Here is a 144179-nt window from a genome sequence, read left to right on the forward strand (position 1 = left end):
CTGAAGCTTCCACTAAGAAAAATTGAGAAACTCTCCCTTAGGTATCAAAGCAAGTTTTATTTAAAGAAAAGAAGCACAAACTATATCCTAGAAAAGGGAAATTATAGTAATTTGCCGTTCCATAATGCCTTTCTCTCTGATATAGAGGGTGTCCCACAAGTATTCCCCATAACCACTTCATGTGGTTTTTCCTAACTTTTAAAAAAATGTTAAAGCCATTAGCTTCCCAGCTGTACAAAAATAGGTATTGGGCCAGATTTGGATATAATTTGCTGACCTTTGATCAGGTTAATGGATCAGGATAAAAAAAAAAAAAACAACTAATTTGTTCTTATGTGACAGTGGATGGGGCACTAGACTTGGAGTTGGGAGGATATGCATCCCAGTTCTGCTTCAGACACTTACTAGCTATGTGACCAAATCGCTTAACCCTTCTGTCCTTCAATTTTCTCGTATGTAAAATAAGGGGTTTGGACTTGGTGGCCTCTAAGGTACCTTTCAGGAATAAATCTATGTTTCTGAGTTGCTCCCATGAATCTACTTCACTGTCCTGCTGAAATTATGTACCATCTTTCTCTCTAATGTTGTTCTCATTTTTTGTGTCCATCCAAATCTTCTAGTTACTCAGAATGTGAGCCACTCCAGATTTCACACCCTTTGTAAGCCATGAATGAGTCACTCCAGATTTTTCACCTTTTATAATCTCTTTTCCCTCTAGATTATTTTGCTTGGTGATCTCATCACCTCCCATAGGTCAACTATCATCTCTGTGCAAATGATTTCCAGATCTTTCTACTGAGCTCCAATCACCAAATGGTGTACCTCAAACTCAGAATGTTCAAAACACAACTCATTATCTTTCCCCCCAGAACTCTCCCTTTTCCCAAATTTTCCTATTACTATTTAGGGAATCACCATCTTCCCATGTACTCACGCTCACATCACTGTTTTCACCCTTGCCTTCTCATTCACAGTCACCCTACATATCCGATCTGCTGTCAAATCATGTCATTTTTTTTTACCTTCACAATATATCTTCTATAATTCCTCTCCTTATATAATCACTACCCTTATCCAGGCCCTCATCATCTCTCACTTAGACTAATGCAATAGCCTATCCATTGGTCTCACTGACTCCAAGCCATTCTCCACTAAGCTGCCAAAATGACATTCCTAAAGTGCAGGGCTGACCATGTGCCTCATCCCCTCACTTCAGCTCAATAAACTCTAGTGGCTTCCAGTTACCTGCAGGATCTAATATAAAGTCCATTATTATTTAAAGGTCTTCATGTAGCCTTTCTGATCTTCTTACATCTTTTTTTGTTTTTGTTTGTTTGTATTGTTTTGGTGGGGCAATGAGAGTTAAGTGACTTGCCCAAGGTCATACAGCTAGTAAGTGTCAAGTATCTGAGGCTGGATTTGAACTCAGGTCCTCCTGAATCCAGGGCCAGTGCTCTATCCACTGCACCACCTAGCTGCCCCTGATCTTCTTATATCTTACTTCCCTCTGTGAATGCTACAGTCCAGTTATACTGGCCTACTTCCTATTCCTCACACGGAACCCTGTCTCTATTCCTTTGTATAGCCTGTGCATATTACCTGAAATTATTTCTCCCTCCTCACTGCTATAGGGTAGCTTCCCTGATTTCCTTTAAAAAAGTTAACTCAGGGGCAGCTAGTTATGCAGTAGATAGAGCATAGACCCTGGATTCAGGAGGACCTGAATTCAAATCCAGCCTCAGATACTTGACACTTACTAGCTGTGTGACCCTGGACAAGTCACTTAACCCTCATTGCCCTGCAAAAAAAAAAAAAAGAGTCCACTCAGATCTTCCCTTCTGCAAGTACATTGTTATTTGTATATTGTCCCTTTCCTCCAAACTATTAGAATGAGTTATTTGAGAGCAAGGACAGTATTTTTGCCTTTCTTTGCATCCCCAGCTCTTAGTACAGTACATGGTGAATGTTTAATAAGTACTTGTTGGCTTCCTGCCTGCCTGACAATCAATGTGGCTTGTGGTAACTTAATTTGTTGGGGTTCCCTGATCACCCTCCTGTAATGATTGGAATGATGACACCTGCTGGAGACTTCCTGTAGCAAAGCTCCACCATGAGGAAAAGGCATCTGAGGGCAAGACATCCAGCTCTTTGGCGTCAGGAAGTGACATTTGCTTGTGGGAGGAAGAAGGGGGAGGCTGGCTCTCTTGCTCTCTTTCCTCAGGACTCAGGTGGAGAAGGGAGCCAGAAATGTGCTCTCTCTTTAATAGATAGAAGAATCTAGGCCTTTCTCTTTCTTTTCACCAAATTCTTATTCTCCTTAATAAATGCTTAAAAGTCTAACTCTTGCTAAAGATTATAATTTATTGGCGACCACTCAGATATTTTAGATGTACTAGCTAGAATTCCCTTACACTCCCCAAAGAATAGAAAGAAAGAAATGAAGGAAAAAGAAAAAAGGACAAAGACAAGAAAAATAGGCTATTCAACTGAGGTCCTTTTTTTTGTGCCTAAACAATTTTCTTATATGAGAAATGAATTGATTTGATTAGAGGTTCTATAAGGTTCCAGATTTAACATTTTATGAATGCTAAGTTTGCTAGAGTTTATAATGAAAAACCTTTTAAAAATCTTTCTAATTTTTGCTGTTTGCACCTAGAGCACTGGACCAAGAGTCAGAAAGTTCTGAGTTCAAATTTATCCTCAGACACTGACTAGCTATGTGACCATTTGCAACCTCTGCCTGACTCAGTTTCCTTACCTGTAAAATGGGGATGATAACCACATAGGTTTGTTGTAAGGATAAAAATGAGGTAATATTTGTAAAGTGCTTAGCATTGTGTTTGGCCCCTGGCCTTTGGGCATCTAGTTGGTACAGTGGATAGAGTGCCAGGCCTAGATTCAGGAAGACTTTAAATCTTGCCTCAGACACACTAGCTGTGTGACCATGGGTAAGTCACAACCCTTTTTGCCTCAGTTTTTTAATCTATAAAATGAGCTAGAGAAGGAAAATGCAAACCACTGCAGTATTGTTGGAAAAAAACCTACCCAAATGAGGTCATGGAGAGTCAGAAATGATTGAAACAAGTCAACAACAAAAGTGCTAAATATATGTTCATTTCTTCTTTCCTTTGATATTTACTGAGTGACTGGGGTGTATGGGGCATTCAGGGAGGATAAACCATTTTCAGGACTGCTTATCCATCCTTGGTGTCCACTTTCACATAACTCTCAGCTGGGGGTCCAAGAAGCTGTAGTGTGTGCAGTGGCTACAACCTGGTAAATTGCATGAGGTAACTGAGAGGACTCAAACCTACTGAGTAAGGGGAATGTTTACACCAAGCATGTGAAAACTTTCCCAGGCAGAAAGGTGGATCAAAACAATTTGTTCCATCAGCCAAGAAGGCAGCTGAAGCAGGAACTGTGGATACTTAGAGCTTGGTCAAGCATCAAAGATGCCAAGTTCATCCACTGCATCCTGGGCATCAATAGTATCTTGACTTTTGTCCTGTTATTGAACTTCAAGAAATCAGGAAGAGAGAGTGAGGCTGATGACTTTGCACAACTATATCTCATTTTAATTCCAATCAAGACATCACCCTGTGATGTCATTGGCCCTCAGAAAATGACGATGAACAACATTGAGTGACTAGACTACTCAGTGATTTCTTTACATCAATGTTCTCCAGGTGCCAGTGTGTTGACCCATACCAGTCTAGGACATTTAAAAAACATCCTGAAACTCATGATTCTTACTTCTTAAAACACCATAAACTTAAACTGACTCTTCTGCCTTCTTCTCCCTTGGTCCTATTTCTCCCACTCTTCTCTCCTTGGCTTTCTTTTTTTCATGCTCTGAATCTTCAAGACTCACTATATTTAGATCATACATAAAAATATACTAGTCCATGGCATAGTTTGTTTTGAGCTCCCTATAAACTAATACGATAGACTTTGTCCTTGAAAAGCTTGAAGTAATCTAACTCTCTCTCTCTCTCTCTCCATATATATATATATATATATATATATATATATATATATATATATAAATTTGGCAAGGCAATGAGGGTTAAGTGACTTGCCCAGAGTCACACAACTAGTAAGTGTCAGGTGTCTGAGGCTGGATTTGAACTCAGGTCCTCCTGAATCCAGGGCTGGTGTTTTATCCACTGCGTCACTTAGCTGTTCTCGTAATCTAATAATATTAATAAGCTATTCCTCATGTATAGAGATGATATAACTAAAGGTATTTTCTACTGACTGTAGAATATTGGTTTTGAGTTTGTACTTAACCAATGTTATTATTATATTGCCTAGTTCCTTATTTTGACTCATGGAATGGCAGACTAGGATTAAAGGACAGGGGGGAAGAGAAGAAACCTTTATAAAGCACCGACTATGTGCCACATACTGTGCTAAATGCTTTACAAATATTATCTCATTTGATCCTCACAACAAACTTGCGAACTGTTATTATTATCCCCATTTTACAGATGAGGAAACTGGGGCAAACAGAGGTTACCTGACTTGTCTAGGATTGTACACCTAATGAATGGTTTTGAGTCTGAAGCTTTATTTGAACTTAGGTCTTCCCGACTCCAGACCCAGTGCTCTATCCACTGTGCCACCTAGGTGCTACTACCTAGAGTCATTGAGAGTTTAAGTGACTTTTACAGGGTCGCAAAAAATTTAAATGTGCTCTCCAAAGTCACACAATTAATAAATGGCAGGCCAAGGATTCTTGAACTCAGACCTTCTGACTCCAAATCCAGTGGTCTTTTCCTACATATTTCCTCTCAAATATAAACATCTGCTATGTCTTGATATTAAATCACAGGCTCTAGAAATGAAAGGGATTTTAGAAATTGATTCTAGCCTACCTTCTTTTTTTGATGGATAAGGAAACTGAGGACCAGAGGGCTTAATTTGCTCATCCAAGGTTATAAAGATAGTGACAGTGCTGAAATTTGAACCCAGGTCCTCATATTTGACATTCTTTCCATTATAATAATAACTAGTATTCATAGAATGCTTTGAATTTTTCAGAGTACTGTGCATGTTATTTCATTTGATCCTCATGAGAACCCTATGAAGGAGGTTAAGAAACTATGGCTGGGAGAAATTAAAGTGACTTGTCCAGGGTCACACAGTTAATAAGTGCTTGAGGCAAGATTTGAACTCAGAATTTCTGAGCTCCAGTTCTACTTTACTTGTCCATTACATCACTTGGATGCTCATAACATATATGACTTCAGCATTCTTTCCACATTGGACAATATCCTCATATTCATATATTATTTATTTATTTTTTTTAGTGAAGCAATTGGGGTTAAGTGACTTGCCCAGGGTCACACAGCTAGTAAGTGTTAAGTGTCTGAGGCCAGATTTGAACTCAGGTACTCCTGACTCCAGGGCCGGTGCTCTATCCACTGCGCCACCTAGCTGCCCCTTCATATATTATTTTTGACATCTACAAGGTTCACTATACATTTTGTCTGTAGGAATAAAATTCTGACTTATTGTTGCCTGAACACAAATAAAGACTTCACTTAAATATCTTATTAAATATTTTTTATTTAAAAATCATATTGTGGATAGTCTTCATCATGGGAAGAATACAGATATTCAAATATAAAAATTGGCATAGTCATGACACATATAGATATGGCATGGTCCTATGAAGAAGAATTTTTAGAAATTTGGAATGAGCTAAGGCTGTAAGGAAGCTAAGGACAGCAAAACCACTTTAAAAATATCTCAGAAAGAGGAGAATAACAATACATATATAAGTAAAAATAGCACAAATATAAGGATAATAAATACAAGATTGTAAATTCAAGATAGTTTGAGAGGGAGGGGATCAGGAAAAGTTTCCTGTAGGAGTGATTTATATTTGAGCTGTGTTTTGAGGGAAGAAAGGGATTCTAGAAGGCAAAGGTGAGGAGGGTGTACAAACCAGCTATGGGAGATAGTCATTGGAAAAATACAGAGAAGGGAAATTGAGTATTGTATGGGAGGAAGAGAGAGAAAGACAGTTTGGTTAGACAGAAGAGGGGAAGTAATGTACAATGAAGCTGGAAAGATAGATTGGGGCCAGGTTGTGAAGGACTTTAAAAGCTAATCAGAGAAATTTATATTTGATCCTAGAGATAAAAGGGAGCTTATGGAATATGATGGTGACATGATAAGATTTCTACTTAAGGAAAATCACTTTGGCAACAATACAGAGAATGGACTAGAGTGAGGTGAACCTTGAGGCAGGGGGACCAATTAGAAGGCTGTTGCTATAATTAAGGGGTTATGAGGACCTGAATTAAATTAATGGTTTTATGGTGAGAAGGTGCAGTTACTCATTTTTAAAATTTGAGTTTGGTTTTCTTTCCTGAGAAGAATGGTTTTTGAAATGGAAAAGATAAAATAAAAATTGCTAACAGAGATATGAATCCCTAGAAAATAAAGGAGGAAAGGGATAAGAGAGCAGCATGTTATAAATTCAAGTTTGCAAAGTCAGATAAAATACATTCCATGATACTAAAAGACTTGGCAGATATGATTGCTTAGCCACTCTCAGTAACCTTGGAACAATCTTGGAGAAAGCTATAGTTGTTAAAAAAGAAGGATAGAGGACTGGAAAAAGACATTGCCCAATCTTCAAAAAGAGGAAGACCATGGAATCCACAAACAAGAAGCCAGTGAGCTTAACTTGATTTTAGGAAACATTGTAAGAACACATTATCAAAAGAATAGTTAGTTAAAACCAGTAAGAGAAGGATGGGCATGAAGAGTGAGAGCACAGTTTCACCAAAAGTAGGTTGGAACTGACTAGCCTCATTTTCTTTTTGATAGATTACTAGACTAGTAGATAAAGGTATTGTTTGACCCACCCATTCTTTAGGATTAGATTATTTGGTTTCCAATTAATTTTTAATCTACCTTTTCATGGCCCTTTATTAAATATAATTTTATTGCATCATGACCTAAAAAAGATACATTTAATATTTCTTGGAAGATGACTTGACTTTTAACTCCCCACTGTGGGGCCCTGCTTCTAGGCTACGCTACTGTCTCCAGCTTCAGAGGCTCCCAGGTGTTTTGGTTTGAGGGAGGGCTGTTTTTTCTCTTGCCTGGCCTGTTCCCTGATCTGAAGATAACCTCAAGCCTACTTACTAAACAACCAACCAGTGAAGCTTTCTGTGGTGTGGTTCTTAGCTTCAACAAGCCTGTGTCCCTCCCCCACCTGGGGTTCTCTCTGTTCAGGATTTCTTCCTGGTTCCCTGCTGGGGAGGGACAGCCGAATTCCTCCCTAGGTCCCGCTAACACCCCTGCACTCCTCCCCCCCCCCCCTCCCGCCAGCTGTTCTGCCCTCTCACCTGATTGCAAGCTCAGTTCCAGAAGATGCTGGTGCTGCATCTGATTTGGAGGCTTGGGGCTTAAGTTCCTCTTGTGCTGCGTGCCTGGGGTCTCTGTTGGCCAGATCACAGATTTGGACTTTACTGGTAGCTCAGCATGGCCCTCTTTAATCTGTCTATGGTTGGAAAAGAATGTCAGCCCATATTTTTGTGGGTTTTACTGCTCCAGGGGTTCTTTTATTGCTGTTCTGGGGGTAATTGTATCAGGAGCTCTGTGTGTTTAATGTCCTTCCTTTGCCATCTTGGCTCTGCCCCTATCTCTTTTAATTAAATCTAGTTTTGATTTTGCTTTGTCTGAGATCAAGATTGCTTCCCTTGCTTTTTTTTTTTTTTACTTCAGCTAAAGCATAATCTGCTCTAGTCTTTTACCTTTACTTTTTGTGTGTGTCTCTGCTTCATATGTGTTTCTTGTAAACAGCAAACTGTAGGACTCTGGTTTTTAATACACTCTGCTTAGATAATGGTGTTATTGAAAATATAGTTTACTTTAATTGAAATAAAACATTTTTTAAAAAGGGCTTTAATGTGATTCTTGTGGAAAAGATAGAGAAATGTGGACTAGATGAATGAACAGATAGGTAGATTTAGAACTGCTCCAATAACTAGACTCAAAGAATAGTCATTAATGCTTCAGTGTCTGCTTTGGAATATGTGGTTAGTAGAGGGCCACAGTGATTTGTGCTATTTAGCATTTTTGTCCATAACTTGGATAAAACTATAATAGAGAGTGTGCTTATCTAATTTGTAGATAAACTCAAAACTAGGAAGGAGAGTTAACAAGTTGGATAAAAGCTAAAGACCTGAATAGACTATAATGTTGCCTAAATCAAGTAAAATAATTTTGTCTAAGTCTAACAAACTGAGATTTAATAGTTTAATATGAATTTTTAAATTTATCTTAAATAAACTTCACTAAAACAAGATAGGATTTAAGGAGTGAGATAACAGTTCATTTAAAGAAAATTAGGGGCTTCATATTTCGAGAACTGAGATAACCAGGAGAATGACTAAAGTAGGATGAAAAAAATGGTGTAGAACCATATAAGGACAGTTTGGAGGACAAAAGGATATTTAATCCATTAGAGAGGAGAAGACTAAGGGGAAAATGATAGTTGCCTTCAATTGTTAGAAGGGCTATTATATGGAAAGAGGGATTAAATTTGTTATGCTTAGTTTTAGAGATTAGAGCCCAAAGCAATCGGCAGAAATTATAGAGGTGGATTTACTTCCTCATAATTAAATTTATTCAAGATGAAATAGTTCTGATAGATGAGTTTTCATCTTATTTTGCCTGGGACCAGGCCTCACATCACTTTGTAGCCCTTTCCAAACCATACTGTCTAGCCTCAGGTGTTCTTCATCCCTCTCCTACTGAATTCTGGACTCTGCTCCTGGGATTCTGGGCCCCTAACTGGTGAGATTTTGTCTTCTCTTACTCAGAATCAGACTATGACAACACTTCTAACCCATGCCACCATGGTATATTCTCCCAACCTACATCCTTTCTCGCTCACCTTTTGCTCCCTCCTATTAAAATGTAACTTCTTAAGGTCAGGGGTTGTCTCAATTGCTTATATTTGTATCCCAAGCACTTAGCACAATGTCTGAAACATAGTAAATGCCTAATAAATACTTTTTCATTTATTTTGAAGTAGTGCATCTTCTCTATTGATCTTCAAGGAAATGCTAGTTGATCACTTGTTAATTGTATTCTTGCCTACATAGATTTGGTAGTTGGGCATTAACATCTTTGAGAAACTGTGATTCTTGGTCAATGACTGCCAGACATGTTCATTTGAATGGAGTTCTCATCCTGAGTGGTTATTTAGAAAACTAAAATGGTTAGTATACCATTCAGAAATAATAGAATTCCAACAACATATTATAAATCCCTCCTCAGGCCCCATGCTATGCTCCATGGTCTCTAGTACATCTTTGTTCTTACCCTGAGCTCTGTTACTTCTCTTCATGTTCTCTTTTGATATAGAAAAGGTAGAGGCATTGGAAGCAGACATTTTTACATAGCACAGCAGCTAGCTAGGCGCAACTAAGCTGAAGCCACAGGGCCTGGTAACCTTGACCAATATCTGTTTTTCACTTGGTCTTGCAGTTTAACCTGGGTTCATTGTCCTGGGATTGCCTATTTCTTTCTCAACAGGCAATCTAGTCTCCCAGTGCTTCAATTCCATCACTCCACCCCCGGATTCCTGAGGAACAATTTTATTTTTGGTTCTAGTCTAAGGAGTTTTTCCCAGCAGGAAGGAGGACACTTTACAAAGGATACCCTAAGTACAAATGTGAGTTATACATACAAATCAGTTTTATTCACACACACAAAAGGGAATGCTAAGCATTTGAGAGGTTAGTATTCAAGCCTCATTAGGACATTTACAGCAGGGCTACTTATTATCCAGTCTATATTTCACCTACACTGAGTGCAACCCAATCAATGCCAAGCAGCAGCTCCCCCTTCCTCAACTGGCTAGGTTGCCTGTAACTGCTCAGATAGTGAATACTTCATTATTCAAGGGCCTAGAAAGGATAATGTGCCAGCCACCTTTCAAGACCTCCAAGGCCCTTTACCAAAGGAGAAGATAAACAGAAGGCTGTTTTATGCTAAACATAGCCTTGTCCAGGAGTCATGAGCTCCCAGCTTGGTGGTCTGAGAAGAGAGAAGGGCTTCCCTCACCAACAATCCAGAATTCAGAGAATTCTCCTTACATCTCAAGACAGGAAGAAGAGGCTTAAAGGGCAGGAATTACTCCTTTAGTATGTCCTTGGAGTTCTGATTCAACAGCCAATTAAAGAGTCATGGCAGGGGGCAGCTAGGTGGCATAGTGGATAAAGCACCGGCCCTGGATTCAGGCGTACCTGAGTTCAAATCCGGCCTCAGACACTTGACACTTATTAGCTGTGTGACCTTGGGCAAGTCACTTAACCCCCATTGCCACGCCAAAAAAAAAAAAAGAGTCATGGCAGACGAGAAGCAGTCATTCTTTGAAGTGCATGAAGCCCCTCCATCATGCATCCTCAAAGGGTTGCTACATTTAGGAGTGCGACAAAGTCCATTTCCTCCCTCCTTACTAGCATGGCTTTATTATGTAGGGAGACAAAGGAGAGCTTTATAAATAAAGTTCATAATTGTTACTAAGTCCTGGAGCTTTTGATATGTCCCATATATTAAATTATATTTGTTAAGACATTTTTAACTTTGGCATAATCTTTTCTAAGTTTAGATAGAATTTTAGTTTTTTTATATTCTGAGAAAATTTTAAGGTCACCCTCATCACTTCTTTATTTGACTCAAAAAATGTCACACTTTGTGTTATGAAGATAAATATTGTTCTTTTCCTTTTAATCATCATTGGTCTGTGGCTAGGCAATTAAGTAATTCATTCACTTATCAAGCTCCAACTGTATACAAGGTATCATGTCAGATGCTGGAGACAAAAAAATAAAATAAATGGCATAGTCCTTGCCAAAGAGCTTAAATTCTAGTGTGTATGGGGCTGGGGGTGGGTACACAACATATGCAAAGATAAATATAAGGGAGGGTATGATAGGCAAAAAAGATAGATTAAGACAACTTATTCTTAAGAAATCTGAGGAGCCAGAGAACACTTTCAGTTGGGTGGGGTATTGGGAAAAGCCTTGTGAAGGAATGAGCATCTGATTTCAGCTTTAATGAATGAAATAGACTCTGAGGCAGAGAGGAGCTGGGAACACTTTTTAGGCATGGAGGACCACCTGTACAAATGCATAGAGGTGATTTGTATTTGGTTATTGAGAGGACGGTGCTTTGTAAACCTTAAAAATGCTATATAATTATGAATTATTATTATGACTGTGAAGACTTTTTTTTAATTTAATGTTTCTTTTTAAACTTGCTGGAAGCTCTGTATTATAGCAGTTGGTGATAGATTCATGTAATTTTTTTTTTTTTGGCGGGGCAATGGGGGATAAGTGACTTGCCCAGGGTCACACAGCTAGTAAGTGTCAAGTGTCTGAGGTCGGATTTGAACTCAGGTACTCCTGAATCTAGGGCCACTGCTTTATCCACTGTGCCACATAACTGCCCCTGATTCATGTAATTTTAAAGCTGGAAGGGACTTTGGAGATTATCTGCCCCAACCCTCTCATTTAACATAGCAAATCTCTAAAGTTCAGGTAGTACTCTGGTCAGTGGACAGGCTCACATGTCCAAAGCTGGTGACAGCTTTGTGTATTAGACAGAAGCCTAATACAGATCTCCTTACTATAATTCCAGTGCTCTTTGTACTACATTGCCTATTCTATAGTACTTTTACTTTGAAATGGAATATAATTTTAACATACGTTTTAGCACATTTATAACCATTTGAATCAGAGGAATCGACTTGGCATGATAGCCAAGAAGGAAAAGTTTCATTACCCAAATTTACAACAATCTTTTCTTCAATGGTATTACTTTGCCTCTGGAAGTGGCTATTTATTTAAGATTTAGCCTCAACTTCTCAAAACATAATGTCTTCCGCTATTTCGAAATGATTTCAAATTAAGCTAATTAGCTCATTTTGTAGACTGCATATTGCATATAGACTCATAAAATCACAGAATGCCAAAGCTAGAAGGGAGGAACCTTAGAAATCAATGAATATATTCCCCTAATTTAGAAATGAGGAAACTTAGCCCCCAATAGTTTATAAGCCAGCCAATTAATACACATTTATTATGGACTTAATAGCACTTACTAAGTGTTATGCAGTGTGCTGAGTTCAATGGGTGCAAAGAAAGACAAAAAACAAAGTCCCTACCCTCAAGGGGTTCACATTCTAAAGGGAAAGACAATATACAAAAAATGTATATACAAGATATATCAATGTGAATGGAAGATAATATCAGAGGGAAGATACTAAAAAGAAAATATTGTATAAAAGATTTTGTCTTAATTATCATAGTCTTAATAATTATAAATATGATATGATGTATAATATAATAATGTAATACATAACTATAAGCACAATTATAGACTCCCAGTCTCTTAAAAGAGTCAATTAATTAATCAGAGGCAAAAACTAGGTGTGAACAAGGCCTAAGACTTCTCTTGAATCAATAAATCAAAGGGTATACAAGGTATGAATAACTCCTCCTCCCCATACCCCTCACAAAGAGTGAAATGTTTTTGAGCCTTAGATGATGAGCCAATGATGCCAACAGAAAATGATTTGTGGTTGGTCACCCTCTGTAAGGCTTGGATAAAAACTGCAATCTATTTGGAATTTAGCACTCTAGTAGTAAGGTAACTTAATGGAGAAATAGCTATAGCCAAGCTCCTGAGAGGGAAGAGTTTGGGAGGGGAGAGAGAGGAAAGATATTCTGTCTCCCTTCTCTCCTTGGCCAGCAATGACTTTGTGAAATCTGAAAGGGTGGAAGATTTGCATTTTTCATTAGCTTTGTCATCCCTGCCCAGGAGTAGCCAGATGCTCTTAGGACTTTATAAGAAGCCCAGAAGAAAGCTACAGTTAAGGGGGGTACTTCATGAGGACCTCATTAATGGAGAAAAGGACTTCATCAGCAACCAGAGTTGTTAGTTACTTTTTCCCCCCACATGTTCTCTAATATTGAGTCAATTTTCTCCTGAACTCTTTATGGACTTGTGGGACAGTGAATCTGTGGTTTGAATAGATGTTTTATATCAATTATTCTTACCATTTCACATTAGTAAATGCATATTTTTAAAAGCTATTAAAAAGTATGGCTATCCAGTAATCAAGGGAGAGCACACTGGTTGGGACTTATGAGTAATAGTATGAGAAAAACTTAAAACTCCATGGGGTTATATCTAGTCATCTGCCCTTTGGGGACCCAACCTGCCACTGTGGGTGAGGGTTGGGAGAGAGAACTCAGAATTTGTGCTATGCTTAGAAGGTTGGTTTTTTCTAATGGAGGGGGTACCTTCTTAAATGCTCCATTGAATTCTTATGACTTAAGTAGTTAATTAAATAATTCATTCACTGTTTTAGCAACACTGTTTCCTAAACTCTGTATATGTCTAAATTATTTTTAATGGTCACTATCATTTCTGTTACATTATACTTACTGTCATATGGATTCAAGTATTTAAATGTCCTTAAGAATCTTGCTTAATGCTACCTAATTTCATTTATTATTACTTTCCTTCACATACTTTATAATATGAAATTCTTTCTAGTACCAATTTTTATTCTGCTTTTTCCTGCCTTTGTCTTTATTCATGACACACCCTGAGCTGGAGCTGGGAACAGACTCTTCCCTGAAAGCGATCTATTATTTTCCCTTCATTCCTTTAAGGGCCAGTTCAGATGCCACCTCCTCCAGGAAACCATCTCTGATCCTACCAGGTGAGAGTTATCTGTGTAGCCTTAAATTTCCCATATCACTTCCTTGGACCTCTTCTTTGAATTTATTTCATTCTTCTTAAGATCTTAATTGTTATATTTGTCCTCCAATGCAATTAAATTAACATTTATTAAACGCCTTGCAATGTATGAGTTGCTGTGCTAGTTGCTGGGAATAGAGAGACAAATATAAAACAGTCCCTGACTTTAAGGAGCTTATGCTGTAAATTAGGGCTTCTTAATTTTTTTCCACTTGCTAATCCTTTTCACCTGAGAAATTTTTATGTGGCCTTCAGTATATAGCTATATAAAATTGGTATACATAAACTTTTACTATTGCCAAATTTTTCATGATTCTTACATTCAGTCATGTGATACCATATGGGTTTGTGAACCACAGTTTAAGAAGGTAGGGTCTACACAGATAAGGGAGATAGGGTAAAACTTCAAGGAAGAAGTGACAGCTGAGTCTGAGGGAGATCCTTATTTCATTCATTTTTTGGGGGAAATTATTATCCAACATTTTCCAAAAGGAAAGTCATAGCACTCAAGAATACTTCCCAGAGGTTCCTCCAGTGTGCATATAATCCTTTGATTGGTGAGAATTCACTAAATTCACTATATCTAGCTGGCCCCAGACCTACACCACTGCACTCTGGTCATCTCCTGTCATTCTTCTCCACCCTCATTCCTAGAATATCATGTTTTTTTTTTTAAGTGAGGCAATTGGGGTTAAGTGACTTGCCCAGGGCCACACAGCTAGTTAAGTATCAAGTGTCTGAGGCCGGATTTGAACTCAGGTACTCCTGACTCCAGGGCCGGTGCTCTATCCACTGTGCCATCCAGCTGCCCCCCTTAGAATATCATGTTAATCAACTGTTTCGTGATTCAACTTTATATCCCTCTGACTTCCCAGATCAAAATAACTTCTCTGGCTACTATACCACTCTATGTATTGTCTTCCCCAAGAGGAATGTAAGCTCTCATACAACTATCCCCCATAAATATCTTGCCATCTGTCCTACTACCACATGTTTACTCCCTCCATCACACCTTGCCCTTTGCTCTATTGCCCATTGTCCTCCTCCTTTTCTGTTATTTGCTTTGAGTACAAGAATCAAATCAATACTACCATTGCTTCTCCAAAGAGTAATGAAAACTGATTATCCTATGGCTTCATTTATAATTCCTCTGTTCTTCTATGCTGAAACATCTTTCCTTAATCCCCATTACCCTATAGATGTGTTAGCTTTTTCTTTTAGAATGTATGCTCTTTATGTGAACTAATCCAACCATTATCGAGAGTAATTTGGAACTATGCCCAAAGGGCTATAAAACTGTGCATACCCTTTGACTCAGCAATACTAATATTTGGTCTTTTCCCCAAAGTGATCATAAAAAAGGGAAAAGGACCCACATGTACAAAAATATTTATAACTGCTCTTTTTGTGGTGGCAAGGAATCAGAAATTGAGGGGATGCCCATCAACTGGGGAATGGCTGAACAAGTTATGGCATATGAATGTAATGGAATACTAATGTGCTTATGCAGGCAGATTTGAAGGACTTACATGAACTGATGCTGAGTGAGATGAGCAGAACCAGGAGAACATTGTACACAGTATCAATAACATTGTGTGTTGATTAACTGTGATGGACTTGACTTTTCTCAGCAATACAATGGCCCTAGATAGTTCCAAAGGACTCATGATGGAAAATGCTCTCCAAATCCAGAAAAATGAACTGTGAAATCTAGATGCAGATTGAACCATACTATTTCTACTTACTTTCTTTTTCTTTTTTGAGGTTTTTCCCTTTTGCTCTGATTCTTCTTTCACAGCATGATTAAGGAAGAAATGTTTAATGTGATTGTGTGTGTGTATATATATATAAACCTATATCAGATTGTTTGCTGTTTTGTGGAAGGGGGAGGTAGGGAGAAAAATTTGGAACTAGAAATCTTATAAAAACAAATATTGGAAACTATCTTTACATGTAACTAGAAAATAACAAAATGCTTTTATGATTAAAAAAAAGAATGTATGCTCTTTGTGGGCAAAGAAAATCACACTCCTGCATTTCTATCCTTAGTGTTCAATATAGTGTTTGGTGCACGATGGGTGATTAATAAATATTTCTTCATTAATTTGATAAACATAAATACACATCTCACATATGTTTAGTGTTTATTAGTATCCCACAAGGTAGTCTAGTGTAGTGAATAGAGAGATGGAATTGAAATCAAGAAGCATGGATTACAATCCTGGCTCTGATGCCAATTACTTATATTACCATGAAAAATTCACTCAGTCTTCCTGGGCATCAATATATTAAGTTAGATGTGGTTTGCAATTCACATTGGTGGATAGTGTTGCAACAGGAATGAAAGCTTTTAAAAAACATTTACATGTTTATGTATTTTTCGGTTATAGTCCCATGATATAATTGGTGTATTGAATTTCCAGTGTAGAAATTCCCTCCACTGATGCTTAATGACAATTATTCTTTTTTTTTTGTTTTTTAGTGAGGCAATTGGGGTTAAGTGACTTGCCCAGGGTCACACAGCTAGTAAGTGTTAAGTGTCTGAGGCCGGATTTGAACTCAGGTACTCCTGACTCTAGGGCTGGTGTGCTATCCACTATGCCATCTAGCTGCCCTGACGATTATTCTTTAAGTTATTGTCTTATACAATTTTTGAGGGTCTTGAGAGATTGTGACTTGTCCATCCTCACATAGCCATAATGGGTTAGATAGAACTCGAACCCAAGCCTTCTTGACTACACAGATAGCTTTCTATCCACTAATGATAGCTAACATTTATATGATGCTTTAAGTTTATAAAGGCCTTTAAATGATATTATCTCATTTTATCCTAACAATAACCTTGGGATGTAGATACAATTATTATCCCAATTTTACAGATGAGGAAACCAAGGGTTATGAACTTAGTTCTTCCAGACTCCAGGTTCAGCATTCTATCCACTGCATCACTTAGCTGTCACTACACTATGATGGTTCTCATTGAAGATTGATGCAATAGATCCCACTGATCTATGATCTCCAAAGGACAAATTCAAAAGATTGTTGAATAATGTTTTAACATCCCTTCAAATTTCACTATTTTCAACCCAATACTTCTACCACTTCACTAACTATGAAGCTACTCCTGTGTTTTTGTATCACTGTTGGAATGTGCCTGGGGCATTCTTGGTTAAATTCTACATCCATCATACACTTGACACTTTGGATTAATAATGGTCTGTCCACTACTGTTCATTTTGGCTGTTAAGTATCTTGGATGCCCTCTCTCTATTGTGCCAACTTAAAAAAATCAAACCAACACAGAAGAAATATTTGTGTTGACTTGCTTAAAATCAGCTCCTTTTGGACAACTATTTTCTTCCATGTAAATCATCCTGTGCTCAATATCCAATACCAAAATGTATTTACGAAATTCCCAACTTTAAGATGTTCACATTCAGTATCACATTTTTCACTTTGCCCCCCCCAAATTCTCTTTCTTCCCATCAGTGGATGTGTACCTATGATTGTTTCTGTTAAATGGAGTTAATGACTCAGTTGCTCCATACTGAGACTGAACATAAAATAAAAGAACCTTGTGAATGATCATGATGGCTAATTAAGAAAGGACTACAGAGCCTTTTAGCTTGATGGGTTCTATGATATTATTAAAGCACAAAATAAAAGCTTTTCTGAAATGAATTTTTAAAATAAAGAAATATTGGCCTTGCCCATATAAATCTACGGACAATTTGGAATTACCCAGTACTTGGTTTCTTTTTTGTTTGTTTGTTTGTTTTTTGCAGGCAATGGGGGTTAAGTGACTTGCCCAGGGTCAAACCTGTAAAACAATAAATCTCAATTAAAAATAATATTTTATATGAAGGGCTGAGGATGACTATGAAATGTCTAAAATAAATAGCAATCATGCCCATATCAAAAGGCCTACTTTGTAGCAACATATATTCATGGCCTAGTCAAAAACAATTATCTTCCTTTTGATTCTCTGGCTCCCATAACAATTGCTTTGCCATTAAACTAGGGCAAAAACATACTTGCTACTAGCAAGGTTAAATATGTAGCAGAATTGGTTATCAAAAGATTTCTAGTCACTTCAGGGCAGCTTATTGTGTATTTGAGACCACCATGTCTGAATCAAATGTGAATCTTAACTTTTTCAGTGATGGAACCACTGGCAAGACATCTGCAAACATTTCTCCCATCAAGTAGGAGAGGCTACTTGAAGATGACATTTCTAAGTCACTTAGTTTGTCTTCATTATATACAAAAAGAAGCAATTTTTCATCTTGCTTCTATGGTCTGAGAAAATAATTGGCCCACTCATTACCTTTTTAAGAGCTGAGAGAAATTTGCCCTATTTGGACTATGGGTGAATGATTATAAATCCAGTTCTTTTTGACTTTGTGTTGTCTTTGCAGAATGAGTATTCTGGTCTTTTGCAGTCCTTTCCCTTTTTATGAGACACTAAATGAGATGACTATTTTTGCTTTTTATTTCCTGTTGGAGTTGTAGTAAGAAAGGAAATCACTGAATAACACATTATAGTACATTAATATTACTCTCTCCCCAACCCACCCTTTTCCATGCTTTACAATAAGCTTTTTTAAAAAAACCCACAAAACTATTCCTTTGGATCTTATTTTTAATTGTTAACATCAGTTCTCTCTAGAAGACACACCTTGGTGTAATGAAAATCAAAACAAATAAACAATCTTGAGCTACACAGTGAATTTAAGCACTATAGAGTTCATGTTAAAGGAAGCTTGTCTCAGATACTCCTGTGAGTCCTTAAAAAAGTGGCTCATTTGGAACACTCCTTTATACACATACACACACAAACACACGGCCACACACTTAAAAAAATGAAATCGAGCTGTTACTTCAAATAGAGAATAACAACTATATTATTTGAATTTCTTAAATGAGGGAGTCAGAGCTATTTTGGAGAAACAACAAATCTCCTGAGAGCTATTAGCATCCAGATGCATTGTGGAATAGAAACTCAGGCCTTGAACTGTATATGAAAGAATATTCTATGCCTGAATAACATTTGAGGTGTCTCCTTCCTGAAGATAACATACTGCAAATAAAGCATTGTCCTTCATAGATGTGGAGATTATTGTCCTGACCCCTGCAGTAGGAAGATTCTGAGTTGTTTTCTCCCCCTCCCTCTTCTCCCTGTCCCTCTCTCCCCCCACCCCTTGAGTAGCTTTGAAGGGTTATGTTCATCTGTTCTTATTTCCTTACCCAGTCTCCCTTGTCACTAATGGCATGAATTTGTGGGTTAAGTGGGATCATGAAATGGAATAAAGTTAACTGACCCTCATTTGGATAAAATCCAGAAACTTGGCCTCATTAGCACTAGCTCTAACTCACTGAGTTATTTAGGAATGCCTTTCCTTGACATTCCTGGGTGATGATGGCCTCTGGCATTCTGCCTTTGATTCTGTGGACTTTGTATCAGAATAACCTATAGCAGATGAAGATACTAACATTAGCCATTTGAAATAGTGATTTTATTAGGATTTATAGGTGCCTGCTGTAATTATAAGAAGAGACAAAACAAACAAAAAGAAAACCAGAAGACAAAACTCATCTAGTTATGTAATTGGGGTAGACCAATATTAATGCAAACTAAACTACTAAATAACTATTACAAAGCAACAAGTGCTCAAACATTCATCAGAAGGAATAGCTTAACAATTTTGTAAATAAGAACATCTTGTTTTTTGTTTTGTGGGTAATGAGGGTTAAATTGATTTGCCCAGGGACACACAGCTAGTGTCAAGTGTCTGAGGTCAGATTTGAACTCAGGTCCTTCTGAATCCAGGGCTGGTGCTTTATCCACTGTGCCACCTATCTGTCCCCAAGAGCATCTTGTTAAAGAGCCTGTTAGCTTGATTCTTCCTAATAATTTTTTCATTGTTGACTGATATCTCTCTCCTTTTTAGCTTTTTGGGATGGGGTTATAATAATGTGTTTTTTAATGACGTGGTCCCAAAAGTGGTCCAAGGAACAGTACCAGGAACATAGGAAGCACTCAGGTTCTTAAATGACTGATTGGGGAAATAGATAGCAATAGACCGTGTGCCTAGATTGAAGCAATGACTCTCTGTTAACAGTTAGAACTTCTTGTACCCTAACTGAATGTGAAAATGCACATTAATTCTTCAGTTATCCTTGAACCCTTATAGTATGCTGAGGAACAGATTCTACCAAGAGGCAAAATAAGTCATTCATGGGTTTGACTAGACCAGAATGGAAATATTATATAGGAAAAATACACACAAAGCTTGTCTTCTTGTTCTCCCTCCCATTTCCCTTTTCTCTCCCTTCTCTCTGTCTCTGTCTTTTCCTCCCTCCACCTCGTTGTCTGTCTCTCTATCTCTCTTCTCCCTTTTAAATATCTAATTCACATACCATATGTCTGTGTTATATCACTCTCTTTCTCATTTTCTTCCAGAAGACACTATTCTTCTTTTTTTTTTTATCGACAGATAGAGCAATGGTTCAGCTTCAGTTTTCCTCTTTACCTTTTCTCTTCAGCTCTTTTTCTTTCTTTTGGCTAGACCAGAGGTGAAATTATTCTTGCTGTGAATGATTTCTAGCCAGGGCATATCTTTTTTTCCTCCTCTTTCACCCTATTTGGTTTGCTGCTGATAGACTGTATGACTTTGTGTTAAGTAAGCTCAGGCCTACTGAGCTTGAGGAGAGCTATTGAATTTCCTGTCTATTTTCATCCTATGAATTAGATAGACAATTCTATTCATGCGGCTTGTGTGTCTGTATCTTTTGTGTTATTTTTAAGAATTATAGCCTCAATTTATAGAAGTCATTTTTGATAGATTTACATGTTTTATCAAGCTATAAATTTTCCTTTAAGTCTATGTACTTGAAAGTCCTTATTAAACACTCTTCTCAAGGAGTATTCCTAATAGATTGAGACTATAGAATGAATCACAGGTTTGAGCTATTCACCTCATCCAACCCCTTTATTTTATAAATGAGAAAACCAAGGCTGAGTTCAATTAAATGACATGCCCAAAAAAGTAGGTCCCTCCTCTACAAAATAAGGCCCAAGAAGGGAATTTCACATCAACTCTGTCCCACTATTTTACTCTAAAGATAACTATGGAAGTAGCAGAGAAGGGGTCTACCCATCTTTCATCAATCCGGAGACCACATAATGGCACTCTGGGATTGTTCCTAAGAACCTTGGAAATAGCAGGACCCCATCCCATCTTAGTCATCATTTAAAGGAGGTAGTTTTGTGGAGAAAGTGTTCTCCACTCCCACCAACAAGATCTGACCAACAGTCAGCAATGGATCAGTAAACCTGGGAGAGCTGGTACCCCAGATGACCATTATGCTTTGAACCTTGCCCCCACACCTATCATTAAGAGAGGCAACTCTTATGACTATATGACCTGGCAATTGCCTCTGTTGGTGCTGCAGGTCTCCCTCCCCTTATCTTCTTCCCCTCAGGAGTCATAGCTGCTAAGGACTGAAAAAGAATGGTTCAAAGAAAGAGAGGGATAAGATTTTAGCCTTGGTAATGTGAGATTTAAAATTGGATATTAGATCATAAATCTCCCCTACTTAACCTTTCCCTTAATTTATCTCCCAGACTAGTAAATGGAAGAAGCTTTTGGTTTTCTAGATAGACCTTTTATTGTTATGGTAGTCACAAGGTGATGTTGATTAGAAGGATAGGAAAGTAGAAACACAATACAAATTGTCTTAAGTCTAAGCTTAGTCTATATTCCTTATAAAAACTCACCAAAACCGAAGGCCACCTTTGGAGAGAGAGAGACCGTCTGTGCAGCGCAGTCAGGAGACCAGCAAAGCAGGAAAAAAGCCTCACTTCCGTTCTCTCCTTGTCTTTTAAGCTCGCACCCCGGAAGTCGAGTGTGTAGCAGGCAGTCTGACGTGCGCAGCAGGCGGACTGGCGTGCATAGCTCATGCTGTTGGTCTCCTCCCCAAAAGGGTGGTCCTTAAGAAAAACTGGCATCTTTCAGTTATCCTAACCGACTGTTAAAAAACTTTCATATTTTTTTTTTTACCACATTTCTCCCCTTTGCTTCCTCAAGAAATGGAATGTTTCCTTGATGGAACAGTAAAAAGAATATAATAACTATTGCTAACTAAAAATATGTGAACAACAATATAGAAAAGGAAGAGAGGAAAGTTTTGTCCAGAGGGGTGATTTTTTTTTTTGTCCTCATGAACCGACGCTTTGACATTAGTCTTGCAAAGGGAGAGCCTCTGCAGAGAGTACATGTTACAGATAGTATATATTATAACAGAAAGGAGATAGTAAAAACTAATAAAGCAAAACAGTTCATATAAAGTCTCTGAGTTCTCTTGTCTTCTTGAAGTGGTAAGATGTCATCAGGAGGAAACTGGATTCTGGTCTGGAAAACTGGATTCTGGACTCTGGTCTGGAAAGCTGGATTATCTTCTTTAACTGTTTGAATTGCTGTATTTTTTACTAAACCTTAGCATAGCATTGTCAATGATTAATAAATTCCATTACATTCCCTCCTTTATATCCTTAGACTTCTAATAGAGGGTTGAGGTAGTTATGCAATCTGTAACACTTTTTACCACCATGTGTCTAGATCAAAGCCAAATTTAGTATGTGTTCATGACACCTGAAAATGTTATGGAAAGGTTATCAGACCATATCTCATGGTTCTGAGACAGCCAGTGATTGTGCTAGGCCACAGGTGAGTTCAACTGAGTGAGATAAAAAGATAATTAAGTTCAGTTAAATTAGGTTAAATTAGGAGGGAGAGAGGATGAATACTGGACTGTGCCTAGTAATTGTGCTCTACATAGTCACCATCATAAGCAAACCATGGACTTACGTATACCTATCTCTCCTTTTGTTGCAAATATATTCTCTCCAGGGCCTGCATCAGAGTTCACAGCAAATTAGTCTCTGAAATGATAAGTTTCCATACTTCCGAAATCTCATTAATTTCACCAAAGACAGTATGATGGTAAAAATTCGTGCTATGCTGCATAACTGAGAGTATATAAGTGATATATACAATAATTCCAAACCATACCCAGAGTATAATGACATATAAATAATAAATGAATGTAAATAGCTGATTATATTAAACATTGTTACATAATCTTCTTTTAGCAAGTAAACCACATCATCTTATACATGAATTCTCTAGTATAACAGTAACAGATACTTAAAGTGGTGATTAATTTATCAAAAAGAAGTAAGACTTCAATTAGCAAGATTCAATATTCAATGTTTTCAGTGAGGTATCAAGCAATAGGGTTCAATAACCCTTTCTGGTATTTTTTAGTTAAACAGAACAACATACAAGAGAAAGGAGAAAGAAAAATAAATAAATAAATAAAACAAAATTTATTAGAACTCATGGTTCTCTCAAAAAGAAAGAGTAAAAAAAAAAAGAATTCTGGTAGCTTCTGAGGCCTGATGGCCTCACCCACAGCATATACTTAAAATGTCTTTGAAAAGTCACTTAGTTTAGTTATACTTAAAATGTCTTTGAAAAGTCAGTAATAATATTAAAGAAGATTCAATACCACCTACTTTGTCAATATACCATAAGGACCATGGGATCTTTCCATCTGACTTTCAGATGAAACCTCCTGTATGTTTTATCTCCCTTTATTAGAAGATGAGGTGTTTTTGTTTTTGTTTTTGTTTTTTTTGCGGGGCAATGGGGGTTAAGTGACTTGTCACATAGCTAGTAAGTGTCTGAGGCCGGATTTGAACTCAGGTACTCCTGAATCCAGGGCCGGTGCTTTATCCACTGTGCCACCTAGCCGCCCCCTAGAAGATGAGTTTCTTAAGGACTTTACTTTTCTATATTCAGCTCTTAGCAGGAACATAATAATAAATACATGTATTTCCACCCATCCATCCATCCATCCATCCATCCATCCATCCATCCATCCATCCATCCATCCATCCATCCATCATGAAAAGCAACTTAATACAGGGACTTGGAAATGGTGCTCCCCCCAAATTTTTGTTGAATGAATAAATGACTTTACCTTTAATGTCGGAGTCACCATTTATAAATTGTAGTTTTTGCATTAAGTAGTATTTAAGAAGTTTCAAATGATGTACACATATACATTTCATTTCACAATTTAATATAACTAGTGTGAGAACATTACTCTCCAGGGCCTCCTGCTGAGAAAGCATGAGGAGACCTTAACTTCCTGAACTCCACATGTCCTCTCTTTATGCTTTAACAAATGCTTAATGACAAAAAACTGGTGCTGATGCTTCTAACTTATAAGTAAACCCTAGCTAGTTCTCCCCCCCACACTGGGGGTAGAAACACATTAGATTTTAAACGTCACACTAGTTATTGTCATGAAGAGCCATACTTGTTACATGGAATAGAATCTTTATGTATGGTTGACTTTAATGATATTCAACTCAATTTCAACAAACATTCAGTGCATACTATGTACAAGGTATTGTGCAGTAGAGATACAAAGACTTGACCCTCAAGGAGTTTACATCCCAGGGGTGGGGGGGGGAGGAGGAGGAGGACATACAACATGTAAGCAAATACATGGCAATGTAAGGAAGAAAAGATCATTAACAATTGACATAACTGAGGAATAATGAAGAAGATGATGATATCATCTCAAAGCCTGAGCAATTTGCTGATTGTCTATGTTGTAAGGGCAGGGAGCAATATCAAAGTAAAGGAATTTCAATCAGGGTGGTAGATGGCAGGGATTATGTGTTCCATGCTTCATTTAGGGGACCTGTGAAGGATTGACAAGACCCCTGAACTACCAGGTGGTGGTGATGACACAAGGTATGCTAACTAGCCTGTGTGATATATCTGCTTCTGTGAATCTAAGAAACAGATGAAGTAGCAGAGGGTTCAAATACCACTGCTCAAACTTATTTAGCTGTGATCCTGAGTAAATGACAACCTCTCTGAGACTCAGTTTCCTTATCTGTAAAATGAGGACAATAATTTCTATGGTGCCAACCTCATAGGAATGTCTTATCCAATGAGGCAATGTATGTAGAACATTTTTTAATCCTTAAGGTATTTTAAAATGTCAGCTATTTTTATTACCATGAAGTAATGAGGTTTATAGGGTCTGGTTAATCTTGGAAGAAAGTAGAGTTTGGTCAAGAGTTTTACTTTACTATGCAAGGTCAAGAGGCAGAGCTGAGGAAACCCCCAATAAAAGGAACCAAGATATGGCATAATCAGCAGTTTGGTCTTTGCTTGCATTGCATTAAATTCTATCCCATTCCCTACATAAAACATCAATTAATTGCTTATTCTTCCTAAGTCCCTGTGCAGTTGTAGACCAAAGCAATATATTATTTACCTTCAAATAACTTACTATCTAAAAGGGAATCTGACATGTACACAAATAAGTATGGCATGAGGTGGAATGTAGACAGGCAAAAATGACAGATGAGAGATTTAGACATTAAGAAAATTTGAGGATAGAGATCATTACTTTCAGTTGAAAAGTTTCATGGAGGAGGTGGCACTTGCGTTGGACCTTAAGGGAACTGAAAGAATCCATTAAGTAGAGTTGAAGGCATTGCTGGCATACAGGAATTTAGTCTTAGTAAAGATGCATACAGGTAGAGGAGTATAGGATAAGACTGAGGAACAATTAGTAGTTCACTTGACTGAAATATGGAATATGTGGAGGGAAATAGAAGGAAAAGAGGAAAGGAAGAGAATAAGCATTTATTAAGTACCTACTATTTGTCAAGCACCATGCTAAGTTCTTAAGAAATATTTTCTCAGTTGATCATCACAGCAATTTCATGATGTTGGTGTCATTGTGATCTCTATTTTATAGTTTAGGAAACTGAGGCAGACAGAGGTTACGTGACCTACCCTGAGTTACACAGCTAGTAAGTATCTGATGCTGGAGTTGAATTTAGATATTTCTGGCTCCAGGCCCAGTACTCTATTCACTGTATAACCTACCTGCCTAGATGGGAGAGGACTTTAAGATCAGGGCAAGGAGTTCACCTTTATCATATACTTTTTTTTTTTAAAGACTATTTTATTCTAATTGGATTTTTTTTTTTGGCGGGGCAATGGGGGTTAAGTGACTTGACCAAGGTCACACAGCTAGTAAGTGTCTGAGGCCGGATTTGAACTCAGGTACTCCTGAATCCAGGGCCGGTGCTTTATCCACTGTGCTATCATATACTTTTAAGGTCTTTAGAATCACATATTTAGAGCTGGAAGTGATCTTCCATCACTTAGTCCAATTCCTTGATTTTATAATTAAGGACATCAAAGTTCAGAAAGCTTATGACTGGCTCAAGGCCACAAAACTAGAAGGTTGCCAACTTGGGATATGAGACCAAGTCTTTGGTTCTTAACTTGTGTACATTATTCATTTACCTTACAAACAATTGGTCATAAAAATACACAGAGATATCTATCATCTTTGTTTTGATTGTCACAAATTTCAAATTGGTGAAGTAAAATGAATAGAGTTTTGACTGAATTTATAGCTGCTATTAATGAATATGCTATGGTGAATATTAGTTTATTGATGTTGAATTGGTGGCATAATAAGGTGATTTCCATGTGGACTTTGACAAATTAGGAGAAATCAAATAATATATTAAATCACTCTCCATTTACATACAATGATTATATTTCTTGATTAACCCTAAAATTAGAGGCATTTTAATGTGTCTAACCACATTAGACTGAAAATTGAAAAGACAGTATAGTGCCATCTTAAATGTAATTTCCCAGAAGAAATATTCATAATTTTAAACTTCTCAAAATTAGTGACAATTTCCTAGAAGTATATGTTAAGATAGATTTATTTTTCAGAATAACAAATTTAAACAAATTGGGTTTAAACTTGAGACTGATCATTTCCTAAAGAAAAATACTTCTGAGAATTTGTCTCACTTAGCAAGCAATAGTCTATATACGCCAGCCTTGTTTCTTCTAACCATAGGCTTTATTTATTCTCATGGCAAATATGATATTTTAATTGTTAGAAATGTTCTGTGAACCTAGAGTGAGTGGGGACTTGAAAATTCAGGATCTAACTTAAGATTTGAAAAGTCTACCTGGATTAACTGAGCTCACATGACATCCTTTCTGGGAGTAGGAAGACAACTGAATAGATAATGGAAAAAGATCATAAATAGCTCAGACACTACTTTTAAGGATGCAAAATGCCAATCAAGGAGGCTACCCCTACCCACATGGTTGGAGTTGCAGAGTTCTCCCTATTAGGCAAACTGAGCATGCTCAAAACCAGGTTATATTTATGTTGTATGTCAAAATCTGCAAGTACTCATATCCAATATTTTAAAGCTTAGATGTTGCAATTAACCAAGTTAATATAGAAAAAAATTACATAATTGTATGTTATCTCATAAAAACAATAGATCTGGTGTTAAACTTCCTTTTACTGTGGCTCAGAGCTTAGAAAGAAGACCTTGCATGAGCATGACTACAATATATTTGACATGTTAATAATGTATTTAATTGTCTAACAGTCACACTGCAACTTGATATTCAGACAAGTTTTTATTTAAATTAAGAAATGAATGAATTAAAGAAAAACCATACATTAAGCACTTACTTGAGTGTTCTAAGCACTGTATTAAGACCTTTGGATACAAATGCAAAAAGAAAATTGTCCCTACCCTCAAGAAGCTGGGGGCGGGGGACAGCATACACAGGGAAATGATGGCCAGGTCAAGGTGCCTTGGTCCAGGAATTCATAGGGATGCTTAGGGGGGACACAGGGGAGTAGATCAGTATACACCATTTAGGAAGAATGGCAGAATTTATTTGATCATCTTTTGATTAAGGTTGTCATATGCATGATCACTGTGAAAGTCTAGAAGATAATATTTGAAGTCATGTCTCTTTAGAAATGGAAAGAGATTGGAGCAGGGCAGTAGGCAACTTCAGCTATATGCTGACACTTCTCAGTAAGTAAATGACATCAAATAATAGTGGCAAAAATGGACATTCTTCAATTTTTACTACTGATCTATTGAAAATACATTTTAGCATTTTTCCATTGCAGAAAATAACTCAATTTTAGACAATCAATTGACAAATATTTATTAAGTGCTTACTATGTCAGGCACTGTGATAAACACTGGGAACATAAAATAAGGCAAAAGATAGTCCCTGCACTCAAGGAGCTTACAATCTAAAAGGGGAGATAACATGTAAACAAGTATATACAAAGGATTCTACATACAGGATAAATAGGAAATAATTAACAGAGAAAGCACTAGAATTAAGAGGGGTTGGGGCAGACTTCCAGTAGAAGATAGGATTTAAGTTCTGATTTAAAGTAAGCTATGGGGGTCAATAGTTGGAACAGAGGAGGGATGAGGGACAGCCAGATAAAATGGCTGGAGTCAATAGATGGAGTGTTTTATTCTTGGAATAGTAAGATCAATGTCACTGAATCAAAGAGTACATGTCACGGAGTAAGGTATAAGAAGACCAGAAAAGTAGGAGGGGGCTAGGTTATGAAGGGCTTTTAATACCAAAAAGCATTTTGTACTTGGTCCTGAAGGCAATAAAAAGCCACTGGGGTTTATTGAGTAGGGAGGTAATATGATTGAACCTGTGCTTTAGGAAAATCACTTTAGTGGCTAAATGGAGGATGGATTTGACTAGGAAAAGGCTTGAGGCCCCCAAAACCCACCAGCACATCATTGCAATCATCCAGACATGGGGTGATGGGGGCCTGCACTGGGGTGGTGGCAGTGTCAGAGGAGAGAAGGGGGCATATTGAAGAGATATCGGAATGGTGAAATGGATAGACCTTGGTGAAAGATTTGACACAGAGGATGAGAGATAGTAAGGAGTCCAGGATGACTCTAGGAGGATAATGTTGTCCTCTCCAGTAATAGGGGAGGTAGGAGTTGAACTCACCCTGAATTTCTGATTTAAGTCCAAGCTTTTCATTGAATATAATTAAAAATATATTAATGCAATATATTTGCCAACATTTTATTCAGTATTTTAAAAATGATATTCATTAGAGATATTGGCATATGGTTTTCTATCTCTGACTTATATCTCATTGATTTATTTACTAAAACCATATAAACATATTTGTATAATAGAAGTTCAGTAGCATTTCTCATTCCCCAGTTTTTGCAAATAATTTAAATAATATTGCAATGAATTATTATTTGATTTTTTGATAGAGTTAACTTGTAAATCCACCTGCTATTCCCTCATTCCCATCCCTTTATGATTACATTTATGACTTATTCAATTTCTTTTTCTGAGGTTAAGCTATTTAAGTTCTCTATTTTTTATTCTGTTAATCTGAATATTTAATGTTCCATAAATATTCATCTATTTTATTTATGTTTTCTTGACATAGAGTTGGGCAAAATTATTTTTAATTTTCTCAATTGTTATGAATTGGTCTTTTTCACTTTTTATTGTGAATTAGTTTTCCTTTTAAGAAATCAAATTAACTGTGTGTCTGTTTTTGTTTTTCCCAAAATAATAGCTCTTATTTTTAATGACCAATTTAGTGGTGATTTTACTTCATTGATAATTGGAATGTCTATTTTATATTTGTTTTGGAGATTTTTTTAGTTGCATGCCCAATTCATTGATTTGTTCTTTCCTTCTTTTGTTGATAAAAAATGTCTTGAGATATAAAAATTCCCCCTAAGCACTGATTTGGCTACATTGCAAACATTTTGTACACTGTTTTACTCTCATTGATTTTCTTTGGTTAAGTTACCATTTCTATGATAACAATTCTTTAGGATAAAATTATTTACTTTCAGTTGTTGTTGTTTTCTAAAGCTATATTGAAGACAAGAAGAGGGTCAGAAAAGGGATAGGGTCCCTTGTAGAGATAGATGGATGATGGAAAGAAGGTAGAGCTATTCAATTCTTAGATTTTTGGAGCTAGAAAGGACCTTTGAAGGCATAATGTTGAATATCCTTATTTTGTAGAGGCTGAAGTGGCTAATTGTTGGGAGACTAATAGAACTGATCAAATTTTCAAATGCATCTGTGATCTCATTGATTTGAGTTCCCTCCAATGATACAAATGGAAACCCATCCAGGTTTGCTCATCCTGTATGATTATTGCAACTACTCTTCCCGTCTTTCCAACTTTCTCTCTTCTAAACCATATGAGATCCAGATAAACTGGTCTACTTACTACCTTTCACATATGAAGCTCCATACTAGGTTGTTCCCCATGCTAAAAATGCTTTCTTCCCTCACCTCTGCCTCTTAGAATCCTTAGCTTCCTTCATGACTCAATTCAAACACCATCTTCTACAGGAGGTCTTTTCCTGGTCCCCTCTCCCTGCTCAAGGTACTTAACCTCTGTTTGCTTCAGTTTCCTTAGCTGTAAAATGGGGAAAATAACAGCACCCAAATCCCAGGGTTTTTGTGAAGACCAAATGAATTCATATTTTTAAAACATCAAGTACAATGCCTGATATATCATAGGCACTATATAAATGCTTCTTATTTTCATCCATCCATCCATTCATCCATCCATCCATCCATCCATCCATTCACCCATCCATCCATCCATCTGAGATATGTAGGGAATTAACACAAATATTTAGCAACTAGAGTCATACCCTAATGGATAAGCAATTAAAGAATATGAACATAATTTCCTATATGCACATCATATCTGTATGCTACATTGTCCTGCATGATTTGTTTTTGGTCATGAATACTTTTACTATTCAACTGAAATTACAGAGGCTTGTAGAGAGGTTATAATACTCTGGCAATGCCTCAGAATAACATGGAGGTGATCCTACATTCTCACCGTCTAGGACTGTAGAACACAAACTGGAAAGGCTATGAATGCAGGCCATGATAGTGTATATTACCAGGCTATTGTCTAAGGATAAGACTGATTATGTTTAGAGAGGTACTTCACCACATTGGTTATAGGATGATGAATGATGTTGGTCATCATGACTTTTGATGTTCATCTACTAAGTTAGAATAGGGTTGAGCTCTGTATCTGCTGTGGGAGTACCTGCACTTGTTCTACATTGAAGTGTTGGTTACTCTAGAACATAATTTCCATCCAGGAGGATTGTGAGTAGCTCTGTTGATAGATGAAAAGTTCCTAACTATCGATAAGAGCAATTGAAGGTATAAAATTGTATGGATTTTCACTTATTTTTGGTTTTGTCTTAATAATGAAACAAATGGACTAAAGAATAGGACCTTATTTGGAGTCTAGGGGATAAGGGAGCTCCAATTTTTAAAAATTTCACTTCAAATATAACCTTTAAGCACTATGGAATAGTAGTTACTAATAGTGGTCATCAATAATGTATATCTGTCTACTTTTAGAGAAATCTTGAAGAACCCACTATTAGTTTCTAACCATAGAAATAATTTCTCAATAGGTTATAAGTATCAAAGGGATTTTTCTTTTTTTTGTGGGGCAAGGAGGGTTAAATGACTTGCCCAGGGTCACACAGCTAGTAAGTATCAAGTGTCTGAGGTCAAATTTGAACTCAAGTCCTCCTGAATCCAGGGCCGATGTTTTATCCACTACTCCACCTAGCTGCCCCCTCAAAGGGATTTTTTAAAAAAACCTAAGTCCTTAGATTAGATTTGACAAACTTAAAAGTTGTAAAAGAAAATTTGAAAACAACCTCACAAGTTCCTATCTTCGGAATTTCATGGAAAAGCATACTTATTTTGGAAAAAAACAAACAAACTTTGAAATTGGAAAAAAGCTGCCATATGGTGTCTAAGAGATGGCACTGAAACCTACGGAAAGAACTATTTCAATAGGAGAAAACTGCTGCAGTGCTAATCCTTTTTCAAAGGGTGGTAATAATGGGTGATCACTTATTCTGATGTCCTGTAGCTCAGGTGAATAGCAGGGCATAAGGAGAGCAGCTTGACTTAGAGGAATGCACATACATCAGAGCATTTTGTATGGTTTTAAAAAATATTTTCACTCATAAGAAAGAGAAAATTAGATTGTTTTCAGGTATTCACTGAGACACTAAGGAACATTAAACTTCTATGTTCTGGTCTCAGAGAGACACAGAGAATATAGAAATCTCACTTTAGATCTCTGTTGCAGCTTCTAAAGCTGCTAAGAGAAGACACTACAGGAGAAATTTTATGCAGAAAACCTTGATTTCCATTCAGTAATTGGAAGTAGGATGTGGATAATAAGTGAGAGAAAAGAGAAAAAAACCAAGGGATAGAGAATATAGTACACATGAAGTTCATATCACTTCTGGAAAAATTCACCATTCATTGTCGGAAACATTCCGAATGGTTTCCAGTGCTATAAAGCAAAGAACTCTGGCTTTGTGGTTTGCAGGTCTAGGCTTGAATCTTGACTGCCATTTACTACCTCTATGACCTTGGGCAAGTCATTTACCTCTTTGGACCTCAGTTTGCTCATCTGTAAAATGAGAGAATTTGACCAGAAGACTTCTGAGAACTTCCAGTTCTTAATTCCCATGAATTAAAAATATTTTTTTTTTGGGGGGGGGGTATGAACCTATGACTTTACAGATGTAAGGGATATCCTCTACCATTGCAAATCAGTAACTTTTTCTGTGACTTATAGTGTTAGAAATTGTCTGGGGTATTGAGAAGTTAAATGACTAGCCCAGGGTCACACAGGGGCTGATGCAGCACTTGCACTCATGTTTTTCTTTCTCCAAATGTAGCTCTTCATCTCTTAGGCCACTCTGTTTCATAACAGCTTACATTATTAAGCTGTAAAGAATTAAAATATGCAAAAGAATCATAAAGAACTTGTATATGCTCAAAAAAGGTTATGGTATCTCAGTTATTTGCATTAATCTTAGTGATCAAAATATGAAAAATTCATTGGGGTCTACTTCTACTCTTTGGGATACTGCTTATTGTGTTCACCTTGGGAAATTATATTTTTAATCAAATAAATAGTTCATTCAAAAAAGGTTTCCTTTTTCCCTCTCCCCTTTTTTTTTTGCAGGGCAATGAGGGTTAAGTGACTTGCCCAGGGTCACACAGCTAGTAAGTGTCAAGTGTCTGAGGTCTGATTTGAACTCAGGTCCTCCTGAATTCAGGGCCAGCGCTCTATCCACTATGCCACCTTGCTTCCCCCCTCCCTTTTAAAAGAGAGAATATAGTGATTATGTGAATAGGAAAAATGATAGTGGGATAGCTACACATCATTCATATGTGAAGACATAAAAGGCAAACAAGAGCATAAGATTCTACTTATTAAATATTTCTGTGAAAGAAAAGATAAAAGCCATCACAAACAGTATGCTTCTCCTGTTGAAAAAGAAGTCTAGAGTGAACTAACTTTAACTTTCTTTATGGTTAGTTGGGTTGCCATGTCGGAGTATTAGAATTGTCTTTGGGGTATGGAAAAATCTTTCTAGTAAGTAGAACTATTTTAGAGGACAATGGCTTGCTTTGGAAAATAGTGGATTCCCCCTCCCTGGAGGTCTTCAATCAGTGTTTGAATGACCACTTACTTGGGGATGCCACAGAGGGAATTCTTGTTTAGGTACAGGTTAGACAAAGTGGTCTCTGAGGTTTTGTAACTCATGGTTTGGAATGGCCAAAAAATTCATCACCTTTTGGCCAATCTGTTGCTGTCATTCATCCTTTGTTTTCAAAGAAGACCAATGATATCACAGGGTGATGTCTTGACTTGTACATGAATTGGATTCAAGTGAGGCAGAGTTGCACAAGTTGTCAACCCCATTTTCTCTTCCAGGGTCATCAAGGTTCAGTAGGAAGACAAACGTCAGGACAACTGGTGATGACCCAACATGAAGTGGATGACTACCTAGCTTTACACATTCCACAGGACCTGCTTCAGGAGCCTTTGCAGCTGTTTGTACAAATCGTATTTATATGCTTATTCTGCCAGAGGAAGTCTTTGCATGCTTGAATTAGACATTATCCTAACTCACCAATGGGTTTTAGGCCTATCAGTTATTTTCACTTTTGTTTTTTGTTTTGGTGAGGCAATTGGGGTTAAGTGACTTGCCCAGGGTCACACAGCTAGTAAGTGTTAAGTGTTTGAGGTCGGATTTGAACTCAGGTCCTCCTGAATCCAGGGCTGGTACTCTATCCATTGTGCCACCTAGCTGCCCCCTATCAGTTATGTTTAATCTCATTTAGCCTATCTGTGGAAAATGTTTTGCCAAGGTGTGGCCACTGCACATGCTACAGCTTCTTGGAGCCACAGGTAAGAGTTGAGTGAAAGGTGAACACCAAAGATGGATGAGCAGCCTTGAAAAGGGCTTGGCAAGTCCTCATACCAGAGGCACTAGTGCTCCCTGAATATTCCATACACCACAGTCTACTGGTGATGAGGCTCTTTATACTTAGTGAGGTTGATCCTCAGCCAATGTGGTCTGTGGCCAGGTCCCTGGAGAAGATGGAACCAGATTTTATTTCTTTGGACCCATAGTACTATAGCAATGATATCCTGTATCTGCACTGCACTTTATAATTTTCAGGCCAAATGAATTAAGGAGCATAAGTGTCCTAGAGCTTATGTTGTGTCCTCTTGTGGTCCAGGTGTTTTGTGCCTGGGTTTTTGGCCCTATGGTCTCTAGGACATTGCATCTGATCTTGCTGCCCACTTCCCAGGAACTCTGACCCAGCCTCCTTCTACCCAAACTTTGGCATAATTAATCTTCTGTGATCATGTAAATCTGGTTGAGAGACATCTTCACCAGCACTTTAACACAACATGTTGGAAAAAACAACTTGTCATCATCCTCAACTCATCATTTGCCTCGATTGCATCTGACCATTTGATGACCAAGAGATACTACTCATTCACCCACCTTCTAAATCTTAGTCGTCCTTGACTTTTATACATCCTTTCCCTTGATTCTAGCTTATTCTCTGAAATCCCATCAGTTGCTAAATACTATAAATTCTTTTTTTTTTCAGGGCAATGAGGGTTAAGTGATTTGCCCAGGGTCACACAGCTGGTAAGTGTCAAGTGTCTGAGGCTGGATTTGAACTCAGGTCCTCCTTAATCCAGGGCTGGTGCTTTATTCACTGCACCACCCAGCTGCCCCCTAAATACTACAAATTCAATATCACAAACCTCCTTTGAAAAAAGGATTTATTTTTTTACATTTACCAATCTTAGCTTAAATCCTTATCTCTTGTACTATTGTAATTGCCTCTTAATTGATATAATTGCCTCCATCCCATCCTTTACATATCTTCCTGAAAAATTTTCTTAGGGTATAGATTTAGCCACGTTAACCCATCGCCCCCAAAACCTGTATTGGTTTTCGATTCTCTATAGGATAAAATGATAAGTCCTTACCATAAAATTTAGAGCTCTAAAGTTCTAACCTACATTTCTAGTGTGATTTTATGCATTCTATAATTTTAATGAAACATTACTTAGGTTGCCTTGATTGATTCTCAATATCCTTCTTTTGACTCCTACATCTCTGCATTTGTGTGGGCCATACCTCAAACTAGAATGTACATTTTCCTCATCTCCATCTCTTAAAATCCTTCCTTTCATTCAAAGCTCACCTCAGGTACCAGATATTCTTTTAAAAAATATTTTATTATTTTTCCTAATTATATTTTAAAACAATTTTAGCATTTAATTTTGAGTTTCAAATTGTCTCCCTTCCTGTCCCCCCAGTAAGTAATTTTTTTTGGGGGGGGGTTGGGCAATGAGGATTAAGTGACTTGCCCAAGGTCACACAGCTAGTAAGTGTCAAGTGTCTTAGGCTGGATTTGAACTCAGGTACTCCTGAATCCATGGCCAGTGCTCTATCCACTGTGCCACCTAGCTGCCCCTAGTAATTTATTTTTGTTTTTGTTTTTTTTTTGGTGAGGCAATTGGGGTTAAGTGACTTGCCCAGGGCCACACAGCTAGTAAGTGTAAAGTGTCTGAGGCTGTATTTGAACTCAGGTCCTCCTAAATGCAAGGCCAATGCTCTATCCACTGCGCCACCTAGCTGCCCCTAGTAATTTATTTTTAATGTATTTTTTTTTTTTAGTGAGGCAATTGGGATTAAGTGACTTGCCCAGGGTCCCACAGCTAGTAACTGTCAAGTGACTGAGGCCAGATTTGAACTCAGGTCTTCCTGAAACCAGGGCTGGTGCTTTATCTACTGTGCCACCTAGCTTCCCCTGAAGTAAGTAATTTGATATAGGTTTACCTGTGCAATCATGCACAACATATTAGGGACCTGATATTCTTAGCTCATAGTAATATGTCTTTTCTGAAATTAGCACTGAGCATTTTGGATGACTCCTTTTACCCGTCACTTTCTACCTTGTATTATATGTACAAATATGGCATGTAAATCTACCTGCCTACCTACCTATCTATCATTGACCTATCCATTCATCCATTTATCTATCTTGTGATGTACATATATCAAGTCCCTACTAGATTTTATACTTCTTGAAGACAGGAGCTGTGCTGTTTTTCTTCTTTTTATCTCTAAGGCCTAGGCTTAGCAAATATTCATTGACTTGAGTTGTAATTATGGATGGAATGCTTAAGTCTTTCTCCTCTGTTAGATAATAAACTGGCTGCTGCAACATATTAAAAATATTATCTGCTCTTATTAAGTTGGAATTATACTAGGAAGGTAGGGATGGTTCAACATTAGGAAAACTTTAAGTACAATCATTATTCATAATAAAATAGTGAATATTATAAATAATAACAAAAATCACATCAATAGATGAAAAAATACTTTCAATAAAATGCTTATTTATTCATTTTAGAAACACTAGAGGAAATAGATATAAGTAGACATTTTTTCAAAATGGTAAGCAGTGCCCATCAAAAACCTAAAGCAAGAATTATTTGCAAAGGAACAATACTAGAGGCCTTTCCATTATCATCAAGAAAAAAAATAATGATGTCCATTGCAGCCACTATTTTTAATAGTGGTTTAATAAGTTTAGAAATGCTAGCTATAGTAAAAGGAAAGAAAAAGAAATTTAGGGAATACATATATAGTAAACTGGAAACAAAATTGTCAAAATTACAGATGATATCTACCTAGAGAACTCTAATGATTCAACTAAAACAAATTGAACAATTAATAGCTTCAGTAATATAGAAAAATATAAAATTAAATCCACAAAAATCAACAGCCTGTCTTGATGACACTAGCAAATTCCAAAAGGAAGAGATGAAAAATAAATCCTATCTGTAACTATAGTAGAATATATAAAATATTTGGGAGTCAATATCCCAAGACATTCACAGGATTTATGAATACAACTACAAATGGCTTTGTTAGAAAATAAGAGAGATATTAATTGCTCATGGCTGGGCTATGCCAATATAATAAAAAAATCCTTTTAGATTAATCTTATAGATTTGTTGCCATAACAATCAAACTAACAAGTGTTATTTTTATAAGACTAGACAAAAGAGTAAAAAAAATTACTTGGAAAAGCAATATAAAAATTTCATGGGAAATAATAAAAAACTGTTACAGGGCTTAGCAGAACCAGATCTCAAATTATAATATAAAATATTAATTATTAAAATAATTTTGTCCTGGGTGAAAAAATGGAAAATTCAACCAATAGAATAGCTAGATAAAAATCAGAAGCACTTAAGCATCGTAGTATGGTATTTGATCAACTAGAAATACTTAACTACTTACTAGATAAAGGACTCATTTGATAAAAATTTCTGGGAAAACAGGAAAACAGTTGGCTGAAACTTAGGATAAAACCTTATGCTGTATAACACAATAAATTCCAGATGAAAATGTGACTTAACTATAAAAGATTATGTCATAAAAAACTGGAAGAGAAAGGAAAATTTTTTTTGCAACTATGGCAAAAGAGAGTATTCCTACATAAACAAGAGATAGAGGTCATCATAAAGTTAAATTTTATTTTATAAAATTGAAAAGTATCTGCACAAGCAAAATAAATGCAGTTAGAATAAAAAGAAAAAAAATTTGGAAAAAAATTCATAGCAAGTTTCTCTAATGAAGCTCTAATGCCCAAGATACATAAAACTGATGCAAAAGTATCAGATAAAAGCCTTTATTCAACAGATACACTGCCAAAGTATATGAACAGGCAGTTTTCAAATGAAGAAATGCAAACTATCAACAGCAATACAGAAAAATGTTCTGAGATCACTAGTAATTAGAGAAATACAGATCAAAACAAATCTGTGATTTCATTTCACACCTATTAGACTGGCAAATGTGAGAAAAGAAGAAATGAGCAATCATTGAAGGAAGTTTAGGAAAAGTTACATTAATGCACTCTTGGTAGAATGGAGATTGGTTTAATTATTCTGGAATACATACCCTTTGATCCAGTTATCCTGCTATTAGGCATGTATCCTAAGAAGGTCAGGTACAAATGGAAATGACTTATACAATGTGTCCCCAAAATCTCAGTGTTCTTTCAAACTTTACTAGCTTAAACATTTATGAAGACTTTTGGGACACACCATATATTCAATAATACTTATAGTAGCCCATTTTGTTGTTGCAAAAATGAATAAACAAATCAACCAATCCTGGAAATAAAATAGTTGTACATCAATTGGGAAATAGCTGAACAAATTATAATATATGAACCCAATATAATTCTATTACTTACGAAATGAGGAATATGATAGAAAAATGTGAAAAACTTCTTTGAAACCATATAGAGTAAAGTGAACAGAACCAGGAGAATAATATGAAAACCTGAGCAATGTGAGAACAGCTCTGAAAGACCTCAGAACTTTGACTTAAATCAGTGACCAAATATGAATTTAAGGCTGATGATGAAGCAAATCTTGCACTTAATGGTAGAAAAGTAATAGACTATAGGAATTCATACACACACATTCTCAAATATGACAATATTGTTGTTCCTTTTGCTTGACTACACAAAATTGTTATAAAGAAGGACTTTTGAGGGGAGGTAGGTTGGTGGTCTCTGATGGTTGCAAAAGAAGCAATAAAGCATTTTAAGTTTAAAAAGATTATAAGTTCTATGAAAACAATGAATTATAGTTTTTGGTTCCGAATTTTATCCCTTCTTTCCTCCCTCCCCTCCCCACTCCTCGAACCAGTAAGCAATCAGATATAGGTTATACATGTACGATTATGCAAAACATTACCATATTAGTCATTTTGTACAAGAAAACTTGAATAAAAGAAAAAATGAAAGGAAGTGAAAATAGCATGCTTCAGTCTATTCAATTAATATCAGTTCTTTCTTCAGAGATAGATAGTATGTTTAACCATTGGTTCTTTGGCATTGTCTGTATTGTTGAGAACAATTAAGTCATTCACAGTTCTTCATCAAACAATATTGCTGTCTCTGTGTACAACATTCTCCTGGTTCTGCTCACTTCACTATATACCAGTTCATACAAGTTTTTCCAGGACTTTCTGAAATCATCTTGCTTGTCATTTCTTATAGCAGAATAATATTCAACTGAATTTTTAAAGAATAAGCGCTCCTCTAGACCCAATTCTAGTCACAGAATTTTACTGAGTTTATTAAAACATTCTGTCTTTACATTTTGTTATTTGAATTTATGGGAAATTATATATATCTGAAATGGATTCTTCCCTATAATCTGCTCCATTTTAGGTAAAGTCATGTGTATAGTCCTTAACTTAAGATGCTTCTTTTAAAATTAATTATTGAATTCTAAATGATCTTTCCTCTAGACATGTCTGGATTCCCTCCCAAATCTTCCCAGCTTGAGACAGTAACAAGAGTCACTATCATGAGTTTCATTTCAATTTGAATATGGCATAGTTTGTGCATAACTATAGGGCCGAAGTTAAACCCCAGCATAGTCCAAGGATCTTTAAATATTACCTAAAATATAAAGGGTTCTTGGTTTCACTATCATATGACAAGGGTGATGATCAAGTTGTTTTGATGGAAACAAGTTATAGAAAAACTGCTATCAGAATCCATTGAAATCATCCTTAGTTATCATGGGATTCTTTACAGTCCAGGTGCTTACAATGAATGAGACCCAAAAACCATTTCCTAGGAGAAGAAAGGTATTCTTCTTTCTAATTTTTAAAGGGTTAGAGGTGGAAAAGTTTCCTGGTTTATTTTCTTTGAGAAAATATAATGTAGCAAAGAGGCACTCTAGTCTTTTTAAAAGATTTATTGAAATGTCACTCTCTTAGGCATTCTGAAGCTATAAGAACTCTATGAATAAACAGCAGATTAGCATTTAGACAATATTCTGGCATTGTTTGACTAGAAAATAACAATGCTGAATGAAATTAATTTGGAATTTGACAAGAATTCAAATAGTGGAGGTAAAATATGCAAATAAGAGAGAATTTGAATCTTGTAGGAAAATTAGAATAAATGAAGGAAAAGCACATGTGATGAAAATCCCTTTGTAGGCAATACTAAGTACATGACAAACAAGTTGGGAAGCTTGCATTTATCTCTTACTTTTCTGAAATAAAATAAGGGCACCTTTCTTACTAGGATTTAAAAAAATCACCATAGCAAAGTAGAAATAAAGATTATATCAGTAATAGCCATTGAAGACTTTGTAATCTGTTGGTAAGGCATCCAGGTTAGAGGTGAAATGAGTTCAAATGGCTTGTGCCCAGTTTCTGTCATGTGTGGATAACAAATGACTATATTAGTAGTTATTTGGAGACTTTATGATTGCCTTAGATCAAGAAGGGACACATCATTTTTAATAGGAAGCTCTTCTCTAGACAAAGACCTATTTAGATAATTTAATTACTATAGTTTATAGAGCATAAATTGTGGACAATTCAGCTCTTTCCCTTCTCTCATCTTAGATCTAATTAGAATTAGATGGCCTATTTAAATGTATATATGCATATATACTGATAGTTAGTGGCAAGATGAGCTTTTAAAATGACCTAAATTAGGAAGCCATTAATTTTACTGTTGAGAACTCCAAACACCGCAATGAATTAGTCAGATAATATCACCACATGGAATTCAGTTTCATTTGCTGAACTGGTCTCATACCCCCCTTTGATGGGTGTCCTTTATAGCTTTGTCCTGCATCTATTTCTCTTTTAACTCCATCTTAAAGCATTTATTAAGTACCTATTATGTTGTCCTGCATCTATTTCTCTTTTAACTCCATCTTAAAGCATTTATTAAGTACCTATTATGTTCATGTGTTCTGTGTTAGGGAGACAAAGAAAAAAAATCAGTCTTATCTAGGTGTTACACTTTTTATGAGAACTCTTATCAGTTCTCATGGGTTTGATTATATTTTCCATGCAAATAATTACCAAGTCTGTATTTTTAATTCTAATTTCTCTCCTGAACAATCATTCCACATCAACAGGAGAGAAATTAGAATTAACAATTTTGCATGCTGAAGAGCTCTTCCTAATGTTTTATAGACATTTGAAGTTTGACATGTCCAAATTAGAACTCGTTATCTTCTCTTCTGAACCTCCCCCTTCTTGAAACTTTCTTATTTTTATTGAGGTGCCAACATCTTCCCAAGGTTTAAGACCTCTGAATCATTTATAACTCTTTCCTCTCCTTCAACCCTCATAGCCCATTAGTAGCCAAACCTTGTCCCAAACATCTCATACTGTCTTCACTTGCATAATCATCACTTTAGTTTAGGTCATATTACCTCTGGACTATTACAACAGCCACATATTTGATCTTTTCCCCTGGAGTCTCTTCCATTAACAATTCACATTTAACAATAGGGTCACTGTATAGGAAAGGCTAGGTGGTCATGATGAAAAAAGTGTCCAGAACTGCTCCTCTTAATCCCCCTCTTCCTCCTTTCCAAGGCTGCCTTGGGGACTTGCCAATTAGTCAACAATGAAAATCAGGCTTTAAAAAATCTTAGGGAGTAAGATACTGAATTCCTTTGGAAATTTCTGATTTTGGAGGCTTGTAAGCTAGTAGCCTCTCCCCTCAGCTAAAAGAAGAAGCCCTAGGGAGGCTTACATTCCATGATTCATCCTGCCAGAGTAAAGTTTGAAGTAATTACTGAAATTCCTTCTTTCCAAACCTGGACTTGCACATTAAGTTGAGCTTTCTTTCACCTTCTTCTTAAAACTTGGTCCTATTTGACCTTGCCTTCCTTTTGGGGTTCAGTGTAGGTACCTCTTTCTTCCATGAAGTCTTCCCTGATCCCTCTACTTAATTTGTTTACTTGTATCTTACCTTGGCCTTACTTCTAGTTAATTATACTTTAAAATTTTATTCTGTTAAAGAATGGGTTTAAAGTGATTTCTTATAAATACCTGTGGTTGAACACGACCTTATGCTTCTGAGTGTCCCTTTGTTTGTAGATAAGGGAGCAATGGGATCCACATAGGAAAGTAGGTAGTTTTTATTTTCCATTTTATGGATAAAGAAACAAGGTGTAGCTGAATTAAGTGATCTATCTCAGATTACACTGCTAGTAAGTTGTGCAAGTGTTCTGACTCCAAGTCCATGGCTTTTTCAATTTAATCTTTCAGTATTGCTAGGTATCTTTACAGTGTACATCTTAAACCAGAAGGATGTTTTATATATAGTAGTGATACATTTATATAACATTCCAAGATTTAAAGAGTGCTTTACTTACAGCAAATTTATAAAGGAAATTTGAGAATCATCATTGTTATTATTATTGATGTTTGATAAATGAGGGAGTTGAGTTCCAGAGATGTAAAGCCCATTACACAGCTAGTATAAAGATCAACTAGAGTTTGGATCCTGATGTGGAATCCAGCCCTCCTACTCTGATCTCCTCAGTCTAGGTCTAGTGGTACACCAACTTTCTCCTTCATGCTAGTTTACTCTCAAATAACTCCAATAGATTGGGCAGCTAGGTGGTGCAGTGGATAAAACACCAGTCTTGGATTCAGGAGTACCTGAGTTCAAATCCGGCCTCAGACACTTGACACTTACTAGCTGTGTGACCCTGGGCAAGTCACTTAACCCCCATTGCCCTGCAAAAACAAAAACAACAACAACAAAAAAATAACTCCAATAGATTTGTGCTTTCACTGAGATGAATACTCCATCCTTTGATGCAAATTGAAACTTACCCATGCCTTGTCAGCCTGGGTGATTCTTATTTATATTTTTCTGTTGGTCCCCACAGAGTGTTTACCCAACATCCTTCATATTGTATAGGCATCACTTCAGCAAATGAATCGTCCATCTGTTATCATTCCTTGCTCTTGTTCCCTGACCAGCCCACCTCCTTTTCCAATCATGAACTGGACTTATATGCCTTACACTGATTATTGTACATTATTGGAAATATGTTTCAGTCTATTTGTACCCACGTGACCTTACTTAAACCCATCTATTGACCTTTGGGTTGGCTGCTACTGATACTTCAAAGATTATGGTGTTTCAAGATTCACACTCAGCTTCACTGAGAGAACACTTGTGTTGAGTGAAACAAAAGAGTGGGCAAAGAATTTCTTTCGATGAATAGTTCAGTATCTTTGGCTATAGATCAGTTTTTTTTTTTATTGAATGGTTGCTTTGACTTCATAGAATTTCTAGGAAAGGGAAAGTTAACCAATAAAATGAGAGCAATAGCCTGGGAATATTGGGGGAAGAAATGCATTGCCTTCTTCAGTTAGCAACTTAATGAGTCTAGGGAACAGTGTCTTCTTGTGTTACTCTATGTGGTTTTCAAACTTTTTGATTTCAGGACTCCTTTATAATTTTGAGATTTTTTTTTTTGGTGAGGTAATTGGGGTTAAGTGACTTGCCCAGGGTCACACAGCTAGTAAGTGTCAAGTGTCTGAAGCTGGATTTGAACTCAGGTCCTCCTGAATCCAGGGCCAGTGCTCTATCCACTGCACCACCTAGCTGCCCCAATTTTGAGATTTTTTTGAGAGCTCCTTTTTACCCTTAAAAATTGTTGATGACTCCTAAAATCTTTTGTTTATAGGAGTTATAGCTATCAAATATTTACTATATTAGAAATTGAAACTGATAATAATTCAAAATATTGAGTAATTTATTTTAAAATAATAAATTCATTACATATAATGTGAATTACTAATTTTTTATGAAAAAATAACTATATTTTCAAAAAATAGTGAGAAGTAGCATTGTTTTACATATTTTTAAAAAATCTCCTTAATGTCTGGCTTACTTAATAGATATTTGGATTCTTATATCTGTTTCTGTATTCAATCTGTTGTTTTGGTTGAAATATATGAAGAAAATATGGCTTCACACAGACATATAGTTGGAAAAAGGAGGAGTATTTTAAGAGAAAAACAATGTCTTAGTATTATTATGAAAATTGTTTTGACCTTGGGACCCCTGAAAAAGTTTCAGGAACTCCTATGAGTCTGTGATCTTTGAGAACTGCTACTCTTAGCTATCTTAGAACAAAAACACTTCAGAAAATTTATTGTAGATTTTTCCCCCTCTTTCTGATTGGCATGGGGGAAAGGGAGCTGATTGTGTTTCCAGAGGATTTCATTGTAAAGGGATTCAATAGGCTCTTTAAGATGATGATGTTTGAGAATAGGATTTGGGTTTCTGGATTAGAGTTTAAGATAGGGGAATGATAGGGATCAAGTGTATCTAACAAGATAGGTAAAGCTTTATTTTCCTGCAAACTTGTAGATTTTATCAAGAGGGCTTTAATCTAGAAATACAGTGCAGGAGAAAACTATTTACCTACTGTGCTTTTACTAAGCAAGATGCCATAGAGGGTAGCATAGAAAATGGAGAGCTTCAAAAATCAATGGAGAGCTTCAGTAAAAGACAGGAAATAATAAACAACAGGATCATTAAGATCATCATGGCCTCACATATGCAGAAAATATTGTATATGTATACAGGCATATGTCCCTATACACACACACATATATAAACATATATGTGTATATATATATATATATGTGTGTGTATGTATGCATGTATATACCTGTATATTATGTTTTGTTTTTGAACAGTGACTTGACCAATGTGGGGAACATACTGATGTGGGAAATCCTTTCATCAAGGCAGATCAACATCTCTTCTATGAATTAGAAAATTAGAGACATCTTGGGCACTGAGAAATTAAGTTGCTTGCCCTTGGTGATACATCCAGTATGTGTCATAGTCAGGACTTGAACTCAATGTTTCTTGACTTCAAGAGCAAAATTTAAAACTCTATGCTGACTCTTGTATAGTTAATTGATAAAATGAACTAAACATATTAAGGCAAGGAGGTAAATTTTGCCTTTTTGGTACCACTGAGTTTGTGGAATGTGACTTATGACAACAACAACAACAACAACAATAATAATAGCTAGCATTTATATTATATTTTAAGGTTTGCAAAGTACTTTACATGAATGATTTCATTTTGTGTGATTTGCTTATGATACTAATCAAGTCATATCATTTCTCTGGGTCTCAGTTTCCTGATATTAATATAAAGGTATTATATTATATAACCTTTTCCAGTTTTAAATGCTACTGTTCTATAGCTATTTTATGAAAATGGAAAGCTATACCTTATTCAAAAGAAAGAGGCCCATATTTAGTCCCATTCTGTTTCAGTTTTATTAATAGCTTGTGTTAAGAAATAGATAAGATACATATAAAATTTGTAGATTACAAGAAGTTTATCCATTTTATGATATCAGATGTATCCAAACAAATCTCAGTAGTCCAGAACATACCAAGATGAAACTGAATAGGGAATAAATGTCATGTCCTGTACTTGGGTGAAAAGAGAAATTGAATAAATGTACAGTTCTTTGTGAATAAACTTTGGGGGTATGAGTGAACTACAAGTTCATTATGAGTCAACAGTATGATATGGCTACCATTAGCAGAGTTACAGTATCCTCAACATGGCAAGTGATGACCCCTCTGTATTTTGTCCTAGTCAGAGCACATCAGGAATATTGCTGTTGGTCTTGGGTCAACCCCATTTAAAGAGGACTCTGACAAACTATACTTAATCCAGAAGAGAGTGAACCAGGAAAATTAGTGAACTTTATATATCTCTGGTTGCCCTTGTATGCATTGTGCGAATCCTTTTGTATCCTTTCTGGATTCATAGGGAACTAATTTGCTTATATAAATCTCTAGAAATAGAAGGTCTATGAGGAACCTCCTCTAGTTTTGTTTGTATATGGCTTATGGAGATAGATTCCTTGAGAGACTTGAATCAATTGTAGTCACACTCTAGTGTAACAAAATATGATGTTGAACTGACCTCAGGTTGGACATGTGTCTAAATAAGTTGAAGCAATTCTAAGGCAGTCTAAGTTAAGGAAGTTCCTTAGAAGAAGGATACTTTAGTGTAAAGGGTGCTGGACTTGGAATTCAGAAGAAGTGGGTTAAAATCTAACCTTACTAACATTGTGACCTTCATTTAACATCTCTGGTTGTCAGTTTCCTCATGTAAAATGATATAGTTGGTTATACACAGTATCATCAACATTATGTGTTGATCAACTGTGATAGACTAGATTCTTTTCACCAATCCAATGGTACAAGAAAGTTCCAAAGGACTCATGATGGAAAAGGCTCTCCAAATCCAGAAAACAAAAAGGAACTGTGAAATATGAATGCTGAGTGATACTATTTCTTTTGGTTTTGGTGCTGTTGTTTTTCTTTTTTGAGGTTTTCCCTTTTTGCTCTGATTCTTCTCTTATAACATGACCAATGCAGAAATATGTTTAATGTTATATATATATGTATATATATATATATGTATATGTGTATGTATGTATGTATGTGTATATATATATGTATATGTGTATGTATGTATGTGTATATATATATGTGTGTATATATATATATGTAAAACCTATATCAGATTACCTGCTGTATAGGGGAATGGGGAGGGAGGGGAGGGTGGGAGAAAAATTGGGAATTGGAAATCTTATCTAAACAAATGTTGAAAACTAAAAAAAATATGAATAAATAAAATGATATAGTTGGATAGTCACCCTCAAGATCTCTTCCAATTGTAAATCTATTATCCTATAGTCCTTCCTTAATGGGCACTAGGGCTGACATTTAGGAACAAGAAGCTTCTGGCAGGAATATTTGTGTCTTTTTTTGTGTGTCTTTGGTATCTCCCTAACTGGTTATCAGCAAATCAGATTGGTTCTAATTCTCTGACTAGGGAGACCAACCAAGTCCAGAATCAACTTCAAATAGATCTATAAAAGCCTAACCAATTAAGGATAGGGCATTAAAATGAAAAACAAAACAAAACAATACAAAACAAAAAAGTCTTAATTTAGCGGGCAGGCAACTAACACAGCGGACTGGCTTGATAAATTTAGAGATAAGCCTTTATCAGTGTTCAGCTACTTCTGCCAGATAGGCCGATTTGATTCCCCAAACTTCATAGTCATTGGGAGAGCCTCCAGTTTTACTGATAGATTTCAGGGCACTATTATAAAGTGCAAACACTAGTACCTAGTGCTTCAAAAGCACTCAGATAAAAACTAATGAAGTTTCCATTTATTTTAATAATAAAACATTTTAGCAGATACTAGTTGTGCAAGTTTCTGGAGGGGCAGAGCCAAGACAGTGGAATAAAGTCAGGGATTCACCTGAACTTTCAAAAATTTCCCTCCAAACAACTTTACAATAATGCCTCAAAATTGATTTTGGAGTGATAAAAACAACAAAAAGTTGGAACAAAACAATTTTCCAGTCCAAGGTAGCTTCAATTGTTGGCAAGAAACATTTTATTGTTTTACTTGGGTAAGAGTGGAACACAATGTAGTGGCCTAGAAAGTCAGGAGCAGGCACTGGGGATGTGGGTCTAGAAGTCAGCTTCTGGAGCTCTCAGCCCACAGATGGTAAGAAGATAACCAGGGGCCCCTTTCTGGCACTGGGTGCAGGATTCTCTTTAATTACCCATACTTATTTCAAGATCTCAGTCCAAGGGTGAGGAGGAGCACTCACATTTGTGGATGCATTGGAGTGCTTCCTGGGCCCTAGTTTCAGGTTGAAAAAAGAGTTCTTATTGTCACTCACAGACCATAGCACAGGATAGGAGAGCACTGATCACACTTTTCCTTAGATCATAACACCTCGGAAGAATTAGAAACTTACAGACCCCCAAAATTAGTTCTGAGAACAGAAACATGAAAAATCTAAAGCTTGGAACAGTGCCCCCTCTATTCAGGGAGTAGATCCTAACTTTAACATACAGTTAAAGTCAAGAAATAGGCCGAAAAAATAAGCAAACAACAACAGCAGCAACAACAACAAAATAACCTGACCACAGAAAGTTACTAGGGTCACAGGGAATATCAAGACACCATCCCAGAGGAAGACAACAAAATCAAAGCAGATACATGCAAAGTCTGAAAGAAAAATGGAATTGGTCACAGGCCCAAAGGACTTCCTAGAAGAGCTCAAAAAGATTTAAAAAATCAAATAAGAGAAGTAGAGGAGAAATTGGTAAAAAAAAAAAGAGTTATGCTAGAAAATAATGAAAAGAGAGCCAACAGCTTGGTAAAAGAGGTGCAAAATTTCACTGAAGAAAAGAACTTCTTAAAAGGTAGAATTGTTTAAATGGAAAAGGAGCTACAAAAGTTCTCTAAAGAAAATAATTCCTTAAAAATTAGAATTGAGCAAGTAGAAACTAATGAAAAAAATAGAAGAAATGTGTAACATCTCATTGGAAAAGCGAAACAACTGATCTGGAAAGTAAATTGAGGTGAAATAATTTAAGAATTTTTCAGCTGTCTGAAAGCCATGATTAAAAAAAGACCCTAGACATTGTATTTCAAGACATTATCAAAGGAGAACTGTCTTGATAGCCTAGAACGAGTAGGGAAAATAGAAATGGAAAGAATCCACTGACCACCTCCTGAAAAAAATACAAAAATGAAAACTCCAAGAAATATAGCCTCATTCCAGAGCTCCCAAGTAGAAAATATTGTGATCAGGCAGAAAAAAATAATTAAAATATCATGGAACCACAGTCAGGCTAGTACAAAATTTAGCTGCTTCTATATTAAAGGATTAGAATTACAGCTGGGGAAAAAACAGGGGTATCAATCATTTCAGATAAAGCAAAAGCAGAAATAGATCTAATTAAAAGAGATAAGAAGGGAAACTACATTTAGATAAAATGTACTGTAGACAATGAAGTGATATCAATTCTAAACAAAAGTGCACCAAAAGGTATATCATTCTAATTCTTTTTTGTTTGTTTGTTTGTTTGTTTGTTTTTTTTTTTTGGTGAGGAAATTGGGGTTAAGTGACTTGCCCAAGGTCACACAGCTAGTAAGTGTTAAGTGTCTGAGGCTGGATTTGAACTCAGATCCTCCTGACTCCAGGGCCAATGCTCTATCCACTGCACCACCTAGCTGCCCCTTATCATCCCAATTCTTAAAGGAAAAATTAAATGAGTTACAGGAGGAAATATATAGTAAAACTATATTCCCCCTCTCAGAAGTAGGTAAATCTATCAAAAAATAAACAAGAATGAAGTTAAGGAGATAAAGAGAAAAATTAAATTTGATAGATCTCTGGAGAAAATGGAATAGTAATAGAAAAGAATATAACTTTTTTTGTAGTGGTACTTGGCATCTACAGAAAAATTGACCAGGCATTAGGACATAAAAACCTCACAACCAAATGCAGAAAACCAGAAATATTAAATGAATCAATGCAATTAAATTACATTAAATACATGTCTATGGAAAGATGGATTAAAATCATTTGGAAAATGAATAATCATTCTAAAGAATGAGTGAGTCAAAGAGCAAATCATAGAAGCCATAATTTCATTAAAGAGAATGGTGACAGTGAGACAACATACCAATTTTTAAATTTAAAAATATTTTATTTTATTTTTGCAGGGCAATGAGGGTTAAGCGACTTGCCCAGGGTCACATGGCTAGTAAGTATCAAGTGTCTGAGGCTGGATTTGAACTCAGGTCCTCCTGAATCCAGGGCCAGTGCTTTATCCACTGTGTCAGTTAACTGCCCCCACCATACCAAATTTTATGGGATTCAGTAAAGTAGTACTTAGAGGAAAAGTTATAGCTATAAACACTTAACATCAATAAAATAGAAAGAGAGCAGAAGAGTGAATTGGGCATGCAAGTAAAAAAGACCAGAAAAAGAACAAATTAAAAATCCCCAATTAGATACCAAATTGGAAATCTTGAAAATCAAAGGAGAGAGTAATAAAACTGAAAGTAAGAGGGGCAGCTAGGTGGCGCAGTGGATAAAGCACCGGCCCTGGATTCAGGAATACCTGAGTTCAAATCCGGCCTCAGACACTTGACACTAGCTGTGTGACCCTGGGCAAATCGCTTAACCCCCATTGCCCCGCAAAAAAAAAAAAAAAAAAAAAAAAAATTGAAAGTAAGAAAACCATTAAGCTAATAAATAAAACTAGGAACCAGTTATATGGGAAAAAACAACAAAATAAACCATTGGTTAATTTGATCAAAAAAAGAAGAAATACAAATTGTCAGTATCAAGGATTGAAAAGGGTGAATTCTCCACCCATGAAGATGAAACCGAGCAATTATTAGGAGCTATTTTGCCCAGTCATATACTAATAAATGTGACAATCTAAGTGAAAAGGTTGAATGTTTACAAAAATAGAATTTTCCCACATTAATAGAAGAGGAAATAGAATACTTAAATAACCCTATCTTTGAAAAAGAAATTGAACAAGTCATAAGTGAACTGCCTAAGACAAAATATCCAGGACCGGATGGATTTACAAGTGAATTCTATGAAACATTTAAAAAAACCAATTATTTCCAATACTATATAAACTATTTGGAAAAATAGGCAAAGAAGGAGTCCTACCAAATTCCTTTTATGACACAAATGTGTTACTGATATCTAAACTAGGAAGAGCAAAAACAGAAAAAGAAAACTATAAACCAATTTCCCTAAAGAATATTAATGCAAAAAATTAAAAAAAATACTAAAATTAGATTAAGCAATAGATCACAAAGATCATACACTATGACTGGATGGGATTCATACCAGAAATTCAGGACTGGGTCAATATTATGAAAACTATCAGCATAATTGACCATATTAATAAAAAACTAACAAAAATCATATGATTATCTCAATAGATATAGAAAAACTTTTGACAAAGTTCAACACACATTCCTATTAAGTATATTACAAAGCATAGGAATAAATGGAGCTTTCCTTAAAATGATAAGTAGCATCTATTCAAAAGCATAAAGAAGCATTATTTATAATGGGGGATAGGCTAAAAGCCTTCCCAATAATATCAGGGATGAAGCAACAATGCCAATTATCACCACTATTATTCAATATTGTAGCTATAGCAATAAGAAAAGAAAAAAAGAAATTGTAGGAAGTAGACTAGGCAACAAGGAAACAAACTATCATTCTTGATTAAAATGCTATCTACCCCCAGAGAAAGAACTAAATGCAGATCAAAGGACCTTTCCTTCCTTCCTTCCTTCCTTCCTTCCTTCCTTCCTTCCTTCCTTCCTTCCTTCCTTCCTTCCTTCCTTCCTTCCTTCCTTCCTTCCTTCCTTCCTTCCTTCCTTCCTTCCTTCCTTCCTTCCTTCCTTCCTTCCTTCCTTCCTTCCTTCCTTCCTTCCTTCCTTCCTTCCTTCCTTCCTTCCTTCCTTCCTTCCTTCCTTCCTTCCTTCCTTCCTTCCCTCTTCGCAATATGACTAATATGTATAAATGCTATCTGATTGCCATCTCTTAGAGGGCAGAGTGAAAAGAGGGAGAGAATTTGGAATCAAAATTTAAAAAATGAAAGGTAAAAGTTATTTTTTACATGTAAGTTGAAAAAAATACAAATTTTCACATATTAATTACACAAATTTCTAAGAGTAATATTGTTAGAGAACCATGGCAACTCAAAAGGCATTTAAACTATGTCTCCTTTCTCTTTTTCATTATAGAAAATCTCTAACATTTACAGAAGAATTTTTTTAATATGTCTTTTTGTCTTTCTGGATCCTTATGTACACAAAAGTAGACATTTCATAGGATCATAGGATTTAGTGTTGGAAGATTCCTTAGAGATCATCTGGTCCTTTCATGACCCTATCATTTTGGAGAAGAAAAGCTTTAATCACAGCGAGGCAATATTCTTTCTATGCTAAATGTTTATTGGAACTGGTTGTGAATAGTACAAAATTTAAGGGTTTGAAAGAAGAATATTTACTGAAAAATTTAAAAAGTACATTTTGAGTGAACTAGTAAGTCTTTTATAAAGGCCAAATACAAAGCAATTAATTTTCTGGACACCAGGTTGAGAAACATAAACTCATGCCTAGAAAATTTAATTAGTTCTAATTGATTTGTCTAATAATAAAGAATACTGTAAGTACACTTTCTGTGACACAGCCATTCTGGGTTACAGTTTCCCTTATTCAAGGATATGTCAGGCATATGAAGTCCAACCAGGAATTGTCCAGCTCTGCTTGAGGGTTACTCCAAAGATTGGTACTTATTTTCATACTAAGGGTAAACAAAGCAGAACACCATATTGTTTTCACATGCACCAATGTAGGCCAACCAAATATCTTTTTGCCCCTTTTAATATCTCAATCAGAAGCAGCAGGTTAGTCCAATTTTGGGGCACTTAATGGTTATACATTATGGATTTACTAATCAATCTGTCTGTCTGATGACAATATGATTGGCCCTTAACCTCAAAAGGAGAAACATTTGACCACATTGCCCGGTGTATTAAAAAACTCAACATTTATATAGTACTTTAAGATTTTCTAAATCTATCTATCTATCTATCTATCTATCTATCTATCTATCTATCTATCTATCTATCTATCTATCTATCTATCTATCTATCTATGATCTCTTTTAATCCTCACAACAACTCCATGAGGAAGCTGAGGCTGAGGGACATGAGGTGATTTTTCTCAAGGTCACCAAGCTAATAAAAGTCTAAAGCAGGGGCAGCTAGGTGGCGCAGTGGATAGAGCACCGGCCCTGGATTCAGGAGGACCTGAGTTCAAATCTGGCCTCAGACACCTAACACTTACTAGCTGTGTGACCCTGGGCAAGTCAACCCCAATTGCCTCACCAAAAAAACCCCCAAAACCAAAAAAAAAAAACCAACAAAAAAACCCCAAAAGTCTAAAGCAGAATTTGATCTTTTCCTCTTGACTTCAAGATGAATACTCCATTCAGTGTACTACTTAGTTGCTTTTTTCAGCTTGAATATATTGTACATTTATTCCCTCTCTTCTCGAGTTGTTTGAAGTTAGTCTTTCTCAATTTACATTTCTCCCTTTCAAGATTTATTTTGAATGTTTTCAGTTCCCTGTGCTGCATAGACAAACACACATACACACACACACAGAGGCAGCAATTATCATACTTATATAGTCAAATAAGCACATGCATGAAGCTACTGTGTATGAAATTATTGTTAATAATAACAATAGTGAGTAACCAATAATTGCAAGGATCAATCTCATTATATCTAAGGTCTCTTAATCTACGATCAGCAAAATTAGCTTCATTGGCTAGTAAGTGATAAATATAGTAAAACATGAACTTTGTATGGTAGCAAGAGCACTTGTCTTGACATTAGAGAGTGCAGGTTCAAATCCAAGGTATGCAACTCATATGTAATCTTTCTGGGATTTGATCACCTCATCTGTTAAAAAAAAAGGAGATTGGACTGAAGTTCCTTAAGGTCCTTTTGCTCTGAATACTGTGACTAAATGACTTATATATTCAGATGTATATTTTGTCTAAACACAACAGATCTGGGTGACTATCAGTTGACAAGGTGATGTCTTGACTGATTTCTTTATGAAATGATTGACCAAGTTAGCTGAAGGATTCAAACTAGATGGTGGGTTTGTAGATATGGCCACAGTTACAGTATGTATCTTTTGTTTGTTTCTCTGTGTCTATGTCATTGTTTGTGTGTTTGTGCTTGTCTATCTGCCCATCTGTATTTGGTGATTGATTCTTTTCTTTATTTACCTGTATGCAGAAATTCTGGTGACTGTATCACTTTTAAAACAACCCCAGGCCTTTGAGCTGTTTTTTCTTATGTCTACTTGATTATTTGAATACAGAGCATGAGCACAGAAAATATTCTGATATTTGTTGAATGGAGTGAACACTTGAATTTATTTTTTCCTCTGCCTCAATATATTACCTGACAAATTAGGCCCAAACACAAGTATTAGCTGTTCCCTTTCCCACTTAATTTTGTTTGCTTCCAATACTTATATAATAATAAATTAGTGGCATTTGATGGAGGACTAATAGACACATTTATTGGCAATAATATCCCTCTCGATCGTAACATCAGATGGGGCTCAAGTTACCTCATCCCAAATTGACACAGGCTCAATGACAGTCTAGAGTTATATCGTGGAATATATTTAAAATGATTTAAAATGCTTAATCTTACTTTATGTAGTTCAAATGCCTATTTTTCCCAAGGTTTTTTTTTTCTTAATCATGAGTTTGAATTCATAAGATTGGATAATTAATTGCTAATAGGAAACTATTTTATTAACATACTTAGCATAGGAATCCAAATAAATAGTAAGATAATATTTCAAATAGTAGGCTGCATTTGCATTACAAAGTAATTTCCATTCCTACTCTGATTATCTTGCTCACAACCAAGCAGGCAGTATGACCCTCTCTACCACTCTGCCACAAGACAGGAAGAACATGGAAATGTGGAGTGACTTATCACCTTCTCTATCTTGCAACCAAGATGAAAGGAACCATTGATCTAAGAACACTGGACAATGTATCACCACACACATTTCCCTGCTCACAACATTTCTATTTTCCTCAGAGATCTTTCTTGTATTATATTTGATTATCACTTTGGACATAACCTCCTTCCTTTTCATTTATCTTCCTTCTTCTCTCTTTTTCTTTTAGGAAAAAAAAAGCTAGAAACTGATTAAACTGTCATTACACTGAAGGGAAAAATATAAATGGAAAACTTTTATGAAGTCCACTTCTAATAAAATTGTAATTGATTGCTGGTAAGAAACAACATAAGCTGAAAAATTAGGTAAATAGGAAATATTTTTGGAAGCATACTTTTAATTACTGGAGATTTCCAGATTTTTTTCATTGGCTTGGTTGAGGCAAGGAAAATGAAAGAAAAAGATGAATAAATTTGGACTGAAAACAAGTAAGCTCAAGAATAACAAGGTCTTTATAAATTGTGGACTTCTTGACACAGTATACTCTTTCAATATTTTATTAGTATATGCTGAATAAGTGACCAGATCTAAAATAAGAATCATCTATGATTAAATCCTAAGAGATTCAGTATTAACTTTGGGAATTTCCTACTAGAAGTAGCAACCTTTTTGGATAGAGTTTGAGATGTGGTATTGATATTTGAAAATTTGTTGTTATTCTGTGGTTTTTGAGGCCTACTGTGAATTATAAAGCCTGTCTTTCAAGGAAGAATGACTAGACTAAAATATAAAGAATACAGGCTGACAGGTTAAGAAACAAATATAAAAAGTATAAATTACAGCTTGAAAGGGCCTACTTTTAGTGTAGGAGTGAATTTCAACTAAGTCTCAAAGGGTTGTCACATGCTAATCTTGAACCTGGAATTGGTCCAGTTTTTTTCTCCCTGAGTTTGAACGGGAAAAGGATACTGCCCGATCGTAATTGAAATACCATAGTATTTACAATGTGGTATTATGGACTTTCAGGGAACTGATTTCATTGTTTGCTCAGCCTCTTGCAATGTGCTTCCAGACAATTTAGGCTAGTATGTGTTCCTTAACTCACTTTCTTGTAAACAGAATACAATCACTCATTTATGTGACTTTTATAAGACTTAAGATGTATAAATACTTTATCTACATAAAGCTTGAAGTATTATCCTTTTTCTCACAATCTGTTTTAACTCTTCAACTGCTGAGCACTTTAGCAGAAAGGAAAAAAAGACCCCATCTTTTAAAGAAGAGGATTTAGGAAAGATCTGGCATATGTATAGCATAATTTCTTTTTTTTCTGCCCCAAATTTGAAAATTGTTGTCAAACGTGGGCCTATAAGTTAAAGAAGCCCTGTTAATATGGCAGCTGTGAAATTAATTGGTTGATATTTAAGTAGAACACTGTAGAGATAAATGTTTAACTTAGTGCATTCATTTTTCTGCAAATGAATTCTTCAGATTCAGATAGGTTTGTTGTCTTTCTCTGATCTGTGTGAAGTCCGGGGATTGGACAAAAGAAAGTTGTATTGGGGCAGCTAGGTGGCACAGCGGATAAAACACCAGCCCTGGATTCAGGAGGACCTGAGTTCAAATCTGGCATCAGACACGTGATACTTGCTAGCTGTGTGACCCTGGGCAAATCACTTAACCCTTATTGCCTCACAAAAAACAAAACAAAACAAAACAAAGCAATGACAAAAACAAAGTTGTATTGAATGAATTTTTCCTAAAACTAGACATTAAATTTGAAGTAAGGGTTTTTTGCTCAGTTCCAGAAAATCACCTCAATATCAGCTGAAATTAAAATTTATCTTGGCCTATGATGTGAAATGTTGATCCATACCCGATTTCAGCCGAAATGAATTTTAGTTTTCTCAGCATTTTTTTGTGTGTGTGTGTCAAATAGTCCTTAATCTAGAACCTAGGGGCAATGAGTTTATTGAACATTATGCTACTATGTTCACTTATTTCTGTATGTTATGCACCTAATCTGTTCCATTGATTGATTTAAATTCTAACTAGTACCATTTTTTAAAAACAATTTTTGTTTTGTAATATAGTTTTGAGATCTGGTACTTAGAAGAGCCTGTGTCAAAGTTGTACCTTTATTCATATTCCTGGTACTATAATGTACCCTTGTTCCCCTTCCTTGTCACTTTCTATCATTATTATCCTTTAAATGCTTGAGCATTTGTTTTGACATCTGAGATATTTCCTTATGATCTTATTATTATTTTTATCTCTATAAAATATTTCTTTAGTAGTTTGATTGGTATGGTATTGAATAAGAAAATTAATTTAGGTGGTATCATTTTGATTATATTGTCTTGATCTACCCATGGGCAATTAATATTCCTCTAAATATTTAGGTCTTTCATTGTGCAAAGAGTATTTTATGGTTCAGTTCATATAGTTCCTGGAAATTTCTTGGTACCTTCTATATTTATTTTGAATGTGGTTTTCCTTTCTGTCTTTTCTTGCTGAGTTTTTTTCTGACATACAGGGATGCTAATGACATGTGTGGATTTATTATATATGCAACAACTTTGCTGGAATTATTATTTCAATTAATTTTTTTGGTTGGCTCTTTGGTTAACTTTTTAGTGCTCTATGAATAAATCATCATATTCTCCACAAAAGTGATAATTTTTTTCCTCTTTGTCTGTTTATTCCCTTAATTTTTCTTTCTTGTGTTCTTGCTAAAACTAGCATTTCTAAGACTATATTAAATAGTTGTAGTAACAACTGGTAACCTTGCTTTATTCCTGATTTTATTGAAGAGCACTTAGAACAGTGCTAGACATATAGTAGGTAGTTAGTAAATATTTATTGACTTATTAATTGATTGAAAGGCTGCTAGTTTTTTGTTTTTGTTTTTTGTTTAGTTTTTTGGTGAGGCAATTGGGGTTCAGTGACTTGCCCAGGGTCACACAGCTAGTAAGTATCAAGTGTCTGAGGCTGGATTTGAACTCAGGTCTTCCTGAATCCTGGACTGGTGCTCTATTTACTGAGCCACCTAGCTGCCCCTTTTTTAAAAATTATTTTTTTATTTTTAAATTTTTTTAGGCTGCTAAGTTTTTAATGTTTGCTTTTGGTTTTAGAGAATTATTATTTACTGTGTTAAGGAAAAGTTCATTTATCCCCATACTTTTTACTATTTTTGACAGAAACAGGTGTTGAATGTTTTCAAAAGTCTTTTAAGCATCCATTGATATAATAATGTGGTTTTTATTACTTATGTTGTTAACATGGTTTATTATGTTTATATTCTTCCTGATATAAATGCAAACTAGTCATCTAATATGTTGTTGTAGCCCATTTCTATTAGCTGAACTTAAGAGGTACTTTAACTGATCTGTAATACCATCCATATGTGTATGTCCCCCCATTTTTTCATTCTTTTTTACTATTTTTTATATCTTCTCATAAATAATCCACAGGGGTTGGTCTGGTCACTTTACTTTTTTTTTGTGAGGCAATTGGGGTTAAGTGACTTGCCCAGGGTCACACAGCTAGTAAGTGTCAAGGATTTGAGGCTGGATTTGAACTCAGGTACTCCTGACTCCAGGGCCGGTGCTCTATCCACTGCACCACCTAGCTGCCCCTGGTCGCCTTTTTAAAAGATATGTAGAAATTCCATGAAAACAAATGGAACATGGGCATAATGCAAACTATGGTTTGCTCTTGCTTGGTGATTTTCCCACCTCCTTTCTTAAGCAAATATCTCATTAATGACTCCCCTTAGTCCATTTCTCTCACATAATCTATCATTGATAAAAATATTTCAACTCATACCCACCATATTTCTCTCCATTGCCATTTGGGTGATCTAAATTCTTCATAGGCCTTGCTATTCCACAACTCATCATCATGTTGTGAAAAGGATAGACCTTTATTTTTGGGAAAAGCTTTGAATCACTAAAAGCACTGCATAATCTCAAAAGGGCAACCAATCCAACCTATTCTCCAATTCCTATTTAATTTTACAATCAATTTAATATCAACCCGAAGGATCCATGCAAGATATTTGTACTGATGTACTAATTTTATAGGCTATTCATCTAATTCCATATCTTTTCCTGGACAAAAGATGTTTCTTATCCACTTTTTTTTCTGAGTGATTATGGATCTCATTTTGGAGACTACAATATTCAGTCTTGATACACTTATCATAATGTCATGAATAAACAGAAACATCTGGAGGACTTCATCATCTGAAGAATCTTGCTTTGAAGTGTACTCTATGCCTGATGCCTTCTACGACAGTAGCAAACTCTTTTGGAAACCATGTATTGTGAGTGAGATTTTCCCCATCCCTTAGTTATAAGAGATTCACCATAGTTATAAGTGATTTGATTAAGATAATAATCAATATATTAACTAAAATTTGTGATTTATTATATTTAGATATTATTTTGTTACAATTATATAAGGTCAAAAGGTTAAGTCTCTCTTCTGTCTAACTTTCCAATGTCAAACATTAAGTAATATTACAAGATATAGTAGTTAGCAAGGCTATATTTTAGTAACCATGAGTGACATACTTTTCTTAAAAGAGTTCACGCTGCTGACCAGTATTGTAATCATAATGCTGACATTTATGGTCATTTAGGTAGTTCCTCATATTTCCTAAGAATATGTTTTAATTTTAGAAGCACAACTAATAAAGATTAATAAAAAGTTGTATAAGTGTAACTTTTGGAAGGGTATGTAAACCCATGGATTTTGTAATTCTGGGTCTTTCAGGTCCAATGCCTAGATGACCGACTTTATTGGGAGACTAAAACTCTCTCAATAAACCTATTGGCTTTGTTGGGGGATTAGCCCTCTCTCAATAAACCTATTTCCTTCAGCCTGGAAACTTTGTTGTTTTTGTTCTTCCGTCGGACTTAAAAATTTCCCCAACAGTATGTGAATATTATGCTTTTATATTTACAATCAGAGTTAAATGAAGTTACAATGGTTATTGCATTTTTTCAGTAATTCACATATGACTTTTTAACAGATGCCTGGGAATTGTCTTTTTGGAGGAGAGCCATTAATTCAAGTTTTGCACTTCTGAATCAAATGCTTCTTCATTAAAAAAAGCCTCAAGCAAGATATATATATATATATATGTATATATATATATATATGTATATATATGTGTATGTATTTAAAACAAATATAAATACTTGAAATAACAAGGACATTGAGATCTTTTATTCTCTATATGCCCCTTTTTGAGTCATACTGAGAACCATGATTATTTTCATACCTTTGGGAGCCTTTCTTCTTTCAGATAACTAAGGAACTATTCCTAAAGAAATCTATAAACACTTTCTTTGAATGTCAGGATTTATTCTAGTAGACACAAGCCCTCAAAATGATGTCATCTCCAGCATGAATCCAGTCTGTCTTGTCCAAATGCTCTCATCATCTTCATTTGTTTTATTCTCAAAAGGAGAATTGAAAGATAAAAGACATGGTAAGCAATATAAAATGTATAAAATAATTATATTATAGTATCCAGGAAATGAATAGTTACCAATAGTATTTAAAATTTTTTTCAAAATTATTTTTAAAGCAGATGTATGTGTACAATTGATCTTGTACTAAGAAGGTCAGGGTTCTATATAATTTACTACCAAATTGTGTGGTATATTGCTCACAGGAAAAATTCTAACTTCTTCAGTGTGGAATTGTAGGAGTGGTATGGAGTCCTTACTAAGAAGTCTAGCATTCTCTAGTACTCCTGGGCTCTAGATATTATAATTTCCTCATTGCCCCCATCCCACTGAAAATTTCTTACTTCCTTTCAGATCCAGATGTATTAACAAATATGTTACTTCATCTCAGTAATAAAATACTAGAACAATTTCAGTTAAAATAAGCATTCTGATGTCATGGAAATAGATTAGCAGCAACATTACTAATATCCATGGCCCAAGCAAGTTACCTTCTCTTTTCTCAGCCCCCTAGAAGTTTATGATTCTGATCATCTATTACCCTATGCTCCTGATGCTTCCTTTCAGAGAGGGCAAATTGACATTCAGAGCCTTCTTAGGATACTAAACATGTTGAGGAAGGGGAATCTGTTTAGTCACTTATTGTGATATTTAGGAAATTGTTGGCTGGTGCTGGGAGTGTGATAGAATTGACTTTGGAACTAGATGGTCACCAGAACTCTATTGAAAATTTGTCATCTTCCACTGAGTAACTGGTAGGGATGGCAGGAATCTCCATCTCCCTCCTTTCAGTCTTCTGTTACTATTGATGCACAGTAGAGTGGAATTCTCAATGCCCATAACCCAAAGCCAAAGGGGCATGGCCAGAAGTTTTCCAGTTGCATCTCACCCTTCCCGCCTCCTTCTGCAAAGTCAACCTTGGCACAATATGTCCTTGGGTCCTGCATCAACAACAACCCTTTTAGGTCAAGGCTTAGCAGTAAAGCAATAAAATAGGGCCACTACTGAAAAAAGAGCCCCCCAACTTCATCTGAACCAGTATTCATTCTGCACCGCCATTTGGGATCTTCCTACTACAATTCAAATTCCATTGATTTGAGTCCAATCACCCTCAAGGACCTTAGCCTCTGTGAAGCTTTTCCTGAATATCCAAGCCCACAGCAATAATAATAAAAATAACAACTCACTTTTTAAACTTAAAGCACTGAACTTAAAACATTGTGAGCTAAGTTTTATATATATATATATATACACACATATATGTGTATATATATATGTATATGTATGTGTATACACACACATATACTATCTTCACATTCCACCAATAGAATACTTGAAAAATGGAAAATTTCCTCAGTATAGGGAACTTGTGGAAATGTCCTATACCAACAAATAGAAGTCTGCCTCTGATTAAGTACAAGGCCTACCTAGAGACTGAGTTAAGTGACTTCCCTGGTAGCATAAGACCAAGGTCAAAGGTAGGATTTGGTCATTGATCTTTCTGATATCAGGTTCAACACTGTAGCCACCTGTTGTGGCATGCTGCCTCTTATATTCCTACATTATAGGTAAGAAACTAAAGACATAGAGACATAAGAAAAACTGGAACTTGAATTCAGGTCTAACTCAAAGTTCAATTCTCTTGTCACTGTACCAAGCTCCGAATTATTTCCTTTGATGAAACCCTATTGAGGGTGTACATGTTGCTCATGTAGGTTATGTGTACATCTACAAGTGTTTATCTCAAGATGACTCACAATAGATAGATCTCTGAAATCTTGCCAATCTCTCTCTCTCTCTCTCTCTCTCTCTGTCTTTTTGGTGAGGCAATTGGGGTTAAGTGACTTGCCCAGGGTCACACAGCTAGTAAGTGTTAAGTGTCTGAGGTCAGATTTGAACTCAGGTCCTCCTGAATCCAGGGCCAGTGCTCTATCCACTGCACCACCTATCTGCCCCCCCCAATCTCTTTTTAAGAGAGATGTTGGGGCCAGTAGGCTGACTTCTCTGCTCTCTTCTGAGATTGCATAGTAGCCTAGAATTATATCTAACTGCCCCTTTAAGTAATTCTAGTCTAGGGGAAATAAGTTCTAGGTTCAATCCACTTTCTTGGTCGCTATGCCTTAACAGAGAAGAAGTACTCCAAACTATCCAAAGGTTTGACTCCCTTCTCACCAAATGGCATTATACAAAGACCATAAAAATAGGAAATAGTGAAACTTATAGCAAACAAAAATCAGAGAAGTTATTTTAGAATATACCAGAAAACATACAGAATGAATGAGCTCAACCAAGAGCATCTAGGGACTCACCCAAGGGGAATTTTCCAAAGCCTCTAAGTATGGCAAGCCAGAAATTAGGAACATGTTGAAGTGCTGCCTCCTCTACATGTCTGCTTCTTCCCAAAGTTTTTCTCTAGGGACCTCTCTCTGAAGAGAGCCTGAACCCATCTTTCATCTTCTGAGGTCAAAAGCAAGAAACAAAACATTCTCCCGTCCTTTTTTGTTTTGTTATTCAGTGTTTTAAGATGTGTCTAACTTTTTGTGACTCCATTTGAGGATTTTGTTGGCAAAGATACTGGAGGGGTTTGCCATTTCCTTCTCCAACTCATTTTACAGATGAGAAAACTGAGACAAACAGGATTAAGTGACTTGCCCAGGGTCTGAGTGCGGGTTTGAGGCCAGATTTAAACTCATGAAGATGAGTCTTTCTGATTTCCAGGCCTCTATCCACTGTGCCACCTAGCTGTCCTTCTCCTCTCCTAGTCTTTCACTATCTCTGCCCTTTATGAAAGCACAAAGTACTGAGTAACCATTTTCTCTACCAGGGAGGATATTCTTATGGAAATGCAGCTGGCTTAAATTCAAAGAAACAGCTATAAGAATGGCCCATATTTCTATGGAAATTTATAGCTTACATTTTACACAACAGGAAAATGAGTCTCAAAAAGATTAAATGACTTACTGAAGGTCAAACAATTAGTGTCAAAGATAGAATTTAAACTGTAAACTCCTGGCTCCAAATACACCACTTTTCTCATCCTGCTATGCTGTCTCTTTGCTTTTACTTTCTGTGCCAAAAAAGAAATACGATCCCTGTTCCCTGATCTTAGGGAGCTTTGATTTAGTTAAGCAGACAAGAGCAATAATTCTATTCTTCATTGGACTCACTATCTCATTGGAACTTCCTCCAATGATGCCAATTAATGACTTTCCTTCTAAATATATGTGAAGTATATAAGGAATAATACTAGATAACCTAGTGTTTAATTGTTGGCAGAGCCTAGTCTAAAGGTAGGCAAAGTAGGTCACCACTTTAGGTGCAACCCTACAGGGGAAGGGGTTCTATAGAGGGACTTTTAAATATTATCTTATAAGAATGCATATTTTTTAAGGCCAGAAAATTCAATTTTTTGTGTCCTGTAAATATTTATTTTCTGGTCAATCAAGGGCATTGGAATCATTATTAATGTTGTAATTATACAACTTTATATGACATATACAAAAATATATTTCTGTTATGTTGCTATGCATTTTAGTTGAAATAAACTTCTTGGTGAATTTGGATTCATATTTTTATGGGAGGAGAGAGGGACTGTAGCCAGAACAGTATTTTAAGAAAACCATTGGTATATACACATCCTCTTTGCCTAACTTGACTAGAAGCCCCATTCATAGTAGGAACCATGTCTTCTTTGCATTTCCAAGTGCCAAACACAGTAGGCTATGTATAGTAGGCACTCAAATGATTGTGACAAGTGATAACCGTAAAGTGCTGTGAAAATTGGAAGTAGAACAGATTGAGAAAAACTCAGTGGAAGACTTGAGATTGGTCTTGGAAGGTATTAGGTAATTGGAGAAGAGGAAAAAGGAAACATTTTTTAAAAGTGTTAACATTTCAGTTGGTTGTTGGTGGCCTTTGATAAAAAGCAATAGGAAAATGCTTTTTGAATATTTCTTAATTTTTTTTCATAGTATCTTCATGGTGACCTTGTGAATATTTCTAATATCATGACACATCACAATATCAATCTTAATTTCTACATTTAATACTTTCAGAACCTTTGTTTCATTCTTCTAGTAGATTTTCCATGTCTCAGTAGACAGTCTTTTGTGAGTTTTTGTGGCTTAACATCCAGGGTCCAACCTTTTGTTGTTAAATTTATCTATGTTTGAAGTAAGACTGATTCTTACCTCATTACTGGACCTTTACTTAAGTCTTTCAAGCTTGGTGGGATCTGTCACAGCTGGAGCTTCACTGAGAAACCCTTTGAGAACTGAGGGTCAACTTTGGTTTAGATGATGGACTGGCAGAGGGCCTTTAGCAGGGAGCCTTTAATTTAAGTGTTTAGACTATCGACCATATTGTCTGTGTTAAAACTTGCCCATGGTTTTCAATTTGAATGAGGGCATAGACCTTTGTATCTTGTTCTTAATTACATGCAAATTAAAATATTTTCTGATAAAAGTTTAACATCAATTTCCAACAGCACGACAGAGAAAGATGGAAAGTAGTCGTCACCCTGAAACCTCATCATTTTCCTTTGAAAGAAATTTTCGACTAAAAACCAAATACACATTTTGAACTAGCTGTCAGAAGCATTCCCTTGGAGATGGGAGATTGACAGGTATCTGATTCACTGACAAAGTCCAACCATTTTTGCACATTCAGTTGAAAAGCTTTTATAATTAATTGCTTTTCATGGATGCTTCTGGAACCACTGCCAACTCTTTTTTAGCTCTGACAGCTACCTTGACTGTGTGATTAGAACATGCTGTTACAAGAGGCAGCATATGTAAAAACATTCAAGAGCTGAATTTCAGTTATGCTTACATTGATGTCAAACAATGCCAGTGTCATGAGTATCTTTCTGTGACCATTACCAGCTTCACTTTAGGGGAGGGATAGTTTTATTCTTTACATTGGTATCTCCAGGGCCTAAGATCATGTTTAGCATTTATTTGTTGAATTATTGTTTAATGATTTCACCTGGATCAATCCTGGGACTGGAAGTTTCTAGCTACCAATGCTTTAGGCAGCTCAGTGGATAGAGCAAAAGGTTTGGAATCAGGAAGACCTGAGTGTAAATTCTGTTTTAGATACTTGCTAAGTGTGTGACCCCCTGGCATGTCATTTAATCCCTCTCAGCTTCAGTTTCCTAGTCTGTAAAATGGGGATAATAAAAACACCCATGTCCTATAATCATAGTGAGAATCAAATGTGATAACATATACAGTGTTTTGTAAACTTTAAGTACTAGTTATTACTATTATTATTTATTCATTTGCCTGAGTGACATGAATACAAGAATCTGTGGATTCCTCAGTTGGGGAAGTACCATTACGGCAATTACCTCTAACAAATCAGTACAAAATAGGTAGGTAAATCCAAGGTAGTTGCTTGAGTCAAATAGTGTGGGAAGCAGAATATGAACACGTCTTTTTTTTTTCAGGGGCAATGAGGGTTAAGTGAATTGCCCAGAGTCACACAACTAGTAAGTGTCAAATGTCTGAGACTGGATTTGAATTCAGGTCCTCCTGAATCCAGGGTCAGTGATTCATCCACTGCACCACCTAAGTGCCCTTCAACCCATGTATTCTAGATGCCAAACCTAGATCTTTATCCATAATATTATGTAATATATAGATTTACTTTCAATTAATTAAAAGTGTAAAAAGTTGGGGGCAGCTAGGTGGCACAGTGGATGAAGCACTGGCTCTGGATTCAGGAGGACCTGAGTTCAAATCCTACCTCAGACACTCGACACTTACTAGCTGTGTGACCCTGGGCAAGTCACTTAACCCTCATTGCCCCACCCAAAAAATGTTAAAAAGTCTTGATTTTAATAATCATCATTATCTTAATTTCTTCCTCAGACTCTAACTCTGTCCATGATGTGAGAGATTGGGCATAGCAATTGTAAAGAAAGGGAAGGCTAGCCTGTAGAAATTTCATATGCCCTAAGACTGTTATGGTAGTCATGAAGGCCTGGAACTGACAGAACACTGAAATGCTAGTGAATTGAACCTTGGCAATGCCCCTTATTGGGTTAGTACTACAGTCACTGTGACACAATTACTTTTTTTTTTTTTTTTTTTTGCAGGGCAATGAGGGTTAAGTGACTTGCCCAGGGTAACATAGCTAGTGCATGTCAAGTGTCTGAGGCAGGATTTGAACTCAGGTCCTCCTGAATCCAGGACCAGTGCTTTATCCACTGCATCACCTAGCTGCCCTGATAAATTACTTTTGAGTCAAAAATAAATATGGTTGCACAAGGTTTCAGGCTGACCCTAACAAATCCCTTGTGATAATCTTCTTGACATAGGATAGTGGAGGGAGTGGCTTCTCCAGCATTCGAATATCACAAGAAAGCAAGATATACTGCAACACATCAGAAACACTAATATCCCAGCTCCTGAAAATGTTTCAACACAGACAGAATTGACCACTAAAGTGGGTGAACTATTCATGCTCATGAAATAGTCTGAAGGCATGAATATTTTCATTATGAATCAATACTATGATATTTCATGACAAAATTCAAAACACATCTTACAAGCTACAGGTATAGGCTTAATATATTCCTTTTCAATAGTACCCTGAGTGCACAAAGCAACTTCTTGTTGACTAGTATAGGCCAAGCATGAAAATGACTATATCTTTGTCCCTCAATTAGAAAAAATAAGAGATACAATTGAGGAGCTATTAAAGTTTGAACAGGGAAAATTTATAAAACCCTAAGTCATTGATAATCTTCAACTAGTACAAGATCTAAAAATTACTCCTGATAATAATGACAAAAACATCATCAAAGTCTTAAATAACTTTGAAAAGGATATAGGCATCCTTTGTATGGAATTGCGAAAATCCCCCTTTTATTCTGACATCTTAAACTCAGTGAGATGACCAAGTATATCAAGACAAAGTAATTAAAAATAATACTGCTGGTATCTGCTATACCATCATGCATGGATGCATTGTTCTACTGTATTTGAAAGAAAGCATTAAAAACATTTTATGACCCATACATCTGTGGATGTGATGGATATCAACATGATAAGGGTCCTCAAAGAAAGAAAAATGGCTATTAAAAAAAGAAAAAAAAGAAGAAAAAGGGCTATCAATGAATACCTTTAAAAGTTAGTGTCAAACATCATCAAGTTGCAGAAGGAACTCAAAAGATACACAGAAGGGCATTCCAAGATGACATCAATAGCTGTCTGTACAGGAGACATGGTGAATAGCTAGTATTTATATAGGTGTCATAGTAGGTAGATTAATAGGCCCGAAGTCAGAAAGACCTAAATTCAAATCTAGCCTCAGACACTTCCTAGCTGTGTGACCCTGGGCAAGTTACTTAACCTCTCTATACCTCAGTTTCCTCAATTGTAAAATGGAGATAACAATAGTACCTATCTCTTTGGGGGTTTTGTGAGGATTAAATGAGATAATATTTGTAAAGTATATAGCACAGTGCCTGGCACATATTAGGTGCTTAATAAAGGTGTCTTCCTTTTTTCCTCCTTTCCTACCTCCCTCCCTTCCTTGTTTTAAGCTTTGCAAAGTGCTTCACAAATATTACTCTAATTCTCCCTCAAAACAATCCTGAGATGTAGATGCTGTCATTATCCATATTTTGTAATGAGGAAACTGAAGAGAGATTGAGTACTCATCCAGGGTCACAAAGCTCATGTCTGAGACTGGATCTGAACTTCTATCTTCCTGACTCTAGGTGCAGCACTCTATCTATAGTACCACCTGGTTGTCATTAATATGATTTTGCTCAGTTAGAGGCAATAGACAAGAAACTTGCAGAAATAAATCATGAAGACAGAAGCATCAATCATAAGCTTTTCTCTTTACTGCTTTGTCCCCATCATTCTTGGTTTTGCCCTCTGGGATCAAGCAGAGTAAGTCATCCCTCTTACCAAAGAAAGTCCTTTACTACCTGAAAATAGTTGTCACATTCTACCTGAATTTTCTCTTCTCCAGCCTAATAAGTATCTTTAGCTTTTCCAACTAATCCTCATATGAAAGGGGTCGAAGGGACCTTTATCAGCCAGGTTGCCCTATCCTGAATGCTCCCCAGGTTGTCAATGTCCTTACTGAACTGTGGAGCTCCAAATTGAACATTGTATTCTAGATATGGTCTTACTAGTGCAGAGTAAAGCACTGTCTTATTTCTGGATAGCATACTTTTCTTAATGCAACCCAAGATTGCATCACTGACAGCTGCCGTGTTGTTTCACAGACTCACAGAATTTTTCAGTTGGAAGGTGTCCCCTGGCCATTGAGGGCAACCCATACCCAGAAAGGAATTTCATACTGTCATATTCCTAAATGTGGTCATCTATCTCTGCTTGAACATTTCCAATGAGGGAGAACCCACTAATTCCCTCATGCAGACCATTACACTTTTGGATAGCTATAATTGTTAAGAAGTTTTTCTGACCAAAAGCCTAAATGTGTCCTTTAAAAAATTTTTATACTTTTAAATTCTACCCACTGCTCATGGTTCTTCCATAAAAGAAGAGCAAAGGAAGGAAAATTATAGAGAAGGGAATACACATATGATGCCAGTGACAAAAGCTTGGTTTGGAAATTCTATGTTCATACGTTTATTAAATAAGTTTATTTTAAAAGCATGAATATGTATATATCTCCCATCTTTTGAGAAAATTTATGGATATGTTCTTATGAAAGTCTGGCTTATTTGGAATTTATTACCTATAGGAGATGAAACTCTAATTTCCTTAGGTAAGTGAGTTATTACAGCATATCTTAGAAGACTGGTGAATCAGTGGTACGGTGAAAAGACTGTTGGACTGGGAATTAAGAGACCTTTGATTTTAAACCAGCTCTGTTCTGAATGTTGGGAAAGTCACTTCAGAAATCTGGGTTTCCACATATGGCAAATGAAGGGATTGGATTAGATGATTTCCCAGGACCTTTCTTGATTTAACATTCTAAAACCCCTCTGAAATTTATGCTACAACAAGTACTTGTTACTTTCAAACACTCACAGGCCCAAGGGTCAAGAAGTTTATTTTGGAAGCAGGAGCTTTTTATTCTTGCAGAAATTGCAGGGAGAGGTTCAGTGGGAACGAGAAGAGACAAACAAATGATGTTAAGGATAATAAAAGAAAAGACAATTTTTTTCTATTTATTTTCTATTGTGATTGCTGCCTTAAAGAAAAGCAAAAGAGTCAATTTGATATTGCCTTTGGATGAGCCAGTAAATTGCTCATAAATGAAGATAAAATAAGGAAAAATGTGAACATAATTAAATACTTGGTTTGAGAGGAGGAGAATGATATCTGAAAAAGAAAATTTCATAATTCATCCCAACATATGCTTGGCTGATTCATGCCATGATGCAATCTTTTACACTGGGGAACTGTATTTGTGGAGGCTTTTCCTTTGTCTTTTATGATAATTTGTACCACTCTACATAGCTCCCTTTTAGGATATGGGGCAAATAAACATACTTATTAAGAAATACACTCAAGAATATTATATTTATAATCTTACCTTTTATTATTGAATAGAGAAAAAATTCTCATTAGCACAAATCCACTGGGAACTGTTCAGAGATAATAGCTAATAGATTGTGCCCAATTTTCTCTGATTTTTGTTAATTTTCATGATTAGTATGTTAGCATAAAAGTTAACACCCCAGGTATAAATGGTATATGATATTATATTTCTCAGTAGATAAGATGGTAACCAATTGACAAATGCTTACTGAGTTGAATCTTGCTTTAACTCTCTATATGCAAATATACACATAACACATATATGTATATATGTAATTTGTAATTATATATTTTATATGTAATTACTCCTCATCATCCCTCCCTATCCTTCTTTTGTTATTCTTGTCTATGCACAATTTTTCTTGGAATGATTTTAGATTTGCTCAGGATAGAGCCTAAAGATGTGTTAAAAATTATGTTTGTCTAGCTAGCAATTAATTCATCAACTGTGTGATGTAAACAAAAAAAGGTCAACAGCAATTTGAACTGTATGTACATTGCATAGACAATATATTCTTTTGTATATCTTCTTGGGGGTTTCTTGGGGGCTATTTCCCACAGCTCACAAATACAGGCTGAGCTCCCAAGGGGATGATTACCCCAGGTTCAAGTTATTCTGTAGGTCTGCAATCCTAAAACTATGCTGCATTTATCTTTACTCTAGTCATTCAGGGACACTCCTTATCAACCTCCCAAAAATATAACATTGTCCATTAGGCAGCTAGATGATAAGCTCCAGTCCCGGACTCAGGAAGACCTTAGTCCAAATCTACTCTCAGACATTTCCTGGCTGTGAGACTCTGAGTAAGTCACTTAACCTCAGTTTTCTCATTTATAATATGGTGATAATAATAGCATCTACCTCACAGAGTTGTGAGCATCAATTGATAAAACATTTGTAAAAAGCTTAGTGTCTTAATAATAGGTGCTTAATAGATGCTTGTTCCGTTCCCCAGTAATATTCCTATGTTGTCATCATCATCATCATCATAGGGAGCATTTACATAGTACTTTAAGGTTTGTGAATTGCTTTATAATTATTATTTCATTTTATCCCCATAGCAAGACTGGGAGGTAGGTGGCTGTTACACAATTTCACAGACGAGGAAACTGAATCCAAGAAGTATCTGAAGATGGATCTAAACTCAGGTCTTCCTGACTCCAGGATCAGCCCTTTATCCACTCTGCTCCCTAGCTGTCATACTTACATGGAAACTCATTTTTAATTGCAAAGAAAAAATCTTAAAGAACCCAAAAGATTTGAGTGACTTTATTTTGATTTATTTATTTGCTATTTTACCTTGTTTTGATAATGGTCATCTCATTAACTTCCTTCAACGTACAACTCAAGTGACTCTTCTTACATAAAGATCTTCTTAATTCCTCTAGGTTTCTTGAGATTAAATTATACATTTATAATTCATAAATTTATATATTCTTTATCTCATTTTGGAGGCAATCAGGGCTAAGTAACTTGCCTCGGGCCACACAGCTAGTATATTCTTTATCTTGTGTTCATATGGTATCCCTCCTAGCAGTATGCAAGAAATTTTATGCCAGGGACTTTTTCATTTTTTTTTCTTTGTATCCCTAGCACCTAGCATAGTACCTTGAATATAGTAGGAGCCTACTAAACACTTATTGAATTAAGTTGCATTACTGTAATGTACTTTTTTTTGGTGGGGCAATGAAGGTTAAGTGACTTGCCCAGGGTCATACAGCTAGTAAGTGTCAAGTGTCTGAGGTCAAATTTGAACTCAGGTCCTCCTGAATCCAGGGCCAGTGCTCTATCCACTGCACCACCTAGCTGCCCCTTCTCCCCTGTAATGTACTTGTTTAAAAAAATATTTATTTATTTTAGTTTTCAACATTTGTTTAGATAAGATTTCCAATTTCAAATTTTTCTCCCTCCCTCCCCTCTCTCCCCACTCCCCTAGACAGCAGGTAATCTGATATAGGTTATATATATATATATATATATATATATATATATATATATGTATATATATATATATATTAACATATTTCTGCATTAGTCATGTTATATGAGAAGAATTAGAGCAAAAAGGAAAAACCTCAAAAAAGAAAAACAACAGCACCAAATACAAAAGAAATAGTATGGTCCAATCAGTGTCCATATTCCACAGTTCCTTTTTTTTTTTTTCTGGATTTGGAGAGCCCTTTCCATCATGAGTCCTTTGGAACTTTCTTGTACCATTGGATTGGTGAAAAGAATCTAGTCTATCACAGTTGATCAACACATAATGTTGATGATACTGTGTACAATGTTCTCCTGGTTCTGCTCCTGTATAAGGAGAACTAAGTGAAAACCCCTTCCCCAAGCTTCAGCCTGCAAAGAGCATGGTAATTCTGAAAGCAGATGATAGTTATGGAGTAATTGCAGGTTTCTAGTTTACTTCAGTATAGTTGATTTCTATGGCAAATGTTTCACAATCCCTTCCAAAAAGTGATACACAAACTCTCTTATGATCAATCTGCATTATTAACATCTCCTCAACTTCTTAAGACTACACAATCAAGAAATCAATAAATCACTCCCTGATTTTTAATATTTGCTTATTTCTGAGGTGCAAATACTCACACTGAAAATTTAACAGTTGACTTTAGAGCTTTATTAGAAGCAGGCTCCAAAACACTTCTGGGTGTAGGTATGTTTTGTCTTTCAAATGGATTTTCTTTCTTTCTTTCTGTGGGGCAATGAGAGTTAAGTGACTGGCCCAAGGTCACACAGCTAGTAAGTGTCAAGTGTCTGAGGCCAAATTTGAACTCAGATCCTCCTGAATCCAGGGCTGATGCTTTATCCATTGAGCCATCTAGCTGCCCCCACAGATGGATTTTCTAAGATAATGCAAGTAAAGAGAATATGTCAATGGGTCATAGATCGAAATAGAATGCCTTATTTCTGAGCCTTTGTATGATATGTAGATTTAAAACTCAACTTTTAAAAAGGGTGGAGTGATACCAGTTCATGTGCTATATTTTTTTCTTGCTAGTTTTAAATTTTGGTATCATTGCCATTGTTGGTGACTTTAAATACTTTGCTAAAATATTTTGCTTTTAGTAGGGACTGAATTATAAAAATCTAATAAATAAATATGGGAATGGGCAAAAAGATAAAGAAAATGCTTTTTATTACTTAACTATGGTTGTACTTTGTTAATAAACATTAATAAGTGATAGAGGAAAAGGAATGGAAAACCATCAGGGATTGATAGGTCATATCAAAGCCTTGGAACCAGTGTGTGATGTGTTATTCATTCCATGTAGATGTTGAATTTTGAGTTTTTCCTAGATTATTTTGATGGAAAATATGTGTAAAAATATTCAGCCTAAAGTCAGAAAACTGTGGAGAACATGAAAAAGCCATTCTCCTTAAAGAACAACTGAAATTTGCATTGTTTCTAGGAAGCATCAGAATATTTGAACATTTTGACCCGGAGAAATGCTTTTTAAAAGTTGTTTAGTAAAGGAGATATCAGTGGGGTCCATGAGCTATGGATCTGAACATATTCTCATCCACTGTCACAATGTGCTTTGAACTTGGGATAGTGTTGGAGAGGGAGTTATATTTGTGTGGAGGGAGGTACTGTGTTTAAATAACTAAACTGTTTACCACATAATCCTTTTTCTATTCTAGCTAATAGGTTATTTCCCTATTCTTTAGGGAGATAGAAAAAAGAGGGTAAAATGGAGGTAGACTTTGACTGAACATTTCTAACCTTCCTTAGGTAGCTAGGTGGTACAGTGGTGATGGGTCTGAAGTCTGGAAGACTTATTTTCCTGAGTTCAAATCTGGCCTCAAATACTAACTAGCTGTGTAACCCTGGGCAAGGTATCTAACCCTATTTCCCTTAGTTTCTCATCTGTAAAACGATCTGGAGAAGGAAATAGCAAACCACTTCAGCATCTTTGCCAAGAAAACCCCAAATAGGATGATAAAGATTTGGACAAGACTGAGCAACAACAAACTTTCCCTGGTATTTTCTGTGAACAAAGAAAATGAAAAAGCCTGTAGTCATCTTGTCTTTAAACAGTTAATGAATGTGAAAAATATGTTAAACCTCAGGAAATGAGGAGCTAGTCATAGGGTTAAACTGAACACATTTATATAAATGGATATTTGAACCAGCTATAGACTTTGAAAACAAACATTTAAAGGCTAAAGTATTTTTTCCAGTCTTGCCTTCAAGCAATATTCTTCACTAAATGTTTTCTGTTTCAAAGCTGATGGAGCTCATTTCTGTGGTTGCTGAATAATTACCATAATATATCAGTTTAAATACTAGGATATTTAAAACCTGTTTTCATCTCATGTAAATGTGACTGGGATATTCCATACCATAGTGGAAGGAAATATTGAAAAAGGACCCCAGCCAAATGAGAACCAGACTGGTTTGGGAATTTTAATGGAAAGAAAAAATGTTCTTCAAGGAAGATTGAAATGGAACAGAAGGAAATCACATGCATCCTGTAGAAGTTTCCCAATGTATACTGGCCAAGAGGCTGATGAAGGCAAGGTTGGTATTTCCTAGAATATCTTTAGAACAAGTGACACAATTTCCAGCATGTGGTGGATATTATCACTGGATAAGAAGGTTTGAACATGAAAACTTGGAAGTAGATTTAGCTCTGATGTTCTTCTGGCCTTTTGCAACTACAGAATCTCCCAGTAGGCAATGTTCTGGGCTCCATCAGAGGATAGAGTACTAACCAGTATTTCCTGTCTGTTCCTCACCACTTAATATCAAATCCTCTCTAAATGGGAATATGATATATGCCTTCACAAAAGAAACCAAAAAATAACTCATGCACAGAACTTACATATCTTAGTGAATTTTTTTGGGGGGGGGGTTTGGTAAGGCAATTGGGGTCAAGTGACTTGCCCAGGCTCACACAACTAGTAAGTGTCAAGTGTCTGAGGCCGGATTTGAACTCAGGTCCTCCTGAATCCAGGGCCGGTGCTCTATCCACTGCACCACCTAGATGCCCCCTTAGTGAAAATTTTTGAAGGATAAAAATACAACCAAATGGGTCTTTGGTTGTGAGTAAGAGCTAGCAATGCAGCTCCTGTGGCTCTCCAGGATGCCTCCTGATAAGAGATGTGTCCTTGTACTGTACCTGTAGATTAAATTTTGTGCCAGTTGTGTCAGTGGCCAGACAAATTCCAAGTGACCGAAGATTTATTTTAAGAAAAGATAATCACACAAAGGGGTCTAATTTTGCTTGCCTCATAGAGGAAAAAGCAAACATAGGTTGGTGATTCCTCAGCAATCATCCAGTTTCTTAGAGACCATAAGCTAAGGACTGGCTAAAACTGGGGCGGTCAGACTTGAGGCTGGAATGCTTAACCCTTATTATTCTTGTATCCCTTTCATACATTTCCATAACCTTATACCAATTTATCAGGTAAGAGTAGAAATAGGCTTATAAGACAAAGAAGTCAGGAAAATAAAAATTCTGTATCTTAAAGGATATAACTTTAAAAAACACCCCATAGTTGTAGTTAATAATGTTTCAAGGAAAAAATGAAACCTTCATGAAAAAAGACAATAAAAAGGAATAAATAACAACTAGGTATATGTAGCAACTGATATCATTTATCAATCCATCAATAAAAAATTTTAAAGTGTCTTCTCCTAATATTTATTTTGAGCATCTATGTCCAGGATGACTGGTTTAATTGATTATAACCTAGCTAATAGGTTATTTCCCTATCCTTTAGGGAAATAGAAAAGAGAGGGTAAAATGGAGGTAGACTTTGACTGAACATTTCTAATTTTCCTTAGCTAGATGGTGCAGTGGATAATTTGCCACAGAGATTCATTCAATAAATGGTTAGGCACTATGCTGGGTGCCCGTTCCCTCCTTTTCATGGCCATATAATGGTTAATTTTTTCACAAATCAATGTCATTGGTCACAAAGAGGACTGAGAGAGAATGTGGCTGATTTGGAGAAGCAATTCTCACACCTTTTGGCCTTAGAATCTCTTTATGCTCTTAGAAATTATTGAGGACCCCCTCCAGACCCCAGTTTATGTTTAATTTGTATCTATAGCTTTTTGCTGCATTAGAAATTAAAGCCATCTTATTATTTAATTATCATTATTAATAATAATACCTAACATTTATATAGAACTTATTATATGCCAGCCACTATGTTAAGTACTTTACAATTATGATCTCATACGATCCTCACAACAACTCTAGAAGGTAGGTGCTATTATTATCCTCCACTTAACAGTTGGGGAAACTGAGGCAAACAGAGGTTAAGTGACTTGCCCAGGGTCATACAGCTAGTGTTTGAAATCAGATTTGAACTCGTCTTCCTGATCCCAGGCCTTGTACTTTACCCATTGTACCACCTAGTTGAAAATTGTTTCGATCTCATCGACCTCCTTAATGGGCGTCAGGGGGGCCCAAGTGTTCCCAGACTACCTTTTGAAAACATCAGATTCTGAGCAAAGTCATCAGCAATATTGCAAAATTGACCCAAGTTGCTTAGCCTCCTGAGGGTGGCTCCATGCTGTCACCTTTGTATACAGAAGAAAGCTCTTTATTACTAGGTAGGGAAAAATGCTATATTTCAAAATCAATGTTTACAAATTATATGTACACACATCCTTTAGACTGAGCTCCTTAAGATATTCTGGCTTTCTGTGTATACTTAGTTCTTAGCACAGCATCTTGTACATGGTAGATGCTTGATAAATGTTTGTGCCAGACTGATATGAATACAATACATTTATTGTATATGTATATGGATACACACACAGACATGCATATCTACTTACCCATGTGCCTTCCTATGTAAATATCTACCTATAGGCACAAATGGAAAGAGATGGACATTAAGTAACTGCCTTGTTTTTCTCTCTTCCCTTTCCCCTCCTCTCTCTACCAACTGCTCCAATTCAGTTCCCCTTAAGGCATAGGAGGAGAATGTTAGAAAACTCAAGATGATTTTTACCAATTACTGAAAATTTCCTTTATCAGATGGATCATATGGAAGGAACTTTTGGATATCCTGGCTTGACTACAAATGTTCATATAGCATCGTTCATAAATCCTTTCAATATGCAGCTCATTTAATGTGTCAGGCAACTCTGAAGTCAGACATGTTTAATTGCTACCTACTGTCAGTTCAGTAGGTCATTATCATACTAGCAATTTTTCAAATGTTCTCATCAACTGTGAAATTATAAAAGCCCTAAATGACCTGACAGAAAAAGAAAAAGACTGGACAGGCTCTCTGATATTGCCTGCTGTTGGGAAGGAGCTCAGTTATGTGAATACCTTCCTTATGCTTGATAGGTCTCTGGGGCAACTGCAGGAAAATGAGGCAAAGATGAAGACTCGGGGTGCAAAGGACACTAGTTTGAAGACAGAGGATCTGGCTCCATGGGCCACTTTTGGTGAATGCTACCTGTGTGACCTTGGGCAAGTCATTCAAATTCCCCAGCCTTGTCTCTAAAATGAAGGAGTTGGACTGGGTGGCTCTTTCTAGCTCTAGTTCGATGACCTTTTCTTCTAATTCACATTAGGTCGTAGAAGAAGCCAGGAAGGAGATAACTGCACAATAGCTGCAGTGGAAGGTTCATTGGACTTGGAGCCAGAGAATCTAGGTTCAAGTCCTAGGCAGCTAGGTGGTATGATGGATAGAGCACTAGGTCTGGAGTCAGGAAGATCTGAGTTTAAATCCAGTCTCAAACATTTATTAGCTGTGTGACCCTGGACAATTCATTTAACCTCTTCTGCCTCAGTTTTCTTAACTGTAAAATGTGGATAATAGCAATACCCACCTCCTACGGTTGTTGCGAGGATAAAATGAGATAATGTTTGTAAAACATTTCAAACAGTACTTGGCATATAGAAAGAACAATACATTCTTGTTTCCTTCCTAATGTTGACATTAATCTTGAGAATTCAAATGAGTTGCTTATTCTCTCTGAGCCTCAGTTTCCTTATCTGTAAAATATGGATTATTATGATTGTATCACCTCAAAGGACCATTGTACAGATGAAAGAAATTTCTATTTTCTGTTCTGCTAGAATTGAGAGGTTTAGAAAAAAAAATAGGGTAGCTATTTTCCCTGTCTTCTTGTTACTCTTTGCCCTTTTAAAAAATCTTTCTTTCAGTCAGTAGGACTAAAGAACTACCTTTCTTTCCTTAATGAAATCAGAAGCCTATTTCATCCTCCTATATCCTGCTATGCCTGGACCAGGACACTTCTTTATGTGAGTGAGTTTCTATTAATAATGAATATATGAAGTACAATGTAATTAAAAAAGAAAATAACAGTAAATATGCAACTCAGCTTTCATAGTTTTCCAGTACTGACAGCAGGGCAATAAATAACTTCATCATTTGGGAAGTACTTTACTCTCACAGCCATGCAGAGGAAAGGATATAGAGTGCTTCTTACCAGCTTGACCCCAAACGAAGAGAAAAATGAACCATTCTATTTTCACTCTATTTCCCACTCTAGACTTAGTATGTCTGTGGACAGAATATGGAAACTAGGGCAGGTCTGAGGGTGGGGAATATTCATTTTGGGTGAAGTTGGGTCAGGACAGCTGGGTATAGTGGTATAGACATGTAGTAACTGCTGCTGGAGAGGCTGATGGATCACTGGAACTCAGGAGTTCTAAGTTACAGAAAGAGTAAAATGGATCAGGTGTCACTAAGTATGGCACCAATGTGGTAGGGCCCCAGGAGTTTCAGGCTGTCTAGGAAAGGGTAAACTAGTCCCAGAAGAAACAGTCAAAGTGTTCCATGCTAACCAGACTTGGGATTGGGCCGATGAGTAACTACTATATTTCTAGCCTGGGAAAGAAAAGGAAATCCAGTTTTTTTTTTTTTTAAAAGGAGGGGAGCAGGATAGATGGCAAAAAGGAAAATGAGGAGGTACAGATAAGAGGAACAGATCTGATAGGTGGGGTGGTAATAGTTTCCATTGGACAGCTTGCCTATTTTTTCAGCATTTATAAGATGTCAGTAGAATGTAAGCTCCTTGAGAGCAGGGTTGATTATGGTTTTTGTCTTGGTATGCCTACCACAGTGCCTTGCATGAAGTGGGAACTTAAATGTTTGATGAACTGAATTCTAGATAGATGAAAGCTGGGATCATTGGAGAGAAGGGGAACATGGGCATCACTAGAGGTATCAGGCATCACTTGGACAATTGAGACAGGAAGGGAACTGAACTCATGATTGTAAAAGTAGAACAGTTTCTTCTCTAGGCGTTCTAAAAGTGGGGAAAGCCAGGAGAGAACTAATAATACAGGTCATGAGAGAATGGGATCAAGAACTAGAAGGAAGAATACAAGTCATTCCTTAATTGATAAATGGTCAAAGGATATGAACAGGTAGTTTTCAGATGAAGAAATTAAAGCTATCCACAGTGAAAAAAAATTAACTATCTATTCTGAAAAAATATAACTGTGGGCTATATGAAAAATATGACTATATGAAAAATTATAACTTTAGAAAAATTATAATTAGGCCTTAAGTCCTACCTCAGTTGCCATTCAATTGTAAAAATATTTTAGCTAACTAGCTGGCCTAATTTGGAGGGAATAATCTGACTGGAGGACTAATCTGGGGACTTTTGACTGGCTGGCTATCTGACTGCTATTAATTTAATATGGGTTGTTTATAAAATTTCCCCCACTGCTCCACTCCCAAATTGATAAGCAACAGATTAAGAAGCCTCTTAATTAAATAATCAAAGCAGAATTTATTTATAAAAATCAATGTAAATGATAAGGGTTAAGAAATGCAGATTATACAACCTGTCTGCTTTTAATATAATAATGGCTGCCTCTTGCTCCAGCTTTCTCCAACTTTCCCTCGTTTCTCCTTCACTCCAGCTTCCCTGCACTTTCACTCTTTAACTTCTCTCTCACTACCTTAGAGATGAACCCCTGAAAAGCCCCTTACTTTGTACCGCTCCTTCCTCTGTCTTCTCCAACTTCCTGTATTGTCTCCCCCTGTTCTCTTAACCTTCCAGTCTCCTCGTACCCTCCTAGTCCTCTGGAGTCCCCCCTCTGTTCGTTCCTCCCTTGCTGTCTTAATCTTCCAGCCTCCCCCCTTCACTGTCTCACTAGCTCTCCCTCTGTCTCTGTCAGCCCCCTTTTTATTAACCTGCTCTCAGGTGAAATTCGGGGCTGGCCACCCTGGGTTGAGCAAGCCCGCAGCTGGGGCTGGGCAAAGCAAACCCTGACCTCCCTGAGCATTTTCGTGTGCCTCTCCACTGTGCACACAGGTGCGCAGTGCCCCCTCTCCTGGGGTTTTTCGTCTGCACAGCTTAGTCCGGCTCAGAGAGAGAGGCCACCCCTCCCAGCTGAAATGGAGGGGGAGGGGCCCTAGCCCCTCTTATACAGAAAAAACAAAACCAAACCCTGAGGGCCCAAGGCTTTTTAATCTCAGCCCAAAGGCAGGGTCCTGAAATCAAAATAAATTCCCACAATAGTAATAAGAAAAAATGCTCTAAATCACTGTTGATTAGAGAAATGCCAATTAAAATAACTCTGAGGTACCACTTCACACCTATCAGATTGGCTAATATGACAAAAAAGGAAAATGATAAATGCTCTAGAAGGTGTGGGAAAATTGGAACACTAATGCATTACAGGTGGAGTTGTGAAGTGATCTAACCATTCTGGAGAGCAATTTGGAGCTATGCCCAAAGGGCTATAAAATTATGCATACCTTTTTATCCAGCAATGACACTATTAGGACTGTGTCCCAAAGAGATCATAAAAAAAGGAAAAAGGACCCACATGTACAAAATATTTCTTGCAGCTCTTTTTGTGGTGGCAGAGAACTGTAAATTAAGGGGATGTCCATCCAGTTGGGAATGACTGAACAAGCTGTAGTACATGAATGTAATGAAACACTATTGAACAGGGGAATTTGAGAAAAACCTGGAAAGACTTACATGAATTGATGCTGGGAGAAGTGAGAAGAACCAGGAGAACATTGCACACAGTAACATTAATATTGACAATGATCAGCTATCATGGATTTAGCTCTTCTCAGCAATGCAATGATCCAAGATAATTCCAAAAGACTCATGATGGAAAATATTCTCCACATTCTGGAAAAGAACTATAGATTCTGAATGCAGATCAAAACATAGTAATTTCACTTTTTGGTTGTTTTTTCTTTCTTGTGGTTTTTCCCTGTTGTTCTGATTCTTCTTTCACATGACTACTGTGGAAATATGTTTAACATGATTGTACTGTATAACCAATATCAGTTTGTTTGCTTTTTTAGGGAGGGGAGAGGGAACGGAAAGAGGGAGAAAAAAATTTTCCCCTCATATCAACAATTTATTTCTGCTTTTCTTGTTTCATTTATTTTTATCATAAAAATATTTTATTATTTTCTAGTTACATGTAGAGATAGTTTTCAACATTTGTTTTTATAAGAGTTCTAGTTCAAAATTTTTCTCCCTCCCTCCCTTCCCTCCCCTCCCCTCCTCCCCAAGATAGCAAGCAATCTGATATGGGTTATATATGTACAATCACATTAAACATATTTCTGCCTTAGCCATGTTGTGAAAGAAGAGTCAGAACAAAAGGGAAAAGCCTCAAAAAAGAAAAAAACAAAAATAAAAAAAAGTAGAAACAGTATGGTTCAATCTGCATCTAGATTCCACAGTTCTTTTTTTCTGGATTTGGAGAGCATTTCCCGTCATGAGTCCTTTGGAATTATCTTGGACCATTGTATTGCTGAGAAGAGTTAAGTCTATCACAGTTGATCATCACATAGTGTTGTTGATACTGTATACAATGTTCTCCTGGTTCTGCTCACCTCACTCAACATCAGTTCAAGTAAGTCCTTCAAGTTTTCTCTGAAATCTGCCTGCTCATCGTTTCTTACAGCAAAATAGTATTCCATTATATTCATATACCACAACTTGTTCAGCCATTCCCCAATTGATAGGCATCCCCCTCAATATTCAATACTTTGCCACCACAAAAAGAGCACCTATAAATATTTTTTCACATGTGGGTCCTTTTCCCTTTTTATGATCTCTTTGGGATAAAGACCTGATAGTGGTATTGATGGGTCAAAGCATATGCACAGTCCCATAGCCCTTTGGGCATAGTTCTAAATTGTTCTCCAGAATGGTTGTATCAGTTCACAACTCCACCAACAATGCATTGATGTTCCAATTTTTCCACGGCTTCTCCAACATTTATTATTTTCCTTTTTTGTCATATTAGCCAATCTGATAAGTGTCAGGTGGTACCTCAGTATTGTTTTAATTTGCATTTCTCTAATCAATAGTGATTTAGAGCATTTTTTCACATGGAAATAGATAGCTTTGATTTCGTCATCTGAAAACTGCCTGTTCATTGACCATATCTCAATTGGGGAATGACTTGCATTCTTATAAATTTGATTTAATTGAGGGAGAACTTAAAATCTTACAAAAATGAATTTTGAAAACTACTTTTACATGTAATTGGAAAAAATACTATTAAGATGTAAAAAAAAGGAACTAGGAGGAAAACCTAGAAATCATCTTAACCTACCCTTTCATTTTACAGATGATTAAAATGAAATTCATAGAGGTGTCCAAAATCACATAGGTTACAGTAAATGGTTGAGCCAAGATCTGAACCTAAATCTTGTGCCTCAAACTCTAGGGTTATTTCCACTACTATTTTTCATGGTCCAGGCATTGTGTATGAAGAAAGTGTAGTTTTGTACTCATCAATTCTGAGGTTAGGGTTGATAAGACAGATGCTGGGTCTGGGTTTGAGATAACCCATGAGTAAGGTCCCAGTGGGGAATCATATTGATGGTGTTTTTGAAGAGCCAGCATTAATTGCCTAGAATTGTTCTGTTTTCAGAGGAGTGGGATAACTCATGCTCTAAATCAATTACCTGAAATGGAGCCAGAAAAAAGTAGAATGTTCCCTAGATTTTGAGGTAAAGCTTTTAAGAGACCTGATTCCTTCTGTGATGAAATAATGGGATTTAGCAGATACTCAAAGACCCACCTGGATATTAATCTAGACTGATTGAATCAAGTGAGAGTGATTGCTGATTAGCCTACTTCAAGTTAATTGGATTGTAATCACACCTGGCTATCCCTTAAGAAGGTATTGTTCTCAGAAGCTAGACTGTGAACTCAACTTGAGAACACCTTCAAAACCAATGGATTTGGATGATACCAACCAATCAGCTTGAAGCAGTGTGTAAGGACCGCCTCTGTTCCAGACCTATAAAAAGCTTCCACAATCAGCTTGCTAGAGAGTTCCTGATTAAAGCAGGCTGGTGATAGAGGACTTGAGGAGGAACCAGATGAGGCTGGAACTCTAGACTAGGTAGGCCTTCTTTTTCTTAACTTTCTGAACTCCATGTGAATACCTGTATGCTTTTAATAAATATTTAATGCCCAAAGACTGGTACTGAAGCTTTTTTATTTAAGGCGATCATACAATCTAGATTTTAAACATCACACTTCTAATTAAGGAGGAAAGGTTGGAGCCAAGGGTCCAGAGCACAGTACTTTTCAAGGTCTTGACTACAGGGAACTAACAAAACAACCATGAAAATACTATAAAGAACTAACAAATTTATGATAAAAATTTGGCAGCAAATAGTGTTCTAAGGGTTTTCCCTGTTCTTTGGGGAAAATTATTGCTAATTTTATACCACCTAACTATAATTTTTATGTATAGCTTTGTATGGTAATGCAAGTACTTATCTGGTTGCTCATGTTATTAATATTATTTTTATGTGTCTATATACTTACCAGATGACACTACTTTAGGGGTAGAAAAAAAAGTCAAAATGGAAAAAGTCTGAGATATGATGAGACAGGAATTTCTCAGGTACAAGGCGGTGAAAGAAAAAGCTCATGAATGGTATTTGTAACAATCTTGTTTTTGTTTCTTGTTTTGTTTTTATTTAAGACTGATTTCTTCAGTTTAGGGAACTCCCTGTGAGGAAAATACTTTCACCAATCCATATTAGCAATTTTGGTTTGGAACTTAAGAGTTTCAGAAGGTTGCTTAAGACACTGCAAGTTAAGTGATTTCCTATCATCAAACAACCAGCATGTATCAGAGAGAGGATTTGAAATCAGACTACTTTGATTCCCCTCTATTCACTCTGCTATGCTGCCTCTCATTATAACCTGGTTTATTTTTCTTTAAGACTATATGTTGGGCAAATCACTTAACCCCAATTGCCTCAGCAAAAAGAAAAAAAGACTATATGTTGTAAACATGTTACCAAAAGAGTATGGAAGAATCAGGATAAAGAGACAGAGGGAGTATTCATTATTTTCAAGTCTGACACAACAGGATTCACCAGATACCAATAGGAAAAGGAAATATCCATAAGAAGAACACAGTCATGTAGAATCAGCAGGGACCAAGTCAAGACAATCGTAAGATGAAATGAGTCACCCACAGATAAATAAGTTTGATGGTTACTAGGATGATAGAAGAACCCTCCCAGCTGGAGTTTGGACTATACTACGCTTATTTGTGGAATAGAGAGGAAAAACATTGATTAAACTCTTATGCTTGGATGCCAGTGATATAATTTTGTTCTTATTCAGTTGTTTTTCAGTCATGTCTGACTTTGTGATCCCAATCAGGTTTTTTTGGTTTGTTTTGTTTTTTTGGCAAAGTTACTGGAGTAGCTTGCCATTCCCTTCTCCTGCTCATTTTAAAGATGAGGTAACAGAGGCAAATAGGGTTAAGTAACTTGCCCAGGGTCATACAACTAGTAAGTGTCTGAGGCCAGATTCGAACTCAGGAAGATGAGTCTTTCTGACTCCATGCCTCGCATGTTATTCACTGTGCCACTTAGCTGCCCAAAATGATATGATAGTCATATATATTTGCAGATGTGAGACATTCAGACCTTATGTTTGCATTACATTTAGGGACAAGTAAAGGAGTTCTTCCTGTTTCTTGTAGGGAGATGGCATGTAGTTTTCTGAAAGTGAGGCCTTTTATCCAGAAGAGAAATGAGAGTTGAATTATACATGTGGAACAAGCAAGCTTGTTCCTCACAAATTTAAGCTGGAGATAGAGGGAAATATTACATATAGTTAATATAAAATTGGTGCTATTATGAAGTTTATAGCCTACTAGGGGGATGGCATAAACATCAAAATCTATGACATATTATTATAGTGTAGGTAAGTGAATTAAAGAATAGAATGCTATACAATTCAATTTTCTCTTACGTGGGTATTTTAAATGGTTGTTACAAGACTTATTCATGAGCAGAACAAGGAAAATTCCAAAGATCTCTATTTTTTTTGTGGGGCAAAGAGGGTTAAGTGACTTGCCCAGAGTCACACAGCTAGTAAGTGTCAAGTGTCTGAGTCCAGATTTGAACTCAGGTCTACCTGAATCCAGGACTGGTGCTATATGCACTGTGCCACCTACATGCCCTCAATCTCTATTTAAAAAAAAATTATAGATTATTTTGACTTAACACACATATTCCAAAAACCTCTCCAAACTTACCTACTTACAAAACATTTCCTGGAAATGTTAGCTTATTGATTCTTTTTTTTTTTAATTAAATTAGCAAGCAATTATTTTCTCTCCCTCCCAACCTCTACCTACTATGGGCAAAAAATAGGAAACTCCCACAACAGATATGTGTAGTCAATAAAAGCATAAGCATGACCTTGTCATTATTTTCATATTGGTCTCTCCCACCAGTACTCATAGGATCCTGAACAGAGATAATTGTAAAGATTGAGAATGTGAAATGTACTGATTTCCTGGAGAATGGATCTGAAGTGATCACTAAATTCTAGTCACTCTTTGAGAGATATCTGAGGAAAAGAAGGACTTGATAGACTGAGTAAGATAGACTACCCCAAATAAGGCATATGTTAGTATAAGCTTGAAGTTTCCTAAGGCAATGGTTATAGTTAGTAGGTGACAGACATGATGGCTATGGTATGTCCAGGTCTACCAACCATGATTACAGGGTGTTTTTTTTTTTTTTTTTGGTGGGGCAATGAGGGTTAAGTGACTTGCTCAGGGTCACACAGCTAGTTGTCAAGTATCTGAGGCCGGATTTGAACTCAGGTCTTCCTGATTCCAGGATCGGTGCTTTATCCACTGAACCACCTAGTTGCCCCCTCGATTACGGTTTTAGCACTCATTAGAATCAATTCTAGCCTAATGGAAATGTACTTCAAACAATAATTTGGGATCCAAAACCTGTACCTTTTGAAAGAGGTCTACATGAAAATAGGGTCACTGAAAAGTAGATGGTGACTCCCTAGTACCAGAACAATATCTAAGCAAGAAAACAGATGTGTTCTCATTGTCGGAGTAAAGGATGTGCCTGAAGGTCTACTCATTGTATCAACTTCATTGCCCTATGACCCTTCTAGTAACAATTTAAGATGATTCCTTTATCTGTGATGGAAGGCATCAGCAATCATCTGAATCATTTAGGTTTCCCTTATAATGGTGGTACAGAAGGAGATGTGAATGTGAGTAGACTACTGGAATTTGAACAAGAAAACTGGAGTGGACAGTATAACATGTCACATTCAAGGTATATTGGACTTTCTGTTAGGCAGCTAGCAATTCTTAGTATTGGATTTATGTAGTAGATACTACATACATAGATTCCTATTGCAAAGGAAGACAGAGGAGGCCTTTTTTGTCTTCTGAGCTGGATTTTGTGAATTTTAGAGCATGTCTCAAAGCAGCAGGGGGATACCTGCCATTTTCAAATACCTGATGGAGAAAGAAGTTGGAGTTGACTTCAGGCTATGATAGTGACATGAAAGTCTTTATTCATCTCCCATGAATAACAGGGGAAAAAAAGTGCCACATGAAACTATAGAACCAAAGAACAACACAACAGACAGCACAGTCAATAAACATTTATTAAACACTTTTTGCTAGGCTAAGTGCTGGGCTAAAAAGAGAGGCAAAAGAGAGTTACTTCTTTTGAGGAGCTCACAATATAATAGGAGGGACAACATGCAAATAAGTTATAGATACAAGCTATCTACAGGATAAATTAGAAATAATCAAAAGAGAGAAGGCACTGGAATGAAGAGGGACCAGTGAAAACTTTCTATAGATGGTAATATCCAAATTGGGACTTGAAGAAATCTTTTGAAGTCAGGAGACAAATATGAAATAGACCATTCCATGAATGGGGTACAGACAGTGAAAATGCTTGGAGTTGGAAGATGGAGAATCTTTTTTTCAGAAACAGCAAGGAGGCCAGTGTCACTGAATCAAAGTAAGTGTGTGTGTGTGTGTGTGTGTGTGTGTGTGTGTGTGCGCGTGTGTGTATGGGGTACAAGGAGTAAGAAGACTTAAAGGTAGTTGAGGAAGGGGCTGGTTATGAAAGACTTTGAATGTTAAATAGCATTTTATTTGATTCTTGAGATGGATTTCTTAGGATTAAAGAGCATTAAGATTACTGGCTATACAATTTATTTAACAATATGGTAAACAATAAAACAAAGATAATTATTTCTAAGATATGAGCTATGAGAAAGATTGCAGGCCATTCACTTCTAACCTGATATGCTCAATTCATGAATTCACCCATCATTCAGTTTTCTTAGAATATCAGTTGAAAACTCTTCTCAAGAACTCTCTTCATAATGTTTCTTTGTGAGATTTAAAGTTGTTCTCTCAGGAAACAGCTCTGATGGTCCTTTATTTCTGTGCTCTTATATACTCTCCACACAGCTCAGTTAATAGTCATTTCAGAGTGACAGTTAAATTGCTAGGATCCTTAAGATCCCATTCCTTTTAAAAGCTATATTAAAAATAGCCATAGTTCCTATAGGAGTGGCAATTGAAGGTGGTTTTAATGAAGGAAGCTGAAAACTGTGTCAGCAGACAGGGCTTGTAACATTGCTTCCAGTTCTTGGTCCTAGGCCAACTTTGATCCCAGGTTAGGACTTTGGAAGAAGGCAGGTCTTAGTCCCAGGTAATCTCTTATATAGAGACCCCAGGGCAGGTCATTTCTGGCCTGCACAGGGTCAGGATCTAATTCTGGCACAACATGTTCCCACTCAAGGACCTTAGCAGTAGATAGGACCTGGGCCTAGTCATCATATCCAGAAGTGCAGGAGAGCAGATATTCTATTACTGGGACAAAGTCTTATTATTCAAGAACGGAAGCTAAAGACATGAGCAAGCAGAAAACAACAGTAAATAACTCCTACTACGAAAACAAAAACAAAAAACAACCCACTAGCAGAAGGAAATATGGGGAAAAACCTAGCTGAAGGAAATAACTGAAATGATTACAAGTAGAAGCTGAGAAAAACAATGGATTGGCTATAAAGACTACATGAATGGATGAAAAAAATGAAGAACTAAAAACTCAAATTAGAATACTTGGAAAGAGAATAAATAGCTTAAGACAAAAGATAGTCAACCTTACTAAAAGGAGTTAATGCCTTGCAAAATAGAATAGCACAAACAGAACTTGATGAAGCAACAGGGGAAAAAAAGCCCCAACATTTCCAGGTAATTAATGTATCCAATGACTTTCTTTAATTTGTGTGTGTGTGTGAAACTAATCAACAAACTGTTTTACAGACAAAAATTGTCTGTAAAGATTGTTTATACCAGGTTAAAAATATCCATCCACACCCTTTCCTTTGACCCACATCCTTGGAATGTGGTCAGTGGTAGTCTTTTCATGCCCCCTTCTTCTTCCCACATACTCTCTAGTTGACATCATTAGCTCTACCCCTACAGAGAAGCTCCTCTGGGCATATGTCAGGGGAACAATGGGGAAGGCAACATGACAGTAGAGTCAATAAAGGAGGAGAATAAATTCAGTTTTTAATTAGACTTTGGCATATCTATACAAAATCTAAAAAATCAATAAGATTCTCTCTCATACAGCTCAGGGACCCACAGCTAAAAGAGTGTGTGTGGGGAAATTCCTTCCATTTTTAGAAATTCAGAATAGATCCAACCTCTATCTCCACTGCTCATATCTGTTTCAACTACTATTCCTTCTCTTCCAACTCTTCATTCATACAATGATACCACTGTGCTGCATGAGAACAATTCCCCAAACCTAAAAAGTTTTTAAACCTAAAAAGTTTTTAAAAGAAATTTATTTGGTCATTTAGCAGAGATAGAGATGGAAAAGGGTATGGCTCTCTTTCCTCAGGTTCTGGAAACTTTATATTATAAAGGATTTTGACAAAATTACCATTACATGAATCACAGTACATAGTTGATCCCCAAGAGGACAATTTGTAAGCAAGATTGATTAAGATGGGCATCAGTAACTAAACATTTAATAAAGATTGGGTTGAAGACAAAACACAAGGGCAATTCAAAATATAGGCTTGGGTGGACCCCAAAATAAAATCTGAATGTGGTAACCCAAAACATAAATTAAAAAAAAAAGTAAATAAAAAACAAAATTTGGGGTGAGTCCAGGACCAGAGGGAACTCAAAATTCTTTATAGCCATCTCAGCCATTTCTAGAGAGTTACTGAAGTCAGGATAACATTGTAAGTGCAAACACTCCCTAGTAATTTTAAGTTGGATTTAAGCAATATAACAATTAATAAGTTTTCTGAACAATATAATAAAGCATTTTCCCACAAGGAAAACCAGAATAAATCAGAATTGAGCAAACCTTTATCTGGAGCAAGCAACATTAGTACTAATTAAAACAGAGCAAAAACAAGCTTTAAGGAATAGAAATACTTTGGAATAGGGATTCACTCTCTCCCTGGAATGGAAAAGAGAAAAATTGAAAAGGGGTCACTAATGATTGTCCTTAGAAGACTCAAACAGCCACTTATTTTCCCCTATCAGCTCCAATTTGATTTTGATAATAGCAACATGATTTTGATTGTACTAGTAGCCAAGGCAAGCTCTCTCTGTCTCTCTCTCTCTGTCTCTGTCTCTCTCTTTCTCTTTCTGTCTCTGTCTGTCTGGCTCTCTCTGTCTATCTCTCTCTCTTTCTGAAATCTGAAAGTGAAGATAGAAATTCTGGTGCTGCCACAGTCGCCTTTTGCTCTCCATACTTTCCTACTTTTCCAAGTCCATGAGATTTTATCCCTCTAGAGGAAGAGAAAAACAAAATATATATATTTGAGACTCACCATCCCTCTTCCATCTGGATTATAACAGTGATGAATTCTATATGACAATAGAACATCACTTCTCATGTAATTTCTCTATGTCGGAGAGGTACCGAGTTATACTAGAAAATTAACACATGTGCATGTATAATTTCCTACAGGACCTTCTCATAGTCAGTCAGTTGATACACAATTATTAAGTGCTAACTCTGCTATGTGCTAGGTATACAAACAAAAACAAAAGACAGTCTCTGTCAAGGATCCTCACAATCTAATGGGGATAACAACATACAAGCAACTATGTACAAGCAAGCTACATATTGGATAAACTGGAAATAATAACAAGTGAGTGGAAGTAGAAAAGAAATTATTTCAATGCCTCAGTGTACCCTAGAACCTCCAGAGGAACTACAACTGGTTTGGCTCTTGGAAAAAATGCACAGAACAGATGCTAGTCATACAAATATAGGAATTACTAAACAAATAGCCCTGAGTGAATATTAACCTGCTCACTGCACATATAGAATGCTTTAGAGTCTCTGGACTATGCCAGGAGAGATGTCAGAAATTAAGGTTATTAATAAACTTTAGCACCTTTATTCTTTGCTTTCTTATGAATACTTTTATGAGCTCCATGAACTCCTCTGCTCTGCGAATGTTTCTTAGAATTCAGAAGAGGACCTGAGAGCCAACATCCCTATCACTATTAAAACAAGCCCACAACAAACCATGGGATGAATCAGAATCTCTACTCTTTCATTTCTTTGACAACCCTTTCAACTAATTACAATGTTCATATATCCCAAAGCATAAATCTAGGAGTTGGGGGGTGGGGATAATGAATAACACCTTGTTTTTCTACCAAACACCATCTTAGAACCCATGGGAAGTGAGGAAAACTGACTAATAAAAGTATTAAAAAAGAATTTAGGGAAGTAATCTTTGGAGCTTCTGTCCACCAATGCTCCCACCCTTTCCCACAAGTTACTCTAATGCAGAACTGGAGATGATCATTTTCTCTCTAGCTTTCCTGAGCTTTTGATAGGAAGTAAATAATATATTTTAACAAATATTTTATAAATGTATATTTTCTGTGTAGACTCTGTCCTTTTTCCTTCCTTATGTGAACCCTACTTTATCACAAAATTATGTCCTTAGAGAGATATTTGCAACCAAATATTGTAAATGGGTGTAAGCATTTAAAAAATTCTTTTCATTTTAATTTAAAAATCCTACAAATTCAGAACAAAATACCATTAAAGGGAGAAAGAATGACTGAGAGGATGAGGTTTAAGGCAAATCCTTTCTATGTGGAAGAAAGAATATTGTATTAATGAAAAAAAACAACATGCCTTTTCTAATGAGGCAAAAAGAATTTGGGTCACAGTAAGAGATGGTAAAAACCAAAACCAATGGGTTTGATTTGTGCTTTAGTTGTCAGGAAGGATTTGCAGTTTTGTAATCATGAATGTATTTCATACATCTCTGCAATCCCAAATACTACAGATGTCAGTGCAAATAATCAACAATGAATAGAAAGGGACAAAAATAACCCATAAAGAATTCAGTAGAGATTTTCCTGTCATGTACCAACAAAAGAAGGAAATGGATGCCTTGCTTGTGGCCATAGCAGCAGAATCTGTTGCATTGCAAGGCACTAAAATATTAATGATCTCTGCTTGTAATTCAAACATTGGTTGTTAAATATGTGTTCAAGCAGAAATGAAAAGTTTCATTTATCTGAAGTATCTGGAAGAGTGGTTTACTGGAAAGAGTGCTGGGGCCAGAGGAACAGATTTCAAATCTTGAATATGCTACTTATTATCTATGTGATCTTGGCCAAGTCACCTCACCTCTCTGGGCCTCAGTTTCCTGATCTGTAAAATGAAGGGAGTAGACTAAATGATCTTTGAGGGCCTTTTCAGTTTTCAGTTTAAGATTCTATGATCCTTAAAAGTAAGTAATCTTGTGTTTAGGCCTAAATAAAAATGAAAATTCATGTAGAAAGGCCCAATAAAAGCCTTGTGCTTGACCTAATTAAACAGATCATTGTTCACTTTTTCTAGAGTATGTTCATAGTCATAGACATTCCAATATTCTCTTCACTATGCTTCTTTAAAAATTGGTTATTGATGGGGCAGCTAGGTGGCACAGTGGATAAAGCACTGGCCTTGGATTCAGGAGTACCTGAGTTCAAATCCGGCCTCAGACACTTGATACTTACTAGCTGTATAACCCTAGGCAAGTCACTTAACATCCATTGCCCGGCAGGAAAAATAAAAATAAAAATTGGTTACTGAGCTCCTGTTCCCCCTGGTTTTACTTTCTCTTGACTGTTCTGTGATTATAAGATTATAAGTTGCTTAAATTACTAGAACTCCATCTTAGACTTCTTTTCCAACCTCTGCAACACCCAAAATTACTGGGTTTGCAAGTGGCTTTTATTTCTAGTGCAAAAATACTTGCATCACAGTATCCCTATAAGTAGGTAATGACAGTATTATCACCTTTCAATTTACAGAAGAAGCACTGAACAGGTTAAATATTTCTCCCAAAGTAACATGGTTTGTAGGTGTCAGAGCTGAAATTTGAACCTATTCTTCTGATGCCAAGCATACCATTTTTCCTATGTCACTAAATTGACTCACTGTAGGGTAGGAATTATTGACCAACAAACAGATGAGGAATTCTCAAAAATCTTGTTGGAAAAATCTCAAAGTAGTTGCCTTTCTGAAAGTCTCAGATATAAATGTACATCTAATTTTACACTTAAATCTGAGATCTATTGGGATTTCCAGCAAGGAAATCAGAGCTGGAAGTTCTGCTTTAGGCACTTAATAATTATTAATCAATTAATTGATAATTTTAAGAATTTAAGATTCTTTTCAGTTCCCAGAGTTGGAGGAATGTTCCCTGTTCTAGTGACATTTTGGTGATATCATTCCAGCTTTGGTACAACCCATAATGTATTTTCCCTTCATCTCTTCTTGCTGAATTAAAAAAAAAATTCTTGGTTTTTATATGAGTAGAGAAAAAAATCAGACCTTTTCTTCCTATTTTTATTCTTTGTAGGAAAAGCCTTTCCATTGTGGAATATATCTCTTGACCATTTTCTTATCAACATTTTTTTTTCTCCCAGAGTGAGTACATGGTAGGAGGGGAAATGTCATATTTCTTTTTATCTCCCTCAGCTATTAGAAGTACCGGTGTGAAAGTCAAGTCCCTAGAGGCATTTGGACTCTTTGGGATAGTTCTGAATAGAAAAATCAGTTGACAGAAGCCCATTTAAGATAAGTTCCATAAGTTTAAGGAGAATGTTTTTAAAAATTAATCCTCTCATATAATATACATCAATGATTTTAAATCTATAGATGAATATTTTGGTGCAGATGTATGATTTTATAGGTGTAGTGAGCTTTTAGTTTGGAAACTCCTTTTCTTGGTGCAGAATGGCAGCCCCTTTGGAGAACTTTGGGGACCACTATCAGGTTGTGACTATGGTCACATAGCAACTATGTGCCCTAAGTAGGACTTGAACTAAGATGTTGATTTCTGACCTCACTGTCACCCCTTTACCAACTATGTTCTTCTGCCTGCTATATTCATGATGAAAATATATATTTTTAAAAATTCCATTTATTTATTTATTTTTGCGCGGCAATGAGGGTTAAGTGACTTGCCCAGGGTCACACAGCTAGTAAGTGTCAAGTGTCTGAGGCTGGATTTGAACTCAGGTCCTCCAGGGCCAGTGCTTTATCCACTGTGCCACCTGGCTGCCCCCATGATGAAAATCTTAATTGTAAGTTCTTCTTAAAATTGTAATAAATTGTCAAATTTATCATGATCTCATGTCTGATCAAAGGAACTATTAGAATTTACTTTAACTGATAGGCAACTAAGACAATAAATTGCAAAGAATATGTGAAACAACACTGGTAAAATAAGTTTTCTCACTGGGGAGTTTTCTTATGCCAGTGAAATCATAGGCTTAGTTCTCATTGCTATTCCTAAATGATAGAGAACTTTCTGATTAAAGTCTAAAGAGATTGTGTTCTTTGCCCTGAGATGGCTTTTTGGAAGATTATATATTTGAAATACTCTGAATTTATTGCAAGCGTAATCATTTAGATTCTTGATGGTTTTTTTCCTGCTACACTTTTTGGGCTGATGTTGAGGTATTGAGTATGCAGTACAATACCACTCCCTTTTCCTCTGATAGCCCCCTTTGCTCTGGACCCAGTCACATGATCCCAGCTGGGTCCAAACTTGGGGGATAATAAGAGGGGTTAGGCTCTCCCTTTTTTCACACTCTGACTTCTTAAACATCCACCCTGTCACTCTGGAGACAGATTATTTAAAACTTAGATTTAGGCTCTAGTTTAGGGTTTCTCTAACAGGGGAAGTAGAAAGAAATTAAATGTGCAATATGATTGAGATGTGGGATATACATTTTATTCCTACACACAAAGGAAATGATAAACAGAAAAGATAGCTCACATTAATAGACTAACTTAAAACAGGGATTCAATAATAAATCTGCTTTTACAATCTTCTAGGAGACTGACAATTTAAACCTTATCAGAGTACAAAGTACTTTGTAAGACACATAATGAGGCATTTTACAATTTCACTTTAGCTCCTCACTGTACAGACAATATTTGCTGGTAAAATGGAAGCGATTTGGAATGATCCTTTCACCCATGGATGAAGATTCCTCCTTATGTGATGATGAGATTCCTCAACCAGCTCATTGAGTAAAGGACTTCAAATAACTTGAACTGACAGGATGACCTCTAAGCTTAGACACATCCATCTCAAGATAGATAAACATTTACCATAGATCAGAAAAGAACAAACACAGAAGAAGAAAGGGCAAGCTGGAGGCTCAGGGGCAAGTTCACCTAGCTGAGCCTTGCTGCACCAGCTTCTGTGTAGGGGAGGTCACCACATTGTTGGAGTGGGGAAAGACTACCCCCAACCTCTCACTGGAAGCCTCAGAGTTATAGGATGGAATTTAAAGGGATGAAGGAAGAAAGTGCCACCTGGAAGGTATTTCTCTCTTGAGCACCCTGCCGCATTTCCTCCTTTCCCACCCCTGTCATGGGGTAGGGAAGGAATGAGACCACTCAAGATTTTCTGAATCATACCAAATCAATTAAGTCTTTTCAGCCCTGGGACACTACATAACTAGAAATAGCCAGGGAGCTCATTATTTCTGAATGGCGCAAATGCTGAGTCATCATGCATAATAGATGCCCTGGAAGTTTCCAGGGGAGCTCTGGGTGCATGCCCCCTGGGACGGGCTCTATAGGCTAATTCAACTGAACTAGTTTTTTATTCACTAAGGACGGTGCCCCAGATTTAGTTTCCAGATCATCTCAAAGCACTTCAACTAGAGAACCTAATAGAAAATAGCTCTCCAAATGATCAGTTGTACTTATGAGAAGTTTTACCTCATGGAATTGCCAATTCTTCACTTATTCTTAGGTTCAAATTGCAACATCATTTTTTTTTAACCCAGTGAATTTTGAATATGGTCTGATTATACTTGAGAACAGCTGCTTTATGTAAATTGTCTCTGAAGGCAGTTCCAAAGGAATATAAGCATCATTGGAATAATCATATAGCCTCCCAAGGGGACTATTTTGACAGACAACACATTTAAATACATAAACTCTGGTATGTTTGTTTCCAAAGTTTCACACCTCAGAAGGTTTAGCAGCCTTCTTGTGTAACTATCCTTTGTAATGTAATTACACCTGACAAGGCTCTTCTAACTGTTACACATGAAGGGAAGGGCTATCCATCACCTACTTAGTTCCAGTCCAAACAATAGTGAGCTTCAACAAAGAGGTAGGGTATTTGTTTTTTGACTAGGAAAGGATACGTTTCAGCAATGAGGTGGCACAGTGGACAGAGCATGGGCTTAGAATCAGGAAGACTCATCTTCCTGAGTTCAAATCTTGCCTCATTATACTTACTAGCTGTGTGATGCTGGGCAAGTCACTTACCCCTCTTTGCTTCCATTTCCTGGTCTGAAAAATGAACTGGAGAAGGAAATGACAAATCACTCCAGTATTTTTGCCAAGAAAACCCTAAATGAGGTCATGAGGGGTCAGACATGATTGAAAATCACTGTACAACAAGGATCTCTTTGATGCCAAACTAATTTGTCACTTGGAAAAGTTAGTCCTTTGCTGACCTTGAGATCTGACAGAGCTGAGAATGAGATATGATATTGTCTTTATCCTTAGAAGAGCCGAACAGGCCTATATCATCCTAGGCAAGAAGGGATATTGGTAAGGACCATGTGACCTAGTTAAATATTTAGTCTTCTGGGGACTTTGTTCTCTTTCTCTTCTTGTGGGCTAAAAACCTTTTTCCCCTTCTTCTTACTCTGCTTCCTGGTGGACCCAGGATATCCCTTCCTGCTTCTCTCTTTGTATCTCCTTTGGTTCAGGAGCAAAAACTTTCTTTTGTTCTTGGCATATGACAGAATAGAAGGCTATGCTTCCCAGAGGAAAATGGAATAGCAGAGAGCATCATGGTTCATTATTTCTTCTGAGGGTGGTAGAGAGGAAAAGTGCTGCTACCTCTACCTGGTGTTTCCTAATGGTTGGGAAGTCTGTGTGGATGTCAAAGTAGGCCCAATAGGGCCCAAGTGAGTTAATCCAAGAGATCCTTATATGCTCTGGCCTCACTCTCTGAGAACTGCTACATCTCTCTTTGGGTTCCAGGGTACCCTGAGAGGTTTGTGAATACCTCTTTCCTCTGCAGTTGGCTCAAACACCCACCAACTGTGTTTTTCTCATTTTAGGGGAACAGCAATTAGCATTCCCCAGTTCTATTTAACCATTTAACTCCAGATGGCTTTTACAAAAGAATATTTAGTCAAAAGATATGACAATAATAAACATATAAACATTTTCCCAACTCTTCAGAGGCACAGGCCTTTCCCTATACCACCCATAGTCTCTTGGGGTAGGTGAAATTAGGCTCAAAACTTTGCTCATTTACTACAATGTCCACAGCAAATTTATATCCAAAGGCAGCATGCTTACTGGGTGAGTACTTCTGCTGGGTTCAGGTTGCAAAGTTCACTATAAAAGGAAGTTTCTCCCATGTATCAATACTGTTCTAGCTTAAAAATGCAGTAACTCTCCAATTCCTATGGCTCATGCTCTGACCCAGATCAGAGACCCTACTCCATTTGCCCAGAGCAGAAAAGAATAAAGGCACATGTCAAGGAGGCCTTATAGCGTTAGAGGGAAAGAAGGCCTGGAACACTTTACACTTATTTAATCATCTCTCATAATATCCACTGATTCCCATTACATAGACTGCAGATCCCTAGAGGGAACTAGGTGGCATAGTGGACAAAGCTGTGGGCCTGAAGTTAGGAAGACCTGAGTTAAAATATGGCCTCAGACACTTAATAACTGTGTGACCCTGGGCAAGTCACTCAACCTTGCTTCAGTTTCCTCAACTAAAAATGGGAATAATAATAGCACATATTAGAATTTTTGTGAGGCTCAAATGAGATAATATTTGTAAAGTGCTTGGCACTCTGCCTGGCAAATAGTAGGTAGTTAATATATGCTTGACCCCTTCACTTTAGAGTTATTGCTAAAAATTCCTTTTTTCATTATACGGAAAAATTTTTTTCATCAGTTCATATATTTATACCAAGCTGGCATTTTCCTAATATCTTTGCTATTCTCCATTTAATCTCTATGTCTTTGTCTCCCTGTGTTTCTGTCTTTTTCTGCTGCTGCCTCTCCTTCCCTATTTATTTAGTGTAGGAGAGAAAGAAAATGAGGGATAGCCATAGGATTTTGCAGGTAAGTTTATTTTTTCTTTCTTTTCTTTTTTTTTTTGGGGGGGGGGGCTGGGCAATGAGGGCTAAGTGACTTGCCCAGGGTCACACAGCTAGTAAGTGTCAAGTATCTGAGGTCAGATTTGAACTCAGGTTCTCCTGAATCCATGGCTGGTGCTTTATCCACTGCACCACCTAGCTGCCCTTAGCCATAGGATTTGTTTGTTTTTTTGGGGGGTCAATGAGGGTTAAGTGACTTGCCCAGGGTCACACAGCTAGTAAGTGTCAAGTGTCTGAGGCCAGATTTGAACTTAGGTCCTCCTGAATTCAGGGCTGGTGCTTTATCCACTGCACCACCTAGCCATAGGATTTTTTTTTTTTTTTAGTGAGGCAATTGGGGTTAAGTGACTTGCCCAGGGTCACACAGGTAGTAAGTGTTAAGTGTCTGAGGCCGGATTTGAACTCAGGTACTCCTGACTCCAGGGCCGGTGCTCTATCCACTGCGCCACCTAGCTGCCCCTAGCCATAGGATTTTAAAGCAAACTTCAAACAACCTTGAATGTCATCTAGTTTGATCCTCTCATTTTACAGAAGAAGAAACTGAGGTTCAGAGAGAAGGGAAGTTTATAAAGAGAGGAAGTAGTAAAGCTAATATATGTATAGAAGCAGAGCAGAAAATGTTATATAGAGTGAAGATTATTTCTAACTTATGGGCAGGAGGGGAATCAAGGAAGAATTCACTGAAGATACAGCATTTTTGGTTGGTTATTGAAACATGGCTAGGAGATTAGAGATGGGAAAAAGGTAAGGGAGGAGTAAAGACATGGTAGCAGACCAGCCTGGGAAATGCATAGACATGTTGTTCAGTTTCCATGATACTCCTGCAAACAGCAATCTTTCTCTCCTGGAATTCTCATAGCATTTCCAATGGCATCTCATTCTTTTCATGTAAATTGATGTATATTCTCTACTAGATCATAAATTCCATGAGGGCTTCATTTTCCTCTAGCAACTAACACAACTATTTGCACATAGTAGGCTCTTTATAGCTATTTCTTTGCTGAATTGGACTGAATTGCAAGGTACTCAAGAATATTTTAAATGAAGCTAACAAAACCAGAAACAAAAAGCATGAAGAAGCTCTCTGAAAATTTCTCATTAATTAGAAAAAAAAAAAGATCTCTTGAGGTCAGGAAACTTGCAAGGCTACTCTTCTATACAAATGACCATTTCTTTAATTCTAAGTGTTGGAGTCTGTGCAAGGTACTTGCCAGATAGAAAATCTATTATCATTTAAATATCATCCTTTTGCCTGCACTAGAATTACCTGTCATAGTATGAAAGGATTATTTATGGTTCCTGAACACTCATTTCTTCCAACTTAGCTCTTATATTGCCTTTGTAGAATGGAATTTTAATCCTATTGGAATGTACTGTTGTCCAAAGTAGACACCTAGTTATGCTGTATTATAACATGATGACATTCAATTTTCTTGCTTGCTATATTAAAAAAATGAAAAGTAGGATTGGAGATCTAAAATTGTTGAAAATTATATGCTACTTTATATCTGTGGCTGCTTCCACTAATATTAATGATCACCTCAGGAGATAATCACAGAGACTAACAATGTTTTTCTCTCTCCGACCCTAGAAGAAATAGTTCATCATGATAGAAGAGTACAACATGAAATATCATTTATCATCCAAGTATAAAATGATGTTTTGCAAATGAGTAAACAGAGGAACAAGGTTTAAACAAAGCTTCTATTTCTATAAATGTTAATATTTCTCTTTATAAATTTGAATAGTAATGATTCTGGCATTAGAACGACATGTAAAATATATGGAATACACTGTATGAATAAAAATTGAGTGGTAAACTGGTGCTATCAAGTTAGTGTAGTGGGGGCATTTGGTGTATGCTTTGATCACCTAAGAAGATATCATACAAGGAAGATGCTTGTGGATCTGCTTCTGGGGGACTGGAGAACTGGGATACATGAAAACATGTTTATTGGCCTACAACATAATTGGGAGGAGCCTTTAGGCTTTTCCCAACATTTTCATTTGACAGCAAAGGACTCTCATTTCCACAGGTAACACCATACTGTGATGGGGGAAGGCCTGAGGGCCTCTTTGTCTCCCCTCTCCCCAGAAGGCTTTGAGTCCCTGAGAAATGGTCCTGAGGCTTTGACTCTAGTCTGTGCTTTCCCATTATAAATACAGGGAATAGCCATGAAAACCCCAAACTCTTAGAGTCTAGATGTGATGTTGCAGTCAGTTCAGCAGTGGATCCTTAAGGAGCAGAGGTCGGAGGCTGAAAACAGGAGCCAGTACTGCTGGTCTTGGACTTGGTGGGACAAGTGCTATATAGGAACTGAATTAAACTATAAGCTTAATCATCCTCTCTTTGCCTGATACTGAGGTGGTGTATGTGGATGGATTATGCTCCAGAGATGTTGGGGGAAATGTATGTTTTTTTTTCTTTTTTTGCTATATATTTGATATAAGTTTATTGTTATTATTCAGTCACTTCACTCATGTCTGACTCTGCAACCCCATCTGGGTTTTTTTTGGTAAAGATACTGGGGTGGTTTACCATTTCCTTCTTCAACTCATTTTATAGTTGAGGAATTGAAGCAAACAGGGTTGAGTGACTTGCCCAGGATAACACAGCTAGTGAAGTGTCTGAGGCCAGATTTAAACCCAGGAAGATGACTATATCACCTAGATGATAGCCCATAGTATTGATAATTCCTATAAAATTCTCTCTCATAAAATTTGGTGTTAAATTTTAGAGGGGTTCAGCCTCAGGTACTCCATTGGCCATTATCACTATAAATTCAGAGCTAAAAATTTTACTGGCCCCTAATCTATCTGGGTTGTTGCAAGTCTTGTTAGTTTCTGGTGGAGAAAATTTGGTAATCTTTTTAATACATTCTCTGTTTCAGACATTACTCATGCTAAGGGATAAGTTGACAGTAGTTGAAGAATACTTTGTTATTAATGAATTGACTCTTACAATAAATTTGCCACTGGCCACGAACATCCAATTTTTGCTTCAGGGAGGAACAATAGGCAAGGACATTCATAACTGAGAGCTGGGAGGGAAATTAATATATTGACATTTTTTTGCCTTTTGGTTTCCAAATTATATGCTTCTAAAGGCTGTTGTTTTAGGACTGGGGGAATAGAAAAATCTATAAGATGCTACCATATCTATCATTCCCTTTTCTATAAATAGCAAAAGTATTTTTATATTAGGATGTGTGGAAGATAAGATAAAATGCTTTATAATCATAGATCTATGAAACAGGTCCCATTTTCCATAGTATTCACTTAATCAAAATGTATGAGGGAGGAAGACACACACAGAGAGAGGGAGATAGAGACAGAGAGACAGAGAGAAAGAGACACAGAGACAGAAACACAGACAGAGACACATGCACAGAGACAGAGTAAGTCAAAGTGCATTGAATATTGGGCTTGAAGTCAAGAATGCTTGGGTACAAAGTCTGACTCAGATACTAGAATAATCCTGGGCAATTCACTTAATCTCTATAAAATAAGAGGTATGGATTCAGTGGTCTCTAGGGTCATTTTCCACATCTATATCTATGATCCAGTGATACTCATTGGATCCATGATTGTAGGTGCTTTAAGATTTCTTCAGAGATTATAGACTTTGGCTATCATCCTTTGAATAACAAAGGGGAAGGAGAAATTACCAGTTTTATCTTAGATAAAAGAAGAGATGGAGGTAGACTTTACTATCTGTGATTCCTTTCTCTTCATTCTGGGAGTCATACAATAAAGATAATGCACTGTCAGCTCTGGCTTGATAATCTATTGGAAGTTTCAGGCAAAAATTATCAGCACTCATCAACTTAAACTTTACTTGAAGTTAAGAGACATAATTATGTCTCAGCTTTATCAGAGGACTTGTCATGGATATGACAAAGTTGATTAAAGTGTAAAGAAAATTCATTTTTATTCTCAGGCGAATCTGACAATTATCACATCAACTTTAATGACATTGGTAAAACTATATGGTGATGAAGGCATTTAAAAAGCATTAATATATGTTTCCTAGGAACTCAATGTAGACTAAGGGAATGAGAATGCCTTGCTGGTTCTTTGTTTTGAGTTTACAGTAGAACTGTTTTTTAATACTTTTTCTTTGCAACAACCTGATGACATTTATAATCATACATATGACTGAAGATAGGAGAAAACATAGATTTCAAGCCTCTGAGGTGTTTAGGTAGTGTGATTGCCAAAGGAAAGAAAATATACCAAATAAAAGGTGGCAAACCCAACTTAATCCCTGGGATATTTCTAATGAAATACTGTCCATTGAAAAAGCCATCTACAATCAGTGCCTCTGATTTCTCTCCTCTCATTCTTTTCTTTTTTGTTTGTTTCTTTTTTTTTTTTTGGCAGGGCAGTTGGGGTTAAGTGACTTGCCCAGGGTCATACAGCTAGTAAGTGTTAAGTCTCTGAGGTCGGATTTGAACTCAGGTCCTCCTGAATCCAGAGCTGGTGCTCTATCCACTGCGCCACCTAGCTGCCCCTCTTTTCTTTTTAATAGTATTTTTCCAAATTATATGCTAAGACAAATTTTAGCTTTGATTTTTATAGGATTTGGAGTTCCAAATTTTTCTCCCTCCCTCCCTGCCCTTCCCTCTTCCTAAAATTGTAAGCAATTTGATATAGATTATGTATGTGCAATCATGTAAAACATATTTCCATATTACTCACAGCTGTGAAAGAAGAAACAGACCAAAAGGAAAAAAAAGATGAAAAAAAAGTGAAAAAAGTATGGCTTGATCTACTTTCAGAGTGCATTAGTTCTTTCTCTGGATGTGGATAGTATTTTCCATCATGAGTCCTTTGTTTTGGATCATTATGTTGCTGAGAAGAGCTAACTCATTCATAGCTGACCATCACACAATGTTGCTATTACTGTGTACAATGTTTTCTTGGTTCTGTTCATTTCATTTTGCAACAGTTAATACAAGTCTTTCCAGGTTTTTCTGATATCTGATTGCTCATCATTTCTTATTGCACAATAGTGTTCCATTACATTCATATACCACAACTTGTCCAGCCATTCCCCAATTGATGGGCATCCCCTGAATTTCCAGTATTTTGCCACCATGAAAAGAACTGCTACAAATATTTTTGCACATGTAGGTCCTTTTCCATTTTTATGCTCTTTGTTTTTTTTGTTCTTTTGGGGTTTTTTGTTTGTTTTGGGGTATTTTTGCGGGGCAATGAGGGTTAAGTGACTTGCCCAGGGTCACACAGCTAGTGTCAAGTGTCTGAGGCTGGGTTTGAACTCAGGTCCTTCTGAATCTGGGGCTGGTGCTTTATCTACTGCACCACCTAGCTGCCCCTTTATGCTCTCTTTGGGATAGAGACCTAGTAGTGGTATTGCTGGATCAAAGGATATGCACAGTTTGATTGCCCTTTGAGCATAGTTGCAAATTGCTTTCCAGGATCAGTTCATGTGCCCAACAGTGCTTTAGTGCATTTTCTCATTCTTTTATAAACCCTCTGTAGTCTGACTTCTGACCTTATCACTCAATGAAATTTCCTCTCTAAAGTTACCAATCATCTCCTAACTGTCAAATCTAAATTTTTTTCCCTTAGTCTTCATCCTTCTTCACCTCTCTGCAGCATTTAACAATATTGACCATCTTCCCTTCCTGAAGACTTTTCCCTCTCTTGGTTTTCATGACAAGGCTTTCTCTTGATTTTCCTTTTACCTACCTGACTGCTCCTTCTCAGTATTCTTTGTTGGATAGGCATCCATGTCATACCACCTAAAAATGGGTGTATCACAGGCTTTGGCCTGGGCCTCTCTTTCTTCTTTCTCCATTGTCTCTCACTTGGTAATCTTATTAATTACCATGTGTTTTATGTCATCTCCATATAGATGACTTATCGATCCAGTCTTTGTCTCTCTTCTGAGCTCTATCACAGCATGCCCTTTGGACATATCAGACTGGATGTTCCATATGCTTCTCAATCTCAACATATCTAAAGTTGTGATTACTATTACTTATATAGTTCTCTGTTTGACATTTGTCCCTTCTCACTTTTCTAGTCTTACTCATTACTCTTTTTCACACATTTTACAATCTACCCATACTAGCCAAATTGTTATTTCTCACCCATAATAGTCAATCTCCTCTGTACACACTTTTGTACTTCCCATTATCTAGGGCTAGAATTCGATTTCTTCTCATTTATACTTTTTGGAATCCCTGATTTCCTCCAAAATAGCTCCAGTACCATCTTCTATAAGAAACCTTTTCTGTTTGTTTTTTTTAAGTGCTAATACCTGTATACTGAACATTACCTTTTGCTTGTTTTCTATGTACTGCGTACAAATCTATGTATGTATATATGTCTCTCCCATTTGAATAAAAACTCATTCAGGGCAGGGGGTGTTTCATTTTTTTTTTTTTGGTGGGGCAATGAGGGTTAAGTAACTTGCCCAGGGTCACACAGCTAGTGTCAAGTGTCTGAGGCTGGATTTGAACTCAGGTCCTCCTGAATCCAGGGCCGGTGCTCCACCTAGCTGCCCCCATGGGGCTGTTTTATTTTAAACCTTGTATCCCCAGGATTTAGCACAACATAGCAAGTGCTTAATAAAATCTTATTGATTGAGTCGGCTACTTACCTGGCATTCTCTAAGAAAACATGTTACAATAGTTTTGAATTTCACCAATCTTTCTTTGACTATCAAGTTCAGTACCTTATCACCTCTTGCTTTGACTTTTTTTTTTTACAAAGATATTTTATTTTGGCCATGGAAATTTATAATACTATAAACCATATGGTGGTGGGTTATTTCAGGAATATAAAGCAGTTATATGTAGTTTAACTCTGCTGAATTTAAGCAGTGGACTGGAGTTTTAAATTTTCTTTCTTCTTCCTTCCCCCTACCCTCATTGAGATGGCAAATAATTTGATACATGTTATACATGTATAGTCATGGAAAACATATTTTCATATTAATCATGTTGTAAAAGGAAACAGACAAAAACCCCCAAGAAGAATAAAGTAAAAAGAAGTATGATTAAATTTGCACTCAGACTCTATTACTTCTTTCTCTGCAGGTGGATAGCATTTTTCACTGAGTTCTTCAGAATTATCTTAGATCATTGTATTTCTGGAAATAACTGTCATTCATGGTTGATCATCGTACAATATTATTGTTAGCATTTTCCTGATTCTGCTTACTTCACTTTGTGTCAATTCATATAAGTCTTCCCAGGTTTTATTTTAAGCATCCTGCTTGTCATTTCTTAGAGCACAGTAATTTTCCATTACAATCATATACCACAACTTGTTTAGCCATTACCTGAATGCTGGACATCTCCTCAGTTTCCTATTTTTTACCACCACAAAAAGAAGTGCTATAAATATTTTGCACAAAAAGTTAAATAGACTGACCCAGTATAATAAATCTCTGCCCCACTCTTTCTTTGGATCTCTTTAGGATACAGACCCAGTAGTGGTATTGCTGTGTCAAAGGGTATGCACATTTTTATAGCCCTTTGGGCATAATTCCAAGTTTCCTCCAGAATGGACTAGTTCACAACTCCACTAACTGTAATGTCTCAAGTATTATTAGTAATGCCCCAATTTTTCCTTATCCCCTCCAACATTTGTCATTTTCTTTTTCTGTCATGTTAGCCAATCTGATAGATGCTAAATAGTATCTCAGAGTTGTTTTAATTTGCATTCATCTAATCAATAGTGATTTAGAGCATCTTTTCATATGATTATTGCAAGCATTGATTTCTTTTTCTGAAAACTGCCTGATAAGTTATCAATTGGAGAACAGCTTTCATTTTTATAAATTTGTCTCAGTTCTCTATATATTTAAAAAATGAGGCCTTTATCAGAAAAAAAAAAAACAACCTTGCTACAATATCCCCTTCCCCAATTCCCTGTTTTCCTTCTAATTTTGGCTGCATTAGTTTTGTTTGTGCAAAAACTTTACATTTCATGTAATAAAAATTATTTTATTTTCCTATAATCTCTTCTGTCTTTTGTTTGGTCATAAAATATTCCCCTTTCCATAGATCTGACAGGTACATTTTCCCATGCTCCCCTAATTTCCTTATGATAGAACTTTTTTTATGTCCGAGTCATTTACCCATTTTGACCTTGCTATACAGAGTGAGATGTTGGCTTATGCCTAGTTTCTGCCTAATGCCTTCCCAGTTTTTCTAGCAAGTTTTGGCAAATATTGAACTTTTCAACTCCAAAAACTTACATCTTTGACTTTATCAAACACTATATTCCTATGGTCTTTTACTACCATGTATTGTGTACCTAATCTATATCACTCTATTTCTTAGCCCGCTCCAGATTATTTTCATGGTTAGCATTTTTAAAACAGTTTGAAATCTGAAATTGCTAGGCCCGATTTCTTAACATTTTCCCCCATCGATTCCTTTGATATGTCGGATCCTTTACTCTTCCAGATGAATTTTTAAATTATTTTTTCTAATACTCTGGTTTCTCTTCAGATTGTATAAATTATTTTTTCTAACCCTATAAAATAAGTTTTTTGTAGTTTGACTTGTATGGCATTGAATAAGTAAATTAACTTAGGCAGAATTGTGACTTTGTTACATTGGCTCAACCCACCCATGAGCAATTAACATTTTTCCAAGTGTTGAGACCTGACTTTATTTGCTTGAAAATTGTTTTGCAGTTGTGCTCATATAATCCCTGGGTTTGTCTTGGCAGGTAGACTCTCAAGTATTTTGTATTGTCTGCAATTATTTTAAGGTGAACTTATCTTTCTATCTTTTGCTGCTGGGATATGTTGGTATTATATAGAAATGCTGATAACTTGTGTGGGTTTATTTTTTGTCATGCAACTATGTTGAAGTTATTTCAACTTTTTTTGGTTGAATCTCTAAGATTCCCTAAATATACTATCATATTGTCTGCAAAGAGTGATGGTTTTGTTTCCTCTTTTCCTGGTCCCATGGCGTTTAGGTTGTAGAAACAAAGCAAATGGTAATGTCTCTTCTTTAATGTCATTTACATGGATAGAATTATATCAGTTTCTGTTATTGAAACATTTGGTAGAGCCAAGGATATTGATGACAATGACTTTCTTTTTGGGGTTTTCAATAAATATGACTGTATTACTTGTAAGAAAATTTGTCAAACCACATGTCTACAGAGTTTGTTTCCCAGGATGATGGCTATGGTCACTGGGCTGGATGCATTGTTCTTCTGAAAACTTTTGGATTTAGGGTAGTAGGATGTCTCTATAAGGTTCTAAGGGGAAATTGTGATTAAAATAGTGGTTTTGCTTCAACTTCCTTGGCACCTTCTATATCCTATTTCCCTGTCAAGAAGAGTTGATTCAGCTAGACTGATATGCCTGCTCTTTGAGTGGCAGTTGGTGAGCATTACTTATTTATTTTTATTATTATTTATGTTCTATACTTATTATTCTTATACTTATGTTCTCTACTTATTTCTGTTATGTATTCTGTTAGTTTTATAAGGATGGTGGACTAGATAATCTCTTTAAAGTTTGTTTCTATTTTAACATATTAAAATGTGAAGAAAATATAGATTGTTTTTTCATTGCATTTACATATTTAAAAGGAATCTTATTTCTAGTTTCATTTATTACTGTGCAATTAGTCTTAGAGAAATGAAAATTTCATCATTAAGAGGGTGATACAAATGCATTATATTAATATTTTGTTAATTAGCAAAGTCAATCAGTCAATTGACATTTAGTTTAAGCTGGGCACTAAGTGAAGTTTTGGGGGTTCAAAGAAAGGAGAAAGATAGGCCTTGCTCTCGAAGAGTTCACAGTTTACTTCAGTAGACATCATGGAAACAACTATGTAAAAACAAGAAATATACAGGACAAATTGGGGATAGTCAATAGAGGGAAGGCACTGTGACAAGTAAAATCTAATGTGTAGTTGCCTTATTCTTGTCCCAAGTGTAGGGAAAACGAGTTAGGCCTTACTTATAAATTAGAAGCTTTAGCACCAAGTTTGGCATTGAGCATTTATTAGTGAAAAAAGAGAACACCTGGGTCAGAGAGCCAGGAAAAAGACCTATCTAACCTAGTATCCTCAGCTTCACCCACCAACAGCCTGGTTCTTCTCTCTAATCTCCTGCCACCAAACCTGTTTGAGGCAGTCCTTACACACTGCTTCAAGCTGATTGGTGGGTGTCATCCAAATCCATTGGTTCACTGGAGTTGAGGGTGGTCTTGTTGTTGAGTTCAAATTCCTTAGCCTCTGAGAACAATGCCCTCTTGAGGGCTGGCCAGGTGTGGTTTCAATTAAATTAAATTTAAGTGGGTTAATCAGCTAAATCAATCACTCTCAGTCAGTCTCACTTAATTCAATCTATCTAAATCAATCTCCTCTGGTTGGGGCCTTTGGTCATTGGCAAATTCCATTATTTTCCCACAGCACTAATGTGAAGTGGGAGAGGGAGAGGCTTCTTTAGAAGGTAGATAAATGGTATAGTGCCAGGCCTGGAGTAAGGTAAACTCATCTTTCTAAGGTCAAATCTGGCCTCAGATATTTACTAGCAGTGTGATTCTGGGCAAGTCACTTAACCCTATTTGCCTCAGTTTCCTCATCTGTAAAATGAGCCAGAGAAGGAAATTGCAAATCATTCCAGTATCTTGGCCAAGAAAATCCTGAATGGGGTCACAGAGAGTTGGACATGACTGAAAGTGAGTGAACAACAAAAACATTTAACTGAGCTTTGAAGGACATGAAGGAAGGCAAGAGGCAGACAGAGAGAGAATTCTAGTCATGGGGCCAGTCGGTGAAAATGCCCAGAGTTGGGACATGGAGTGTCTAGAGGGAGAAATAGTAAGGAGGCCAATGCTACTGCATTGCTAAGTATGTGGAAGTGAGTAAAGTAGAAGACTTTAAAAGTAGGAGAAACCGGGGCAGCTAGGTGGTGCAATGGATAGAGCACTGGCTCTGGAGTCAGGGGGACCTGAGTTCAAATCTGGCCTCAGACACTTGACACTTACTACCTGTGTGACCCTGGGCAAGTCACTTAACCCCAATTGCCTCACCCCCCCAAAAAAGTAGGGGAAACCAGAGTATATATTAATAAATGCCAAACCGATTTTATATTTTGATCCTAAAGGTAATAGGGATTCCCTTAAGTTTATTGAGTTGTGTGTATGTGTGTGTGTGTGTGTGTGTGTGTGTGTGTGTGTGTGTGTGTGAGAGAGAGAGAGAGAGAGAGAGAGAGAGAGAGAGAGAGAGAGAGGGAGAGTGCTATATTTTAGGAAAATAACTTGGACAACTGAGTGAATGAAAGGACTTGACAAGACATTGGATATGGAGGATGAAAGGAGTCAAGGTTGTGAGCCTGGCTGACTGGGAGGATTGTAGTATCCTTGACAGTAGTAGGGAAGTTTGGAATAGGAGAGCTTAGGGGTAAAGTTTAACTAGTTCAGTTTTGGACATGTTGAGTTTAAGATGTCTATAGGATTTCCAGTTTGAGATGTCCAATAGGTAGTTGGAGATGTGATACTGGAGATCAAAAGAAAGGTTAAGGCTATGTATATGGACATGAAATTGAATCCATGGGAATTTATAAGATCACAAAGTGAAATACTATAGAGGAAGAAGAGAAAAGGGCTCCAGATAGAACCCTGTGTGATACTCATGGTTAGCTGACATGGCCTAGATGAACATCCAGCAAAGAAGACTGAAAGGGAATAGTCGGATAGGTAAGAGGAAAACTAAGATGGACCCATATCACTGAAACCTGGAAAGGAGAGAATATCAAAGAGAGGAGAGTGATCAACAAGTTCAAAGGCTGTAGAGAAGTATTGAAGGATGAGGGAAAAGACCATTGGATTTGGCAGTTTAGAGATCATTGGTAACTTTGTAGGGAATAGTTTCTGTTGAATTATGAGATTTGGAAGACAGACTATATCAATGAGATAAAAAGAGATAAAGAATGGGTTGATTGTGCCTTCTCAAGGAGTTTAGTCACAAAAGGAGAAGAAATATGGGAGTAGCTAGCAGTGATAGGTGGATTAAGTGAGTGTTTTTTGAAAATAAGGAAGACAGACATGAGCATGTTTGTGGGTAGGGGAGCAGACAATAGCTAGGAAAAGCAAGTGAGAGTGGGGATGATAGAAGAGGCAATCAGCTAGAGAAGATGGGACAGAATGGGATCACCTGTGCTTATAGAAGTATTTGCGTTGCAAGGAGAAGGTCTACCTCATTGTATGGGGGGGAGAGAAGGGGATACAACTTGGTGATATAAGATGAGGTTGGAAAGAAGAGGGAGCTCTCAGTGAATGGTTTCATGTCCCCCCCAGTAAAATATGAAGCAAAGTTCTTCCCTGAGAAGGTTGGGGGAGGGAAAGTTGTGGGACATTTGAGGACAGATGAGAAAGTTTAAAAAAAAAAATCCACAGTCAGTTAGATGAGTCAATTTGTTGTTGTTGTTGTTGAGTCATTTCAGTCATGTCTGATTCTCTGTGACCCCATTTGGGGTTTTCTTGGTAAAGATACTGGAGTGATTTGCCATTTATTTCTCCAGCTCATTTACAGATGAGGAACTGAGGCAAATAGAGTTAAATACCTTGTCCAGGGTCACACAGCTACTAAGTTTCTGAGGCTGTATTTGTACTCAGGTCTTCCTGATATTGGGGCCAGCACTCTACCCACTGTACGATTTAACTACCCATTAATAAGTAAGTTATGGATGCCTAAAAACTTTGCATTGATATAGTGAAGGCCTTGAGATTATATAATATAAATTTATAGTGAGTCTCATCAGAATGGTTTCATGATTTTCTCCAACTTCATCAGCATATGTGTAGGAGTAAAAACAGTGTACAGTGGGAGTAATCCAGAGCTAAAGGACTGGCAGGGAAAGATTGGTGATAAAATCTAGTGGGTGAGAGATTCAATAGAAGAGGATAGCATAGAATCTCATTGGCTCACCAAGGAGTCAAGTTGAAGAAGGGAAGAGAGTATAGGCAGTGGTCCTGGAGTGATGAACTGGGAAAGAATTAAGGGATTGAGAGATTGTAGGTCACAGTGAAGACAAAGAATAAGGTTTGGAGTTCCAAGGTAGAAGAATGATAACAGATTGTGATAGATAAAGAAATGTCAGATTTCATGTACATAGAAGTACTGCATTTGTGCGTGACGGTAAGATCAAATGTCTGACCTCTCTGTCTAGTTGAGGTGGGGTAGAGGAGTAAGTTATGGAAAATGTGTAAATTGAAAAAGATTAGCATGTTTGAGGGAGTATCAGTATATATCTCGAAGTCTTCTGTTGTGAGGATAGGAGTTGAAAGGCAAAGGGAAGAGAGAGAGAGAGAGAGGAGAGAGGAGAGAGGAGAGAGGAGAGAGGAGAGAGGAGAGAGGAGAGAGGAGAGAGTCCATGAGGCAGGGACTGAACTCAGTGAGGAAAAAAGGGAAATTCCCCTAGAGGTTGGTGACTAGCAGTTACCACAATTTTGAATAAGTGGTAGATATGTATTGAATGAACCTCAAAGGAAGTTTATGAAATGATGCTAGTAGAGTCTGAGCCTGAATTGAAAATGGGAGGGGGGTAGGGGGCAGTTAGGTGGCACAGTGGATAAAGCACTGGCCCTGGGTTCAGGAGGACCTGAGTTCAAATGTGACCTTAGACACTTGACACTTACTAGCTGTGTGACCCTGGGCAAGTCACTTAACCCTCATTGCCCTGCTGGCCCCCCCAAAAAGGAAAAGAAAATGGGGGGCAAAGAATATCACAACTCCCCCACCCTGAGCAGTGAGTTCAGGGTAATAAATGAAAGTACAACCAGGGCTAGAAAGGCTGACCAGAGAGTCTGTCTTCCACAGGAATATAGTTCTTATTGAAAAGATGAAGGGAGGGGGCGGCTAGGTGGCGCAGTGGATGAAGCACTGGCCCTGGATTCCTGAGTACCTGAGTTCAAATCCAGTCTCAGACACTTGACACTTACTAGCTGTGTGACCCTGGGCAAGTCACTTAACCCCCATTGCCCCGCAAAAAAAAAACCAAAAAAAAAAAAGATGAAGGGAGTGTGAAAGGAAAATATTTAAGATAAAAGGACATTTGTTAATCATGGATGAAGTATTCCAGAGAACATAGGAGAAGAGATAGATAGCTTTAGAGTGGGGAATTGGGGGGGGGTGCTTTGAAGTGAATGGGGTTAAGAGACTGAGCAGTAGGAGAAAGAGAATGAGTTAAAGTAATTAAAGTTGGGAATTAAGAATCACTGGAATGGAGAGGACTAAGAGTTTGCTGATCATCGATGAATGAATTCAAGTGGGTTATCAACATCACTAGAAAGGTTCATTTTCCAGATAGAATCCTCTCAGCATGTTACAACAGTTCAGGTGAGAGCTGCTGATGGAATGGCATTTGTCTCCTTTATCTGTAGTTAGGCCTGTACTGAAAATAGGTAGTGAAGGTAGAGGTAAGTGGAATGATGTCTTTCTGATTTCCTACTGTCAGGAAGAGGCCAACTTAGGAGAACAGCTCATGATAGAATAATGTCTTTTTGATCCCTATAGGAAGAGACCAACCAAGGAGCTAGGAGACTGATAATATTCTCTGTGTCCCCGAAGGCAGGAAGAAGCCAGTCGAAGATACCAGTGCACAGTGGGATTGTGTCTCTTTGATCTCTCCTCTGCAGGAAGAGGTCAGCATAGGAGATCAACATGCTTTCTGTCTCTCTGCATGACACTTGACAGTCTGTGGAATTATTGGAATAACCAGACTTCAAGACTCCTTCCTGACTTTCTTGGCTCTGAAAACTTCATATATTATGTAGTTAATGAGTCCTTGTGTTTTTGTAAAAAGATGTATCACTTAATGAGGTGGACTGATACCTAGTTATCTCTCTTGTTACTTGTATTTAAATGTACATGACACATTCATTATTTAGATTTAAGAGAGGTAGCATAGTGTAATGACTAGAGAAAGCCGACCTTGCCATTAGGAAGACAGGTTCAAATCCTTTCTCTTATACATACTAGCCTTGTGGCAGTGGGCAAACCACTTAACCTCTTAGCGCCCCATTCAGCTCTTTGAGGCTCTAAATTGGTTATCACCACCAGTTTATGGAGTTTTAGACCTTTGAATTAATAAATCCTTTTTCATTTATTCATTTCATATCAATTAATTGATTGAGTACTGATGAGCTAAGTATGTCACTAGATCCTATGAGAATATAAAATAATTGATCCTTATTTTTTTGTTTCAAGTATTGTGCTAGATGCCATGCATACAAAGATGACAATAGAACATGCCCTTCCCTCAAGGAGCTTACATTGTATTAGGAGGAGACAACATGTATTGCTATATATTGATATCTCTACATATCTGTATATGTATATATGTATAAATAGACACATAAATTTCTACATTATATATACTTTATATACAAAATACAGGAGACATATTGATATGCATATATTAATAAATATCTATGCATATATACATACATATATACATATATTTGTATGTGTACCATATATACTGTGTGTGTGAGAGTGTGTGTGTGTGTTTGAAAGTGTGTGTGTGTGTGTGTGGGGGGGTGATTTGGCTAGGGAGAGGCACCAGAACAAAAAAATATGCCTCATAAAGATGATGGCACTTTAGCTGAGATTTGAAGGAAGTTATAGATTTTAAGGTAGAGATAAGGCACAAGAGAACATCCCAGGCACAAGGATCAGTCTATATTTACAAAAGTATAGAAATGGTACATGGAATATTGTGTCAACACTCCTGTGCTCTCATCTCATTTAGGCCCTTCCCTCTCCCCTCAATCCAAGAGACTTTGTTTTGCTTATGGAACTTCAACTCACATACATTTCTCTGTGTTCCTGGGGCTTTCAGGTTATATTCTTCCCTACCATTTGAAATTTTGTATTTCCTTTTAGAATCAGATGTAGCACACTTGACATCTGGAATTACACACAGCATCGAAATAATCATCAACATTTTATTATTTTATTTTATTTATTTATTTTTTGGGGGATGGGGCAATGAGGGTTAAATGGATTGCCCAGGGTCACATAGGTAGTTAAGTGTCAAGTGTCTGAGGCCAAATTTGAACTAAGGTCATCCTGAATCTAGGGCCAGTGCTTTATCCACTGTGCCATCTAGCTGCCCCCAACATCAACACTTTCAACAAAAAGTATGATTAATCCATCCAGAGCATCTTAGGGTGCCATTCAAAGCAAATATACACTAAAATAGATGCAGTAGACATTGTACCATGCAAAGCATCTCTTAACAAACTGCTTTACAATTTGGAACTCTGCCCAAAGGGCTATAAAACTGTGCATACCCTTTGATCTAGCAATACTACTACTAGGTTTATATCCTCAAGAAATCCCCCAAAAGAGAAAAAGTCCTATTTGTACAAAATTATTTATAGCATCTCTTTTTGTATAGGCTAAAAATTGGAAATCAAAGGAATGCCCATCAATTGGAGAAAGGCTAAACAAACTGTTTTTTGATTATGATGGAATATTATTGTGCTGTAAGAAATGAGAAATAGGATGATTTCAGAAAGGTCTGGAAAGACTTCTAGGAACTTATGTATAGTGAGTGAGCAGAACCAAGAGAACGTTGTCCACAGAGACAGCAATATTGTTTGATGAAGAAATGTCAATGACTTAACTATTCTCAGAAATACAATGATCTAAGACAATCCCAAAGGACTAATGATGAAGCATACCATCTACCTCCAAAGAAAGAACTGATAGTGATTGAACACAGACTGAAGCATGCTATTTTTCACTTTCTTCCATTTTTTTCTTTTGTTCAAGTTTTCTTGTACAAAATGACTAGTATGGTAATGTTTTACATAATTGCACATGTATAACCTATATTTGATTGTTTACCACCTCAGGGAAGGGGGAGGCGAGAGAAGTAGGGATAAAATTTGGAACTCAAAACTGTAAATAAAAATGTTTATTATTATTAAAAAAACACAAAACAAACTGCTTTAGTGACTACAGATATACATTTTAGGAAGGACATGTCATTGTATTGCCATATATGCATATCTATATAATGCAATTGAATAATCATAACAGGAAAATTAAGGCAATAGTAATATTCATGTTTATGCAAATAACCAAAAGCAAACTATGCATAGGTAACAGACTCATATAGTTAAAACAGAAACAAGATTCTAGCACAGAAAAAAAAATATGTTTCATTACCTTTCCATATCTAATGGATCTGCCACTTGGTCCACTTTTTACCAGGCTGTGAATTTCTTTCATTGTTCACCTTCTTAGTTTTCCCTGGGCCATGCACAGGCAAATGTCTCTAAGGTGTATGGGGTTGCCTGTCTGTGAGTGGGACCTTCTCTCTTTTCTCCATTTGCTTATTACATTTTTTTTTGCATTGTTTGCCACTTTGTCATAGCATCCCTTATACATGCTTTCAAGTTTCTCCAGCCTAATAGTCCTTGGCTACTTGGTGCAATCTGTTCATCTTTTCTTTGTTTTCAGAAGAAAATATTCTGTATAGTAGTTTCACTTCTGTATCTACCCATGCTAAAAATTTGGATAGTGACTCCCTTTTGTGCTGAATAATGCTGTAAAATTCTGAAAGTACCATGTCTGTCAATACTTCAGAATCATATCTTTATGCTTTTTTAGAAACCTATGAGAAAAATATTAAAAACTCCAAACTTGACATTCTCTCTCAATCAACTCAGACTTTAAAGACAAGATGAGATCTTGGCTGTAGGAGTTTAACCCTTTATTCCCTGTAAATCAGCATCCTTCAATGTCCTTCTTCACACAAGTATATAGACATGTATCACAAAATGGTTGAACAATTATAATTTGATGTAAAGGATGAGACTCATTCAAAGATATAAATTAAACCAAAAGTTATCAACAGACTTAAAGAATATAGAAGCTTCGAAGTAAAGGTCTGTAAGAGGAAGTAGAAACAAATGGGATGAGGAAGTGAACTTTTAAGGCACTTCACCACTTTCTTCAATCTTTAACCATCTCTCAGCAAACATTTGACTAGGTGGATTCAGCCTTGGCTGTTTAGTCAGTCACCTCCCTACTCTATTCTTAATTCCCATTCAAACTGATTGTGATTCATCCATCTAGACTCTTGCTTTTTCTTCTGTAATTAGAATCCCATTTTATCCATCTTTCACAAACAAAACACCCCAAACTCCCATTTGTCCCTCTTATTGTATTACTCATAGCAACCTGACTATCCTCTTAGATTCCCAGTGCTGATTCTTTGTTTACAACAGCTTTTGTACTACCTGCCAAATTTCAACTTCTGTCATGCATTTCTCTGGGTTTTTGTGAACTTGGGTTATAATATTAAACTGGCAAATCTTGGAGCCACTCTGAGAATTCCCCAAAGCACTGAAATCACAGACCTTGACCCTAACCATCTTCCCCTTCCCCATTCCCCACCAAAAAGAGAGAGAGAGAGAGAGAGAGAGAGAGAGAGAGGCATATTCATAGTTACTTTTTTAGAGTACCTGTCAGTTGTTTATAACAGATTCTTGAACACCTGGTTTGAGATGGTGTTAGGTTTTGCCTCATTTATTTAACAGTTTTCCTGTGTTCCCTTGACAACATTGTTGCTAAGTGTGTCACTAAGGACAATCTATCAAAATGAGATTTCTATTTTCTCAGATTATGTAAAAATGTATAATTTACAAACACTACAAATTTAGTAAATAATTTATAAACCATTCACAATAATGTATATATGTATATATATATCTACAAAAATTTACTTGGAAAATGTACTTTTACAATCTGTGATCTAATTGACAAATGTCATCATTATGATGCAGAGTATTGATTGGAAGAGGCTGAAAGGTGTATATGAAATTTGAGTCTGATTCTGGTCAAAACACAATTAATACAAGCCAGTTCATTAGGAATTGCATGACATACATGAAATGGGGTTTTTGATTTGGTGCACATTTATTTCTTTGTCCTAATATGGTACGGAGTTTACCTAATGCTATATAAACCTCATCTCATTTAATCTTCACAGTGGTTGGTTGCTTGTTGTCCTTTGTTCTTGAAGAGGAACAAAATGACATCACTATGTTGGAGTCAAGGTATAGTATGTCTGATTGAGTGTGGCTAATCAGACCAATACTATATTGGAAAGCTCTACCACAGGTTGAACATAAATAGTCCATGTGAACATTTGGAGTGTAGATTTCTCTAAATTTGTACTTCTCATATTTCTTTTGTATTATTGCATTTCAGCTTTGCTCATAGAGCACAATACCTTCTTTGATGTTAGCACACCATGCTGAGCAGTCCTTTTGCCAATGTCTGCCGTATCTCACAATTAATTCTAAAGTTCTTCAAAGACATCTTGAGAGTATCCTTGTAATGCTTCTTTGGACTTCCATGTAACCTTTTACCTTGTGTAAAGTTCTCTGTAAAATAGTCTTTTAGGCAAATGTATATTTGGTATTTGAACACTGTGGCCAGCTCATTGAAGTTACTTTGTCCGCAGTAGTTTGAATCCTTGACAGTTCAGTTTGAGAAAGAAATTCAGTGTCTTGTACCTTATCTTGCCAAGTGATCATCAGAATCTTTTAAAGACAATTCAAATGGAAGTGTTTCAGTTTCCTGACATGGTATACTATCTAGGTCTCACAGGCATACAACAATGAGGGGTCAGCACACCAGTTCTGTGGATCTTCAGTTTGGTAAGTAGTCTAATACCTCTTTTGTGCTATACTTTCCTTTAGGGTCCCCCAAACACTGAGTTAGTTCTGGCAACACATACATCAACCTTATCATCTATGTGTACATCCCTGGAATATATGCTGCCAAAGTAAGTAAACTGATCCACAGCATTCAAAATTTCTCCATTTGCTGTAACCAATGGTTCAATATATAGATGGTGTGGTGCTGGCTGCTGGAGAACCTCTGTTTTCTTGCTGTTAATTGTCAGGCCAAAATTAGCACAAGTGAAAGAGAATCAATCCATACTCTGTGGCATCTCAGACTAAGAGGCTGCAATGAATGCATAATCATCTGTGAACAAAAGTCAGGTAGTAACTCTCCCTTCACTTTAGTCTTGGTTATAGTCTTTATAAGTTAAATAATTTACTCTCAGTATGTGGCTGACCTTGATGCCACTTTCATCCTCATTGAAGGTATCAGACAACATCACTGAAAGTATGATAAAAAGCATGAGAACAAGCACACATCCCACTTCACTCCATTGGGGACTGGGAAGGTGTGAGAATGTTGTCCATTATCTAGAACCTGTGCAAACGTGCCCTTGTGAAATTGATGTAGAATACGGATGAACTTCTCTAGGTAATTGAATTTTGCCTTCATAGTAGCACTGTAAATGAGGTGTTGTTGTGTCCATTTTAGAGGTGAAGAAACTAAGGATCAGAAAGATTAAGTCACTTGCCTAGAAATACATAGCTATTAAATATCCTAGGCTGGATTTGAACTGGTTTTCTTATTTCAAAGTCCAACAGTCTATAACGTTAGACCACGTGTTGGTGGGCAAAATATGATTCACAGGTAAAATCTAGTCCACTGCCTGATTTTGTACCACCCACTAGCTTTATTTAAAATATAAAAAATAAACAAACATTCTGAGTTCTGAGCTTTTCCTGTGTGATCTTGGCTTTGTCTTTCCATAAGATCCCTTGGATGATTTTTGCACTACACTAGAAGTCTTCAGTTTTTTTCTTTTAACAGTTTAGGGATAAGAGTGCATGACTTGAGATCTTGTCATTTATATATTCCTCAAGGATGAATGGAAAGCTAGTCTTACCTATGATGAGGAAACAAAAGAATTCAACTGAAGCAATTTTCCACAATGTGGTTGTGGTCCTGAGAGGTAGAGTTTTCACAATGGGTTTTGCCTGAGAGAAATGGACTTTTCTGAAGGTGCTTTCAAGGACAGTATCCCATTTAAGGAGAGGTCCATTTTGGCCCTCAGGGTAGCCACTATTCAAGGCAATAGGGGTAAGTATAGATCTTGAGGTAGAATATGAAGATGGATGACTGGTTGTGGTAAAGGCAAAGAGTATCACTAGATCCTATGAATTAGGATAGAGTGACTTCCATCATACTGAATTGTCTTTTTAAGGAACTGATATTTCTAGGAATGAGGCACAGTCGGCTAAATCCCCTGCAACACTCCAGTCCTTTCAAACAGAAGTAAAGGAAACAATGGAGTAAGATTTATAAATGTACTAACATAGGAGTGGGATAAAAGAAAGAACTTTTTTACTCTAGAAATGTCACTTTTCATGAAGGACAGAGACAGAATAAAGAAGAATTATGAAAGCTAATGAAATACACACATATATATGTCAGGATAACATAGATAGGTATGATAAAAAGGAAGAATACAAATGAACATTTCTTGGAAAAGGTACCACAAAATAATATTGTTTAAAGGTAGAATGGGAAAAGAGGTGAGATACTAGTGTGGGTAGAGTAAATGAAAAGGTAAAAAGTGTGTGTGTGTGTGTGTGTGTGTGTGTGTGTGTGTGTGTATGTTCATAAGGTGGGGTAATTTTTTCAAAAAGAAAGAGAAATTAACATTTTAAATAAATTCAAGAATCAAGACAGGTAAATGGTAGTGTATACCTGGAAGAAGTAGGGTGTGGAGAAAAACTTCTGGAAATAAAGATCACATTCTTGTAAGTAAAATTAATTACAGAGATAAAGGTATTGATAATAGATTTAGAGCTGAAAGGGATAGTAGAAATCATAAAGCAAAACCCCCCTAATTTTATATATGAGGAAATCTAGGCCTTAGAAAGATGAAGTGATTGGCCCAATATCACACATAGAGTAAGTGGCAGACTGGAGATATGAATGTAGGAATGATATTATTTGATCTCCCTTAAATTAAGAAGAATGAAATAATAATAATTTTTGTTTTAATATCTATTTTCCAAGGAGATACATCCCTTTACAGGCTTTTCATTGAAGTGAAACTTCAATGGCACAACTTGATTTAGAGACACTGTAAAAAAGGACAATACAAAATTAACAAAACAAAACAAAACATAGAAGCAGGCTACCTCCAAAAGAAAATAGCTCCACTGTTTTGTCAAGGTATATAAGTGATAGTAGATTACTAAAGGCTCCTCTAGTGGTATACAAACTCAGGAAGGTTACAGGAAATTTGAAAACATGGTATAGTTATGGTGAAAGACTACATGTATTGGCTGAGAACCATCTTAGCTAAGTCTAAGTCTTACTATGAGAAGATTGGACCACAGTTGATGAATTCTTTGGCCATAGCAATCCAGGAAACAATTATTTTGAAGTTAAATGAGATTATGTTTTTTAGTTATTATTATTGCTGGAGGCCATAAAAAGAATATTATTTCCATGGCATATATGGCAACTGGGATCTCCTACAATGACTTTCAATGACTTTAGACTCATATTTTTTTTTCAGGGCAACAGGGGTTAAGTTACTTTCCCAGGGTCACACAGCTAGTAAGTGTCAAGTGTCTGAGGCTGGATTTGAACTCAGGTCCTCCTGAATCCAGGGCTGGTGCTCTATCCACTGTGCCACCTGGATGCCCCTTCAATGACTTTAGATATAGTTCACATAACCCACAAAATTTCAGAGTTGCTGTGGACTCCAGAAGCCAACTAATACAAGTCATACTTGGAAAAGAATTCCTTCTACCACATACCTGACAAGTAATCAGCCAGCTTTTTGTTGAACATTTTTCAGTAAAGAGAATTATTGCATTAGATTATCAAAATGCTAGTAGGGTAAGACACTTGGAAAAGAGGTGAATACAGAATCCCTTAATACTCTGGAGAATAGTACACTATGTGCAAAAAAGTCCATACTCAAATAGGGAAAAGTAAAGTTCTTTGATCATTTGATAAAAACAGATGATGGCACCAAAGAAATATCTTGAGGTTAAATGAAAGACTTAGGTAGATTCCTCTGGGCCAATATATAAGAGCAAACTGCTTCAAAATTGTGCATTCCAGGAACAATGAGTTGAGTGGTAGTCCAATCTATTAGTGAAAGATTTCTGAATAAATCCATCCTCTAGAAAGACAGTTCCTTCTTGGGAGCTTTCCACCACTGCATTTTTCACTACTCAACCACCTACTTTTGGAAATTCACAAAGTCATCACCTTATTAGTCAGAACTGGAGGAGATTAGGGGCTAAAGACCTTAGCAACTCCCAAAGATCTAAAGATCTAGAATTCCTGACAATGTTGGTAGCAGTGTTATCAATGTAGAAGTGGCTGATGGAGCCTCTACATTAGGAGCTGTGAGATACACTGAAGACAGAATTGAAATACCAAGGAAGAGTGGTTTCAGGACCTAACAAGAGAAGAACCTATCAGAGAACTATACATAAGAGGACTTCATGAAAACTCCTTGAAAAGATAAAAGAACCTCCAGTAGCTAGGAGCTATGAATTATTTGCTACTTATACTCTAATTTTGAGCTCACTGCTTCCAAGGTTGTTGTTGTTTGTCCTTTGTTCTTGAAGAGGTGATGTCATGTTTTGCACTGAATTGGATCTAAATTAGGGAGGGCTGTGCAAGGTCACCAACCTCACTCTCTCCTTTGGAACCATATGGGTCCAGTGGCAAGATATAGATCAGGATGATTGGAGATGGCCTCAGATATTTAAGGAAATTGGGGTTAAGTGACTTGCCCAGAGTTACATATCTAGTAAGTGTCTATGCTGAGATTTGAACTCAAGTCATCCTAACTTCAGGGCCAGTGTTCTATCCATTGCACTACCTAGCTGCCCCTCACTTGAAGGTCTTTGTGTATGAAAGAGTAGTATGTACCCCAACCCTAGTTTCTGTAACAAGTATTCTAGTTATATCTCCTTAGGAAAAAAAATATATTTTTTGGTGGCACAGTAAGGGTTAAGTGACTTGCCCAGGGTCACACAATTACTGTGTCAAGTATCTGAGGCCAGATTTGAACTCAGGACCTCCTGAATCTAAGGCTGGTGCTTTATCCACTGTGCCATCTAGCTGCCCCTAAAAATATCTTTTCTAAAAGATAGTTAGGTCTGCCTAATAATCAATGGGTGACACACTGAATGGAGTCTTGTTAGTGACAGCAATAGAAATCTTAGCCTTTTAGAATTATTTATGCTACTGCCTGGGGACCTGGTTCAACAATGTGAGTGGCAGATGAGAATTGGCCATGGAGGGGATGCTACATAAGTATACACAGAATAAATATAAGGAGAGTAAATAGGAATAAAAATGTTAAAAAGTTTGATAGAAAGTTGTTTAGAGGGAAGACATTCTTGTAGAAGGTAATACTTGGACTGCACCTTTTTTAAAAATTTCCAATGGTTTTCTTAAATTTATCTATTTTTTAGAAACAGCATGAAGAAGGTATTAAATAGCTCCATAGATTAAATATGCCAGATTCTGGGAGGGATAAGGAGGGAGATATTCAGAAACCTTCACTGGAACCCTCCAAATTGATTATAGCTCATTAAGTGATGTTATTTGTAGATGGGGTTAGCCAATGATACTGGCTTAATGGATCTTTCTTTCTTCACCAAATCCCATTGAGTTATCTGGTCCACTTGGCTGATGAACCATTAAGTCAGGAGCACTGGCATCAGCTAGAGCGATGCTCTACAAGGAATCCCTGTCAGGACAGGGAGCTGCAATAGCCTTGGGCCTTCACAGACATGATAGACATTGTAGGCACTATTTGCTAGTATGCTGATTGAGAATCACTGAGAATTTTACCTTATCTCCAGCCTGTAACTCAATGCCATTATTTATTTCCTTATATGGAAAAATAATTTCTGGCTGTTTCCCACTTTATAGTTAATGAAGCCAAACTGACTCTTCACACATTCCATCTTGAAAGAAAAGGAGGGGTTCTATGAGATGGATCTGAGGAGAAATTGTATTCTGGGCATGGTGCATGACTAATGCAAAGGTATAGAATTGGGAGATAGAGAGTCACTTGTGTATAATAAAGAGAAGCCTAGTTTGAACGGATTGAAGAGTATAGAAGAAGGGAGTAATAAGGACACTGATCAGATCTGCTACAGAAGGAAAATTGCTTTGGTAGCAGAGTGGAAGACTGACTAAAGTGAGAAGACTTGAGACCAAGAGACCAATTAGGAGACCACTGCAATAATATAGGGGCTGTGATATAGTTAATGAGACATAAAAGGATACTGAGAAGTCAGAAAAGGAGAGAACAAGGGCATGAAAACCCAAAGAAAAGAGTGTCCAGGAGGAAAGAGTGGTCAACTGTGTCAAAGGCAGCAGATAAATTGAGAGGGAATTGAACTAAGAAAAGATCATAAGACTTGGGAATTGTGGGATCTTAATTAAGAAGGTTCTGAGAAATTCCTGATGGCCCAGGGTATGCACACTAAGCAGGCTCCAGGATAAAACAGGGCCAGCAGCTAACAACCACTTCTTAGGATGAAAGCTCAACACTGACATTTCTCACTTGACAGAATCAGTCTTCCATGACTCTGGACTTTCTTTGCTTGCATAAACTCAAAATAGCTGTCTCCTCTTCCAATCATTGCAATAATTCAATTTTATGTAGTCTTTTAAAGTTTACAAAGCACTTTCCTCACAACAGCTTTATGGAGGAACACAAATATTATTATCCAAACTTTACTGATAAAGAAATGGAGCCACAAAGAAGAGAAATGATTAGTCACATACAGGAAATGGCAAAATCAGTTGTAGAATCCAGGTCTTCTGAGTCTAAGATGAAAAGATTCTATCTTCTTTTGTTGCCATTCTTTATGAAAGAATACATGCATGGAAAAATATATTTGATGTTATAAAAAATCATAGAAATAATATCACATATGGCATTTTTGTGCTAAAAGGGGCTGTGGGAAAAAACATTTAGTATTCGTTTTTTTTTTTTTCCCAGGGCAATGGGGGTTAAGTGACTTGCCCAGGGTCACACAGCTAGTAAGTGTCTGAGTATTCATTTTTAATATAGGTTATTCTTTCCCTCAAATCTAACTAATGTGAGTGTAGCTTATAACTATTCTCTAATAAAGGAACAATATGAATGATTAAGAGATCAGAAATAATATGAATAAAACATTTAATCACTTGAAAGAAGTGCCCAAACATTTCCATATTTAATATAGCATTATGATAATTTTTGTGGTATTTTATTTTTGGACATAGACTAAGATGTACAGAATTGCAATTTGTGAAAGGTGGGGTGGTATGGACCAAGTGCTAAACTTGTAACCAAGTCACCCGGGTTCTGATACTGTCTCGGTCCCTTACTAACGATATCACCTACATAATGATAGCCTACTTCATAGGTTGTTGCAAAAAGGTAATATGTAAAGCTCTTTGTAATTCTTAAAGTGCTGTAAAAATACTAGCTAGAATTATAATTACCATCATTAACCTTGGATAACTTAATGTACTTCAGTTTCCTAATAGGTAAAATGGGGTTCACAGTACTTGTGTTGCATGCATCATAGGGTTAATTATGAGAAGATCATTTTATAGACCTTAAAACACTATATGAATATGAGCTATTATATAATATTTTCCCTTTCTTTCTTTTTCTTCTTTTATTTTCTTTTCTTTGTGGTTGGGCAATGAGGATTAAGTGACTTGCCCAAGGTTACACAGCTAGTAAGTGTCAAGTGTCTGAGGTCAGATTTGAACTCAGGTCCTCCTGACTCCAGGGCTGGTGTTCTATCCATTGTGCCACCTAGCTGCCCTCTAATATTTTCCCTTTCAAAGACATCCTATCATAGGAGGTGGCCTATTTTGGAAACAAAGCTGTATTCGGAACAATATGGTAATTAATTTTGTCTGCTTTTAGGAAGGCCAAACTTAAGATACTGGATGTATCAGAATATTTTATAGTTTTTCCTAAGACCAAGGAAAGAGAGATTACTATCTTCCTTCTCTAAAAACAAAATAAAAACACATTTCATTACTTAACAGATTGTTAGGAAATTGTTCGGTTTATCTCACCTGCTAAATGTCACTTCCCTTTGAAGATTTTGCTAAGTAAAGGTAAGGGCTTTTAAATCCCTTTCCAAAACTTTGGCTTTTTTCCCTCAGCTGAGGGATGCATTGGAATAACATGACATCATTGGCTATGTCTTTTTCAGTTGTGAAAGGGTTTTGAGCTGGAAGTGAAGTCACATGAGATCTGCTTTTACTAGTTGCCTTATGTTAGCTTTTCCTTATATAATTCTGTGTACATCTCTATTTTGCATTCTGCAGGGAAAGAAGAAAATGATCCATCCTAGAAGAAACCCATTTCAAATCCCAACTGCAAAAATCAACTCTATTACTACAAAATCAGATTCTCCCAAGGGAGTAAGTAGTTGCTTAATAAAAAGTCAGGGGGCTCCAGCTATTTTTTTTCCTCTTAAATTGATTCACACCTGAGATGCTTCAACTATGAGATTACTATTGTCAGTTTTCATTTAGGTTTGCCAGTTTAGCACTCAAGGTTATAATTTCTTTAAAAATAATACTGTTGGGGTAGCTAGGTGGCACAGTGGATAGAGCACCAGCCCTGGAGTCAGGAGGACCTGAGTTCAAATCTGGCCTCAGACACTTGACACTTACTAGTTGTGTGACCATGGGCAAGTCACTTAACCCCGACTGCCTCACCAAAAAAATTAATAATAATAATAGTAATACTGCTTATATACATTTATAAGATCATACTCTCAAACTTTCCAGCAAGAACAGACTATAACATAAAGAGATGGAAGTCAGCACCCCTTGTTGGTATTTATCACTTGCATAGTGGATTATTGGTTCAGCTACTTAAATATTCTTGCCTAGATTCAAGGTGAGATCAAATGAAAATTAAAATCCTAAGAGATTCCATCACACACAGCAGGTACTACTCCTTACAACTTAAAGCAGGAGAAAGTTGTTTTTCAAGTTCACATTAATACCAGCAAGTTCACAGTTGTACCAGAGTGTACGGCAATTACTAAAAGTGGTCATCTTTTAAACCCATTGAATTTATGCAAGATCTTTTCTAAGAAACTTCCTGCTTGTTTCTTCTTCCTAATTTAACACATTCTGATAAAAACATAAATTATGTAAATTAATAATAATAAAAAGAAAACAGCCAGATTCTTCAATTTGACACAGAAAGTGTATATATCTGATAGTTTATTCAGACCAGAAAGACTTTTTTTTTTAATGTTAGCTGGCTTAAAGTAAGTAGCTTAAGGTCTCTGTGATCACAGAGACTGCATGTCAGCATTTAAATTCGACAAAAGTCTTGTTTAGAAAATAATAAACATTTTTATTTATAGTTTTGAGTTCCAAATTTTATCCCTCCTTCCCTCTCCTCTCCCTTCCCTGAGGTGGTAAACAATCAAACATAGGTTATACATGTGCAATTATGTTTTTTTTTAAGTGAGGCAATTGGGGTTAAGTGACTTTCCCAAGGTCACACAGCTAGTAAGTGTTGAGTGTCTGAGGTCGGATTTGAACTCAGGTACTCCTGACTCCAGGGCCGGTGCTCTACCCACTGTGCCACCTAGCTGCCCCCATGTGCAATTATGTAAAACATTACCATATTAGTAATTTTGTACAAGAAAATTTGAATAAAAGAAAAAATGAAAGTGAAAAATACCATGTTTCAGTTTGTTTTCAATCAATATCAGTTCTTTCTTTGCTTCATCATTAGTCCTTTTGGATTGTCTTGAATCATTGTATTGCTGAGAATAATTGTTTTTCACATTTCATCAAAAATATTGCTGTCTCTGTGGACAATGTTCTCTTGGTTTTGCTCTCTTCACTACAAGTCTTTCCAGGCCTTTACGAAATCATAAAGAGAGATTCATGCAGCTGGTCAATGTATCTATGCCAGTGGAACAACTTAAACAATGCAACATTAGAACTTTCACAATGATAAATATCGGGAACAAGATATTTTTCAGCTAGTTCAACCAAAACACACTGTTAGTGCATTCTAGTTAATCATATGTTTGTTTCTTGTATATCTTATTCTTGTGTATCTTGGCTATAGCTTGAGTCATGTTGCTGGTCTTCCAGCTGGTGACCCTGAGGTTGTTGCTCAAGTACAGTAATCATGCTATATTTTGTTAACCTATTCCAATCTAGCCCCCACACTGCTATAAATATTTTTGTACAAATAGGTCTTTTTCTCTTTCGTGGGATGTCTTTGAGATTTAAACCTAGCAGTGCTATTGCTGGATCAAAGGGTATGCATAGTTCTATAGCCCTTTGGGCATTATTCCAAATTGCTCTCTTGAATCTTGGATCTTTTCACAACTCCACCAGCAGTGGACCTGCATCCCAGTTTTCCCACATCCCCTCCAACCTGAATATCTTTTTTATTATATTTGCCACTCTGATAGGTATGAAGTAATACCTCAGAGTTGTTTTAATTTGCATTTTTATCAATAGTGATCTAGAGCATTTTTATATGATTATAGATAACTTTGATTTCTTTGAGAATTGCCTGTTCATATTCTTTGACCATTTATCAATTGGAGAATGACTTGTATTTTTATACATTTGACTCAGTTCTGTATATAATTGAGAAATGAGGCCTGACAAAAGTCTTTTAATCTGTGATTGGTGGATCTGAAGTTCACAGTCCTGATGTTTAGTGGAAAGCTGGGAGTCCAGGGTTCCTGAATCCATATTTTAAAACCATTCATTATTCAACTTGAGATAAAATTATCCTCTTTTTATCCTCTTTTTAGTTTCTAAAACTCATGACTTTAGGGGTAGCTAAGCATTAATTCTTATCACTGAACCTACTCCTTGGGATAGTCAAACTTATTGCACTGTTGTAATTAAAAAAAAAAAACCAAACTGCCCACAGTTCTTGTGCCAGCAGGTCTTATGGATCAGTGTTAAGCTGTTCCAGAAGACAGAAGGTTGAGTCCTCATTTTCTTCTTTTCCTTACTTGAACCAGAGAATCATTTTCATCATCATTCCAGTTATATCAATTGTTTTAGGAAGCTGGGGAAATTGTCCTACATCTGGGTATCTGAGTGGTGTGAATGATTGACCAGACACAAGTAAGGGGTAAAAACATTTACTTAGCTTGGAAGTATACATTAATCAAATACAGGGCAAGGATACATGTCAATAATCCTGTTTTGGTGAATGCTGATCTCTTCTTTGGTGAATGTAATATGGAGCCTTGGTGTATATTCACAGTTAGTGGGCATGTGAAATAGTGGTTGTGTTGGCCAGGTGATAGTTATGGGTATGATTTACATTAGAAACAAAATATCCCTAAGACTATCATTTAGACTTACAAAATGGAGGTGGCACAATATCTGCAATTCCATGGAAAACCAGCATATGGTAGTAGTAGTTTACTAGGGAACTAGCAGATGACATTTGTATCTTGGCAGAAGACTAGCAAATGACAATCATGGCCAAGAAAACAGCCCAACAGCAGCATTGACAGAAGAGTAGATAATATAATCAAATATTCAGGGAAGCAATAGGAAGCAGTTTTATGGGCTGAGGTGTTCTGGTTGGAACATCTGTCTAGGCAGATGTTAAAGCACACAGTCTTAAAGCATGAGTCCTCTGGGAAATACAAATTCCCTTTTCCACATATATTCTGCTCCTACTGGTTGCATGGGGATCTGTGGAAGAGTATGCCCCTGTGTGTATGGGACTGGGCAAGAGATTTGGAAATTGAGTACTAAATGAAGCTCCATGAGTTGTGGGTTTAAATGGAAAGGCCCCAAACACATCTTGAATGTGGGCATAGTTTTCCAGGGTCTATGTTGTGGGGAATTGGATTTCAGCCAGCTTAAGTGACAAGTTTTATATCTTTGCATTATTGAGGTATTGTGAAAAATAAAGAGAAAATGTAGAATTTGTTGGGCTTCTGGAATCAAAGTGCTTTATGAAGAAGTGCATATGATATATTTGGTACATTATTTTCAAGATGTCTTCCTCCCTTATTCACCCCAATAAAATTTTCCTTGCTTCATTCTTCCCCACTATCAGAGGTATATGATTTATTTTTAATCACAAGGTGTTTTTTTTTCAAAATTTTAAAATTAACTCTTTCTTATGAATGTGTAAAGAAGCTAAATCTTGAAAATCCAGGAATACATGGGTTTGGAGCTATTGAGAAAAAGCAAGCAGTATAGAAAGAACTCGGATTTTAACTTCACAGAGGGAATTGTGAAGAGGACCTTCTCCCCTTCCCCCAAATTAACTGTGATTGCTGACATTGGAGCTACTTGCCCAGTAGTGTAAGGCATACTATAAGGAGCAGAGACACACTCTTAAGACAGATATAGATACAGAGAGAGCCCAAGCACCTTTAAGGACTATGGCTCCTGGCAGAAAAGAAGAGAGCTCGCTATGGGATTTAAGCATGGTGAGATTTACACAGAAGCGAAAGGACTTTAGCATCTGATAATACTAAAGCATTAAGAAGCCTTACTATCATTTTACTCTAGGTTTCTGCCTATTTTTCTTATGGACACTGTATGTATCAGTGGGACAGTATACCCCAGGATTTGGGGGAGTGGGGTAATTGTTTTGTAGTTGCTGTTTTTATTATATCACTTAGTAAATATCTTGGCTTAGAGTTAATCGTGCTCACTGCTGACCAGTAATGGGAAGCATAGTGCTGGAGGCTTATCAACTATAATTTTATAGGTGAGTATCTACAGTGAACCCTGGAAGTAGTAGCTGCCCTTTAGGGCTGTAACACATGAGTGTGAGTTCAAATTGAGGGGAGGATTCCAAAGGGGATGTTTCAAAAATCAATGATCCTGGGGGTGGCTAGGTGGCACAGTGGATAAAGCACTGGCCCTCGATTCAGGAGAACCTGAGTTCAAATCCAGCCTCAGACACTTGACACTTACTAGCTGTGTGACCCTGTGCAAGTCACTTAACACTCATTGCCCAGCCAAAAAAAAAATCAATGATACTGGTTCTTTTTCATGGTTTGATTCTAGGTATATCTTATATTCAAGGCAAACTATCCCACATACCTGACTGTTAGATCTTTGCCTAAGCAATGTCTAAGAGTTGGAATGGGCTTAGGCCCTGAGAGATGACAATGGGACTCAATGTGCATGACTGAAATACCTATGTTGCTGTTTCTGTGATGAGCTTGTTATGCAAGTTTAAGTAATAAATAATTAAACCTAAAATTGGCCACTTGTTTCTCATTGCTGAGCCACATGTGACCTGTTGTGTGTGTAACAAGATAATTGAGGGCACAAAGGAAGGCTAGATTCAGAACATGACATTTACTACTGAGATTCACTGTGGTTGGCAAGGATTTTATCAGCAATAAAATTAACACACACACACAGGCTGTAGAATTTTACTGATATTACTACAATGTAGCCTTTTTTTTTCTATAACAGGAGGGCCTTCCTGAGAGCTTATATATTTTTAAACTATGTAAAATTTCAGAATTATTTCTATAGCTAGGAGTGCTATTCTTACAGTGAATTCTAAGTACATTTGAACTGCCTGAACAAACCAGGGCTCAGGAAATTAGCTTCAAAGTAGTCCATTCTTTTGGACAAAAGAATGATTTCCTGGAGCTATACTGTCATATTCTGAAATCACTTCTCTACAAAAGTGATTAGTTATAATCTACATACACAGATAATCCTCACTCCTGTATCATATGAGGTTTCATGTGATATACTAACAAAATTTTGGAAAGGGAAGGGACATTAGAAATCATCCAGTGTAGCCCATTTATTATAGAGATGAAGAAAGAGAGACCCGGGGAGGTGAAATCACTTGCCAAATGTCCCATAACTGATTAATAGCACAGTCAGGGCTAGAAACAAAGTCTTCTGTATTCACTGAAATATTCTTTTCACTATATTGGTTGTTTTTTTTTTCCCCAGTACTAAAGTTTTTTATTTGTTTGTTTGTCTTTGGATAATTATATTTCAGGAACTTTTATTTCCTCATGTGAATTCCAAATTATAGTTCCTTGAATAAAATCTATTTAATAACAATTATTTATATTTATGCTAATACTTATACTAATTATTTATATTTACATATTTATGTACACAGAGCTGTAAGGGACACAGAAATATGCTTTGGTTTCAGCCCTTCAGATCATTATAATCTCATTGGGTTCTAAATTAGGCCTACCCAATACAGAGATTTGAATGCAGGTTATTTGGGTGAGATTTAGGAGTATTAAAATGAGGAGACTTGATCAATTTCTCTTATTCATATCAGCAATTGCATTTGGTGGCAAAGGTCTGATCAAATGAGTGATTATGCAGTAGATTCCTGTCTTTATGAGGTTCATTGTGAAAAACATAAATAAGACCTAAATGCCCAAAAAAGAATAATTAAAGGATATTTGTGTAGCCTATGCCAGCCTGAGTAGGGCTGGATGGGGTAATTGTTTTGTAGTTACTGTTTTCCAGAATGTTTGGATCAGTAATGGGAAGCATAGTGGTGTTGGCTTATGAACTATAATTTTATAAGTGGGTATCTACAATGAACCCTGGAAGTAGTAGCTGCCCTTTAGTAGGCTACTAAATCTTAGCCACTGGGGTCATGATGGGGAGGCTTCAAAGATGGATTTCTAGTTTTTCCTGTTTGTCTAAGAAAAGTCCGATTTCTTATGTGTTCTTTACTTTTAGGGGATTCCATAGCAGTGACTAGTGGGTCAGCTATGTAATTTTTGTGTCTGCAACCTAGATGCTAATCAATGAAGATTTTTTGACTTGTTTTGACCTCTAATTCCATACCTACATCAAAAAAAGTCTAGCATTGTCAGTCAAAAAACATTTATTATGTCCTTACTATGTCAGGCACTGTGCTATGCACTGTGGTAAGCATTATACTTGGTTGAAGGAAAAAAAGGGAAAGAGGAAGTAGGGAGGAATATTTAACTAATTCCATGGCTGACTAGGTCTGTTCTTTTTGAGAAAGAGCCCCTTTGGCCTTAGCAGGATTTCTGAGAAACTCTCCCCCACATTGTTGTTGTTTGTCCTTTGTTCTAGAAGGTGATCATGACATCAGGAAGGTGATGTTTTGACTTTCAAGTGATTTGGATTTAGGTGAGGCAGGGCTGTGCAAATAAACCAACCTCACTCTCTCCTAGAAGCCATCTAGGTCCAGTGGCAAGATGTACCTCAGGACTAGAGATGGCCAGGGATGCAATGGGAGAACTTGGCCTTTTTAAGTTAAATCTTTCCCAGGTCTCAGTTTGTCTGAGGCAATGCCCATTCAGTAAGAAATGAGGCAGAAAAAATGGTCTCCTTTACCTAGTCAGGAAAAAAATAACTCAAGTTGGGAGGGGAAGACCCTAAACAGAAACAATTGCTATTTGCACTCACTCTGAGTTGTCAAAACCCAAACAGTGACCAAGGTAGACTTGGGCTGGGACATATTGTTGGCCAATAAGTGAGAGTGAGAGTGATTTAGGTTTAAGGCATGGTCCTTATATATCTTGTGAGATTTCAGTGATCAAAATTTATATTCTTTGGGGCAGAATACCCCCTGGTAAGGGTATGATTCCCATTGTTGCAGCAAAGCAACAAGTCAAGGAATGAGTGCAGGGCAAAATGACTGGGGCCACTCTTCCCCGCCATTCTTTTTTTTTGCCGGGGGGCAGAGCAATGAGAGTCAAGTGACTTGCCCAGGGTAATACAGCTAGTAAGTGTCAAGTGTCTGAGGCCGGATTTGAACTCAGGTCCTCCTGAATCCAGGGCTGGTGCTTTATCCACTGTGCCACCTAGCTGCCCCCTCCCCCCCATTCTTAAAATGAGAAGTTTATCAAAGCCAGTATTGGCCTAGTATTGGAACTCCAGGGCACTTAAGTTTTTGTGATGGTCACATTCCAAACCTCCATTAAAGCATTTGGGTTCTTTAGGCTTAGAGGCTTTTCTACTAAGTTTAAGACTTGACTTTTGGTTGTGAGCCCATACAAAGAACAAATGTATCAAATTTTGTTTGTGTCTTAAATTTCTGATTTGACTCAACATTCTGAGTCAGTCTCATAGCATGCTCATAGGGTCTCTGAACAGGTTAACATTCACCTTTGGCCTTTTGTTCAATATTTCATATACTGAATGGTGGGGTACTTGTCCAGGACACAAAGAGGCCATAATACTGCTGCTACTGATACTAATAGTATTACATAGTGCTTTTAGGTTTGCAAAGGAATTTATAAATATTAATTCAATTTATCTTCACAACAAGCCTGGGAGGTGTTTTATAAATGAAGAATCTGAATGTAGGAGAGATTAAGGGACTTGACCAGGGTAAACGTCAGGTTAAATTTGAACTCAGTTCTTCCTGACTCCAGGTCCAGAACTAGCTTTCAACAATTTGCCTTAGCAAAAAGACAAACATAAAAATCATTTTGAGAACAAATTTCCTCATTTGCAAATGAAAAGGGTTTGTACACTTCCTACTATTAGCACAGATGCTAAGTGAAGGCACCAGGAAGGAGGTGTGTGTGTGTGGGGTGGAGGAGCAGTGGCATTTTCATACAAGAACTTCCAACAGACCATAGAAAATGGATGTATATTTTGAGCCACTGGCTGTACTAAAAAGCCAGTGTCCAGATTTCTGATGTGACTTACTCCTTGGCTCATTTTCCTGTTCTTACTTCCCAATCACCTCTATCAGACACTATGACTTGAGTACACTTTGGAGAGTTCCTCCCTCTCTATGTGTCTCTGTCTCTGTCTCTATCTCTGTCTCTGTCTCTGTCTCTGTCTCTGTCTCTGTCTCTCTCTCACACACACACACACACACACACACACACACACACACACACATACACACGCACACACACACCAAAGTATACTCTCCTCCCTTCTCTCTCCCAGAAGGAAACAGGGCGGACCACACACACATGGCCTCAAGCTAATTGGCTGGTAGCCCTGATTGACAGAACTAACAAGTGTCTCTACAGAGATGAGTTCTGGATGCTGAAGACCACCTGACCTGTCCTCACCAGGCTTCCCATCATTATAATTTGGCCAGGCCCATGTAGGCACATGGGTGTCCGGCATGAGGCCAGCGGGCATGGGCGTGTGCTGGGGCCTCCGATCCCAGCCAAAGATGAGGTCACAGAAACCCCAAATCACAACCAATTCCTTACACAAAAGCTTTTTTTCCTTTGATTGATATTCTTTAAGTCACTTTATAGTAGTATGGGTCACAAACCCAGTCCTGAAAACTCTGAAACAGTACATTAGCAACAGCAGTATCAGCAGCAGCAATAACAGTAGCACCTCATATTTTTGTAGTACCTTAAGACTTAGAAAGTACTTTCATCACAATAGTGTTGAGTGCTAAAATCAGTAAGACATATATATATATATATATATATATTCCAGGGCAATAAGGGTTAAGTGACTTGCCCAGGGTCACACAGCTAGTAAGTGTCAAAAGTGTCTGAGGCCACATTTGAACTCAGGTCGTCCTGAATCCAGGGCCAGTGTTTCATCCACTGTGCCACCTAGCTGCCTGGCAAGACATGTTTTTATATTCTGCTTTTGACACAGTATAGATCTGTGTGTGTGTGTTGCTCTTGGAGGCTATGTGTCCACATGACTTTTTCTAAATGTGTCTTACAGGGAGTTATGAATAGACATTTCTGGAATTTTGTCCACCCTTCTCAAAAAGAGATTTTTATTCCAGCCTGGAAAGGAACAGTATGATAGGGCCACAATGCTGGCCCATTTGGTTCTCCTCAGAAAGGGAAGGAGAAAAGAATTATTTCTATATATTCCTCTAAATAGTGTTAAGTCTAGAGAAAATTATTTTTAGGTTCATGCTGCTTTTCCTGGTTGCTATCCCTTAATCATGAAGAGCACTAAGCTATATCTGAAGTCTTGATTCCTTTCCTCTTAGATATCAGTTACACAAAGATCATCACAATAGTGAATAATGAATAAACTCCATTTATCCAAGCTGATAGAAAACACAAATCAGAGAAGTTGTACTGATTATAACATGCCAGACAATACTCAGAGTGAATGAGTTCTCTTACTGTGAGACATGCCAATTCAACAAAGGGAAAGATTCCTTAATTTCACCCAAGAGGAAATTCCCCAAAGCCTCTAAGGGGCACGCTTGGCCCACCAGTTCATATAAATGTCAGCTTCTTCCTGAATTTTTTCTCTCTCAACCTCTCCCTGAAGAGAGCCCAGAGCTGTATGTGTCCTCTCTTGAGTGGATGCCAGAAAAGGAATCCCTTTTCTCTTAGGCTCTTGACAACTCAATCCCTCACAAAGGCATGGAGTATTGTAATCATACTCTCCATCCATGAGGAATTATATATATATATATATATGCCTATACATGAGCCTTGGGTTACATTCACTTACTCCCCAGGTAGAAAGGGAGAAATAGCTTATATGTATTGTCTCCTATTAGAATTGTCAGCTTCTTGAGAGATGGTTCTTATTTTTTTGTAGAATTAATACTTAGCGTGGCTTGGCATATCTTAAGCACTTAATCAATACTTCATCATTCATATACCCAGTGGCAAGACTTTAACTTTCCAAATTTCCTTAGGTAGGTAGCTTCCTAGTTCTCCTGATAGATTGTGGAATTTTTTTGGGGGGGGGGCAGGGCAATGAGGGTTAAGTGACTTGCCCAGGGTCACACAGCTAGTAAGTGTCAAGTGTCTGAGGCCAGATTTGAACTCAGGTCCTTCTGAATCCAGGACCTGTGCTTTATCCACTGTGCTACCTAGCTGCCCCTTCTCCCCATAGATTGTAAAGTCCTTGACAGTAGGGACTGTCTTTTGCCTCTTTTAGAATCCTCAGTGCTTAGCACAGTGCCTGTAACATATCGTTCATCCGGCTGTGTCTGTGTCCTACTCTTTATGACCCAGTATGGAGTTTTCTTGGGAAAGATACTGGAATGGTTTGCCATTTCTTTCTAAAGTGGATTAAGCAATTATTTATCTAGGGTCACACCTGGGTCAGACACAGTGAGTGTCTGAGGAGGAATTTGAACTCAGGTCTTCTTGACTCCAGACTTTATCCACTACCTAGCACATAGTAAGTACTTGATAAATATTTAGTGATTGATTGCTCTCTACTAATTTACAGACTGCATTAGAACAGGAATCATATCAACTTTGTAAAGTAAGTAATACAAGTGTCCTCTTGCCCACTTTACAGATGAAGAAAGTAACTTCAAAAGAAATTGTGACAGATGTCTTAGGTGCTTTCTCAATGCCTCTAAGACAGTAAATCATATATAATAATCAATATATAATAAAGTGCTAATTTATGTGGGATGGATGGTACCTTTAACAAGATTTCAAAGGAGGAGAAATAAATATAGACTAAAACCAGGAAAGACTTCATGGAAGAGGTGGGACTTGAGACTTTCGTAGGATTTAGGCAGGCAGTGAGAACTACATATGATGCTCTATGCTATATAGCTCTTTCTAGTGGTACTGAGTTTCAGAGCATCTTTAGCTAGGAATCTGGCATCCCTAGACCCACTTATATCTACATCCCTTCCTTATGAAGTAGTTAACAGGCTTTCTTCTAGTTGCTGAAGGTAGATTCTTTCTTTAGCCTTTGCTGTGGTTAAACCTCTGCCCCACCTTCTTTATTACCATAGTTCTCAAAATTTATTATGTACTTTCCTAGACAAATTGTAGTGAATACTTCATTACTGTGCATAGGACTTCATTAGATCCAAGGTAACACATATGGTGAAATGTACCATCTCAATGTTTTGTCAATTACATCAATGTACTTGTGCCAGGGAAAGTGATTTCTCCCTCCTAAAGACATACGAGCCAGAAAGAAGTTCTTTGATTTCTTGTTTTATGTGACATTCTGTCTGCAATTAGCAGGGTTCCAGATGTTCATGCATTTTAAATTCAACTTATATAGTCATTTATATTTCCCATCAGAAGGCTTGGTGGTTTATGTTCCAGAAACTCAATCTAAAAACACTTCTAAATTGAACTTGAAATGACTAAATATTCCATGGTTTTACTTCTAATTATAAATGTTCTCTTAGATTAAAGAACTTTTTTTTTTGTCTGGGCAAATCTATGTCCTATTCCAAATTACAAATAAAGATTTGAAAAGATTTATTTGTACTGTATTTGGAGCTGGTATCTTTAGCATTGCTTGACCCTCCTCAAACCTCCATGGAATTCAAGACACAATACTAACAAGTGTATTAATTAACAAGATGTATGATCATGCTCATTGTTATCTAAGAACTGATTGAATGATAAACGTAGTAAACCATTTACCAAGCTTGTTCCAGAGCAGGAATCTATTTAGCCAGGTTGGCCTGAAAGAGATATAGAGCCAAGATTAATTTTAATTCTTTGTTCACTAGAACCATAGACTATACTCCACATTATAGCAATAGATACAGAAAAAAAAGTGTTTGAGGGGAAAAACCCACAATGATTTGTGCTAAAAACCTTACAAAATGTAGGCACAAAAAGAACTTTTTTAATATGATGGCAATCATACATTTAAATTTCAAAGCTCTCATTTCATGCAATAAAAATGCTTTTTGCTGATTTTCTGTTTCTAATGTACATATATGCATACACAACATTATCCCCTGCCAAAATAGGGGTAAAGCAACAATACCTCTTTCCCTCTTATTAGTTGGCTTGGTTCTAGAAATTCTAGTAATGATAAAATATGAAAAAAAAAACATAAACATAGGTAGAGGACAAAACTATCCCTATTTCCTGATGATAATATAATAATTTTCTTAGAAAACATTAGAAAATCAGCAAAGAAACTATTTGAGACAATAGCTAGACAATAATCCTGATTAAGGACCTTATTTTCTCCTATATTGTTTCATTAATATACAGGTTAACAATACACACATATAATCATACATATATACATACATATCCATCCATATGCACATACATACATATATACATATTATACACATCTATCCATCCATTCATACACACACACAGAGGACCAAACAGGATATAGAGAACATTACAAAATGTAAAATAGATAATGTTGTGTATGCATATATGTACATTAGAAACAGAAAATCAGCAAAGAAACTATTTGAGACAATAGCTAGACAATAACTTAGACAATAGTAGTCAAGTGATGGGATATAACATAAATCTACAAAAATCTACAAAAATTTAAAGTATATACACACATTTATAGTATATAGGTATAGGTACATCTATAGATGTACATATATACATGTGTATACATACATACATACATGTATAGGTATACATACTGATAACTGCACATTTACTGAGAACTGGCTGATTCCCTACCCAGGCAGACAAATTGCCTGGGGCTGACTGGTCTTTGTCAATTCCAGACTCTTGATCAACTTATGGACCTTCCCCCTAGCAAAATGATACCCCACCTAACTCCCTGGACTTTGTGTTATTATGTAAAAGGATCCACCTAGTAGTTTCTATTTAGAGTTAAATAGCCTCTATACTTAACTCAGGAGCAGTTCTATAGCTTCTTTTGTTAAAAGTTCATTTATATTAAGTAGTTAAGTAGTTCTGCATGTGACACTGGAGTAGTCTTTTGGTTCCCTTTTGTTCTGTTACCCCATAAAAACCCTGTCCTCTGTTATCATCTTTGAGTATTCCTAGTTTCTTGCTTTTCAATACCACAAGCTATAGTTCCTCTGTCCCGATTAAGGACCTTATTTTCTCCTATATTAATTGTTTCATTAATATTCAGGTTAACAACACACACATATAATCACACACATATACATACATACATATACATATATTATACACATACATACATACACACACACACAGAGGACCAAACAAGATATAGAGAACATTACAAAATGTAAAATAGATAATGTTGTATATGCATATATGTACATATGCACCCACATGTTTATGTATATTTGTATATGTGTGCACACATACGTATGTGCATGCACACACACATACATACACACGAACGTACACACATACACATATACAGTGAATAGAGTGTCAGGCCTGGAATCAGAAAGACTCATATTCCTGAATTCCAATTTGACCTCAGATACTGACTAGCTGCATGACCCTGGGCAAGTCACTTGACCCTGTTTGCCTTAGTTTCCTCATCTATAAAATGATCTAGAGAAAGAAATGACAAACCACTCCAGTATCTTGGCCAAGCAAACCCCAAATGGCATCACTCAGGAGGACATTGCTGAAATGACTAAATGACAGCCTTCATATAAACTTACACACACACACACACACATGTGTGTGGAGAGGTATAAAGGTATTCATTCATACACACACAGAGAGGACCAAACAAGATATAGAGAACATTACAAAATGTAAAATAGATAATGTTGTGTATGCATATATGTACATTAGAAACAGAAAATCAGCAAAGAAACTATTTGAGACAATAGCTAGACAATAACTTAGACAATAGTAGTCAAGTGATGGGATATAATATAAATCTACAAAAATCTACAAAAATTTAAAGTATATACACACATTTATAGTATATAGGCCTGGTAAGAAGGGTATTTAATGTATAGATTAGTAGGGAGCAGCTATTAATTTCCTGTGCTTAGAAAAGAAATGCTTAAAACACAAATTAAAGATGCATTGACAAATAATTAAAACACGAAAGAGTAAATGTTCACTTTATGTGAAACATTAAAATAGGATCTCAGACTTGACACATGTTGATGACTGGGGCTTGTCATCATAGCAAAGGAGGAGGCAGTGAGGGGCACTCAAGTGAATCATTGCTGAACCTTGCTGAATATACTTTTAATGCTTTTAAAAAGTAAATCTGATTTTATGAGCATCTTCTTTCATTTAAATCCTGCACCTGAGGCACGAGATCCTTCTGAGTCAGACCTGGCCCAGGATGGGCAGACATGGGCAGACAACATTTTGTCTGAAAAATGTTTGTGGATTTCAGGGAACTTCAAATTCAATATGTCAACAATGTGATGTTGCAGCCAAAGAAGATAATGCATTTGAGGAGCAGCTTCGGGCAATAAAGAGGTGATAGTCCCTCTGCTCTTTGCCATGGTCGAATAACATCTTAAGCATTGTGTTCATTTCTGGGTACAACATAAGCTGAGGAGTGGTTCAGACTCAGATGATTCAGATGATGAAGGTTCACATGAATATTGGTTGAAGGACTTAGAGGTATTTAGCCTGGAAAAGAAAGGCCTTAGTGGGGACATGATAGCTTTCTTCACATATTGGAAGGATTGTCAAAAAGATTAGATTTCTTTTGTTTGACCCAAGAAGGTACTGGGAGTAATGGGGGAAGATTTAGATTTCATGTAAGGGGAAAAAAAAAAAGAAAAAACTTTCTAGCAATTGGAATTATCCAAAAATTGAATGGGCTGCCTTGGATTTTTAAGCAAAACCATGTCAGGTATGTTCTATGGAGGATTCTTCTATGGTACATGTTGGACTATATGATTCCTGAGATTTCTACTATCTTTGAGACACTAGGATTATAAAAGGCCAGAGAAAGAGAAACTGGGAGGTCAAGGAGGAGAGTAGATATTGGGCTTTGGAGTTAGACTGCCAAGTATCCAGGGCCCCTTCTCACTCCAGCAATAATCTTTAGGACCCAGACCAGTAGTAGCTGGGTTCAGGACTTATCTAATACATGCTGAATTTGGTCATGAACTTGGTGGGAACACAGATCTGTAGAAACTCCACATTTTTATTTCCATTCTCCTGAAAGACTGAGATGTTATAGGGGAGAGTCCACCCTCAAGATGTTTTGAGAGAAATATTTGTTTTATGTTGCTAAATCTTTTATGTTGCTAAATACCCTTTAAAAAGATTATTGTATAATCAAAACTGCCTGTTTTATATTTTGTAATGCTCACTATACCTTATTTGGTTCTAAATTCTTCCTTGATCCATAGATCTTACAGATAAATTATTCAATGCTCTCCTAATTTGCCTATGGTATCACCCTTTATGTATCACTAATGTACCAATTTTGACTTTATATTGGTATACTGTGAGATGTTGATCTATACCTAATTTCTGGAAATGCAGATTAAAACAATTTAGAGGTACAAGCCTATACTTACCAGATTGGCTAATATGACAAAAAAGGAAAATGATTAATGTTAGTGATGTGGGAGAACTAGGACACTAATGCATTGTAGGTGAAGTTGTGAATGATCCAACCATTCTGGAAAGCAATTTGGAACTATGCCCAAAGGGTTATAAAACTGTGCATATACCCTTTGCTACATTACTACCACGGCTAGTTCTATATCCCAAAGAGATAAAAAGGGGGGGTGTTGGGGGGGATAATTTATTTGTATAAAATATTTAAAGGAGCTCTTTTTGATGGATAAGTATTGGAAATTGAAGGGATGCCTATCAATTGGGGAATGGCTAACAAACTGTGGTGTATGATTGTGATGGAATATTATTGTGTTATAAGAAATGACAAGCAGAATGCTTTCAGAAAAACAACAACCTGGAACTGATACAAAATGAAGTGAGCAGAACCAAGAAAACATTGTACACAACAACAGCAATATTATACAATGAAGAACTTGCCTATCTCAGCAATACGATTCAAGACAATCCCAAAGGACTCATGATGAAAAATGCTATTTGCCTCCAGAGAAAGAACTGATATTGTTTGAAGACAGGCTGAAACATACTATTTTTCACCTTTTTTTGTTTGAATAAATGAATGATATGGAATGAATAATATAGAAATGTTTTACATAATTGCACATGTATAATTTATATTGGATTGCTTACCATCTCAGGGATAGAATTTGGAACTTAACAAACAAATGTTAAAATTTATTTTAATATGTATTTGGAAAAAACCAAAAATATTATTTACAAAAAGGTAATTGAAGTTAATTGGTTAAATGGAACTGAGGCATTAATTAAGTACTGGCAGCTAATGCAGGAGGGAAGGATGCATCAGAATGGTGACTCTAGCTGGTAGCATAAATAAGACACTTCCTTGCTTTAGAAAAATGAGTTCAGTGCCAATTACTACTTTCTTTTTACACTTTTACTCCATCTCCTGACTTCAGGAATTTTCACTGGCTGTCTTCTATACCATGAATGTTCTTTCATTTCATTTCTACCTCCTGACTTAATGTGGCTTCCTTCAAGTTGCTGCTAAAATCTCACCTCCAGCAGATTTTCTAGATCCCCTTTAATGATTATTTCCAATTTATTTTACATGTTTATACCTCATTGTTTGCATGTTGTCTCCCACATTAGATAGCAAATTCTTTGAGAGCATTTTCTTTTACATATACATTTACACATACATTCCATCTTCCTCATAAGAATAGTTTGGTAGTTTATCCAAAATTTGCTAAAATTTCTTTTTATGTTTATTTGTATCCCAATTGTTTTAGCATGTACCTGCCATCAAGCACATACTTAATTAAGGTTTGTTGACTGACTGGGAAATTTTATCCTTTATTTTTTTTTTCAGGGCTTTCGGGGTTAAGTGACTTGCCCAGGGTCACACAGCTAGTAAGTGTCAAGTGTCTGAGGCTGGATTTGAACTCAGGTACTCCTGAATCCAGGGCTGGTACTTTATCCACTGTGCCACCTAGCTGCCCCCACATCTATTCTTAAAATTTGATTTTGAGACTGTTTTGATCAGGTTGGCAAGTCTCCTGAAAAAATGCATCCCTCTAGAATATCAAGACATGAATTCTGTTATTGCTAAAAGTCCATTATTCTGGTATCATAAAAAGTGGGCTAGTAAACTAAGTTCTATTGTTTAGTACTGTCTATATAACCATCAGATCATTTCTACTATTTTTCTTTGCTATTTAAAATCATGACTTATAGAAGGAAGAAATTGTGAAAAAAAAAAAAACACCTGTGCCTCTAAAACTTTCAGTTTTCTATTCCACATTTTAAAGTTAGTAAAGTTATACTCTAGGTTTTCCCTGCCAGTATTATTCATTCTGCCTTAAATCAGCAAAAGTGCATAGTAATTAGTAGGATTAATCTATTTTGATGTTATATCGATGTTATATCATGGATATACTTCCAGTGAGAGCTAAGGTAGGTTTGTTGATAGAAAAAGAAGTTCAAGATCTTTAACCAGGATAATAGAGGTGAAATCTAGGGCAAAAGTGAGTTAGAGATGATCACATAGGGAGCTTATAATAGTCAATGTGATCATTATTCACTCAATGTTCTACTCCCTATTGTCTCATCTTAGGCACAAACACCACCTATGCCAGCCAATATTTCTTGAAATATTCCATACCCATGACAGTAGCTGGACTTTCACAGGGAAAAATATTTTCCTGGTGTTAAAAGGATGGTGGTTGTCCATGCGATTTGGCTTGTCCAATTACTATTTAAATTGGATCATGATTCTTTAGTCTAGGAAGTTGTGTCTGATAATCATAACTAGATTAGGGATGTTTTAGAGTGTTTCCCATGGTCCCTAACTGAACCTTTTTGACTTTGGTAATTTTGTTTCATTTTACCTTCATTCCCTTATTCGATAAAATTTTTTTTTTTGAAAAGCCAAATCTTTCTCTTGGGGAAACTAAATGAAAAAAGTAGATATCCACATGAAATGTGAGAGAGAACTAGTGGGAGAAGTAGAGACAGAGGAGGAGTCATCATTTTAATAATTCAGAGGTAATAACCTTTAAAGATTAAGTAAGGCAGAGAGCAAAACAGAAAAGGAAGAATGCTTTAGGTGGAGCTGGAACTGGAGGGTCTTTACGTGTGAGAAGTTGCACATGTACAACATCTTTAATATAGGCTTTTCATCAGTCCCCCATATAAAACAAATTCATGTGACTGTCATCTTAAGTTATATTCAACTCCATGTCCTATTTCATAAACCAGCCAGGTGCAAGCACTCCATTTTGCAAGGGTAGAACATAATTTTGCTGTGATGTTTCTTTAGCAATAAAGTCTGCCTTAGTAATGTTGCCTTCATTGTAATTGCTTTACTTGCAAATGCTAGCATCATTTACCTATGGCTAACCAGACTTCCAAAGTATTGTTATTATCATTCTGGTGATACTGTCCAAATGTCATCTCAGAGTTTGATGTATTAATACTATTTCAGCCATAAAGAAAAACTTTTGGACTTTTTGTTCTCAGACATATCCTAATGCTAACCTAATATGTGACTTCTAATGTGTGATTTGAATGGTGCCAAGAAATTCATCCCAAATTTAAAAAATGCAATAATATAATTAGCTCACATTTCCATAGTACTTCAAGGTTTTAATAAACTTTGCTCAAAACAAGTGGTATAAGCCACTTTATAGATGAGGAAATAAAATCAGAAGGGTTAAATAACTTGGGCAGACATGCATAGTAACTATCAAAATCAGGGCTTGAACCCACATCTTCTGACTTCACAACCCATGTTTTCTATTATATCAAGATGGCTGAAATTCTAGTATTAGAAATTTATTCCTTTATACTAAGCATTACACTCATTCTACTCTCATCTTTTAAAATATAAATATTACTGGGAAGAGGAAGATGTTAATTCCCTAAGACTGTATTGTAAATTAGTTTATGAGATAACTTTCTTCCCTAATTTGTCTGTTTTCCTTATCTAGAAAATGCAGATAATGATACTTGCCAAACATGGGGTTGATTCAGATAAAACAAATAGAACATTTTCTTTTTTTTTTAATTAATAAAGTATTTTATTTTTTTCCGTTACATGTAAAGATAGTTCTCAACCTTTGTTTATACAAGCTTTACAATTTCAGATTTTTCTCCCTCCCTCC

The sequence above is a fragment of the Dromiciops gliroides genome, chromosome 1 (genome assembly GCF_019393635.1).
Source record: "Dromiciops gliroides isolate mDroGli1 chromosome 1, mDroGli1.pri, whole genome shotgun sequence".
Taxonomy (NCBI): Eukaryota; Metazoa; Chordata; class Mammalia; order Microbiotheria; family Microbiotheriidae; genus Dromiciops; species Dromiciops gliroides.